Source organism: Gopherus evgoodei, unplaced genomic scaffold (genome assembly GCF_007399415.2).
Source record: "Gopherus evgoodei ecotype Sinaloan lineage unplaced genomic scaffold, rGopEvg1_v1.p scaffold_43_arrow_ctg1, whole genome shotgun sequence".
Classification (NCBI taxonomy): Eukaryota; Metazoa; Chordata; order Testudines; family Testudinidae; genus Gopherus; species Gopherus evgoodei.
The window spans coordinates 822467-963071 of record NW_022060064.1 but is presented as its reverse complement, the minus strand read 5'-3'; the positions used below and the strand labels follow the sequence as shown (position 1 = coordinate 963071).

The following is a 140605-nucleotide window of genomic DNA, read 5'->3' as shown; positions in this document are numbered from 1 at the left end:
GCTTATACATAAATAGGTATTCATTTAATCAAAAGAGGTTCCAGCGTGCTAGCACAAAAGTATATTATCAAAACCTCAAAAAAATCTTACAACACTTTAAACTAATTCCTGGCACAAGTCATTATGCTGAAATTGCTGCTGTATGAGCCTTCACATCAGCTGTAAAAATTAATGTATCGACTTCCATTTTAGGTACAAATCAGAACCGTGTGACAAGTAGCTTGCTGTTATATCTTTGTACCTGGCATACCTACACATTCCAGAATGGGGGTACGCAGTGATCATCCAGGGGGTCCATCAACTCATCTAGAGATTTGTCTAGTTTTACAACAGGCTACATAAGAAGCACTAGCAAAGTCAGTACAAACTAAAATTTCATACAGACAATGGCTTGTTTAGATTGCTGTATACACTGAAATGTAAGTCCAATATTTATATTCCAGCTGATTTGTGTTATAATTATGAAAAGGTAAGCAATTTTTCACTGTAACACTTTCGTATTTTTACGTCTGATTTCGTAAGCAAGTACTTTTTAAGAGAGGTGAAATTTGGGGCTACACAAGACAAATCAGACTCCTGGAAGGGGGACAGTAGTCTGGAAAGTCTGAGAGCCAGTAAACAATAATAAAACGAACACACTTGCCAAAACAAAGTGCACTAAACGGAACCCCATGGGAATTTACATCACCTGACAAAATCCCACTAACTCGGGTTTAATCAATTGCTTTTACGTGTTTATCCAAAAAAAGGGGGAGGGGCCCAAAGCCAATGTGAAAAGAGTGAGAGACACGAATAATGCACACAGACACTTTGCATTTCCCTCCTACATTCAAAATCGGCCTAGCACTCTCCTCCCATTCTTAGTAATTCTGTATGCAATATAGCAGCTTGATTTCCCATTCAGGGTCAGTCAATACAGGGTACAGCTGGGCTCCAGCCCCTGTTCCTGAAACTTTGCTGCCCCCACCCCTTCAATACCATTTTCAGTCGCTCCATACAGCTGTCAGACTGTTCAGGGTATGGATGTTTTATTCTTGTCTCGTCCTATTACACGCCATTCAGGGGGTTGTTCCTGTCCCCAAAGGGAAACACATCCCTGAGATCTGGAGTCACTCTGAATCCATATCAGATGTCACAGCAAGAGTGAATTAGTCAAGGGGCTCATCCTTGTGACAAATAGTCAGGTGCACATCAGGGCTGGAGGCCGTGATGCCGTTGCTAACATGGTTATTGGTCTGAAATCTCCCTATGGCCGCCAAAGACAGACACGTACCTGTGTCGCTCCCCAGCTCCAGTCGCAGCATCTCTAGGGGAAGGAGAGGAGGGGAGAGATCAGAATTGAGGCTCTTGCATTTGGAGAAGGTTCCCAATATTTATTAATAGGGCCCTACCAAATTCATGGCTGTGAAAAATGCGTCACGGACCGTTAAATCTGGTCTCCCCTGTGAAATCTGGTCTTTTGTGTACTTTACCCTATACTATAAAGGTATCCTAAGCTATAGGGTAAAAGTATACAAAAGTACCCAGTGTTTCTCAAACTGGGGTTCCCTACCCCAAAAGGAAGTCACAAGGCTATAGGGAGGAGGGGGGGCACTGTATTGCCACCCTTACTTCTACACTGCTGGCGGCAGTGCTGACTTCAGAGCTGGGCACCTGGCCAACAGCGGCTGCTCTCCGGCCACCCAGGTCTGAAGGCAGCGTGGAAGTAAGGGTGGCGATACCGTGAACCCCCTGCAGTAGCCTTGGGTCGGTTTGAGAAACGCTGAGCCTTAAGGCCTTTACCTGTTTATATTTTGCCATTTTTAAATACAGACTCGTGTTTCGTTACAACACCGTGAGATTTCAATATCTGAAACCGTGGAACTCAAGATTTTTTAAATGCTGTAACTGTGAAATTTACAAAGATGGACCATGAATTTGGTAGGGCCCTAGTTATTAACATAAGTGCTGTTAGCTACCAGATGGTGATGCAGACCGAGGCCAATGACGCAGCCGCTGCAGACACAGCCAGCCCCACAGGGCTGCTCCATGGGGAAGGGCGACTGGCTGAGCTGGGGTTGTGAGATGAAGCCCAGGATCAGTGACACCACTAGAGTCCTCGCCTCCTCCCCAGCGCCAGGGTCGCTCTAACCAGAGGAGACACCAGCCCCCGACTCCCATTCACCTTTGAATCCCAGCAGCACCTTCTGCAGGTGGGCGCTTTTCAGAGAGAAATCGCTGAGTTTCTTCTCCAGCTCTGCAAACCCCAGCTCCGGCTTCCAAAACATCCCATCCTCCCTGCTGGGGAAAGGAGGAGCAGTGAGAAATGGGCCTGATCCCCAAACCAATGATTTGTTACTGTTTTTTATCAAGTCCTTTATTTCCACAATCAGTATCACTCAGTGGGAAAACAGCTCCCTCCCACACACAATTAGGGCCCCTGCTATTTCTACCGTTTGTTTCCTTTCCTTTCCCACCCTCCTTTCTCCATTTCTCTCTCTCTCCTCACTGTCTTTGTGTCTCTCCTCTGTTCTTCCCTCTCTCTATATCAGCTTCCTATTCCCACCCCTCAAAGGCTTCTCTCCCGCCCCCTCCCACCTGCTCAAGCCATCAGCCATGGAATATTGAATGTTGATGTTAAAGTGTCGCTCCAATGAGATTAAGAGAGGACAAGGGAATTCACGCCTCTCTGAAGTGGTGTTTCAGGCTGTCTGCAGACTCAGGAAGGCAACATTGTCTCAGTGTCCATTTGGGAGGGTTTCTTTGTTACCAGGCGGGCTCGAAACTTACTTTAAAAAGAACTGAAAGCTGAGATTCTGCACACTCTGAATGCATGATGTGGCCACATAAATACGTCAGACAGGCCGGGTCTGGCCCATATGTCTGACAGCCCTGGTGGGACCTCATTAGCTGTCAGAGTAACAGGATCTGCCCTTGCTGAGGCAGCCAATAGGGGACACAGAATCCCAGGGTCTAAGCCGGCGTGTCACACTCCAAGGACAAGGAGAAAGCGCTGTATCCAATGCCGTTTCCAAATGTGAGTGAGCATGAGGGGGAGGGAAATGGAGCTGGGGACTTACCTGCCCCCAGTGCTCCCAGCACCCTGCAGAAGGAGAGAAAGAAGAGGCCGTCAGAGGACTTGCAGGGGAATTCCCATTGGAGTCTAACTTCAGACACTCGAGTTCATGTTCCTGGAGCAGGGACTTCTGCCCTCAGCAGCCCCACAAATCCCTGCTGAGAGATCGCCACCGGGGGGAAGTTTCTTCCCAGGCATTTCACAGGAAGAAAATATTTGCTGCATTGAAACTGAAATTCCTGCTAGTGCTGAGAGCCCCACAAGCCCCCTGACCCCACTAAACCCATTAATCTGGTGGCAGTGGGGCCTTAGGCCTAGCTCAGGATCCCAGCATGGAGGGAGGGGACTTCACCCTCCAAGTGCCAATGCCAACAGACTTTTCCAGGGCAGGAGAGAAGATCTTAGGGCTGCAGCATCCAGGACTCCCAGACCCATCTCTTGCGCCACTGCCAGATTCACTGTGTGACCTTGCGCAGGGCTCTGCCTCTCCCTCTGCCTCACTTTCCCCATTTCTCCAATAGGGATAATGCCCTGACCCCACTCTGTAAAGTGCTTTGAGGTCTAGGGCTCAGAAGCACCTATAGAAATGCTGAATAGGATCACTGCAATGACAGCCTGACCTGCAGGGGCTGGCTCAGCGGCTGCTGCCCCTTCTCTCCTCCCCTCTCCCTGAGCAGGGAAACCTCCCAGGACAGGTTGCAGATGCCCTCATCCCTTCTCTGGACAATGGCTCTCTCTAGCTCCTCCAGCCGGGACAGCAGCCGCTGCTTCTGCTCCTCCAGAAACCCTCGCAGCTCCTGCCACTCCCAGACGATCTTCTGCCTCTCGGCTTCTATCTGTTTCTGCAACAGGGAGAGGGCATCTCAGTAACAGGGGAACACAGAACATAAGAACGGCCAGACTGGGTCAGACCAAAGGTCCATCTAGCCCAGTGTCCTGTCTTCCTGACAGTGGCCAATGCCAGGTGCCCCAGAGGGAATAAACAGATACCAGGGGATCATCAAGAGATTCATTCCACAGATTCTGGCAAACAGAGACTAGGGACATCATCCCTGCCCTTCCTACCTAATGGCCATTGACGGACTTAGCCTCCATCAACTTCTCTAGTTCTTTTTTGAACCCTGTTATAGTCTTGGCCTTCACACCATCCTCTGGGAAAGAATTCCATCGGTTGACTGTGCGTTGTATGAAGAAATACTTCCTTTTGTTTTAAACCGGCTGCCTATTCATTTCATTGGGTGACCCGCAGTTCCTATGTTATGAGAAGGCGTAAATAACACTTCCTTATTTACTTTCTCCACAATAGTCATGGTTTTATAGACCTCTAGCATATCTCCCCTTAGTCGTCTCTTTTCCAAGCTGAAAAGTCCCCGTCTTATTAATCTCTCCTCATATGGAAGCTGTTCCAGACTCCTAATCATTTTTGTTGCCCTTTTCTAATTCCAATATATCTTTTTTGAGATGGGGCAAACAGATCTGCACACAGTATTCAAGGTGTGGACGTACCATGAATTTATGTAGAGGCAATATGGATATTTTCTATCTTAATCTCTATCCCTTTTCTAATGCTTTCCAACATTCTGTTGGCTTTTTTGATGCCGCTGCATATTGAGCGGATGTTTTCAGAGAACTATCCACAATGATTCCAAGATCTCCTTCGTCAGTGGTAATAGCTAATTTAGACCCCATCATTTTATAGGTATAGTTGGGATTATGTTTTCCAAAGCGCATCACTTTGAAATTCAGTGTTGATAAATGCATCTGCCATTTCATTGCCCAGTCACCCAGTTCTGCGAGATCCCTTTGTAGCTTTTCTCCTCTGCTTTGGGCTTAACTTTCTGGAGTAGTTTCGTACCATCTGCAAATTTTGCCACCTCACTGTTTATTCCTTTTCCCAGATCGTTTAGGAATATGTTGAATGGGACTGGTCCCAGTATAGACTCCTGGGGGACACCACTATTTACCTCTCTCCATTCTGAAAACTGACCATTTATTCCTACCTTTTAACCAGTTACTGATTGAGGAGAGGACCTTCCCTCTTATCCCATGACTGCTTACTTTGCTTAAGAGCCTTTGATTAATCATAAATGTGCCTCCCAGAAGATGGTTTTATTTACCAGAACACAGGATTTCTTGCAGTGGGTGAGGGGAGTGCATTTACGCCAGGAAGGGTGGAGGGATTGGGGCAGGGGTGAGCTGTACATCACCAACAGGAAGGACCATTTTCCCCAGAACCTCATCATAGAATATCAGGGTTGGAAGAGACCTCAGGAGGTATCTAGTCCAACCTCTTGCTCAAAGCAGGACCAATCCCCAGACAGGTTTTTGCCCCAAATCCCACATTTCATCTCCTTCTTCCCCATCCCCTGCCAGGTGCTCTAAAGGATCCCCAGTCACTGTAACATGCAGACAGCCCATGGGCAGGGTCTCTGGGCTACCACAGAGACTGACCCTCTTCTGCCCAGCAGCCTCCTGCACCCTAAGGGCATCATGTCACCCACATGTCTGACCCTACCCTCTCCCTGGGCTGAGGCTGGAAGAATGGGCCCTGCATTCACCATGTCACTCAGGGCAGTGGTTTCCAACTAGGGGTACCCATACTCCTGGGCATACCCGGAGGTCTTCCAGGGGGTCCATCAATTCAGCTAGAGATTTCCCTAGTTTTACAACAGCCTACCTAAAAAGCACTAGTGAAATCAGTACTAACATTTCATCCAGACAATGACTTGTTTAGACTGCTGTATAGACGACACACTGAAATGTAAGCAGGAGATTTATATTCAGACGGATTTATTTTATAATTCTACTGTAAAAAGGAGAAAGTCAGCCGTTCCTCAGTCCTAGTGAGAGGTGCCGCTTTTGCATTTGTATGTCTGATTTTGTAAGCAAGGTAAACTGGGGGCTACGCAAGACAAATCAGATTCCTGAAAGGGAGACAGTAGTTTGGAAAGGTTGAGAGTCGCTGACTCAGGGCCCTGTGATCCCAGGCAAATCTGAGGGGCAGGGGGCTCCCGGGGACCTACCAGCAGCACCTCGCTTTGCTGCGGCTCCTCGGCTTTGGCTGCTTCTCTCTCTTTTCCCAGAGGGGCCAGATGCTTTTGTGGGGGCTCCTGGAAGAAGCAGGGGAGGGAGGGTTAGAAACTGCTGCAAACCTCCCAGCTGCCAGATGTCAGGGCCCCTCCTGCCCTGCAGAGTCTCCGGCCTGGTCCACACTACAGCGTTAAATCGATTTAAACAGCGTTAAATCGATTTAACGCTGTACCCGTCCACACTACAAGGCACTTTAAATCGATTTTAAGGGCTCTTAAAATCGATTTCTGTACTCCTCCCCAAGGAGAGGAGTAACCCTAAAATCGATATTACTATATTGATTTAGGGTTAGTGTGGACGGAAATCGAAGTTATTGGTCTCATTCTTTTACTGAGCTACCCAGAGTGCACCGCTCCAGAAATCGATGGTAGCCTAGGACCATGGATGCACACCACCGAATTAACGTGCCCTAGTGTGGACGCGTAAAATCGATTTTATAAAACCAGTTCTATAAAACCGGTTTTAATAATTTCAATTTTATGCTGTAGTGTAGACGTGGCCTCTGAGACTCAGACTTTCAGCCCAGGTCTTGTTCAGCCTCAGTGAAGCTGGTGAAAGGGGCACCAGGTTTTCCAGCGAAAACTCAGGACCCCAGGTTGAAGTGACAGGGGTGCAGCCCCCAGCTGCAAACATCCCCAGGCCCTGCCCACATCTCAAGCAGCCCGCTTCAGAGATTGCCCCAATTTCCCCAGCTCCAACCCCCAGTGCTCCCGCTGATCTGAACATGGACTCCACCCCCCCAACCAAATATCCCCCAAACCCCAGCTCCAAACAGCCCCCAAACTCCAGCAGCCCCGCGATCCCCAACACCAGCTGTTGCCCCCTCCCATCCCCTCGCTCTCAGGGCTCAGCCTGGGCTCCGAGCTCTGCAGCCGAGCCGGGCTCCGAGCCCCTCCCGGCAGGAGCGTGTCCGCCCCACGCGTGTCTCCGGCCCACGCAGGACCTGCCCGCTCCGCGCTGCCCCCAGTCCTACCGCGCTGCCCCGCCGGCTGCAGGGCTGGAGCAGCCTCCACACCGGGCTCCCGGCTCCGGCCATGGCTCCTTTCTGCAAACACAAAGGGGTCCTGGGTTGCGGGGGGGGGACGGCAGGAAGGGGCGGCTCCTACCCGGGCCTGGCCCTGCCCCGGGCGGGCCCCTCGCAGGGTGTTTGTGACACTCGGGAAATCCAGCTCTGGCCGAGAAAAACCAGAGCAGATCCCAAACCCGGGCAGCCGCGGGTGGGGGGGCACATTTACTCATGGGAGGGAGGAAAAACATTGTAGACATTGAAAGAACAGTGAAAGCTAAGGGGAGATGGTTAAACCTCCTCCTTTGAGAGAAATCCATGAGAGGGAACCACATAGCACCTGAAATGTGAGCCCTGCCCCAAAGCGAAAAAAGATTTACAAACCATTCATTAAATGCCTGAACTAAAGGGCGGTCATGAATAAGTCAAGATTTCTGCGCATAATTTTGGTCCTCAAGCACGCAGACTTTGCCTTAAATGACATTGGTTTTCGTGGAGAATACGGACAACAACTTCCGTATGAGGAGAGATTAATAAGACTGGGACTTTTCAGCTTGGAAACCAGATGATTAAGGGGGATATTTGCTCCTCCTAATACAAGAACTAGGGGTCAGTCGATACAATGAATAGGCAGCAGGTCGAAAACAAACAAATGCAAGTATTTCTTCACACAATGCACAGTCAATCTGTGGAACTCCATACCAGAGAATGGCGTGAAGGTCAAGATTAAAACAGGGTTCAAAAAATAAGTTTATGGAGGATAGGTCCATCAGTGGCTATTAGCCAGGACTGGCAAGGTCTCCCTAACCTCCCTTTGCCAGAAGCTGGGAATGAGCGACAAGGGATGGATCACTTGATGATCACCTGTTCTGTTCATTCCCTCTGGGACACCTGGCATCGGCCACTGTCGGAAGACAGGACATTGGGCTAGATGGACCTTTGGTCTGACCCAGTGTGGCCGTTCTTATGTTCTGTGTTCCCTCTGCTGCAACCTTGTCAGCTACGGAAAGGAAAAGAAGGATAGCAGGATGGGAGGAAACACAAAAGCATGCCCAAAACACACACCATATCTTTTAGCAGACGAGTAACGTGAATCTGGTTGTCCGTCATACAAGAACAAAAGTTATCCTCTGGCGAAGAGTTCCACCAGCTGTTTTTGTTTTCATACCTTGTCACAATGTTGAAATTGCCCAGATTAGAAAAATCCCTCTCTAACTGGGTCCAGGTTTAAAACAGAGACCTCATCATGGTGATGGGAGAGGCCCCAGTAGGTCCGAATGTATGAAGAGAACCCTTCCATTTGTGGGGTGGGGGAGAAGCAATCTGTTTTACAAGGGAGTACCTAGATCAGTGGTTCTCAACCCACGGTCCGCATGCAGCCCAATTAGCACACAGCTGTATGCTAAAAATAATTCAAAATTTGCCGCTCTGGTCTGGCAGGGGGTGGGCCTGGCTGAGGGGGAGACAGCATCTTGGAGTCTGCACCTGCATTCCTGCCAGCAGGGAGCTGGTGACTGGCTCTGTGGGTAGGTTGGAGTGGGGGCTCTGGGAACTAGTGGGTTGCCCCAGGTTTTAGGTGGGGCTCCTCTCCTGACCTCCCTTCTCAGGTCCTGGCTGCTGGCCTTGCTAGGCACTCTGCTCCTGGCTGGGGTCCAGGTCCAGGACCTGGTTCCTGCCTGAACCCATCTGGCGGAGTCCGGGTCTGGGTCCCAGATCCTGCCCAGCCCAAGTGGTGGGGTCCCTGTCTGAGTCCTGGCGTCTGCCCGGGCCTGTGTAGCAAGACCTGCACAGCAGGGTATGGGTCCCAGATCCTGCCCAGCCTGCATGGTGGGGTCCCTGTCTGAGTACTGGCTCCTGTCTGGGCCTGTGTGGCAAGGCCTGCGCAGCAGGGTATGGGTCCCAGATCCTGCCCAGCCCCTGTGGTGGGATTCGTGTCTGAGTCCTGGCTCCTGCCTGGGCCTGTGCAGCAAGGCCTGCGCAGCAGGGAATGGGTCCCAGATCCTGCCCAGCCCCTGTGGTGGGATTCGTGTCTGAGTCCTGGCTCCTGCCTGGGCCTGTGTAGCAAGGCCCGCGCAGCAGGGTATGGGTCTCAGATCCTGGCTGGACCCGTGCACCAGGTCCGAGTCTGGGGTCTGGCTCCTGCATACAGCAGGGTCTGGGTCCGGGTCTGGGTCTAGGTCCAAGCTCCTGCCCGACCTCGTGTGGTGGGGTCCACGTTTGGATGTGAGGTCTTGATCTGGGGTCTGGCTCATCCCTCGCCCCATGCGGGGAGGTCTGGGGTCCAGCTCCTGCATGTGGCAGGGTCTTGGTCTGGGGCCCAGCTCCTGTCTGGCCCTGCATAGCGGGATTTAGGGTCCGGTTGCCTGGCCTGCACCCAGGTCTCCACTTCTGGCCCCGCTCTGGGCAGGGGTACTGAGGATAGGGGACTGTGGGCAGTTTTAGGGTGAGGGGAGCAGTGTGGTTCTCAACTTAACACATCCCCTCCCCCAAAGCTGGCTGGGGTTGGGCTAGGGTGGGTGGGCTGGTGCTTGGGCTGCACCTAACACATTGGTAGGTAAAACAGGTTGAGAACCGCTGACCGAGATATAAAGTTGAACCAGGGGCTAGATCCTTAAACACATACACCACAAGTTATTGTCATCTAATACTTGCACATACGTCAATGGAGGGGCATTCTGAAGGCATTCTTTGCTGGATTTTTGAAACACTGGAGATGAAACTAGAAGCCACATGCTCCCGGCCCCGATCCTTCTGCCCCACTCCCCTGCCAGCCCCCCATCACGGCCGGAGGAGCCCTGCCCCAGACACCCTGAGTCCCGACCCACAGCCGGCCAGCCCAAACACGTCCCGCCAGCCAGCCCGCCCGTCCTAGCTCAGCCCCAGCCAGCTTTGGGGGAGAGGCTGAGTGAGGGTGGGGACATGGGGAAAGAGCAGGACATGGGAGAGGGGCCTCGGGGTGGAGCATGGATGGGGCCACACCTGGATATCTGGGGAAGCTTAGCCTCCCTTGGCCTATGATCTTCATGGGTGGCGGGTAAGAGTCTGAAAAGAAACCCTTCTGGATAATTCAGAACTGCCCCCACTGTCTTGCTCCTCAGCATCACTTACCTTCTCTGGGTTTTTTTCCCTTTAACTTTTTTAGGGCACTGTAGTCCTAAGCATTTTAGGGGGGGGCTTCAGCCTTGCGGGATGTGCCAGGGCTGGGGGTTTCTGCACCATGGGGGGCGCTGGGGCCAGGGGCTTCAGCCTCAGGGGGTGCGCCGGGGCTCCTGTGGGTTTGAAAATATTTACCGGAGCGACACTCCACATGGCTCCAGCTGAATTTAAGCCCTGCTCTCATGATTTCAAAGCCAATCTCATGATTTTTGGCCACTTACGCTTGGCCGTGCTGCCCCTGGGAACGGCCAGAAGCAGACAGTAACCCCAAGGAAAGGCAAGGTCAGGCTTCAGCAGATGTTGCTCATGCTAAATATCTTTATCATAGAAGATCAGGGTTGGAAGGGACCTCAGGAGGGATCTAGTCCAACCCCCTGCTCAAAGCAGGACCAATTCCCACCTGAATCATCCCAGCCAGGGCTTTGTCAAGCAGGGCCTTAAAAACCTCTAAGGAAGGAGATTCCACCACCTCCCTAGGGAAACCATTCCAGGGCTTCACCACCCTCCTAGGGAAATAGCGTTTCCTAATATCCAACCTAGACCTCCCCCACTGCAACTTGGGACCATTGCTCCTTGTTCTGTCATCTGCTACCACCAAGAACAGCCGAACTCCAGCCCCTTAGATGAGCAATTCTGACTGGGGCAGCAGCTTTTCCCCTTGCGGTGGGTGTGAGCCAGACATCAGCTCGGGGGCATGGGGAGCAGAGGATGCCCCTGGCCCAGGGAGCGCTGCAGCCCGGGGTTGGCTATTGCGAGACACAGGAAGGGGCTGGAGCAGGAGCGATCAGGAGGTAGGAAGAAAGCAAAGTACAGAGCTGACACCAGGGCCCACACACTGCAAAATGCAAGACGCTGCCTCCTGCATTGTGACCTGGGAGCTGAGCAGCTGCCGCTTCCCCATTGAAGTCTGTGCTGGGGAGAGACCTTCCTTCATGCTCCTTCTGCACCCTGCCAAGTAGGGGGGACTTTCTCCAGCTGGATCTAGCCCCCTAGGGCAGCCCTGGGCTCTACCAGCTTCAGCCCCTGAGCCGGAGACTCCAGGTGACTAAGAGATCCCCAGGGACCGGCAGGATCAAGGGATCCTCAGATCTTGCAACCCTACACAATGAAGCCTCTGTCCTCTCTCTGTCTCCAGCTCCGGTCAGGAGCTGCCCCAGGGGGCAAAACTGGGGCGGGGGGTGTCAGGCAGGGAAAAGGATGTAAAATAAGCCAGAGTTGCAAGAAGGGGCATGACAGAGTGTGTGAACTCTGTGCAGGGTGGAGATTGAAGGGGGAGGAAAGCAGCTGATCTGGGGAGGGCGGGGAAGGGGTGTTTAAGGACATCTGTGATTTTGCCACCTCTCTCAACTCTTGGCAAAATTCTCTCCCCATCTCTCCTCAATTGTCACATAGGGATATAAAATCTGTGTCGATTTCCCGGCCCCCTCTTTCAGATTATCCGCTTTTTATCTAGCCTCATATTTTGCCTCTATTTTTCTCTCTCCTCCTCCAATGTCAGTTTAAAATCACCTCAGATTGGCAGGGGGCGGGGGTTCCCCACCCATTTGGCCCCCCTGAAAGCCACTTCCCCAAAGGCTGCCTGCTTCTCCTGTGCATGGTGGCAGAGGAGGGGAACGATTGCTGTCTGCTGAACATATACCATCCTTTCAAACTTTTCCCACTTAATTTAATATCAACATAAAATCCCTTCCGATTTTGGTGCTTTTCTCTCCTAGTATCAGATATTTCCATTTTCTCCCCAGTTTTTCAAAGATTTGACATTGAATATCCTAAAATTTTGTCCCACTTTCTCTCTAGTTGTTTGTTACTAAGGCTGTGTTTTATCGGTAAAACTTTGTCGGTAAAACACACACCCCTTGACTGACATAAGTTATGCTGACAGAAGCACAGGGGTGCACGGTGCTTTGTCAGTGGGAGACACTTTCCTGCCCACATAGCTACCACCGCTTGTCAAGAGTGGTTTAATTATGCAGCGGGAGAGCTGTGGTGCTGTAAGATTACTAGTGTAGACATGTGGCTCTCAACCTTTCCACACTACTGCACCCCTTTCAGGAGGCTGATTTGTTGTGCGCAGGGCTGGCTCCAGGCACCAGCCAAGCAAGCCCGTGCGTAGGGTGGCAGATTCCAAGGAGCAGCGTCCCTCCAATCCTTTCTCTTTTTTTTTTGCTTCGCTGTTTCGGCCGCCCCCACAGATTTTTTTTTTTCCTTTTTGGTTTGCTGCTCCAGCTGCAAACCAAAAGCAGCAGTGCAGAGGAGGGGAGCGCCCTGCTGGAAGCGGTGCCAGGTCTGTAGCAAGCCTGGCAGGGCAGCCCACGTCCTTCCCTGCCCACCGACCGGAGCGGCGTGGAGTCCTCCTGGCAGGTGGCGTGGCAAGCGCCCCACTGAAGGAAGCCCTGGCCACCCCACTTCTCTCCCCCCTCCGCTAGCCCTGGCATGCACTCCGCTGCCCGGGGCACGTCTGCAGGGCCAGGAGCCCCCCTGCACCCACGCTCCGGCCGCCCCGCAGGGTTTTTTAATCTTTTTTTCCCCCTTCGACGCTCCAGCCTCCCTGCAGCGTTTTTTTTGGTTTTGTTTTTTTCTTCCCCAATCCAACATTCCTCAGATTTCCCTTTAATTTCTGAACGTTGCTATCAGCGGTCACGTTTTGCCTTTTTTCTATGTGACTGTGGTTTCTGTTCTTTCCCTCATATTGTTAATAATAATTGTGTCAAGTGTCTGGTCGCAATGAAGCTTTTTAGCGCAGATTTAGGGTGAAAGACGTTAAACAGTTCAGTCTTGTTGTCATCTGCCATTAGCGCGTCTTCTCTGTTCACTGGTGGGCCTATGCTCTCCTTCACCTTTCTCTTGCTCGGACCGTATTTATACAACCCTTGTTTTTCGGCCTTTTATGTGCCTTGCTACGGGTAACTCATTTTGTGCTTTAATCTGTCTGATTTTCTCCCTACATGCTTGTGCTACACTTTTACACTCCCCCTTAGCGATTTGTTCCCACCGTTTGTAGGATTCCTTTTTCTTTTCAGGTCATTAAAGACTTCCTAATGGAGCCAGATTAGCCTCTATTTTTCCTCTCTTTCCTTCACATCAGGAAAATTTGCTGTTACTGTTACTCTGAGAAACTGCTGGCTGCCCAATTTTTTCTCTTTAATTTAATTTTCTTCCATGGGATGTTACCTACCAGTTCTCTGACTTTCTTGAAGTCTGATTTTTTTTTTAAATGTCCACCACCATCTTTATTCCGCTGCTGACATTCCTTCCTTTCCTTACATCGGGAAATCTATCATATATTGGTGACAATTGTGCAGCCTGCCTTGCACGGTCAGATTCGTAACCAATTCCTCCCTCGTAGTCGAAATCAATTCTAAAACGGCTGCCCCCCTCTTTACTTCTGCCATGTTCTGAAACAAAATGCTGTCCCCAAAAGGCTCCGGGAACTTGCTGGATGTTTTGTGTTTGGCCGTGTTACTTTTCCAGCAGATGTCTGGGCAGTTCAACTCCGCCCCCTTATCAGGGCCAAATTAAGGCAGGGGTGTGGCGCTGCAGCCCTGCAAAAATAAATCACAGGCACATAGGCACTGACTTCTGCTGGTGCTGCTGGGTGCTTGACACCCCACCTTTGCCCTCAGCCCCTTCCAGCCCCTTCGCAAAAGTCTCTGCCCCAGCTGTGCCCGCTCCCTGCCCCTATTCGACTCCTTCCCCAAATCCCTGCCCCAGCCCCGCCTCTTCCCCTGAGCGCGCCATGTTCTCGCTCCTCTCCCCTCCCTCCTGGAGCTTGTTACGCCGCAAAACAGCTGTTTTGCGGCAGCAAGCACTGGGAGGTAGGCAGAGGAGCGGGGACACAGCACGCTCAGGGGAGGAGGTGGAGGGGAGGTGGGGTGAGGGGCAGGGAGGGGAGCTTGGCTGCCGGTCAATGCAGGGCACCCACTGGAGCACCCACAGAGTCGGCGCCTATGCGCAGGCAGCGATCTCCAACGCTGGGCCGCTAAAAGTCCCATGGCCACTAAAAGTCCCCCGTCCCCAGGGGCGGCACTTGTGGGCATGGGCAGCACACAGAGACACGCTGTCCCCATCTCCCCAGGGGCCACAGAGACATGCTAGCAGACAGCTGCTTCCTGGAGCAGCATGGGGCCACGGCATGCAGGCAGCCTGCCTGTGGTAAGCACCTCCTGGCCAGAGCCTGCACCTTTCACACCCTCCTGCACCCCAACCCTTTGCTCCATGTCAGAACCCCCTCCTGCACCCAAACTCCCTCCTAGGCCCTGCACCCCAACCCCCTGCCACCTCCTGCAGCCAAACACCCTCCCAGGAAAAAGACTTGTCTACAGGGGCCCCACAAAATCAAATAGCCCTGGGCCCACAGGAGAGTGAATCCGTCCCTGCCCCTTATTACTCATGTTTTGGCTCTTTCTGGTTGCATGGTAGCATCTGAAACGTCCGCCTGCAGCGAAAGAACCTGGGAGAAATTGTAATGTGAAATTTCTAAATCCTGTTCTGAAAAACCGGGCCTCGATTGCCCTTCTTTCCCTCGCAGGCTGCAGAATGACGCCCACGTCTCACTCCAGCTCATCCCATCCGCCCATGGGTCTGGGAAGAGAAATGGCTGCAGAGGAGCCAGTTCAGGTAGGGACTATCGGGGAGTTGCTGGTGGGTTTCTGCTGGAGGGAGAGGGGTAGTAAATACTGAGGAGGTGGGAACTTTGGGGGTGGGTGGCCTGGGGAGGCAAGCGGGCAGGAAATACACAGGGTGGAGAAAGGGAGGGAGATAGGATGTGGCAAACCTGCGGGGACTTGTTTAACCTGGGGCCTGGATTGAGCTGGGGCTGGAAATTCCCTAATTTATGGAAAAGGAAAGAGCCCCCCTGGACTGGGCTGGGACTCTCTCTTTGTCTCCCCACCCTGCTGTTTCCAGGATACTCTGAGTGGGGTGCAGGTAGGACTCTGACACTGATCCTCCCACAGCTCCCATTTCATTGGCTCCTGTCCCCCCCGAATCGTGGGGTTGTGAGTGGGGCAGCAGGTATTGAGTGTTGGACTCTTGCTCTTTCAGGGGCCGGTGACCTTCGAGGAGGTGGCTGTGTATTTCACCAGGGAAGAGGGGGCTCTGCTGGACCCCACTCAGAGATCCCTCTACAGAGATGTCATGCAGGAGAACTATGAGAATGTGACCTCGCTGGGTAAGGGTTCCTGTCCCCTCGGTTCTTGGAAGGGGAAATGCAGAGTTAAGGTTCACGCCACCCCCACAAAGCACCCTCCTCTCTTTTTTAGCATCACCCCAACATCCCAGTGACACACACACTCCCCGCTACAGAACACTCTGAGAACAGGGCATGGGGCAGTCCAGCACAAAGTCTAACAACTTCTCTTTGCGAAAGCAAAACTTTGGGGTTTGGTCCAGCATAACAAACAGAAGCTCCGACCCCTGGCTGGCACTCAAACGCTGAGCCTACTCCACACACACCAGCTCAGACTAGCAAATGATACCACTCCCTTGCCCTCACCTTGAGGATTCCTTCTGAGTCATTGCCTTTACTTAGCTCTCACTAAGCCCTGGAGACTAAGCATATACCCACTGGACTGCTGACAACCCCGCTGGCAAGAGCACACCTTTGTGCACCTTTATTGACACAAACTACAATACTCAGCACTGAAATGGGGCAGACTAGGTCCCTCAGCTTTCACATGTACCTCTCTTCATACCACAGTCACAGCTCTCCAAAGCTGCTCCAGCTAATCCCTCCACCTTTCAGTTACAGCTACCCCTGGTAGAGTGCACACAGCTGGAGGGCATGCAGATAAATGCTGGCATTCCAGTCTGGAGAACATAACACAAATAATGGCATGTTCTCGTAGTCCTTCCTGTATCTGTTACAGATTCATAGATTTTTGTGGCCACAAAGGACTTCTAATCCATCCTCCTGGGCATAGAATTTCCTCCAGTTACTGCTGAACTGAGCTGAAGAGCTTGTGTTTCACGAAATCATCTTCCTGAAAGGCATCCTGAGATGGAGAAACCTCCATTTTCTTTGATGGTTTGTTAACCTTTGCACCAGCCTTACTGAACCACTCCCAGTGGCTAGTGCCAGGTCCAGGGTTAAGGGGTGGAGGACAGAGTTAAGGTGATATTTCAGGGGTGACGTCAAGGACAGAGTTAAGGTGATATTTCAGGGGTGACGTCAAGGACAGAGTTAAGGTGATGTTTCAGGGGTGATGTATATTTTAAGTCTTCATTTCCTAGTTTTCAGAGGTTTACGTTCCTGTTCTATGAAGGAACGCTGGAACACTGAGCAACCTTAATTCTTAATTCTGAATTTAGGTAGTTTATGGGCATTTAATTTCCTTGGGTTTTTTTGGGATTTTTTGTCATTAGAACTGTGTCTACCCTACAGATTTTGCTGGCATAGCTATGTCGGTTAGGGATGTGATTTTTACACAGCCATGTTGGCAAATCTTTTAAGCAAATACCAGACCAGTGTCTGCCTTTGGACTTGAGAGCACTTTAAAATGTTGCTCTTCACCCAGAAATTTTGGTATCAGGGCAAAACTGCCCAAGGAAACTCCTGCAGAAAGCAAGAGAAATACACAACATGCGTTGGTTGAAAATGACCCATGGTAGGACTCAAACGCACAGGTGTTGTTCAGGTTCAGTGACCACAGCATATCTCTTGGAGCCAACCAGGGCTTCATTTGTTATGAAAGAGGTGCCAGGACTCAAGCAATTAGGTGCTGCGGCTCACACAATGTTTTTACTTTCATAACTGATGTGGCAAGTCCAGAGGTGCCGGGGCTGGGAACTGCCTGGTGGTGCCAGGACTCAGCCCTGGCACGAATTAAGCCCTGGAGCCAAGCAATCACTCATAGCTGAGTCCCTGAAACTCTACGGAAATGCCAAGTGACTGAGATCAGTCAGGGGACCATTAAAACCATAGTTTGAGCCCAAGGTGATTCTTGTATAAAGCTGCTTTTTAGGGGGGCAGGCCTGTATCTCATGAACCTCGTGACCAAAATCACCCCAAATTTGGCCCTCTGATCCTGCCCTGCACCACCATAAAGAACAGCAAATTTCAGTGTAATTTGAGTAAACCTGTGGATTTTAGAGCAGTTACAATAGTCAATCTTTAAAGAGAAATTGATGCCAAACTTTAACTATACCAGAGCTGGCGTTCTACTATAGAATAACTTCCCAAAGGCCTGGACAGTGTGACAGTCAGATGTGTCCATGTGTTGACAGACGACAGTTCGAGGTTCTTCCTATTCATAAGGAGAAGGGAGAGCGGGGAGCAGTGGGAGGGGAGCAGATGAGCTGGTGATTGTGGGGTGCCACAAAGTAAGGGGGGCTGAGATGAGCGAAGAGGGGAGAGGTCTGTGAAGGATTAGAGGTGTCGTGGAAAATATTACTTTTCCATTCCCATCCCAAGTTCATTAAAGAGGAGAGGCTAAGGAATATTAAAAGTCTCATTTTCAGGTAGTTTTGGCTAGCTTCCGCAAGCTATTCTTCAAGATTTCGTAGTCTCAATTCACTTAGCTGTTCAACAGTGAGGCAGCAAGGGAGAGGTTATTAGTACAATTACCTTGATTACTTGGAGGCTTTATTATGTCCTCAGGTGGAGGAGATGTTTTCTTAGCAAAGTTTAAAGGTTCCTTGGGTCGTGAGGAACATAGGCAGGTAGTCAATTCTTGGCACTTCACAGCAGTGTTGGTAATTAACAGGATTTGATAAGGATCTTTCAGCATGGAGCCAGGGAAGTCTTTCGCTGGTGGACCTTCATGTACACCCAGTCTTCTGGTTTCAGTCTTCTGGGGTCGGGGGGGGTTTCCCTATCAGAGGGAATCAGAGAGGGTTGGATACAGTGGAAGGGGAAGGTGCAAGAAAGGTCAGGGACTCGGGGGGAGGGATAGCTCAGTGATATTTGAGCATTGGCCTGCTAAACCCAGGGTTGGGAGTTCAGTCCGTGAGGGAGCCATTTGGGGAACTGGGGTAAAAATCTGGGGATTGGTCCTGCAGGTGTTGGACTAGATGACCTTCTGAGGTCCCTTCCAACCCTATGAGTCTATGACAGGAGCATCTGAGAATTGGTAGCATATTGGGGTGGGCTGGGGAAAAGGGGTTGCTGTAGTGGGGAAGGATTGGGTGGGAGATTTAGGTAACATAGGAGTGTGGGGAATAATGGGAGGGGGTAGGAGGGGGTTGCTTTAAGAAGTGGGGTAGGTCTAGAGGGAAGGTTTCAGAGAGGCAGAGATTTGGGGCAAAAACAAGTCTCAGTGGAGTGCCAGGGTCTCTGATACCCTCTCCATAGGCAAAGCTCATCAATACTACTCCATCTAGAGATGTAAAAAGAGAAACCATTTAACCTATTGAAATTTAAGTCATTAACAGGGTACTAGAGGTGCAGGGACACTGAAGTCCCCTCCATGTTTTACATGGGGGAACCCCTCCATCCCACACACTCAGGGTCCCAGCTGCCCCCCCAGCCCCACATCTGGGGCTCTACCACTGCCAGCATCCAGGGATGGTAGCAGAGCCCCAGGTGTGAGGCCGACAGCCGGGACTCTGGGTGCGTGGGGGGAGCAGCCAGGGCCCCGGGCGCGCAGGGGCATGGGGGAGCGGAGTTTAATTGTTAACTGGAACGGATAAGCATCAAGCTTCTCGGTTAACCGGTTAAACGTTTACATCCCTAACTCCATCCTCATCCTCCTTGACCTGGTCAGCTGCCTTTGCCACCACTGACCCTGCGTGTCTTCTTGAAACTTTGTCTTACCCTTGTCCTCTTCCTGGCTCCCTTCCTACCTCTGTAATCACTCCTTCAGCGTCTCCTCCAGAGGATCCTCCTCACGCCCACCCCAACTCTCCATGGGGGTTCCACAGGGCTGTGTCCTGGGTCCCCTTCCTTCTTCCCCTGCACCTTACCTCTACGTAATCTCATCCGCACACACCGTATACGGCCACCTTCTCTGTGCTGCTCCAGATCCGCCTCCTTCTGTCCCAACTAAAACCTCATCTGCTAATGGCGGGTCACTAGCTCAAACACAACAGCCGAAATGGTAAACACAGAGCTCTCAATGAGTCCCTCAAGCCACCCCTCGCCTCTTTTCTCTCTGATTGCGGACAGCACCCCCCTCCTGCCTGTCACATATCTTCGACCCAGATCTCCCCCTGGGGCCTCGCACCCAGGCTACGGGGCAAACTCTTGCATTTTCATTCTGCGTAATGTCTCTGAGGCCTGGTCCACACTACGCTGATTTTAACTGCGTTAACTCGATTTAACGCTGCACCCGTCCACACTACACTGCTCTTTATATCGATTTAAAGGGCTCTTAAAATCGATTTCTGTACTCCTACAAAACGAGAGGAGTAACGCTAAAATCGATATTACTATATCGATTTAGGGTTGGTGTGGACGCAAATCGACATTATTGGCCGCATTCTTTTACAGTAGCTACCCGCAGTGCACCGCTCCAGAAATCGACGCTAGCCTCGGACCACGGACGCACACCACCGAATTAATGTGCCTAGTGTGGACGCGCACAATCGACTTTATAATATCTGTTTTATAAAATCGGTTTAAGCTAATTCAAATTTATCCTGTAGTGTAGACGTACCCTAAGATATGGCCTGAGCTAGTGTCTTTTCTGCCCATCCACACTGCTAAAAACTCGGTGTCCAGGCTCTCCTCCATGCACCACCTTTTCCCTGCCGCAGGGAATTAGACTAGCTCAGTGGTTTTCAACTGGGGGCACACGCACCCCTGGGAGTGCACCAAGCTCTGCCAGGGGGTCCATCAACTCAGCTAGAGATTTGCCTAGTTTTACAACAGGCTACATACAAAGCACTAGTAAAGTCGGTGCAAATTTAAATTGCATACAGACAATGAAATGTTAAGTACAAGATTTGTATTCCAATTGATTTGTTTTACAATTGTATGGTGAAAATGAGAAAGGCGGCCATTTTTTAGTACTAGTGTGCTGTGACACTTCTGTATTTTTATGTGTGATTGTGTAAAGCAAGTGGTTTTTAAGTGGGGCTACGCAAGACAAATCAGACTCCTGAAAGGGACACAGTAGTCTGGAAAGATTGAGAGCCACTGCCCCACAAGATTACCCGATTAGCCATCCCTCTGTTGTGAGGAGGTCTCCTTTTAAACGTGCTCCAGACCTTTGATCTTCTGGGTCCCAGGTCCTGCTCATCTCACCCAGTTCTGTAAATAGGTTGGAGCAAGGAGGGAGAATATTCAAAGCGAATAGTTTGAGCGTTGTCTCTTAACAGCCCTTAAGTGTTTACCAAGGAGTGGCTCATCTTCAACCCTTCTCCTTGCCTTCCTGTTTCTTTTCCTTTCAGGCCCCCAATTAAACTAAACCAACACAGGAAACATCCCAATCTCCAGGTCAACGTACAGTCTCCATCAATACGAGAGAACAGCTCCAATCCTGTCAAAAAGGGGGTTGAAAAATAGGACCAAGGGACAGCTGGCAAGTGGTAGGTAGGGGAGGAGAGGTTGGAGGGACCTGGAGCTGCAGGGCATCTCAGTGCATTAACTTGGCCCTATTGATTTAGACCGGGGTCTCCAACGCGGTGCCCGCGGGTGCCATGGCGCCCGCGGGGGCATCTGAATGCACCCACGTCCTGGCCAGCAGTGGAGTATCCGCCAAAATGCCCGCGAATTTCTGCAGCATTTCGGCGGTGACGCCTCTCAATGACGCTGCTTGCCGCCGACAAGTGACGTCATCGAGAGGCGGCGCCGCCGAAATGCCGCAGAAATTCGGCGGCACTTCGGCAGGTGCTCCACCGCCGCCACGGTCCTTCGTCTGGCTAATAGGTCCATCAATGACTTGCCTCCATTAACTTATTTAGTTCTTTTTTGAACCCTACTATAGTCTTGGTCTTCACAACATCATCTGGCAAGGAGTTCCACAGGTTGACTGTGTGTTGTGTGAAGAAATACTTCCTTTTGTTTGTTTTAACCTGCTGCCCATTCATTTCACTTGATGACCCCTAGGTCTTGCCTTATGAGGAGTAAATAACACTTCCTTATCTACTTTCTCTATACCAGTCATGATTTTATAGCCCTCTAGCATATCCCCCCTTAATCGTCTCTTTTCCAAGCTGAAAAAGTGACAGTCTTATTAATCTCTCCTTATACCGAAGCCGTTCCAGACCCCAAATCATTTTTGTTGCCCTTTTCTGTACCTTTTCCAATTCCAATATAGCTTTTTTTCAGATGGAGTAACTACATCTGCACACAGTATTCAAGATGTGCATGTACCATGGATTTATATAGAGGCAATATGATATTTTCTGTCTTATTATCTATCCCTTTCTTAATGATGCTGAACATTCTGTTGGCTTTTTTGACGCTGCTACACCTTTGAGTGGATGTTTTCAGAGAACTATCCACAATGACTCCAAGATCTCTTTCTTCAGTGTCAGAGGGTAGCCGTGTTAGTCTGGATCTGTAAAAGCAGCAAAGAATCCTGTGGCACCTTATAGACTAACAGACGTTTTGGAGCATGAGCTTTCGTGGGTGAATACCCACTTCGTCAGATGCATGTAGTGGAAATTTCTTCAGTGGTAACAGCTAATTCAGACCCCTGCTCTTTTCTCCACTGCATAGTGCCTAACCGTGCCCCCCCCATCTCTTCCCTCCCCGCTGGGACCGCAGCCACCCCCCCCCCGAATCCATATATTCCTCCCAGCCACAGTGTGACCCCTTCCCTGCCACAGATGGGAGCTTTCTTGATGATGTCCTGGGGGCTTGGAGGGCCTCACTTCCCTCTCCCCTTCCTGAAGCAGCCACAGTCTCACCTCCACGCAGGCTTCTCGGGTCTTGGAGTCCGTCCCTGCTGAACTCACGTGGCCTGATCCTGATTTTTTCACGTTCTCCTTTTCCAGAGAAATGTAGTCTGTTACTCCTGGAATAGAGCACCTAATTCCCCAGCCATCTCCACGCCCTGGGGGATTTTCATACCCCTCCTGTCACACCTGACTTGCTACATTCCTTAATTCCTCAAATGGAACAGGGAGAGGCCGTGACCCCATCACTTTAACAAACTTTGTACTGGCCACAAGGGGGGGAAATATAGAGGGCAAAGAGGAGGGAGGGGGGGTTGGGGGGGGAAGAGATGGTGCAAGGGTGGGGCCTTGGGGGAAGATGCAGCGCAGCGGCAGGGCCTTGGGGAAGGGGCAGCGTAGGGGACGGGGAAAAGCGATGGCACGAGGGCGGGGCCTTGGAGAGAGGGGACGGGGCCACAGTTCAGGCATCCATGGCCCCCTCACTTTTAGGAACCTTCCATCGCTCCTGCTTCCCTATCATTCTCCTGATCTTTGTTTCTCTCTGTCATTAGAAGCAGGTCTAGGGTCACTTCCCCTCTGGCTGGAGTCTTTACTTTCTGCGACATGGAGTTTCTATCTCCGTATTTTAGGAGCCCCTTTGCTGAGGAGTGTTGCTGGGTGTGTTCCCAGCAGAGATGGAGATAGTTAAATGCCTCATATGCAGAGGCTCCTGCACTTTTGAGGACCTGGGGAGCTGGCTGTGGGATTGTACTGCTTTAAAATGGGCTGGGGTTAAAGTAATAGAATATTTTTTATGACGAATGGCCTATGAATTCACCAGTCTTCCTTGTTTTCTTTCCCCTCAGCAGGGTTTTCAGTCTCCAAACCTGATATGATCTCCCAGCTGGAACAAGGAGAGGAGCCGTGGGTCCTGGATCTCCAGGGTTTAGAGGAAAGAGAGATCCTGACAGGTGCCTGCACAGATGAAGGATCATTAAACCAATACGGTCAGTGCCTGAAGGAAACAGCTGGGATTCCCTACAAAGAGATTGTGTGTTCTCTGAGTTCAGGATTGTCCCCAGCAGGTGTCAAATCTTTAGGGCAGCTGTCGCTCATGGCTTCCTGCCCACCCTGACTCACACCTGGCAATAGATCTGTCCATGATCTCCCTTCCCCCAAGTGTTTGGATGGGATGTGAAGGGAGAAATGATCCCCCTCTACTCTCCCCTATGGGGGAATTCAGTCCCTGATTTATTTTCCCCATCTTTCTGGTGTTTAGTTTGGTTTGCTCGCCCTTTTTCCAGCCCTGTTTCTGACATTTCTCCCTGTGTCCCAGCAGGTGCTGGGATGGTGAGTGAGAACAAGGAGCAGAATCCTCAGCAGGAAGATGCTGAGCAAGTGGAAGGGCATGGGGCATTATCGCAAAGACCCAGAGCGAGCCTGTTCAGAAGCCATGAGCAGGGAAAAGCCGGTGAGAGTCAGCGCAGGCCAGAGAGGCTGGAGAGAAACCAGCCAGGGGAAAACGGGGATAAATCCATTAACTGTCAGGGAATTCACAAGGACCTCAAGGAAACCACAGCCCAGCAGAGACTCCCCACAGGAGAGAGAAACAACACATGCGCTGAGTGTGGGAAAACCTTCAGTTGCCGCTCTGGCCTCATTAAGCATCAGAGAATCCACACAGGGGAGAGACCCTATGAATGCGGTGAGTGTGGGAAAACCTTTGTTCGGAACTCACACCTTGTTACGCATCAGAGAATCCACACCGGGGAGCAACCCTATGAATGCTGCGAGTGCGGGAAAAGCTTCACCGACAGCTCAGCCCTTGTTACGCATCGGAGAACCCACACGGGAGAGACGCCCTACGAGTGCCTGGAGTGCGGGAAAAATTTCACTCGGAGCTCCAACCTTATTATGCACCAGCGAATCCATACGGGAGAGAGACCCTATGGATGCTATCAGTGCGGGAAAACCTTCGCTCGGCGGTCGAACCTGATTAGACATCAGAGGATCTATACAGGCGAGGGTCCCTATGTATGCGCCGAGTGTGGGAAAACATTCCATCAGAGCTTGGCCCTTGTTTATCATCAGAGAATCTGCAAAGGAGATCAACACTGCGAAAACGCTGTCTAGGGCTGGCAAAAGAGGGGGTTTTTTTGGTCCTCTAACACTTGTTAATTCCCACATATTGACCTTTAAGCTATTTGGCCCCTTTGCTTCACCGTGTTCTCTCAGCTCCCCTAGGCAAGTTATCTGTTTTTGCCTTCTGCCGTTTGCCCTTTTCTGGGGTAAATCCTGTGGTCCTGTCTCTCAATTCCATTGTCCTTTGAGTCTTGGAAGTGTGTGTCCATCAGCCCCAGATGGGAGAGAGGCGGGTGACTTCAGCTAACTAAATCTACGTGGACCTCATGTCCCCCAGGCCAGTGGTTCTCAAGATTTTTTTTTCTTTTCATGAACCACTTGAAAATTGCTGAGGGTCTCGGCAGACCACATAATGATCTTTCCAGATGTTGTTGGAAAGCGCTTTGGATAAAAGTGCTATATTAAAAAAACCAATAGTAATGAAAGTTTTTTTGTTCTACAAATAAAAGCGCACAACTCATATTTTAATATCCATGCTCTTACCTTCCCAGTGGGGCTGGGAAGGAGAGGAGAGGTCTCTCCCTCTCTCTCCCACTGCGACAGCCCCTGAGCTGGGGCTGGGAAGGAGGTGGGTCTCTCCCTCTCTGCCCTGCTGCGACAGCCCCCGAGCTGGGGCTGGGAAGGAGGGGGGTCTCTTCCTCTCTCCCCTGCTGCGACAGCCCCTGAGCTGGGGCTGGGAAGGAGGGCCATCTCTCCCCGGCAGCCACAGCCCTGGAGCTGGGAAAAGTCGCCTCTTTCTCTGGCTGCCGCAGCCCTTCACTCCCAAATTCCCCCCATCCCCTCTTGTCACTGCACTGCTCCCTCCCACCTCCCCCGCATTCTCCCCAGGGCCTAGGGTGACCAGATGTCCTGATTTTATAGGGACAGTCCAGATTTTGGGGTCTTTTTCTTATATGGGATCCTATTACCCCTCACCCCTATCCTGATTTTTCACACTTGCTGTCTGGTCACCCTACCAAGGCCACCACCTCTTCTTACATGTGCGCCTTCTCCAGGGTCCAGCCACCTATGGCCCTGTCCACTAATTAGATGGGTGGCCCTTCATTCTCTTGTGTGTGGCCACCCAGGCGCGCACCCGAGTGGGAACTATCCACGGACCACCTGAATGGAGCTCACGGACCACAGTCTGAGCACCTCTGCGCTAGGATTTTCCTTGTCCTTAACTAGCTTGAGTTAACTATCGTGATGTAAATAACACAACTATTCTTGCTGTAAAGACACAGCACATGACCCCGGCCTGATTTTAAGACCTATGACCTGCCTCGTGTCTCCTGGGTGATTTTATGCTTGCTAGGGGTAAAATGACATTATGGGCGTGTAAGATTGGTAGAGGTGCATCGTGCAATAGCTTGGAACTCGCGGGGGGGGGGAGGGCGAATAGGTGAACATAAGTGAATGGGTTATTAAGCTTGCTACAGTTAAGGGCCTATTCTATTAGTTTAAGGCTTTGCGGGAGTAGTTATGCTAAAGGCTGGGATTTAGCAAAATAGGGTAGGCCGACAGAGATAATCCCAGATCAGATATATTGCACGCTCATTTTTGGAAGCAAACGAGTGACTGCCACCAGGGATAGCACCCCACAGGATTCTGCAAGAGGGGAGCGGGAGAGGGGAGGGGGCATTAGCAACTCAGCGGCCATGCAGCAGATAAGCCATTAGACCGCATTGATCAACAGGAATTATTAAGAAATAAGTGATGCAAATCATGAATATTAATGATTGACACAATTCTGGATACCCACAAAGGCCACATAAAGCTGTTATGGATCTTGTTATAACCAAGGGAAAGGATCAAATATGGTAGCAAGCCATACTCTTACCATAAGGAAGGGCATAAAATGCCATACCCAGTTCCCATTTTTCTCAATTCCCACAGAAGTGTAAGATAACCCTGACCAAGGCGCAGGATCTGGCAAGAAACCCAAATTGTTCAGTCTCCTGCAATCTCCTCCCCCTGCTGACTGGATGGGTCTGTTTGCTACTTACACGTACAGGGAGACCGATGCACATTCTTTGATTAGGACAAGCCTGTTTAATAACTTTTGCCTAGGCAGGACTGCCTGGTTTTGAACAAGTAACAGCTAACGAGGGAAAAAGCCAACATCATTCTAGGATGTATTAGCAGGAGTGTTGCAAGTAAGACACGAGAAGTAATCAGTATAAGGGGCTTCCATAACTTTCTGCATAATGTTGCTCCAGACATATCCCCAGGATATTATTAACCAGACAGTTATTAGTTTTCAAAGGCTACCTCACAAGGCCTGACTGCGGACAGATTATTACCACAGGGTGCAGGGTGTGAATGCAGGCGGCAAGGAGATGGAGGCAGCCCGGGCTGGGATCTGCAGGACACACGGGAAGGGGACAAGCAGCTGGGAGCGGGCCGGGCTGGAGGCAGTAGGAGGCAGCACTTGGGGGGCACAAACCCCGGAGACTGGGCACGGGGCAGCCGGGAAGGGGCCGTTCTCCAGGGGGAACCAGCCCCGGGCCCTGGCCAGGTCCGCTCCAGGAGCCAGAGACTCCAGGTGAGCGAGAGCCGCCAGGGGGCCGGGCAGGAAAGTGACTCTCTGCCCCGGGGAGCCTCAGACGCTGCAGCCCCCCCAGGAATCTGCTCTCTGGGTGTCCATGTGCTGCCAGCAGCGCTGGGGCCGCCCAAGCCGGAGCGGAGCCGCTGTTCTGCCCCCGGCCCCGCTGAGATGGGGGGGGGTAGAGACTGGGGCCCGGCTGGGGGGGTCCCCTGTGGTGTGCGATATGTGGGGGTGTCAGGAGCGGAAAGGGGGTTGAACTGTCTCTGTGCAGGCAGGAAATGCCTGGGGGTAGGGCAGGAGGGGAATTAAAGGCAGGGACTGACCTGGCCGAGGAGGTTCCCTATCCCGCAGGAGGGACCCGGGGGAGGCTCCGCCGTTGCACTCGGGGGTCTGACCCCTGCGATTCCCCAAACGCGGGAAACTCCGCTTCACCCTGGAGAGATTCCTTCTCAACCCCCCACCCCTGCTGGGACCTCCTCATCCTCTGCCAGACCCCCACTGGGTCCCGCCTCACGCACCCTTCCCTGTGAGACCCCCCCACCTGTTGTTCCCTCCTCGCTCCCCTCCCCTGCCAATCCCCGCCCCTGCATTCGGGTTCCTCTTCACCCCCTAATCCTTTCCCCTGGTACAGTCTTTGCTAGATCCAGCAGATATCTCAGGTGGTAACCAGCGGCTTTCTCATGACTGAGCAGCTTAATTTTTGGCAATTGATCTTTAATTATCAGCAGATAAGTATGCCCAGTGGTCTGTGATGGGATGTTGGATAGGATGGGATCTGAGTTACTGCAGAGAATTCTTTCCTGAGTGCTGGCTGGTGAGTCTTGCCCACATGCTCAGGGTTTAGCTGATCGCCATATTTGGGGTCGGGAAGGAATTTTCCTCCGGGGCAGATTGGCAGAGGCCCTGGAGGTTTTTTGCCTTCCCCTGCAGCGTGGGGCATGGGTCACTTGCTGGTGGATTCTCTGCAGCTTGAGGTCTTCAAGCCACAATTTGAAGACTTCAATAACTCAGACATAGGTTAGGGGTTTGTTATAGAAGTGGATGGGTAGGGTTCTGTGGCCTGCATTGTGCAGAGGGTCGGACTAGATGATCATATTGGTCCCTTCTGACCCTAAAGTCTATGAGACTGGCAGCCCCCTTCCACCCTTTATAGCTTTGGCACAAGGCAGGAATCTTTTGTCTCACTGGATCCCCACCCCTCCTTCTAAATGGAAAAGATTAAAGATGGATTCCTGTATCAAGGGACCTGATCACATGTCCTGTGAGACCCCAGCCTCCATTCTTCCTGGGATGTCCCACACATACACAGGAAAGTTTGCAAGTAAACAGAGCCATTCACAGTTCATTGATTCTGAAGCATCCTTAACGGCTTCCACTTAATAGTCCCTAGGAGGGTGGTGAAGCACTGGAATGGGTTCCTTAGGGAGGTGGTGGAATCTCCTTCCTTAGAGGTTTTTAAGGCCCAGCTTGACAAAGCCCTGGCTGGGATGATTTAGTTGGGAATTGTGCCTGCTTTGAGCAGGGGGTTGGACTAGATCCCTCCTGAGGTCCCTTCCAACCCTGATATTCTATGTTTGCATCAGTAATACAAGTTTATATCTTATTCTCCTAACTCCACACGTAGAACTAATACATGCAAACAAATCGGATGACCACATGCAGTAGATTATAAGCTTTGTAATGATACCTTACAAGAGACCTTTCCCATAAAGCATATTGCAGTTACATCATATTCACATTCATAAGCATATTTTCATAAAACATATAGAGTGCAATGGCACACACCCCTTCCCCGGCACCCCCACCCCCGCCTGTTGGGTCCCTCTTCGTCCATCCTCCCCTGCCAGACATCCCCTCCCGCTAGGTCCTTTCTCACCCCGCACTAGACACTTCCCCCATTCCAGGCACTCCTCACCCACCCACCGGATCCCTCCTCATTCCCCCTTTCCCACGAGATTCCCTGCCTACTGTGTCCCTCCTCACCCGCCCTCCTGCTGGAGAGGGAGAAGGAGGAGAGGAGAGATGGAGTGAAGTGGAGGGGGTGAAGCCTGGGTCTGGAGAGGCGAGGCAGGGAGCTAGCCTCCCCCAGGAGAAGTTTCATCCTCCACCCACCCTCTCCCTGTCTGTGCCACTTCCCTCTCAAATGCTGATAGAAATTCCCTCTAGTGCTTCCCCTGTTCTCTCTCATTATCACCTATTAAGCGTTTTCCCAGCACGGCAGAACCTAGGGTGTCCGTCTGCAGGGAAAGGGCCTGGGGGAATTCTGATGTGAAATGAACTAAAGCCTGTTCTGAAACCTTCTCACCCTGTCAGGCTGCAGAATGATGCCCACATCTCGCTCCAGCTCATCCCGTCCTCCCATGGGACAGGAAAAAGAAATGGCTGCAGAGGAACCAGTTCAGATAGGGATTATGGGGGGGTTGCTGGTGGGTTCCTGCTGGAGGCAGAGGGACAGCAAATACACAGGAGGTGGGAAGTCTGTTTTGTAGGTTGGTGTAGGGCAGGAAACACACAGGGTGGAAAAAGCGAGGAGGACAGGGTGTGGCAAACCTGCTGGGACTAGTTTAATAATTGGCCTAGATTCTAGGAACAGACCCATGAGGTTCGGAGGTAGAAATGCTCTAATTTGTGGAAGAGGAAACAACCCCCCTAGACAGGGCTAGGAAAAGTGGCCAGACTCCCAGTGCTGGAGCCTGACCTGACTAACCAGCAGTTGCCTCGCCCATCATATCTGCTTCCTTACAATGAGGAGGGTGTTGGGCTTCCTACCCATGTCATGGTGATGTCATGGTGGGGTCTGCTATAGACCACCAGACCAGGAGGATGAGGTAGACGAGGTTTTCTTCGGAGAACTAACAGAAGACTTTTCCTGGGTACCTGGCTAGTGCATTGGAGTTCAAAGTGCTGTCCAGAGCGGTCACAATGGAGCACTCTGGGATAGCTCGTGGAAGCCAATACCATCGATTTGTGTCCACACTACCCAAATTCGACCCAGCAAAGTCGATTTTAGTGCTACTCCCCTCAACGGGGAGGAGTACAGAAGTTGATTTTAAAAGCCTTTTAGGTCGACGGAACGGGGTTGGTTGTGTGGACGGATTCATTTTTAAATCGACCTAGCGTGGCTAAATTCGACCTAACTCTGTAGAGTAGACCAGGCCTTAGCCTTCCCTGATTGCCCATGAAAAATTTGCCCAGCAAATTTCAAGACAATCCGAATAAACATTTAGGGTAGTTAGACTAGTTGGTCTTTAAACAGAAAATAATGCTTCCGTCGAGCTAGCTACTGCCTCTCGCGGAGGTGGCTGATCTGCGCTGATGAAGAACCTTTCCTGTTGCTGTAGCGAGTATCCACACTGACGTACTACGGCAGGACAGTCGCAGTGTCTCCTGCCCCTCCTTTTCCGTACTGCGCTGAATCCCACCAGCCCGTGTTCACCAGTCCCAGCTTTCCTACAATTCTCCCATTGTCTCTGGGGTTCTCTCTGTGATTAAGAAGCAGATCCGGGGAGACTTCCCCTCTGGCTGGATTCTTTACTTCCTGGAACACGGAGTTACTGTCTCTGTGTTTTAGGAGCCCCTTGCTGAGGAGTGTCTGGCTGGGTGTGTTCCCAGCAGAGATGGGGATAGTTAAATGCCTCATACGCAGAGTGTCCTGCACCTTGGAAGCTTCCCCAAGTGTTTTACTGCTTTACAATGTGCTGGGTTAAAACCGAGACATGTCCCATGAATTTTCCTGATCTCCTTTGTTTTCTGTCCCCTGAGCAGGGTTTCCTACTTCCAAACCTGACGTAATCTCCCAGCTGGAATGAGGGGAGGAGCCGTGGGTGCTGGATCTCCAGGGCTCTGAGGAAGGAGAGATCCTGAGAGGCGCCTGCGCAGGTGAAGGATCATTAAACCAATTCAAAAATGCTCCGTGGCTGAAAGAAATACCTGGGACTCCCTAAAAAGGCCTTGGGAGTTCTCAGAGTTCAGAAGGCCTTGTACCCTATGGGCAGCTATCGCTCGTGGCTTCCTATCCATCCTCACCCGCCAGCAGCTCTCTCCCTGATGGGATGTGGAGGCAGAATTGTTCCCCTCCTCTGTCCGCTACGGAGAAGAGTTTTGGAGAATTCAGCTACTAGATTTTTTCTGCCTCTCCAGCTCTAATTTTGGTTTGATTTCCCCTTTTCCACCCGTTTCTGACATTTCTCTCTCTATCCCAGCAGGTGCTGAGATGGTGAGTGAGAACAAGGAGCTGAATCCTCAGCAGGAAGATGCTGAGGAAGTGGAAGCACACGGGGGATTATCACAAGGATCCCAAGGGAATGTGTCCAGGCGTCGTGTGCAGGGAAAAGCCTGTGAGAGTCAGCACAGGCCAGAGAGGCAGCAGGGAAACCAGCCCTTGGAGAAAGTGGGCAAATCCATTAATTGTCAGGGGATTCACCAGTACTCCAAGGAAATCACAGCCCAGCAGAGAATACCTGTAGGAGAGAGAAAAAACACATGCATTGAGTGCGGGAAACAGTTCAGTGAGAAATCAAACCTTATCACGCATCAGACAAGCCACACAAGAGAGAGACCCTACGAGTGCGGGAAAAGCTTCACTCAGAACTCATCCCTTACTAAACATCAGAGGATCCACACAGGAGAGAGACCGTATGAATGCAGTGTGGGGAAAAGTTCACTCTGAGCTCAAGTCTCATCGGTCATCAGAGGATCCACACACGAGAGCAGCCTGCGAATGCAGGAAAAGTTTCAGCCGGAGCTCACGCCTTAATGGACAACAGCGATTTCACAGGCTAGAGACATACCATAAACACTTCGTGCAGGGCAGAGAAAAGATGGTTTTAAAGGCGTTTGCTAATTCCCGCATAGTGACTATGTAGGGCTGTTTGCACCATTTGCGTCACCCTGTTCTCTCAGCTCCCCCACGGGAGTTGCCCGTTTTCCTTTGGAGGTCAGCCTTCTCTGGGGCGAATCTCGTGGTCCTTTCTATCAACTCTTCTCTCCTGTGACTCATGGGAGTGTGTGTCCCTCCTGCCAGGAGCGTCCATCAGCCCCAGGGGTGGGAAATAGGGGTGACTTCAAGTAGCTAAACTGAGCGAAAATTGACCGGGGCTTTGTCTCCTGTAGGATTTTCCAGCCTGCTGGAGGTAGCTATCCTAATGTAGACACCCCGCTAGATTTGCAGTGCTGACATAGCCCAGGCACAAGGGTCGGGGTTAGCTAGCACCTTCCCCTTTGATCTGGCCTAATCAACAACAATTTTCATACTCAAGACAAGTCCTGAGCGGCACATTTATACTCTCACCGCACTAGCAGAACAATTGTTGGACTCACCAAGTTTCTCCCTTTGGCCACAGATTGTCTCATCCCCAGTTGTTCTCACGCTGCTCCCGTCGCAGTGGGCAGCAGCTATTTTTCTTTTTACCATTTCCCTTATTGAAAATCTATTTCAATATAACGAAGAGGAGGAGCAGGACTGGGACAAATGTATCATTTTGGCCTCTACGACGCTGGAAGGAAATGGGGTGAGTTGGTGGGATTACCTCCTTCCCTATCGCCGTCACTAGGCCTGCTCACTCCAGCAGCGCTGGCATCTGTCTGAGCCACAATGGAGTTTATCCACCTCTGTTCTACCCCTCCACCTCCCACAGATTCTCTGCACTTTGTAGCAATTTGATCCTCAATCCGACTCGTTAGCCGGCATGTTCCCGCAGCCCCTAGGAGCAGGAGCGATAAGGAAATCTCCGTGCACTGGCTCCACAGCTCCCATTGGCCAGGAACTGCGTGACGGGGCTCAGGGCTGGTGCAGGGGGTTGGAATGGAGGAGGGGGTGCGGGAGGGGCCTCAGGGCTGGGGGCGGTGCCTGTGGGAGGGGGCAGTGTGCACGGCGCAGAACCGTCTGGCCGCACCTCTGCCTAGGAGCCGGACATGCCGGCTACTTCTGGGAGCCGTGCTGCCACTTGGGAGACACCTGAGGTAAGCACACCATGCAGCCACACTATGAACTTCCTGTCCCAGATTGAAACCCCCTCCCATACCCCGTCCCGCACCCCAATCCCCTACTCCAACCCGGAGCCACCTCCCACAGCCTCTTCCACATTCCAGATCCCTCGGCCCCAGCCCGGAGCCCCCTCCTGTACCCCGAACACCTCATCCCAGAGCCCTCACCCCCAGATGGAGCCCTCACCCCCTCCTGCGCTCCAATACCCGACTCCAGCCCGGAGCCCCCTCCCACACCCACAGCCCCTCATTTCCGGCCACATCCCGGAGCCCACACCACCAGCCCAGTGAAAGTGAGTGAGGGTGGGGGACAGCGAACAACTGAAGGAGTGGGGCCGGGTGGACCAAGGGTGTTTGGTTTCGTGCAATTAGAAAGTTGGTAACCCTACACCGAGTGGCCACCCTCAACCGGCATGAGAAACGGCTCGGTCTCGCCCCCTTCCCCTGCTGAGGCGCCCGCGAGGCTGCAGCTTTGAGCAGACACTGTGGTGCTCTGAGTCTCCCAGGGCCAGGACCAGCCCAGACACATGTGTTCCCCGCTCCTGTGGCCCCAGCCCCCCAGGAGCCAGCAGGATTGGCTGCCCTGGCCAGGGCCGTGGGGCTGAAAGGTCCCTTCCAGAGGTAACATGTGGGGCAGTCACATGCCCCCCTGCCCCACACATTTACATTGTGCCCTCTCAGTATCAGGAGGTATGAGTCATGTCTGCTGGGAGAGGTAGCTTGTCCCCCACTGTAACATTATTTGGAAGGGGGGCGTGTCCTGAGTCCATGGCAGACGACCACTCTCCCTCCCCTGCCCCTGCAGGAAGGGGAAACCCTTTACCCCCTTCTCCAGCTCCCTTCCTTCGTCAGCTGCAGATCTCTAGGCTGTGTGAAAAACATGGTGCTGGAAAAAGCCAGCGGGTGCTGACATGCTGGATGCAGGGTCCTGCTGTAACCTTGCTGTCACCCTTCAGGGCAACTGCATCTGGATTCCCCCTCCATGGTCACCCAGCAACACCCTCCCTTAGACTTCCCAGCCGTCACCTCTTGGGCAGAGACAAGTGTCTCTCCCTCTTCTGGACAGCGTATTTCCAGGCTGCACCAGCCCTGTTTACACTGTAACATCCCTCAGCAAGTCCTAAACGGCCAGCGCCTGCCCTTTGCTGTCTCTGCAGTGACATAGGCCTGGTCCACACTACACAGTTAAATCGATTTAAACAGCGTTAAATCGCTTTAACTCTGTACCCGTCCACACTACAAGGCACTTTAAATCGATTTTAAGGGCTCTTAAAATCGATTTCTGTACTCCTCCCCAACAAGAGGAGTAACCCTAAAATCGATATTGCTATATCGATTTAGGGTTAGTGTGGATGGAAATCGAAGTTTTGGTCTCATTCCTTTAATGCAGCTACCCAGAGTGCACCGCTCCGGAAATCGATGGTAGCCTAGGACCATGGACGCACACCACCGAATTAATGTGCCCTAGTGTGGATGCATAAAATCGATTTTATAATATCGGTTTTATAAAACCGGTTTTAGTAATTTCGATTTTATGCTGTAGTGTAGACGTAGCCTAAGAGCAGTGTCGCTACCAACAGTGATACCCACCCACCTCTTTGGTGCAAGCACGTTTATTCTTCAGAGGAAAGCATTGCCCAGAAAACATTAAAAACAAGGAAAGAACCAGAGATCACCCCAACACCAGCAAGGACCCTGGTTGGGGATTTGTCCTTCAAACCCCCCCACGGCTTTTTCTCTCATCACAACAGCCTTCACTCAGCACCAGCCCCCCTCTCGTTAACCTGTAAATCTTTCTTTTATGGGGTTTGGGGATCTGTGATCTGGGAACGGAATCACAGGGTCACCAAAGCACAAACCTGTCCGGGGTGGGTGTCAAACAGCACATTCTGCCCGACTCTGGTTCCAATCCCATGAGGTTTTCCTGCACAGGTTCAAATCCTGCTCACAGCAAAGGGCCAAGCACCAGTCCCATGGATGGGCAATGAGGGGTTGTGGCTCCCAGATCACCCTGGTGCTTCACAGAATCCGACCTCCTGAGTTTCTCCGGATGATGCTCAATGACGAAGGAGAAGGTGGGGGGGGTATCCCAGAAAGAGCCACATCGGCACAGACTGACTGGTGAGGAAATGGGGTGGGGAAAGCAGGCAGAGGTTACAGAGAAGCCTATTTACACACAACAGGGACACTGTCTCTTGCAGGAGGCAAGTGCAGGATCCTTAGGATGATGGTGGTGGAGAGAAAAAAGGCTGGATTCAATGCAAGAGGAGACCAAAGGGGGGGAAGGTGAATGGCAGCTCCACACAGGACCACGGCGCTCTGACACCCCAGTTCTGGGCACCCTGGACAGTCCTAGCTAGAGAGAACAGGCAAACAGGGACCCATCCCCATGCAATGAACCTCTCCTGGCAGAAGGCCCCATGGAGCACTATGAGCTGTGTTGGGAGTGGGGGGCCATGGGGACAGAGGGCAGCTGAAGTCCCCCTGTTGTATGGGAACCAGGCAGTGCAGAGTGAAAGGGCTTCACCCCCCTCACGGCTGGGACGGAGGGGCAGCAACAGCTGTTAGGGTCTGCGACCAGGATTGGGAAAAAGACAAGCAGATGAACCAGACCCCCAGCTGATATTAATCCTCCAGCCTCCATTGGAGTAAATGGGCCAGATCCTCAGCCGCTGTGAACTTCTTTTACTCCAATGGTGACAATGTCTCTATTTTCCTCATGTCCCATTTAACCAGCTAATTTCCCTTTTTGTCATCTAGGTGGTATTGACTCCCCAGCGTCCTCTGTCTCACCCCTCACACACAGCAAAGGGTTGTGCAGAAAAAAGGGGCCTGGGAGGGGGAAGAAATCCGCTAACTTCTTTCTGGGACTTCATTGGATTTTCTTCTCTTTCTCTCTTTTATAAAAAGACACTCAGCTCAGTGAGCAGAGCCCCCAGTCTGGCAGGGCTGGAAGCTGCACGATCTGCCTGATCCTCATGCTCCTGGGGACAGGAGACGGCCTGGGAGACCCTGCCAGCTCTGGCAAAGAGTGGGGAAGGGCAGGGCTGCACCACACCTCATCCCCTGGCAGGACAGTAAAGAAATTGGGGGGAGTAGAGCCCCTGGGGTGTTGGAGTCTGGGCCGGCAGCTGCCCCATCACTAGGCTCTCTGGGGAGGGTAGTGCTGATGTCTGGCAGCTGTCCTGCAACTGGGCTCTGGGGGGCTGGTGTCTGGCAGCTGTCCTACAGCTGGGCTCTGGAAGGATGGGAGTGCAGGAGTCTGGGCTCTGGGGGCCCCACACAGCCCCCTCCACCATCCCTCATCTGGAATTGGGTTGTTGTAGGGGTTTTGTTAACTCTCTTCCCCTTGGGGAATCATTTTTGCTGTTGTCTGTATTGTTGACATAGTTGTTGACAGGTATTTTGAATAACAAACTGGAGTGAATATATTGTGTTACTTTGACAAATAAAATATGCAAAATTTTAAAATATTGTGTGCAGAATTTGTAATGTTTTGGTGCAGAATTCCCCAAGAAATAACTAAAGGGCAAAAACCATCATTAACGAGGAGTTAAGAGTCTGGTGGGATGTTGTCTGCCTGGAGAACCTCAACTTCAGCAAAACTCACACGCCTGAAAAATAGGAAACCAAGAGTTAAGGTTACCTGCACAACCTTAACTCTGCCCTCTTCAGTCATTCCCCAGTGTTCCCCCAAAGCACAAACATCTTCACTCTGCCAACACCACAATGGCTGAAAGGCACAATCTCTTCCCCTCCATTTACAACCCTTCAACCCAGACACCCAATTTCAGCTGATCCTGACCAGACACAACCCCAGTACAAGCTAGGGTTCTGACCCATGTAGCTTATTGAAAGACATGACTCGCTATCTCTTTGTTCATTTTAATGAAACGTACAAAACAAATAAAATGAAGAACACAGCTCACTAAACCTAAGCTATTCTTAACATCACTCAACTAGCTCTGTATAAGTCACTTCAGTTTCATATAAAATTAAATTCCTAGAGCAGGTTACATCGGATAACTCAAAACCAGGAGAGTAGATTCCCCCGTCACTTTCTCCTTCGATCTATTCAAACCGGCTTCACTCCACAGCACTTCATTATTATGAAATCGTGTTATTGACAAAAAGAAACTTAGCATCATCGTAATAGGAAAAAATTGCTGACCTTCTTGTGTGCAAACGATCCCAGCTCAGCAGGAAAATATCCAGAAATGGCTCTGTCAATAGACAGAAACTGGGATTTAAACTCGGAATGATCACACTGTGTTTGGGATCCATGGAAATTCCCCATCCAGGTCTGGGACACTCATCTCCAGCCCTAACGAGTACGGATTTAGGATCAATTTGCTACGAAGTGCAGAGACTTTGTGGGAGGTGGAGGGGTAGAACAGAGGTGGATAAACTCCATTGTATCTCAGACAGACGCCAGCGCTGCTGGAGTGAGCAGGCCTAGTGACGGCGATGGGGAAGGAGGTAATCCCACCAACTCACCCCATTTCCTTTCAGTGTCGTAGAGGCCAAAATGATACATTTGTCCCAGTCCTGCTCCTCCTCTTTGTTATATTGAAATAGATTTTCAATGAAGGAAATGATAAAAAGAAAGATAATTGCTGCCCAGGCTAGCCTGGACAGCAGGTGAGAACAACTGGGGATGAGACAATCTGTCACCAAAGGGAGAAACTTGGTGACTCTGACAATCGCTCTGCTAGTGCGGTGAGAGTATAAATGTGCCGCTCAGGGCTTGTCTTGAGTATGAAATTTGGTGTTGATTAGGACAGGACAAAGGGGAAGGTGCTAGCTAACCCCAACCTCTGTGCCTGGGCTATGTCAGCACTGCAAATCTAGCGGGGTGTTTACATTAGGATAGCTACCTCCAGCAGGCTGGAAAATCCTACAGGAGGCAAAGCCTCGGTCAATTTTAGATTTCTCCTACCTGAGGTCACCCCTATTAACCCCACATGAGGTGATGGACACTCCTGGCCAGAGTGACACACACTCCCATGACCCATAGGACAACGGAGTTAGTAGAAAGGACCATAGGATTCACCCCAGAGAAGGGTGACCTGCAAAGGAAAAGAGGGCAACTCACCTGGGGGAGCTGAGAGAACAGGGTGATGCAAATGGTGCAAACAGCCCTAAAAAGTCCCTTTGTGGGAATTCGCAAATGGCTTTAAAACAATCTTTTCTCTGCCCTGCACAAAGTGTTTATGGCGTGTCTCTAGCCTGTGAAATCGCTGATGTCTATCAAGGTGTGAGCTCCGGCTGAAACTTTTCCTGCATTCACAGGCTGCTCTCGTGTGTGGATCCTCTGATGATTAATAAGGTCCGATTTAAAAGTGAAGCTTTTCCCACACTCACAGCATTCATATGGTCTCTCTCCCGTGTGGATCCCTTGATGTCTAATAAGGGATGAGCTCTCCGTAAAGTGTTTCCCGCATTCACAGCACTCGTAGGGTTTCTCTCCTGTGTGGATCCTCCGATGTTTAATAAGGCCTGAGCTCTGAGTGAACTTTTTCCCACATTCACAGCATGTGTAGGGGCGCTCTCCTGTGTGGATTCTCTGGTGATTAACAAGGCCTGAACGCTTGAGTGAACTTTTTCCCGCACTCCCAGCACTCATAGGGTCTCCCTCCTGTGTGGCCTGTCTGATGTTTAATAACGTCTGATTTCTCACTGAACTGTTTCCCCCACTCAGAGCAGGTATAGGGGCGCTCTCCTCTGTGGATTCTCTGGTGATAAATAAGGCCTGAGCGCTGACTGAACTTTTTCCCACACTCACAGCACTCATAGGGACTCTGCTGCGTGTGGCCTCTCTGATGTGCGCTAAGGTTGGATTTCTGACTGAACTGTCTCCCGCACTCACAGCACTCATAGGGGCGCTCTCCCGTGTGGACCCTCTGATGTTTATTAACATCTGATTGGAAAGCAAAGCTTTTCCCGCACTCACAGCACTTATACGGTCTCTCTCCCTGTGTGGATCCTCTGATGTCTAATAAGGGATGAACTCCGCGTGAAGCTTTTCCCGCATTCGCAGCACTCGTAGGGTCTCTCGTCTGTGTGGCTTGTCTGATGTTTAGTAAGGTTTGATTGCTCACTGAACTGTTTCCCGCACTCACAACATTCATAGGGTCTCTCTCCCGTGTGGCTTGTCTGATGTCTGATAAATTTTGATTTCTCAATGAATTGTTTCCCGCACTCAGAGCATTCGTAGGGGCGCTCTCCCGTGTGGATCTTCTCGTGTTTAAATAGGGCTGAGCTCTGAGCGAATGTTTGCCCACACTCACAGCAGGTATAGGGGCGCTCTCCTGTGTGCATTCTCTGATGATTAATAAGGACTGAACTCTGAGTGAACTTTTTCCCACACTCACTGCATTCATAGGGTCTGTCTCCTGTGTGGATCCTCTGATGTCGAGTAAGGGTAGAGCCCCGCGTGAACCTTTTCCCGCACTCGTAGCACTCGTAGGGTCTCTCTCTTGTGTGGCTTGTCTGGTGTGTGATAAGGTTTGATTTCTCACTGAACTGTTTCCCACACTCACAGCATTTGTAGGGGCGCTTTCTCATGTGGATCCGCTGATGTCTAACGAGGGTGGAGTTCAGAGTGAAGTGTTTCCCACACTCAGAGCATGTGTTTTCTCTCTCTCCTGCGGGTATTCTCTGCTGGGCTGTGATTTCCTTGGCGTTCTGGTGAGTCCCCTGACAACTAATGGATTTGCCCACTTTCTCCAAGGGCTGGTTTCCCTGCTCCCTCTCTGGCCTGTGCTGACTCTCACAGGCTTTTCCCTGCACACGACAACTGGACACATTCCCTTGGGATCCTTGCGATAATCCCCCATGTGCTTCCACTTGCTCAGCATCTTCCTGCTCAAGATTCAGCTCCTTGTTCTCACTCACCATCCCAGCACCTGCTAGGACAGAGAGAGAAACCGTCAGAAATAAGGGTGGAAAAGAAAGAAACAGACTGAAATTAGAGCTGGAGAGACAGGGAAAAAAACCCGGGTAGTGAATTCTCCTCAAATTTTCTCCATAGCAGCGAGAAGAGGCGATGTGGAGGCAGAATTGTATCTGTTAGGCAGGGAGCTGCTGGCGGGTCGTGAGGATGGGTAGGAAGCCACGAGCAATAGCTGCCCATAGGGTACAAGGCCTCCTGGGGATCCTCCTGAACTCTGAGAACTCCCAAGGCCTTTCTAGGGAGTCGCAGGTATTTCTTTCAGCCACGGAGCATTTTTTAATTGGTTTAAGGATCTCTCACCTGCACAGGCAGCTCTCAGGATCTCTCCTTCCTCAGAGCCCTGGAGATCTAGGACCCACGGCTCCTCCCCTCGTTCCAGCTGGGAGATCATGTCAGGTTTGGGAACAGGAAACCCTGCTGAGGAGATAGAAAACAAAGGAGATCAGGGGAGTTCATGGCACATTTCTCACAAAGAAGCGTCTATTGGTTTTAACCCAGACCATTGTAAAGCAGTAAATGCCTGCGGCGTCTTGCCAGGTGCTCCAAGGTGCAGGACATCTCTGCTGGGAACACACCCAGCCAGACACTCCCGTGACATTGAGACGGAAAAGTTTAGCAACTAGCAGGCTAAATTACCCAAATTCAACCTTTAAAGTCATATTAGAAATGTATGTAATTAAGTAATTAGGGCTATTCCTTATAAATAGCTAACGTAGCCATGTCCCATAGATGGGAGCTCTGAAATGCAAACTGGTATTTTGAGAGAACTTGTTAGCTGTTAACCATGTAAACAGACGGTTCCTGTCTGTCATTATATCGACTGAATCATAGATCAAAAGGGAATATTAACATTTAGATTAAACTTGGGTGTAGTAATGTCATTGTCAAACTTTGAAGTCTGTAGTAAAATGTCTATGACAGTGATGGGCAACCTGCAGCCCGTCAGGGGAAACCGCTGGTGGGCCGCCAGTTTGTCTACATTTGCATGACAGCTCCCAGTGGCTGCGGTTCACCGTTTCCAGCCAATGGGAGCTGCGGGCCGCCACTTCCCACCGCTCCCATTGGCCGGGAACGGCGAACCGTTGAAACTGGGAGCTGTGGACTGTCATGCAAATGTAAACAAACTGTCTGGTGGCCCGCAGGCCACAGGGTGCCCACCACTGGTCTATGAACTGCTCAATGGAGAATGACCTTAGGCTGATGAATGCAACTAGTTACCATGTGCATGCATAGGAAATAGGGGAGTTTATTTCAAGCACAATGCTGCACCCAAGGAATGCCGGCTCTCAAGAGGCTGCCAGAGAGCCATAAAAAGAACTCGTGGGCCCTGACTCGGTTATCTCAGATCTGCCTAAGCTTCGTCAGGGGAAGTTTGAGTCACAAGGCCGAGGTTCCCTGCTCCTGTCTGGGTTACCCCGATATTGGGCATTGGACTATGACCTATGGAACTAATTCTGGAAGAAATATTTACAACTTTGACGCTCACCATCTCTACTATGAAACTGACATAAGAACTCGACTCATATCTGCATGGATCATGGTACTTTCAACCAATACTCACTCTCCTTTTCTGTTTTAATAATCTTAGTTTAGTTAATAAGAATTGGTAGTAAGTGTGGATTTGGGTAAGATCTGAACTATTCACTGACCTGGTGGGTAATGTGTCCGATCCTTTGGGATTGGTAGAACTTTGTAGAATGAACAATATTTTAAGTAACCCTAATCATATTTAACTTGGCTGTCTGGGCGGGAGTCCAAGGCTGCATTGTTCCAAGGGAACTGTGTTATTGAGTTCTGGGTAAGCAGGAAGGTATTGTAGAAGCTGTTTTGTTGCTGGATTTGTGAATCTCATTATTAGAAATAATCACCAGTTTGGGGGATCATCTGCCCCATTTATGGCAGTTTGCCCTGATTGAGCAATGTCAGTGTGACACTCCCCACCACCACTTCCAGTCACAGCTCCTCATCAAAGGGGCTCCCAAAACACAAACACAGTAACCCCATGCCCCAGACTGTAAAGGCTCCAGCCAGAGGGGAAGTCACCTTGGACTTGCTCCATAACCACAGAGAGACACCCAGACACAAGGAGAGTTGTAGGAAGGCCGGGACCGGTGAACATGGACTGGTGGGATTCAGTGCAGTAAGGGATAGGATGGACCGGGGTGTAGACATTACTACAGCAATGGAAAGGGGTCTCCCATTGGCATAGGTCATCCACGTCCCTGAGTGGCAGTAGCTAGACTGATGGAGCATTATTTTCTGTTTAAAGATCAATTATTCTAACTACACTAAAAGCCACATTTACTCAAATTGTCTTGATATTTTCTGGGGTTTACGGATATTCCAGGAAGGGTTATTGGTCCAAATACAGAGTGATTTGATCATGAGGTTCCTGAGAAACAGCCCTGCCACCAGAGGCAGCTTTTTACAAAATCATCTTGCTCATTTAACATTCAGCTGGCGTTGAAACTATGGTTCTTCTTGTTCCCTGACAGATATCAGTCACTTGACTTTTTCAGTCCTGGTTCCCTAAAGAGGCAGCGGGTGCGACGTACTAATTCAGATAAATGCCAATACCTGTAGAATTTGGAATTTCAGAGCAGCACAAGCCAAACTGGTGAGCCCCGGACACTGACATGCAGACGTGCTCCAAGACTGATGTTCCTGTTAACGGCTAGAGGGTTTCCCACAGTCTGTCGTCACAGGAAAGGGTTGGCTCCAGAGGACGTGCTGCAGCCACTGAATCTGAACCACCCTCTGAGCCCTCCCTCTGGCAGCTTTAAGTCAACGTGCGTTGTGCATTTTTCTTGCATTCTGCTGAAACTCCTTGTGGAAGCTTTGCTCTCTGATGCCAACATGTCTGCATCAAGTGTGGTATTTTAAAGTGCCTTAATAGCCACATGCAGACATTTGCCTGGTCTGCGCTTAAAAGTTTTTCCATGTAGCTCTGTAAGTTTGGGGTGTGAAAAAAATCACACCACTAACCAATGTAGCTAGGAGAGGCAAAAGTTCTAGGGTAGAATATCAGGGTTGGAAGGGACCTTAGGAGGTCATCTAGTCTAACCCACTGCTCAAAGCAGGATCAATCCCCACACATTTTTGCCCCAGATCCCTAAATGGCCCCCTCAAGGATTGAACTCACAACCCCAAGGTTTAGCAGGCCAATGCACAAACCACTGAGCTATCCCTCCCCACTTATAGTTGGGGAAGAAAAAAAACAAACCACTATTGAACAGAATCAAGGTAATTAAATGCCCATAAACTACATTAATGCAGAGTTACGGTGGCCCAGTGCTGCCTCCTGCCCTTCCAGCATGTGATGGGAGCTAAAGTTAAACCTCTGAAAACTAGAATGAGGTTAAAGTACATGTCACAACCGCAACACAACCTTAACTCTGCCCCTTCCCTTTCCCTGGAGTTGGAACTCGCCACTGGGTGTAGTTCAGGAAGGCTGGTGCAAAGGTTTATAAGTTACCAGGGAAGTGGCAGCATCAACATCTCACCAAGTCTTCAGGTCAAGTCTAGATGCCTTTCTGGAAGTTGATTTAATCCAACACAAGGTATTCAGCTCAACTTGGCAGGAAACGGATGTAATTATCTGGAAACGGATGTAATTATCTGGCCTGTGTTATATAAGAGGTCAGACTAGATGACCTAATAGTCACACCTGGCCGAAAAAAACCTAAAAATCTACAAGAGATACAAGGAAGGACTAAGAGAGCATGCCGCTGTTTATGTTGTGTGGCACAGATCAGAATACTGGCATCCCCTCCAGCTGCGTGCACGCCGTCATCTCTAGCAAGAATACCATGCTGGATGGATTACTGGGAGCAGTGTGGCAGAGCTGAGACTCTGACATGACGGGAGGTGCAGGTGAAACTTGGGAGAACCAAGTCTGCCCCATTTCGGTGCTGAGTGTTGTAGGGTTGTGTCAATGAAGGTGCACAAGGCGTGTTCTTGTCATGGAGACTGTCAGCAGCCTGGTGGCGTATATGTAAAGAGAAGTTGTTAGATTTTGTGCGGTTCTGCTACTGTTCCCAGAGTGTTGTGTAGCAGGGGAGGGCAGAGGGCTAGTGCGTGTGTCATTGGCTTGCTCTGGTTATGCGGAAACAGGGCAGGGCAGAGGTTGTTTTGTGGGGGTGACATGAAGCTTAACTCTGCATTTCCCCTACTAAGAACCGAGGGGACGGGGAATCCTTACCCAGCGAGGTCACATTCTCGTAGTTCTCCTGCATGACGTCTCTGCAGAGGGCTCTCTGAGTGGGGTGCAGCAGAGCCCCGTGAAATACACAGCCACCTCCTCGGTCACCGGCCCCTGAAAGAGCAAGAGTCCAACTCTGAGTACCTGCTGCCCCACAATTTACGGGGAAGAGGAGCCAAGTAAATGGGAGCTCTGAGTGGATCTCACTGACCAGAGTCCCACCTCCACCCCGCTCAGCGTATCCAGCAATCACCAGGGTGAGGGGATGAAGAGAAAGCCCCTTGTCTCTCCCAGCAGATCCATCACTCCCCTGCTCAGAGCATCCAGGAAACATCAGGGTGAGGGGATGAAGAGAGAGCCCCTTGTCTCTCCCAGCAGATCCATCACTCCCCTTCAGAGCATCCAGGAAACACCAGGGTGAGGGGACGAAGAGAGAGCCCCTTGTCTCTCCCAGCAAATCCATCACTCCCCTGCTAAGAGCATCCAGGAAACACCAGGGTGAGGGGATGAAGAGAGAGCCCCTTGTCTCTCCCAGCAGATCCATCACTCCCCTGCTCAGAGCATCCAGGAAACATCAGGGTGAGGGGATGAAGAGAGAGCCCCTTGTCTCTCCCAGCAGATCCATCACACACCTACTAGCCACAGACCTGCAGGAGGTAGAGCCCCGTAGCAGGGCCCAGGGAGAGCTGCCTGGTAAGAAGAGAACGGAGAGTCAATAATTTTAGGAGAAATGGGGGCCGGATCTCCTTGCAACGGACGATCCACATGTGATCCTGAGAGAGAAAAGGGGCAGAACTAAGGAGAATTTGTATCAATATATGAGGAACGTGGCACAAACAGGGAAATGATGCCGAGACCATACCCCTACCCCCCTGCCCCCTTCTCCTTGAATTTACTGGCTGCACAGAGACAGTTCAAAGCCCCCCACCCCAACGGGTCCCAGTCTCTGCCCCACTCCCCAATCCCAGCAGTGCCAGGGGCAGAACAGCGGCTCCGCTCCGGCTGGGGCGGCCCCAGCGCTGCTGGCAGCACATGGACCCCCAGGGAGCAGATTGCCGGGGGCTGCAGCATCTGACTCTCCCCGGGGCAGAGAGTCACTTTCCTGCCAGGGCCCCCGGGGGCTCTCGCTCACCTGGAGTCTCTGGCTCCGGAGCGGACCTGGGCAGAGCCAGGGGCTGGTTCCCCCTGGAGAAGGGCCCCTCCCCGGCTGCCCCGTGCCCGATCTCCGGGCTTTGTGCCCCCCAAGTGCTGCCTCCAGCCCGGCCCGCTCCCAGCTGCTCGTGTGTCCTGCAGATCCCAGGCCGGGCTGCAGCGCTCCAGGCGGGGCTGCGTGTGCACGGCGCGGGCCGCTCCCGGCGCGTCTGACTCGCGGAGGCTGGAGGCGACGGGGCGGTGCAGGCAGGACATGGCTGCGGGGGAGGGGTCGGTGCCTCCGTCACTTTATTTCGGGCTGTGGGGTGGGCGGGGCTTCCCTTCCTCTTCCCCTTCCCCTTCCCGCCCCAGGAGCTTTGTACGCGGCCGGGGGGGGCGGATCAGCCTGTCCCGTCCCCCCGCCGGAGTTGGGGGGCACCAGATGGGGGAGCTGTGGTCCCCGTCACTGGGTGGCTGTGCCCCGTGGGGCCAGGGGAGGCACGCCCCCCCCGCGGGATGCTGTAGTAAGGAAATAGTGCGCAGAACCCCCCCCCCCACTTCCTTGCAGCGTGTGTGTGTGGGGTGCTGCAGGGCAAGTCCCAACCCCCAATCCGCAGCTCCTTTGCGGGGGGGGGGGGGAGGTGCTGCAAGGCAAGTCCCAGCCCCCAACCCGCAGCTCCCTTGCAGTGGGGGGAGGGGAAGGTGCTGCAGGGCAAGCCCCAACCCCCAACCTGCAGCTCCCTTGCAAAGGGGGGGGCTGCAAGGCAAGTCCCAGCCCCCAACCTGCAGCTCCCTTGCAAAGGTGGGGGGGCTGCAAGGCAAGTCCCAACCCCCAACCTGCAGCTCCCTTGCAGTGTGGGGGGGAGGTGCTGCAAGGCAAGTCCCAGCCCCCAACCTGCAGCTCCCTTGCAAAGGGGGGGGCTGCAAGGCAAGTCCCAGCCCCCAACCCGCAGCTCCCTTGCAAGTGGGGGGGAGGTGTTACAAGCAAGTCCCAGCCCCCAACCCACAGCTCCCTTGCAGTGGGGGGGCGGGGTGCTGCAGGGCAAGTCTCCGGGGGGAGAGTGTCTCTCTAGCTTAGAGACCTAGGCTGCACTGAGCATGCTCAGTAACCTCCGCTGAAGCCACTGCCCTTCCCTCTGCCCTTATTCGGCTTCTGATTCTGCTGACTGCTGTTTACACGGGTTAAAAGTGGTAAATCGGAGCAGGGGCTGGTAATTGACCGGTGGGGGAGAGGGGCGGGGAAGCAACTGGAGGCACGGTTAGGATAGGGACTGAAGGGCAAAATCAGGGTGGGGGGAGCAAGGAACCGGGGGTCAGCTCCGGGGTGAGGCACTGCCTGAGGGTGACAGGGCAAAACCCCGGCCCAGGCAGTGGGGGGAACAGTTACACCCCAGTGTTTGCAGTAATAGGTTGTGGGGAGCAGAGGGGCTTTTTGATTTCCCCTCCCACAGACAGCACCTCCCAGTATGGGCTTCCCAGGGCTGGGTTCTTAAAGGCTCAGGCACCCCAATGCCCAGTCCCTCCAGCACCTCTCTGTCTGATGCCTTGCAGGAGACTTGCTTCAGTGAAATGTTTTACACCCCCGCCCCCCCAACATCAGTTACTGCTCCTGTTAGCACATTGAGACAGAGAGAGTTTTTCACACTACAAGGAACTGAACTGTCTCTGTGCAGCCAGGAAATTCCAGGGGGAGAAGTGGGGGGGGGGATAATTGCTTCCTTTCCCTGTTTGTGCCACTTACCTCTCAAATACTGATACAAATTCTCTCTACTTCTTCCCCTTTTCTCTCTCATTATCACATATAGATATAAAATCCAAGGAGATCCTTCCCCCATTTATCCTAAAATTAATGACTCTCCCTTCTCTTCCTACCAGGGAAATCTCCCTAGGCCCTGCTAGAGGCTCCATCTCCTGCATTTCTGTGGCTAGTGTGTGATGGATCTGCTGGAAGAGACAAGGGGCTCTCTCTTCATCCCCTCACCCTGGTGTTTCCTGGATGCTCTGAGCAGGGGAGTGATGGATCTGCTGGGAGAGACAAGGGGCTCTCTCTTCATCCCCTCACCCTGGTGTTTCCTGGATGCTCTGAGCAGGGGAGTGATGGATCTGCTGGGAGAGACAAGGGGCTCTCTCTTCGTCCCCTCACCCTGGTGTTTCCTGGATGCTCTGAAGGGGAGTGATGGATCTGCTGGGAGAGACAAGGGGCTCTCTCTTCGTCCCCTCACCCTGGTGTTTCCTGGATGCTCTGAGCAGGGGAGTGATGGATCTGCTGGAAGAGACAAGGGGCTCTCTCTTCGTCCCCTCACCCTAGTGTTTCCTGGATGCTCTGAGCAGGGGAGTGATGGATCTGCTGGGAGAGACAAGGGGCTCTCTCTTCATCTCCTCACCCTGGTGTTTCCTGGATGCTCTGAGCAGGGGAGTGATGGATCTGCTGGGAGAGACAAGGGGCTCTCTCTTCGTCCCCTCACCCTAGTGTTTCCTGGATGCTTTGAGCAGGGGAGTGATGGATCTGCTGGGAGAGACAAGGGGCTCTCTCTTCATCCCCTCACCCTGGTGTTTCCTGGATGCTATGAGCAGGGGAGTGGTGGATCTGCTGGAAGAGACAAGGGGCTCTCTCTTCATCCCCTCACCCTAGGTGTTTCCTGGATGCTCTGAGCAGGGGAGTGATGAATCTGCTGGGAGAGACAAGGGGCTCTCTCTTCATCCCCTCACCCTGGTGTTTCCAGGATGCTCTGAGCAGCGTGGGAGTGGGACTCTGTTGACTGTAATCAGGGCCAGCTCTAGGTTTTTTGCCACCCTAAGCAAAAAAAAAAAAGTGCAATGGACAAAGCGGAAAAAAAAAATTAAATAAATAAGGTGGCCAGAATGCCACCCCTGAAATTGGGCTGCCCCAAGCACATGCTTGGTTTGCGGGTGCCTAGCGCCAGCCCTGACTGAGATCCACCCACACCTTCCATTTGGTTGGCTCCTCTCCCCCGTGCATGGTGGGGCTGTGGGTTTGGCTCCCCTTGCAGCTGTACAGTGCTGGGAGTTAAACCTGTCTTCGTACAGCTGTATAGGGAAAGCACTGCAGTGTGGCCACAATGACAGCTACCAGTGCACTGTCCTGGCCACATCTGCAGCATCTGCAGCGGCATTGGGAGCGGTGCATTATGGGCAGCTATCCCAGCATTCAAGTAGCCGTAACGTGCTTTTCAAAAGGGGGTAGTGGGGTGGAGTGTGACAGGGAGCGTGAGGGAGAGAGTGGATTTTTGGAGCCGACACTGTTGTCAGCTCCCTGCCAAAATGCTGGATGTCTATGAAGATGGTGTCTTCTGCATGAAAGAAAAAAAAAAGCCCTCTATGATGGACACTAATGAAATTTGCCAAGGAACATGCTGGCTTTCTCTGGTTTTTTTTTGCTTGTTTGTAAAGTTGCTATTTTTCACTTTAGTATTGTACAGCTAACATCCTATAAATAGAAATTACTTGTATAACTGCTTTAAAAAAAAAGTTCTGACCCTTTCCCCCACCCCCTCTCATTCACTGAAAGCAAACAGCAGCTGTTTGGTTTTTTTCCCACACAGACCAGATAAGGCAGCCTCCCCGAAACGGAGAACAGGAGCAGAACAGTACAAAGTCTAACAACTTCTCTTTATACGTATGCCACCCGGCTGCTGCCAATCTCCATGCCAAGAACCACGCCCTTGTGCACCTTCGCTGACACAACCTACAACCCTCAGCACAGAAACGGGGCAGACTTGGTGCTCCCAAGTTTCACATGCACCTCCCTTCATATCAGAGTCACAGCTCTGCCAAGCTGCTCCAAGGAATCCATCCAGCATCATAGTCTAGCTAGAGATGACGGATTGCACACAGCTGGAGGGGATGCAGATAAATGCCGGTATTCCCATCTGTGCAACACCACACAAACACTGACAGGTTCTTTTAGTCCTTCTTCATATCTCTTGTTTAGGTTTTTATGGCCAGATATGACTATTAGGTCATCTAGTCTGACCTTTTCTGTAACACAGGCCACAGAATTTCATCCATTTACCGCCGAATTGAGATGAATACCTTGTGTTTGTCTAAATCATCTGCCAGAAAGGCATCTAGTCTTGACCTGAAGACTTCCTGAGATGGAGAAGATACCACTGACCTTTGTAAACCTTTGCACCACTCTTACTGAACCACTCCCAGTGGCGAGTGCCAACCCCAGGGTTAGAGAAGGGGCAGAGTTAAGGTTATGGTGTGGTCATGGCTATACTTTCACTGTACGTTTCCTAGTTTTCAGAGGTTTAACTTTAGCGCCCACCACACGCTGGAAGGGCAGGAGGCAGCACTGGGCCACCATAACTCTGCATTAATGTAGTTTATGGGCATTTAATTATCTTGATTTTATTGACTGGATTTTCTTTTTTTGTCACTATGACTGTGTGTAATCTAGAGCTTTTCCTGGCATAGCTATGACGGTTAGCGGTGTGATTTTTCCCCTTCCCCTTCCCCTGCCCCTGCGTCTTGTAATAAAGAAACCCAAAAGATGTCCCCGTCATACAGTTTTGTGCTTTTTCACAATGACAGGTGACACAACCGTGAAAAAAACACCTGTTAAACTCAAAGGCTGTGCGTACCCCATCAACATCAGCATAACTGTCTAAAAAGTAGGGGCCTACCTGTAGTTCCCCCACTCTGTAAAGCATGCCGTATCTGTATATTTTCTTTGTGAGAAGTATACAACAGCCACGGAAGAGATGGGGTCAAATATCTCTTTTTCTGCCTGTGATAGTTGTCTGGAGGGAGAAGAGCTACCATGTTAGGCTCCAGAAACATAAACCTGTACATAGCCATGTAGACAGATGCCAGTGTTATGTACAGGGCCGCTTGGGGGAGGGCAAGTGGGGCAATTTGCCCCAGGGCCCCCCACGACAGTTTTTGGGGCCCCTGGAGCGGGGTCCTTCACTTGCTCCAGGGGCCCCGGAGCACTCTCGCGGGGCCGGGGCCCCCGGAGCATCTTCTGCTCTGGATCTTTGGCGGCAATTTGGCGGCGGGGGGCCTCGCCATGGGTCATCGAGGCACTTCAGTGGCGGGTCCCAGAGTGGAAGGACCCCCTGCCATCGAATTACCGCCAAAGCAAGGGGCCCCCCGCTGCTAAAGACCCCAGACCCCCTGAATCCTCTGGGCCGCTCTGGTTATGTACCGGAATGGATCTATACAGTTTTATCTCAATGAATTTATCAGGTTCTTTCTCTACTTCTCCATCATTTTCATAACCTCTTTTCTGTATAGGATACAAGCCTGTCTCAAAATTTTGACATCCTGCTGACAGTAATATGTGAGCTCTTTCTATAAGTCAAACACCTCAGAGCTGTGGTCCAGATACCAGACGAGAAACTTTGCTTTTTCCCTGGGCATCATGCTTTCTACAACATAGTGTGTACACCGGGCATAGGCCCCACGTAATTTTGATTTTATAAAGTGTTAAAAAAACATGGAAAATACCCTTTGCACCCTTCAAAACCCATTGCCTGCGGTAGCTTGCTAATCTTCATGAACAAGACGTTTAAAGAGTATAAAACAAATGCCCAGGGCCTTAACTTCCACACACATTAGTTTACTACCCTGAGTGATCAGTTCTAGGTATATCTTTTCCTTCAGTAACTGTCTAACAATGAAGTATGCATCATAACCTTTGGAATGTGTAGTCCCGAAATTCTTTGCCAATAAAGGTCTTAACAAACATAGAAAGACACTCATCGCCCTTAAATTCCCAGGATTTTTCTGGCTTTAGGGACATGGCAAAAATGTAATTGGAAGTGTACAACCCAGTCTCCTGCGTGCATTCAAAATCATTAAAAAAAATACATACTTTTCTGAGGATTCCGGCTTTCTAAGGTTGTCCATAAAACAGAGGTGACTGTCTACATCACCAATGATCAAACCCTGACGCTGCTTACACCGTCTGCCTTTACACCTGTGCGGCTTGTCCACGTAAGATTGACACTTACCACACAAAGGCTTAGACAGGCATTCAACTTGTTTTTTCGATGCACAGTCGATGTGTCTTTCCAAACACTCTTTGGACTGACAATACAGTCTACAGCTAGGACACCGCAGCTGCACGTCCACGCTGTTTGAGCACGTTACGCTCAAGCAGAGGGGGCAACGATACCTGCAAGAGTGGTCGTGACTGTACGCCACGTGGCAAAACTCACAATAATTTTTTGCACCGAAAACCTTTTTCACATCCAGAACCCCATAGTAATGCTCATCCTGCAACAGGATGAAATAAGACGTGGGGTACGCTGGGGCCCCCCCATTTTAAAAAAAGCCCCAGCCGCTTTCGCCGTATACAGCACCACCTGTATGTTCACTCCTAAATGCTGTCCAAACATTGCTGTGTCACTGAGCAGAACCACCCCAGTTTCTCATGCAACTTTCTCACCTCCGCTAACAGTTCCACGTCCGTAGGTTTACGATCGGACATGACGGCCACGAGTCCACCCGCAAAACACAGACTGGTACCAGTGTAAGCCAGGTTTACTAAACATTGTCTCTTTTTATGAACATCGTCTCTTTTTATGAATAATTTGACTACTACTAACTGTATTCCCCGGTGTATGGCTCCAACAACCTGCTCAGCTGAATTTATTTGCTCAAGATCGACAAAACAAAATTCCTCACAACACACCGATCCGCCAAATCTAGGTAATTCACGCTGCCAATTTCTCACTCTCTCCATATACGCCTCTGCATTTTCAGGGTTACTTGGGGGTTCCTCCACGGGACCATTAGCGGCATCTTCTACATCAGGTGCTATTTGAGAGTCAGACTCCGAGGCGCCTCCATGAGGGTCATTGGGAGTAGAACGGGACCCGTGTAGAGAGCCCTCTGGGGAATTTTCTAAACCAGAGCCTGATTCCGCCTCCCCATTTTCAGACAAGCCAGTTTGAGAGCCTCCAGTAGGGGGCATCTCAATCTTTTTTTTTTGTTTTTTACCTCATTACCTCTTTAGCCCTTTTTAAAATTTTTACAGTGACCCTGGCATGGAACTTTTTGGCTGCCATCTGTTTATCCCCCAAGCGCTGTCCCCCCCTTTTGTTTACACATGAGCTGATGTGTACCCTGGAGGGTGCCCCTTTTACCCAGGGTCCCTAGTCACACCTGCTCAGAGCCACCCTTTCCAGCCCTCCTTTCTCTTAGGCCCCCTGAGGATACAGAGTTCACCAGTGTTCTGAACGAAGCATCATATTTTTCCTAAATCTTTTCAGAATGCCGTTCTTTTAGACCCCCCCAAGGATACAGCATCCATCAGTTTTCTGAATGAAGCATCAAACTCTTCCCAAATACTAGAATATTGGGGGAGCTGTGACAAACTTATGGTTTTGGGAGAATAGTTTGTCAGTCCTTGGTTTTTTATTCACAACCTCTAGAGCGCATGCTCCGGGTTTGTGAATGTGTGTGGTTTTACGCACATTCAGAACCCCTAGAGTGCGTGTTCTGGGTTAGTGAATGTGGGTGTTTTCGCTCACCGTTTCCTTAGGGTTTGGTGTGGTGGTGGCCACTGAGGAACTGGAGTTGTGGTTGCATGGTGGTTTTTTACCAGAGTCTTTTGTTCTGTCCTTGGGATTTGACGTATATGGAGGTTTGGACCGCTCTGATGCTCTTGTGCAGTTTTGCATTGTTAAAGGTCTCAAAGCAGATTCCTGGTTCTTTGGCAGTTCTGGAGAAGGTGTCCTTGTAGCTCTGACTACAGCATTGTCAGAAAAGTTGTCCATGCCTGGGGGGTGGGGGGCACATTTTAAAAAACTGAACTTTTACCATCATTCTCACCCACAGTGGTTTGAGCATTGGCCTGCTAAACCCAGGGTTGTGAGTTCAATCCCTGAGTGGGCCATTTGGGGATTGGTCATGCTTTGAGCAGGGGGTTGGACTAGATGACCTCCTGGGGTCTCTAATAATCTATGATTCTATAGATTTACTTAAAATACAAAACGTGACAAAACCAATAAGCAAAATATATTTACTGGGCTTCATCCATCCATCAGTCACTGATGCTGGTGAATTTTCCTTTTCAGCTTCTCTTTCCTTTTTCTATTGAACTTTTTTACCCTCTGATCTAAGGATCTCTCATGTTTTGACTGTACTGTGGAGCAAACATTATTATAAAAACACATGAAACCAGCTTGTAAACTTAAAAAATAAAATATTAATTAGCGTGTTTTTCTATTTAAAAAGCCATAGCTTTAAAACAAAATAATCCATTTCAAGCAGTACAAACACACACAGGCTTTGGGTTTATTTCTACCACTTAAAAAACAAAAACAAAACACCCCAGAAAACTCACAAACATTTTTTTAAAAATGCATCTTATTTTGCAGAATAAAAAAAACAAACTGCTTTTAAAATCCATTTTAAAACACATTTTGCACAGAAACCCTTGTTAGTTTGAAACACACATACCACCAGTTTAAAACCCCACAGTCTGCAACCAAATACTTTTCAATAAACCTACATGTATTTAAAAGCCACATGGTTTTCTGTTCCCCACCCCCAATGTGTGTTTGGGTCTTCAGGTTAAAGAACAAGCAAAAAATGTTAGCTAGTATTACCCCCAAATGCATCAAACCCCCCCCCCCATTTAAAAAACACAGCACATTTGAACAGTTAAAAAAAAATCCTGTTAGTTTAAACAGTTTGCAACCAAATACTTTTTTAAAACTCACACTTATGTCTTGCACAGACCCCCCCACACTTTTTTTAAAATACACCTTATTTTGCAAAATAAAAACCAAACTGCTTTTAAAATCAACTTTTAAAACACATTTTGCATCGTAAAAAACTCTGTTAGTTTGAAACAAACCAAGCACTTTTAAAGTATCAGAGGGGTAGCCGTGTTCATCTGGATCTGTAAAAAGCGATAAAAAGTCCTGTGGCATCTTACAGACTAACAGACATATTGGAGCATAAGCTTTCGTGGATGAATACCCACTTCAGCAGACGCATGCGGTGGAAATTTCCAGAGGCAGGTATAAATATGCAGGCAAGAATCAGTCTAGAGATAACGAGTTTAGAGAAACTGCTGAACTTCGGGCCTAGTGACAGCAATGGAGGAGGAGGTAATCCCGCCGACTCACCCCATTTCGTTGCGGTGTCGCAGAGGCTGAAATGATACATTTATCCCAGTCCTGCTCCTCCTCTTCGTTATATTGAAATAGATTTTCAATAAGGGAAATGGTAAAAAGAAAAATAGCTGCTGCCCACCACGACCTGGACTAGCGCGAGAACAACCGGGAATGAGACAATCTGTCACCAAAGGGGGAACTTGGTGACTCTAACAATCGCTCTGCTAATGCAGTGAAAGTACATATGTGATGCTCAGGGCTTGTCTAGAGTATGAAAATTGTTGTTGATTAGGACAGATCAAAGGGGAAGGTGCTAGCTAACCCCGACCCCTGTGCCTGGGCTATGTCAGCACTGCAAATCTAGCGGGGTGTTTATATGAGGATAGCTACCTCCAGCAAGCCGACTCCATGGAAAATCCTAGAGGAGACAAAGCCCTGGTCGATTTTCACTCAATTTAGCTACTTGAAGTCACCCCTATTTCCCACCCTGGGGGCTGATAGACATTCCCAGGAAGAGAGACACACTCCCATGACAATTCACATTAGAAAGGAGTTGGTAGAAAGGACCACAGGATTCATTCCAGAGAAGGGCGACCTGCTCAAAGAAAAGCAGGCAACTCACCTGGGGGAGCTGAGAGAACAGGGTGATGCAAATAGTACAAACAGCCCTAAAAAGTCACTAGGTGGGAATTAGCAAATGTCTTCAAATAAATCTTTTCTTTGCCCTACACAAAGTTTTTATGATGTGTCTCCATTCTGTGAAATCGCCGATGCCCACAGTAACTCCTCACTCAACATTGTCCTGGTTAAATTGTTTCATTGTTATGTTGCCGATCAATTAGCGAACATGCTCGTTTAAAGTTGCCCAGTGCTCCATTATAACGTTGTTTAGCAGCCACCTCCTTTGTCCACTGTTTGCAGAAAGAGCAGCCGTTGGAGCTGGTCGGGGCTTGGAACAAGGGTGGACCAGCAGCCCCACCTTCAAATCCCCTAAATTCCTTGTGAGGCAGCCGCCCAGCTGGCTATCAATTGCCGGGCAGTTCAGCTGTCTCTCCCCGCACTGCCATGTGCTGCTCATGCACTTTGCCTTGGAGCTGCTCCCTGGAGCCTCCTGCTTGCTGTGCGGGGGGGAGGGGGGACTGCTAATGACAGCGTGTCCCCCTCCCACCGCTCCTGTACCCCATCTCCACAGAGCAGGGGGGGACACGACAGGGCTCAGGACGGAGTAACAGTAATAGGATGAAATTTAATAGTGAAAAGTGCAAGGTCATGCACTTAGGGATTAATAATAAGAATTTAGATACACATTGGGGACACATCAGTTGGAAGCAACAGAGGAGGGGAAGGACCTTGGAGTATTGGTTGATCACAGGATGACTATGAGCCACCAATGTGATATGGCCGTTAAAAAAGCTAATGCAGTTTTAGGATGCATCAGGCGAGGTACTTCCAGCAAAAATAAGGAGGTGTTAGTACCGTTATATAAGGCATTGGTGAGACCTCATCTGGAATACTGTGTGCAGTTCTGGTCTCCCATGTTTAAGAAGGATGAATTCAAACTGGAACAGGTTCAGAGACGGGCTACTAGGATGATCCGAGGAATGGAAAACCTGTCATATGAAAGGAGACTCAAAGAGCTTGGCTTGTTTAGCCTAGCCAAAAGAAGGCTGCGGGGGGATATGCTTGCTCTTTATAAATATATCAGATGGATTAATATTAGGGAGGGAGAGGAATTATTTAAGCTTAGTACCAATGTAGACACAAGAACAAATGGGTATAAACTGGACACTAGGAAGTTTACACTTGAAATTAGATGAAGGTTTCTAACCATTAGAGAAGTGAAGTTCTGGAACAGCCTTCCAAGGGGAGTAGTGGGGGCAAAAGACATATCTGGCTTTAAGACTAAGCTTGATAAGTTTATGGAAGGGATGGTATGATGGGATAGCTTAATTTTGGCAACTGATCTTTGATTACCAGCAGATAAGTATGCCCAGTGATCTGTGATGGGATGTTGGATGGGATGGGATCTGAGTTACTGCAGAGAATTCTTTCCTGAGTGCTGGCTGGTGAGTCTTGCCCACATGCTCAGGGTTTAGCTGATCACCATATTTGGGGTCGGGAAGGAATTTTCCTCCGGGGCAGATTGGCAGAGGCCCTGGAGGTTTTTCACCTTCCTCTGCAGCATGGGGCACAGGTCACTTGCTGGAGGATTCTCTGCAGCTTGAGGTCTTCAAACCACAATTTGAAGACTTCAGTAACTCAGACATAGGTTAGGGGTTTGTTATAGAAGTGGACAGGTAGGGTTCTGTGGCCTGCTTTGTGCAGGAGGTCAGACTAGATGATCGTATTGGTCCCTTCTGACCCTAAAGTCTATGAGTCTATGAGCTGCTCTCTCGATTTGCTGATCTCCTTAAAAAGGCAGTGTACCTAGAGTGGGGTCAGTGTACTTAAAGGAGTAATGTGCTTCTCTCTCGCACACACACGGTGTGTATCTCTGTCTCTCTCTGCTAGGCTGTGTCTCCTCCCTCCATTCATGCTGCCCTGTAGAGCAGGAGGCTACATTAATAACAATGTATTGTTATTGAGGGCTCACCCGAGGGCTAGTTCATCATTTAGAAGTAAGGCATTCCCTGGGAAATATCCCACCCTCGGACTTCACCAGCTCAACCAAGCTTCACAATCTTCACTGCTATGTACAGTATTAAATTGTTTGTTTAAAACTTATACTATGTCTGTATATTATATATATATGTATGTATAAAAATATAGCCTTTTGTGTGGCAAACACAATTTCCCTGGAACCTAACCCCTCCCCCGGCATTTACAATAATTCTTATGGGGAAATTGGATTCACGTGAAGTAGCATTTTTCCGAAACAGAACTATAACATTAAGCAAGGAGTTACTGTAATAAGGTGCGAGCTCCAGATCAAACCTTTCCCGCACTCACAGGCTGCTCTCGTGTGTGGATCCTCTGATGATTAAGGAGACTTGAGCTCTGAGCGAACGTTTTCCCACACTCACAGCATGTATAGGGGCGCTCCCCTGTGTGGATTCTCCGATGAATAGTAAGCGCTGTGCTCCAAGTGAACTGTTTCCCGCACTCACAGCACTCATAGGGGCGCTCTCCCGTGTGGATCCTCTGATGATTATTAAGGTCTGATTGGAAAGTGAACCTTTTCCCGCACTCACAGCATTCATAGGGTCTCTCTCCCGTATGGATCCTCTGATGTCTAATAAGGGATGACTTCTCAGTGAAGCTTTTCCCACACTCAGAGCACTCATATGGTTTCTCTCCTGTGTGGCTCCTCTGATGTTTAATAAGGGCCGAGTTATGAGGGAATGTTTTCCCGCACTCAGAGCATGTGTAGGGTTTCTCTCCTGTGTGGATTCTCTGATGATTAATAAGGCCTGAGCTCTGAGTGAACTTTTTCCCACACTCAGAGCACTCATAGGGGCGCTCTCCGGTGTGGAGCCTCTGATGATTAATAAGGCCTGATCGCTGCGTAAACTTTTTCCCGCACTCACAGCATGTATAGGGTCGCTCTCCTGCGTGCATTCTCTGATGATAAAAGAGGCCTGAGCTCCGAGTGAACTTTTTCCCGCACTCACAGCATTCATAGCATCTCTCTCCCGTGTGGCCTGTCTGATGTCTGATAAGGTTTGATTTCGCACTGAACTGTTTCCCACACTCACAGCATTTATAGGGGCGCTCTCCTGTATGGATTCTCTGATGTTGACTCAGGTTTGAGTTGAAAACGAAGCCTTTCCCACACTCGCAGCATTTATACCGTCTCTCTCCGGTATGAATCCTTTGATGTCTAATAAAGGATGAGTGCCAATTGAAGCTTTTCTTGCACTCACAGCACACGTAGAGTCTCTCTCTTGTGTGGATTTTCTGATGTTTAAGAAGGGCTGAGCTCTGAGGGAACGTTTTCCCATACTCACGGCATTCATAGGGCTCCTCTGTGTGGGTCCTCCGATGTTTAAGAAAGGCTGTGCTCCAAGTGAACTGTTTCCCGCACTCACAACATTCGTAGGGGCGCTCTCCTGTGTGGATCCTCTTATGTATATTAAGGTTTGATTTGAAAGTGAAACTTTTCCCGCACTCGCAGCATTTATACGGTCTCTCTCCCGTGTGGATCCTCTGATGTCTTATAAGGGATGAGCTCCGCGTGAAGCTTTTCCCGCATTCGCAGCACTCGTAGGGTCTCTCGTCTGTGTGGCTTGTCTGATGTTTAGTAAGGTTTGATTGCTCACTGAACTGTTTCCCGCACTCACAACATTCATAGGGTCTCTCTCCCGTGTGGCTTGTCTGATGCTTACGAAATGTTGATTTCTCAATGAATTGTTTCCCGCACTCAGAGCATTCGTAGGGGCGCTCTCCCGTGTGGATCTTCTCATGTTTAAATAGGGTTGAGCTCTGAGCGAACGTTTGCCCACACTCAGCGCAGGTATAGGGGCGCTCTCCTGTGTGCATTCTCTGATGATTAATAAGGAATGAGCTCAGCGTGAACCTTTTCCCGCACTCACAGCATTCATACGGTCTCTCTCCTGTGTGGATCCTCTGATGCCTAGTAAGGGATGAGTTCTGAGTGAACCTTTTCCCACACTCGTAGCACTCGTAGGGTCTCTCTCTTGTGTGGCTTGTTGATGTGTGATAAGGTTTGATTTCTCACTGAACTGTTTCCCACACTCACAGCATTTGTAGGGGTGCTCTCTCGTGTGGATCCGCTGATGTCTAATGAGGGTGGAGCTCAGAGTGAAGTGTTTCCCACACTCAGAGCATGTGTTTTTTCTCTCTCCTACAGGCATTCTCTGCTGGGCTGTGATTTCCTTGGAGTTCTGGTGAGTCTCCCTGACAATTAATGGATTTGCCCACCTTTCTCCAGGGCTGATTCCCTGCTGCCTCTCTGGCCTGTGCTGACGCTCACAGGCTTTTCCCTGCACACGAACGCCTGGACACATTCCCTTGGGATCCTTGTGATAATCCCCCATGTGTTTCCACTTGCTCAGCATCTTCCTGCTGAGGACTCAGCTCCTCGTTCTCACTCACCATCCCAGCACCTGCTAGGACAGAGAGAGAAACCTCAGAAACGGGTAGAAAAGGGGAAATCAAACCAAAATTAGAGCTCGAAAGACAGAAAAAACTCCTCTCCTTAGAGGACAGAGGAGAGGAACAATTCTTCCTCCACATCCCATCAGGTAGGGAGCTGCTGCCAAGTGCCAGTGAGGATGGGTAGGAAGCCATGAGCGATAGTTGCCCATAGGGTACAAGGCCTCCTGAGGATACTCCTGAACTCCAGAGAGCTCCCAAGGCCTTTTTAGGGAGTCCCAGCTCTTTCCTTCAGGCACTGAGAGTTTTTGAATTGGTTTAATGATCCCTTACCTGCGCAGGCAGCTCTCAGGATCTTTCCTTCCTCAGAGCCCTGGAGATCCAGGACCCACGGCTCCTCCCCTCGTTCCAGCTGGGAGATCACATCAGGTTTGGAAACAGGAAACCCTGCTCAGGGGACAGAAAACAAGGGAGATCAGGGGAGTTCATGGGACATTTTTCATAAAGAAGAGTCTATTGGTTTTAACTCAGCCCATTGTAAAGCTGTCAAATCCTGGGCACAGGTCCCCAGGTGTTCCAAGGTGCAGGACACTCTGCATATGAGGGATTTAACAGTCCCCATCTCTGCCTGGGAACACACCCAGCCAGACACTCCTCAGCAAGGGGCTCCTAAAACACAGAGACATGTTCCAGGAAGTAAAAACACCAGCCAGAGGGGAAGTCACCTTGGATCTGCTTCTTAATCACAGAGGGAAGCCCAGAGACAATGGGAGAGTTGTAGGAAAGCCAGGACTGGTGAGCACAGGCTGGTGGGATTCAGAGCAGTAAGGAAAAGGAGAGATGGGGGGTGTCACTGAATGTCGTATCTCAGGGCTTGTCTACACTTGAGACACTGCGACTGTCCTGTGTAGTGAGTCAGTGTAGACAAGGGGTCGGCAACCTTTCACAAGTGCTGTGCCGAGTCTTCATTTGTTCACTCTAATTTAAGGTTTTGCGTGCCGCTCATACATTTTAACGTTTTTAGAAGGTCTCTTTGTAGAAGTCTATAATATATAACTAAACTAGAGTTGTATGTAAAGTTAATAAGGTTTCAAAATATTTAAGAAGCTTCATTTAAAATTAAATTAAAATCCAGAGGCCCCCAGACTGGTGGGCAGGACCCGGGCACTGTTAGTGCCACTGAAAATCAGCTCGCGTGCCGCCTTCGGCACCTGTGCCATAGGCTGCCTACCCCTGATGTAGACACTAGCTACAGCAACGACAAAAGTTCTCCCATGAGCATAGGTCATCCACCTCCACGAGAGGCAGTAGCTAGCTCGACGGAAGCATTCTTTTCTGTTTAAAGACCAACTACTCTAAGTACCCTAAATGCTACATGTTTATTCAGATTGTCTTGACATTTGCTGGGCAAATTTTTCACAGGCATTCAGGGAAGGGTTAGTGGTCCAAACATCGGGGTGATTTGTTGAAGAGGTTCCTAAGATATAGCCCTCACCCCCCACACACCCTATGCAGCTTTTTACAAAATCATCTTGCTCTTGAAACTTTTTCTGCACACAGCTGGGGCTGAAACTATGGTTCTCATTGTCCCCCGACCGATCTCAGTCACTTGGCATTTCTTGCAGTTAGTACACAGCACCCACTGCCGCTTTGGGAAACCTATTATTGAAAAAGTTCATACTGGTAGGATTTGGAATTTCAGAAGCAGCACAGGTCAAAGTGGTGAGTTGATGACATGGAAATACATACGTGCAGGCAAGATTATGTCCCTGTTAACTGCTAGAGGGTTTCCCGCAATCTGCTGTCACAGTAAAGTGTTGTCTCAAGGAGATGTGCTGTGGCCATTGCACCTGAATTCATCATCACGTCATGCTCCCATGACACCTCTGGTGTTTAGGGTAGCGACGAAGCTCCTCCACTCCTGTCTGTTTCCTGGCAAGTCTTTCAATGGTTCCCCAGCTATGCCCCAGGTTTCTCAGCTCAGCTTCCACAGCTCTTCGTCATGTTGTTTTCGGGCAGCCGTGTTTTCTCTTGCTTTCAGGTGTCCATCTTAATGTTATTCTGGTGATGGAATCAGTTTCCATCCGAAGCACATGGCTAATCCATCTCCAGTGTCTCCTGGCAATGATGGTGCTCATATCCTCTTGGCTGCACTGTATGAATAGGTCTTGGTTTGAGATTGTTGTGGGCCAAAAGATATGGAGGATTTTTCTGAGGCAGGTTGTATGGAATGAAAACAGTTTGGACACGTCATGCTTTCTCATTCCCCATCATTCTGCACTATAAAGTAGTGTTGGAAGTACACAGCTCTGATAAATCTTGAGTTTGGTTTTGGTGGTGTATTTCGATGATTTCCAGACTGTATTGAAGCTCTGGAAGGTGTTCCTGGCTTTACTGATTCTGTTCCGGACGTCCTGCCTTGTTCCACCGTCCTGGCTGATGGTGCTGCCCAAGCATGTGAATGTTTCTACATTGGTGAGAACATGATCCTCTGTCCATTTTGGTGATGGTGAGGCAATGTTAAAGGTCATAATATCGGTCTTATTGCGGTTGATTTTCAATCCAATTTGCTGGCAGAATGTGTTGTTTTTTCTTGTATACGGTGTTGGATATGTGATAGGAGAGCGAGTTCATCTGCGAAGTCCAGGTCTTCAAGGGATGAGAAGGGTGTCCAGTTAATGCCTCTTAGCATGTCTCTGTTGTACGCCACATTACAAAGTCAATGGCAATGCTGAAGAGGGTTCATAGATTCAAGGACTGGAAGGGACCTTGAGAGGTCATCGAGTCCAGTCTCCTGCCCTCAAGGCAGGACCAAATACTGTCTAGACTATCCCTGATAGACATTTATCTAACCTACTCTTAAATATCTCCAGAGATGGAGATTCCACAACCTCCCTAGGCAATTTATTCCAGTGTTTAACCACCCTGACAGTTAGGAACTTTTTCCTAATGTCCAATCTAAACCTCCCTTGCTGCAATTTAAGACCATTGCTTCTTGTTCTATCCTTAGAGGCTAAGGTGAACAAGTTTTCTCCCTCCTCCTGATGAAACCCTTTTAGATACCTGAAAACTGCTATCACGTCCCCTCTCAGTCTTCTCTTTTCCAAATTAAACAAACCCAATTCCTTCAGCCTTCCTTCATAGGTCATGTTCTCAAGACCTTTAATCATTTTTGTTGCTCTTCTCTGGACCCTCTCCAATTTCTCCACATCTTTCTTGAAATGCAGGGCCCAGAACTGGACACAATACTCCAGTTGAGGCCTAACCAGCGCAGAGTAGAGCGGAAGAATGACTTCTTGTGTCTTGCTCACAGCACACCTGCTAATGCATCCCAGAATCACGTTTGCTTTTTTTGCAACAGCATCACACTGTTGATTCATATTTAGCCTGTGGTCCACTATAACCCCTAGATCTCTTTCTGCCGTACTCCTTCCTAGACAGTCTCTTCCCATTCTGTATGTGTGAAACTGATTGTTTCTTCTTAAGTGGAGCACTTTGCATTTGTTTTTGTTAAACTTCATCCTGTTTACCTCAGACCATTTCTCCAATTTGTCCAGATTATTTTGAATTATGACCCTGTCCTCGAAAGCATTTGCAGTCCCTCCCAGTTTGGTATCATCTGCAAACTTAATAAGCGTACTTTCTATGCCAATATCTAAGCAGTTGATGAAACGCCTCGACATACTGCCTAACATGACACACCCCGATATACTCCTGTTCTGACTTCAAAACTGAACTCACTGTGATCAACACAGCATGTGACGTTAGAATAGATGCTTTTGATAATGTTGACTATACAAAATGTGCCATAGGCCGGTCCTGTGAATGCTATCAAAAGGCTTCTCAGAGTCTAAGAAGCTTATGTAGAGTCAACATTTCCATTCTAAGCATTGTTCTATTATGTTTCGTTAAGCCAAGATCTGGTCTGTGCATGCACGCCCTTTTCAAAAACTGCCTTGCTCTTTTCTGAGAATGCTCTCAGCTGCCTCTGATGTATGCTGGACTATGATCTTACACAATACCTTGCTTGGCACAGATAAAATTGTGATATCATGCCAGTTATTATAATCACTGAGAGTTCCTTTCACTATAACCCCATTGGTCCACTCCTCTGGCACTTTTTCCCTTTCCCAGACTGATGTGAATAGAGGGGCCAGGACAGATGCCGCTAACTCAGGATTTACCTTGAACTATTGTGCATTCAAGTTATCCCTGCCAGGAGCTTTCCCATTTTTTAAGGATTTGACGCCTTGAATGATCTCTTGCTTTGTTGGGTGTCTGTGTTGATATCAAGATCATCTTCTGCCTCTGGGATGTTTGCTTCCTCTATAGGTGGATACCTGTTCAACAATTCTTTGAAATGCTCTGTCCAGTGCATTTCTTGTTCTTTTTCTGTTGTCAGTAGGTGGCCTTCTGTGTCCCTGATGAGAGTGTTTGTTGGTGTCTACCATTTACCACTGGTAAGATTTTGTAGACGGTTCCTTGTTCACCACGAGCAGTTGCCTCCTCGTCTTGTTTTGCTAGATTATCAATATAATGTCGTTTGTCCGCATTCACAGGGCGTTTGATCTCCCAGTGTGCCTTGCTATACTGCTCGTGGTATTTGTCCTTTAGCTTCTGGGATTTTATGTCTAAAACTTTTTTCTTCAGGGGTCGTCTGGTTTCTGTGGTGTTCCATGTGCTGGGTGTAATCCACTCATTTCTTCTCTTCTGCCTCTGGCTTAGACAGGCTTCGCTGCGCTGTTCATAGATTGTTGTTACTTTGTCCCACTTTGTGTTAATCTCCTCATCTGCATTCTCCTCCTCTTCATCAATGTCTGCAAGTGCCTAGAACCTGTTCTTTCACTACAGAATGAAGGCTTTCTATAGTTCAGGGGCCTTTAGCTTGTCAACACCATAATGTCTACAGTCCCTTGTTTGGTGGACCCACACTTCTCAGTTTTAGCTTGATGGAGGCTGTCAGAAGGTGGTGGTCGCTGCCAATATCTGCTCCCCTTCTCACTTTCACACCTGTCAATGCGTGTCAGCCAGTTGACATTGGTCAATCTGGTTCTTAGCTCTGCCAGTTTGGAAAACACCATGTGAGGCTGTGAATTTCACAATGTTGAAATAGGGTTCTGCCGATGACTAGATCATTCAAATTACAGAAATCAACAAGCCTCTCCGTTTTCATTCATCATGCCCACCCATGTCTTCCCATTGCTCTGGTACTGTTTGTGTTGTCCTTACTGACCTTGGCATTCAGGTCTCCCATGATGATAGTTAGCTCATGGCGTGGTACTCTCTCTAATTCCGCCTGTAGTATAAGGTAGATCCTTTGCTTTTTCATCACAGTCATTTGTTGGAGCGTAGCACTGAATTAGGGTGATGTTATTGTATTTCCCTTTCAGTCTGGCCCTAATTCTGCTGATGATGGACTTCCATTCAAGCAGGGAAGCGCTCCACTCCCTTCTTCAAAAGGATGGTAACACTGTTATTGTGTTGTCCATCATCCTGTCCAGAATACAGCAAAGTTTCTAATGAGGCTGTTGTTAATCTTCCTGATCCCATCCATCTGCTCTCACTGACACCAGGATACGTAGCATCTCATCTCTGCTGGGACCTGAACTTGCTTCTGTGTTTCGTACATTGTCTGTACATTCCAAAACACTCGTTTGGTATTTGTCTTGGTGTTGAACACTTCAGTCTTCATGCCAGTGGCTTCCTTTTGGCTTTCACCACTGGAAGTCATACGGGTGTTTGACTCCTGAAGGACATCGCACACAGTAAAGCAGGGATTCTCAAACTTCATTGCAACACGTCCCCCTTCCGACAATAAAAATTACTACACGGCCCCAGGAAGACGGATTGAAGCCTGAGCCCACCGGTGCCCCACCACCCCGGGCAAGGGGAGGGAGGGAGCAAAGTCCAAGTCCCACTGTCCTGGATAGGTGGATGTGACAAAACCCAAGCCCAAGGGTGTCAGCCCATGTAGGGGCCTGTAACCTGAGCCCTGCTGCCCAGGGCTGAAGCCAAAGCCCAAGCCCCTTTCCCCAGGGCTGAAGTCTTTGGGCTTCAGGCCCCATGTGGCAGGCTCAGGCTTTTCGGCCCGACCCCAGCAAGTCTAAACACCAGCCCTGGCGATCCCATTAAAACCAGGTCGCAACTTACTTTGGGGTCCCAACCCACAGTTTGAGAACCACTGCACTGAAGGTCCATTTCTCAGCCGCTGTTTCCGTAACATATTTTATTTTTTACGAGACAGGGTTGTTCACCACGTGCCTAACCCCTAGCTTGGAGGGCCAGGATGTCAGTTTTGTCTGGCCAGGTTCACTCTGCATTGTGGGCTGTGGAAGCCACGCCTACCAAGCCCTACTGGGCATGCTCCAAATGTAGCCGCAGTATAAATGGGAGCAGCTCAGCTCAGTCTGGGCTGACAGCTGAAGAGGAAGGACAGTCGCTGCAGGCTCCAAACCAGGAAGCACCAGAGGCTCTGACAGCAGGAGCAAGGGCCACCGAGACCCAGGCGGAGACCCAGACACCAGCAGATGTAGTAGGAAGTAGCCCAGGGGGATGCCAGCTGCAGGGCTGAGAACAGTCAGCGTGTTGTACTTGGCTCCTCGCTGACTCAGTGGCAGAGACCTTTGCCACAGACAGGGCCCTGGGCTGGTACCTGGTGGAGCACGGAGGGCCTGGGTCCTCCTAACCTGGCCACCACCCACCCCTAGGTGGCAGTCCATTGTCCCTTGACTTTGGCCACTAGCCGTTTCCACTGCTGAGTAATCTAATTTATCCTAGCTACTACGCTATACCACTGTGAGGATCAGGGCAACCCAAATGACTCTGGCCATTAGGCATTTCTGCCCTACGGATAAGAGCAATCCTATAGACTCTGACCATTAGGACTTATAACTCTGGGACCTCGAATGGTGCAGTGAACTTATTTGTGGACTGGGAACAGCCCCTTGCATGAAAAGAGGATGGGGTGTGAAAAAAAATCACACTGCTCACCAACATAGCTATGTTGGGGAAAACTCTAGGATAGACAGTTATAGTGGCAAAAAACAAACAAAAAAACCCACGCATTCCAAAAATCAATGTAATTAAACACCCATAAACTACATTCATGCAGCGTACATGCCACATCTAAAACACAACCTCATCTCTGCCCCTTCCATAACCCTGGGGTTGACGCTAGCCACTGGAAACGGTTCAGTAAGGCTGGTACAAAGGTTTACAAACTACCAAGGGAAGTGGAGAGTTCTTCATTTCAGGAAGTCTTCCAGTCAAGACTGGATCCCTTTCTGGAAGATGATTTAGTCAAACACAAGGTATACAGCTCAACGCAGCGGTACCTGGATGAAATTCTGTGGCCTGTGTTACAGAAGAGGTCAGGCTAGATGACCTAATAGTCCTTTCTGGCCATAAAAACCTATAAACCCAGAACAGTTACAAAGAAAGACTAAAAGAGGGTGCCATTTTTTGTGCTGTGTTCCACAGATGGGAATACCAGCATTTATCGGCATCCCCTCCAGCTGTGTGTAGCTGTAATTTGCTGCTGGATGGATTACTGGGAGCAGCTTGGCAGAGCTGTGACTGCTGAGAGGAAGGGAGGTGCGTGTGGAACTTGGGGGACCTAGTCTGCCCCATTTCCGTGCTAAGGGCTGTAGGTTATGTCAGTTAAGGAGCACAAGGGCTGTGCTCTTGTCATGGAGATTGTCTGCAGTCTGGTGGCATATGTGCTACTTGTTTCCAGGGTTCAGCGAGGGCTACGTGAAGTCAGTGACTCTGAAGAAATCCTAAGGAACAGGGTAAAGGGGGTGATCTCACTTTGCAAGTCTGAGCTGGTTTGTGTGGAAAAGGCTCAGTGTTTGAGTGCCAGCCAGGGGTTGGAGGCTTCTCATCTTTACACTGGACCTAATTTCAAGTTTTGCCTTAGCAAAGTGAAGTTGTTAGACTTTGGGCTGAACTGCCCCTGTGCCCTGTTCCCAGAGCGTTCTGTAGCGAGGAGGGCAGAGTGTTGTTATGTGGGTCACTGACTTGTTGGGGTGATGCTGAAATAGAGCAGAGTAGAGGCTGCATTGTGGGGATGCCATGAAACTTAACTCTGCCTTTCCCCTTCTAAGAATCCGAGGGGACAGGAATCCTTACCCAGCGAGGTCACGTTCTCATAGTTCTCCTGCATGACGTCTCTGTAGAGGGCTCTCTGGGTGGGGTCCAGCAGAGCCCCCTCTTCCCTGGTGAAATACACAGCCACCTCCTCGAAGGTCACCTGCCCCTGAAAGCGCAAGAGTCCAACACTCAGCACCTGCTGCCCCAGTACACAGCCCCATTATTCAACGGGGAAAGGAGCCAATCAAATGGAAACTCTGGGTAGCTTGCAGTCAGCAGAGTCCAAGAGCAGCCATACTGGGTCAGACCAAAGGTCCATCTAGCCCAGTATCCTGTTCTCCGACAGTGGCCAATGCCAGGTGCCGCAGAGGGACTGAACAGAGCACATAATTATCAAGTGACCCATCCCCTGTCACCCATTCTCAGCTTCTGGCAAACAGAGGCTAGGGACACGATTCCTGCCCATCCTAGGTAATAGCCATTGAGGGACCTAGCCTGCACAAACTTATCAGGTATTAGAGCATCCAGAAAACATGAGGGTGAGGGCACAAAGAGAGAGCCCCTTCTCTCTCAGCAGATCCATCACACTCCTACTAGTCTGACTGATATAGGTGTGGGAGTCCCTAGCAGGGTCCAGGGAGAACTCCCTGGTAGAATCATAGAAGATTAGTGTGGGAAGAGACCTCAGGAGGTCATATAGTCTAACTCCCTGTTCAAAGAAGGACCAGCCCCAACTAAATCACCCCAGCCAGGGCTTTGTCAAGCCGGGCCTTAAAAACCTTCAAGGATGGAAATTCCACCACCTCCCTAGGGAACCCATTCCAGTGCTTCACCACCCTCCTAGTGAAATAGTGTTTCCTAATATCCAACACTAGACCTCCCCCACTGCAAGCTTGAGACCATTACTCCTTGTTCTGTCACCTGCCACCACTGAGAACAGCCGAGCTCCATCCTCTTTGGACCCCCCCTTTCAGCTAGTTGAAAGCAGCTATCAAATCCCCCCTCATTCTTCTCTTCTGCAGACTAAATAACCCAGTTCCCTCAGCCTCTCCTCATAAGTCATGTGCTCCAGCCCCCTAATCATTTTCATTGCCCTTCGCTGCACTCTCTCCAATTTCTCCACATCCCTTCTGGCCCAAAACTGGATGCAATACTCCAGATGTGGCCTCACCAGTGCCAAATAGAGGGGAATAATCACTTCCCTTGATCTGCTGGCAACGCTCCTACTAATGCAGAGCAATATGCCATTAGCCTTCTTGGCAACAAGGTCACACTGTCATATCCAGCTTCTCATCCCCTGTAATCCCCAGGTCCTTTTCTCCAAAACTACCGCTTAACCAGTTGGTTCCCAGCCTGTTGCAGTTTCATGGGATTCTTCCATCCTAAGTACACGACTCTGCACTTGTCCTTGTTGAACCTCATGTGATTTCTTTTGGCCCAATCCTCCAATTTGTCTAAGTTACTCTGGATCCTATCCATACCCTCCAGCTTACCTACCTCTCCCCACAGCTTAGTGTCATCCACAAACTTGCTGAGGGTGCAATCCATCCCATCATCCACATCATTAATGAAGATGTTGAACAAAACAGGCCCCCGACCCTTGGGACACTCACTTGATACCAGATGCCATCTAGACATGGAGTTGTTGATCACTACCCGTTGATTCCAATGATCTAACCAGCTTTCTATCCACTTTATAGTCCATTCATCCAATCCCTACTTCTTTAACTTGCTGGCAGAATACTGTGGGGGACTGTATCAAAAGCTTTCGCTAAAATTAAAGTATATCACTGTCCACCTCTTTCCCCATATCCACAGAACCAGTCATCTCATCATAGAAGGCAGTCGGGTTAGTCAGGCATGACTTGCCCTTGGTGAATCCATGTTGATTGTTCCTGATCACCCTCCTCTCCTCCAAGTGCTTCAAAATGGATTCCCTGAGGACCTGCTCCATGTTTTTTTCCGGGGTCTGAGGTGAGGCTCAGTCTGTAGCTCCCTGGATTCTCCTTCTTCCCTTTTTTAAAGATGCGCACTACATTTGCCTTTTTCCAATTGTCCAGGACCTCCCCTGATCGCCATGAGTTTTCAAAGATAATGGCCAATGACTCTGCAATCACATCACCCAACTCCCTCAGCACCCTCGGATGCATCAGATCCAGTCCCAGGGACTTGTGCATGTCCAGCTTTTCTAAATAGTCCTTAATCTGTTCTTTCACCAGTGAGGGCTGCTCACCTCCTCCCCATACTGTGCTGCCCAGTGCAGCAGTCTGGGAGCTGACCTTGTCTATGAACACCGAGGCCAAAAGAGCATTGAGTTCTTCAGCTTTTTCCACATCATCTGTCACTAGGTGGCCTCCACCATTTAGTAAAGGTCCCACTCTTTCCCTGACCACCTTCTTGTTGCTAACGTACCTGTAGAAACCCTTCTTGTTACCCTTCACATCCCTTGCTAGCTGCAACTCCAGTTGTGCTTTGGCCTTCCTGATTACCCCCCTGCATACTCGAGCAATATTTTTATACTCCTCCCTAGTCATGTGTCCAAGTTTCTACTTCTTATAAGCTTTCTTTTTGTGTTTAAGCTCACCAAACATTTCTCTGTTAAGCCAAACTGGTGGCCTGTCATATTTGCTATTCTTTCTGCACATTGGGATGATTTGTTCCTGCAACCTCAGTAAGGCTTCTTTAAAATACAACCAGCTTTCCTGGACTTCTTTCCCTCATATTAGCTTCCCAGGGGATCCTGCCCATCAGTTCCCTGAGGGAGTCCAAGTCTGCTTTTCTGAAGTCCAGGGTCCATATTCTGCTGCTCTCCTTTCTTCCGTTTGTAAGGATCCTAAACTTGACCATCTCATGGTCACTGCTGCCTAGTTGCCACCCACTTCTACTTCCCCTACCAATTCTTCCCTGTTTGTGAGCAGCAGGTGAAGGGGAGCACGGCCCCTAATTGGTTCCTCCAGCACGTGCACCAGGAAGTTGTCCCCAACACTTTCCAAAAACTTCCTGGATTTTCTGTGCACTGCTGTATTGCTCTCCCAGCAGATGTCAGGGTGATTGAAGTCCCATGTGAGAACCAGGGCCTGTGATCTGGAAACTTCTGTTAGTTGTCTGAAGAAAGCCTCTTCTATCTCATCCTCCCGGTCTGGTGGTCTATGGCAGACACCTACCACGACATCACCATGACATGGGCAGGAAGCCCAACACCCTCCTCATTGCGAGAAAATGGATATGAGGGGAGGGACATCTCCCCTAAGCCTGACTGGTGGGTGCCCCCTTCATATCTCACAGCAGCTGCTGGTTAGTCGGGTCAGACTCCAGCACTGGGAGTCTGGCCACTTTTCCTAGCCCCATCTAGGTGGGCTGTTTCCTCTTCCACAAATTAGAGCATTTCCATCTCCGAACCTCAAGGGTCTATTCCTAGAATCTAGGCCACTTATTAAACAACTGCCAGCAGGTTTGCCACACCCGGTCCTCCTCCATTTCTCCACCCTGTGCATTTCCTGCCCCGCTCCAACCTCCAGACCAGACTTTGCAAACCTTCCCAACTCCTGTGTATTTGCTGTCCCTCTCCCTCCTGCAGGAACTCACCAGCAACCCCCCCCCCCCAATAATCCCTACCTGAACTGGCTCCTCTGCAGCCATTTCTCTTCCCTGTCCTGTGGGAGGACGGGATGAGCTGGAGCTGAGATGTGGGCAGTCATTCTGCAGCCTGGCAGAGCGAGAAGGGCAGTTGTGAAATGAACTAAAGCTTGCTCTGAAACCTCCACATCAGAATTCCCGCAGGTCCTTTCCTTGCAGACGGACATCCTAGATTCTGTCACACCGGGAAAACACTTAATAGGTGATAATGAGAGGGAAGTGGTACAGACAGGGAAAGCGTGGGTAGAGGAATAGGCTAGCTCCCTGCCTCGCCCCCCTCCCCTTCATCCCATCTCTCCTCTCCTGGGAGGGACACAGCTGGCAGGGAGTCTCGTGGGGGAAGGTGAATGAGGAGGGACCCAGCAGGCGGGCGAGAAGTGCCCGAGAGGGAGGCCTGGGGGGGGAGAGGGTGGTGAGGAGGGATCTGGAAGGAGGGGGCCTCTGGTGAGAGGGGAGGACAAGGAGGGACCCGGCAGGTGGGGGCAGGTCTGGCGCGGGCGGGGGAGGTGAGACAGGACTCAGTGGGCTGGGAGGGGTCTTGCAGGGAAGGGGAGGTGAGGGGGGACCCACAGTTCAGGTGGGCGAGGAGTACCCAGTCAGGAGGAGACATTTGGCGGGGGAGAGGAGGGACCTGGTGGGGTGAGGAGGGCTGGGAAAGGGGAGTCTAGCAAGGGAGGGGGGATGCGGAGGGACCCGGCAGGTGGAGGGGGGGTCTTGCAGAGAAGGGGGGTGAGGAGGGACCTGGGAAGTGGGGGGCATTTACAGGGGGGTGAGGCGGGACCTGGTTTGTGGGGAGGGGGTCTCACCGGGAAACGGGGGTGAGGAGGGACCCAGCGGGTGGGGAGGGGTCTGTCGGGGGACGGGGGGTGAGCCAGCACCCGGCGGGCTGGGGGTGGTGTCTCTCAGGGAAGGGGGGTGAGGAGGGACCCGGGGGCCGGCTGGGGGGGTCTGGCGGGGGAGAGGGTTGAGGAAGGACCCAGCAGGTGGGTGGGTGGTCAGACAGGGGAGGGGGAGGCCAGGCAGGACCTGGGTGATAGGGAGGGGGGTCTCACCGCGAACGGGGGGTGAGGAGGGACCCAGCTGATGGGGGGGATGAGGGGGTGTCGAAGGAACTTGGCTGACGGGGAGGGGGTGGGGAGCACCCTGTGGGCGGGGGGTCTCTCAGGGAAGGGAGGACCCAGCAGGCGAGGGAAGGTCTTACAGGGAACGGGGGGGGGGTGAGGAATGACCCTGTGGCCGGGGGGGGGGTCTGGCGGGGGAGGCAGGCGAAGAGGGACCCGGCGGCCTGGGAAGGAATCTGGTGGGGGACTGGGGGCGAGGGGGGGTCGGGGGATGAGGAGGTACCCGGCCGGGGGGGGCAATCCTGCAGAGGAGGGGGATGAGGAGGAACCCGGGGGAGGAGGGGTCTGGCAGGGGGGCGATCACGCAGGGGAGGGGGGCGATCAAGCCGGGGGGTGGAGGGTCTGGCGGGGGGGCGAACCCGCAGGAGAGGGGGGCGAGGGGGAACCCGGTGGGGGGGTCTGGCAAGGGGGCGATCACGCAGGGAAGGGGAGCAAGGAGGAACCCGAGGGAGGGGGGTTTGGCGGGGGGGCGATCATGCAGGGGAGGAGGGCGAGCAAGCCGGGGGTGGGGGGTCTGGCGGGGGGGCGATCCCGCAGGGGAGGGGGGCCGAGGAGGAACCCGGTGGGGGGAGTCTGGCGGGGGGGCCGATCCCGCAGGGGAGGGGGGCGAGCAGGACCCGGTGGGGTGGAGGGTCTGGCGGGGGGCGATCCCGCAGGGGAGGGGGGCGAGGAGGAACCCGGTGGGGGGGGGGTCTGGCGGGGGCAGCGGGAGACCCCCGGAGAAGGGGGGCAGCGGCCCCAGATGGCCTCACCAGGCGGCGGCGGGGCCTCGGCGATGGGGCGGAGCAGGGACGGGAAGAGGCGTATCCCGAGCCCGGCGGGGGTCCCGGGGGTCTCAGCGCCCCATGGCGAAGCGGGAGTTTCCTGCGTTTGGGGGATCGCGGGGGTCAGACCCCGAGTGCAGCGGCGGAGCCTCCCCCGGGATCGGGACCCTCCCGGCCGGGTCTATGCCTGCCCTTAATTCCCCTCCTGTCACAGGGACCGTCCAACCCCCGTCCGCTACTGACACCCCCATATCCCCCACTCCCCAGGGGACCCCCCGGCCGGGTCAGTCCCTGCCCTTAATTCCCCTCCTGCCCAGAGACCGTCAAATCCCCGTCAGCTCCTGACACCCCCATATCCCCCACTCCCCAGGGGACCCCCCGGCCAGGTCTGTGCCTGCCCTTAATTCCCCTCCTGCACAGGGACCGTCCAACCCCCTTCCGCTCCTGACACCCCCACATCCCCTACTCCACAGGGACCCCCCCGGCCAGGTCAGACCCTGCCCTTAATTCCCCTCCTGCCCAGGGACCGTCCAACCCCCATCTGCCCCTGACACCCCCACATCCCCCACTCCCCAGGAGACCCCCCGGCCAGGTCAGACCCTGCCCTTAATTCCCCTCCTGCCCAGGGACCGTCCAACCCCCATCTGCCCCTGACACCCCCACATCCCCCACTCCCCAGGGGACCCCCCGGCCGGGTCAGTCCCTGCCCTTAATTCCCCTCCTGCCCAGGGACCGTCCAACCCCCTTCCGCTCCTGACACCCCCACCTCCCCCACTCCCCAGGGGACCCCCCGGCCGGGTCAGTCCCTGCCCTTAATTCCCCTCCTGCCCAGGGACCGTCAAATCCCCGTCAGCTCCTGACACCCCCATATCCCCCACTCCACAGGGGACCCCCCCAGCCAGGTCAATCCCTGCCCTTAATTCCCCTCCTGCGCAGGGACCGTCCAACCCCCTTCCGCTCCTGACACCCCCACATCCCCCACTCCACAGGGACCCCCCCCGGCCAGGTCAGTCCCTGCCCTTAATTCCCCTCCTGCCCAGGGACCGTTCAACCCCCTTCCGCTCCTGACACCCCCACATCCCCCACTCCCCAGCGGACCCCCCCAGCCGGCCCCACTGTGCCCCCCACCCCAATCCTAGCGGTGCCAGGGGCAGAACAGTGGCTCTGCTCCGGCTGGGGCGGCCCCAGTGCTGCTGGCAGCACATGGACCCCCAGGGAGCAGATTCCCCGGGGGCTGCAGCGTCTGAGGCTCCCCGGGGCAGAGAGTCACTTTCCTGCCCGGGCCCCCGGGGGCTCTCGCTCACCTAGAGTCTCTGACTCCGGAGCAGGACCTGGGCAGAGCCCGGGGCTGGTTCCCCCTGGAGAACGGCCCCTCCCCGGCTTCCCCGTGCCCGATCTCCTGGGCTTTATGCCCCCAAGTGCTGCCTCCAGCCTGGCCCACTCCCAGCTCCTCCTGCCCCTTCTCGTGTGTCCTGCAAATCCCAGCCCAGGCTGCCTCATCTCCCTGCCAGAGGGGCTTTATGGGTATTTGACCCTGATTTTTTTCTTAATGCCCTTTTTGCCACTGTAACTGTGTCTACCTTACAGCTTGTCCCGGCCCAGCTGTGATGGTTAACGGTGTGATTTTTACACCCCTAACTACCAGTGCTATGCTGGCAAAACGTGTAAGTACAGACCGGGCAAGACTCTGCATGTGGGACTTTAGAGCACTTGAAAACAGGACTCTGTAACCCACATATTTTGTCCTATTGGCATCCAGCGGGGGTGGGGGGTGCAAGCCCGCTTACTTCTAAATGGCCTCCCTACCAGCCTAAGGGGGAGGACCCACAGATCTGGGACACCAAGTAATTACGTGGGACAACTAATGAAAAAATAGGATTGGGAGTGAGATCATAGGGCTAAACGAAGGGAACCTGATGGGGACACCGAGCAGAGAACCCCGGACAACGCCCACTGCTCCTCAAAGGCGTCAAGGGCCCACATATTTTGTAATCAGAAGGGAAAACTTCCAGGAGAAACTTCGACAGAATGCCAGAAAAAGGCGCAACACACGTCACCTAAAACTGTCAGCCGTGGGGCTCATTCTCAAATTCATGGGTGTGGTTTGGGTTCAGTGGCCACAGCATAGACCCTCCTGAGCCAACCCAAAGAGGCAGTGGGGGCTGTATACTACCTGGGAGAAATGCCAAGTGACAGAGATCAGTCCGGGGACAATGAGAACCGTAGCTGCAGCCCCTAGCTCTGTGTAAGAAAATATGACAGGAGGAAGATGATTTTGTAAAAAGCTGCCAAAGAGGGTGGAGGGGTTGTATCTTAGGAACCTCTTTAACAAATCTCCCCATAGTTGACCCACTAACCCGTCCCTGAATGCCCATGAAAAATTTGCCCTGCTAATTTCAAGAGAATCCAAATAAACGTGGAATTTAGGGTAGTTTGAATAGGTGGTTTTTAAACAGAAAATAATGCTTCCGTCAAGCTAGCTACTGCTTCTCGTGAGAGTGGGTGACCTCCTCCAGGTCAGGACAGTCGCAATATGTCAAGTGCAGACAAGCCCTGAGATACGACATTCAGTGGCACCCCTCCCCATCCTCCTTTTCCGTACTGCGCTGAATCCCGCCAGCCCGTTCTTACCAGTCCCGGCTTTTCCTACAACTCTCCCATTGTCTCTGGGTTTCTCTCTGTGCTTAAGAAGCAGATCCAGGGTGACTTCCCCTCTGGCTGGAGTCTTTACACGGACTTACTAACTCTGTGTTTTAGGAGTTGCATTGCCAAGATGGCCAATGGCATGTTGGGTTGCTTTAGAGGGAGCATTGCCAGCAAATCGAGGGGAGTGATTATTCCCCTCTGTTCGGTACTGGTGAGGCCGCATCTGGAGTATTGTGTCCAGTTTTGGTCCCCCCGCCAACTACAGAAGGGATGTGAAGACACTGGAGAGAGTCCAGTGGAGGGCAATGAAAATGATCAGGGGACTGGGGCACATGACTTACGCGGACATGCTGAGGGAACTGGGATTATTTAGTCTGCAGAAGAGACGAGTGAGGGGGGATTTGATAGCAGCCTTCAGCTACCTGAAGGGAGATTCCAAAGAGGCTGGAGCTCAGCTGTTCTCAGTGGTGGCAGATTGCAGAACAAGGAGAAAGTTGCAGTGGGGGCGGTGTAGGTTGGATATTAGGAAACACTATTTCACTAGGAGGGTGGTGAGGCATGGGAATGGGTTCGCTAGGGAGGTGGTGGAATCTCCTTCCTTAGAGGTTTTTAAGGTCAGGCTTGACAGAGCCCTAACTGGGATGATTTAGTTGGGAATTGGTCCTGCTTTGAGCAGGGGGTTGGACTAGATACCTCCTGAGGTCCCTTCCAACCCTGATATTCTATGATTCTACGAGCAATATCTAGCTATGTGTGTTCCCAGCAGAGATGGGAATAGTTAAATCCCTCATACGCCGAGTGTCCTGCACCTTTGAGCACCTGAGGAACTGCCCCCGGGATTTGACAGCTTTAAAATGGTATGGGGTTAAACAAATAGACTCTTTGTGAAAGATGTCCCATGAACTCCCTTGATCTCCCTTGTTTTCTGTCCCCTGAGCAGAGTTTCCTGTTTCCAAACCTGATGTGATCTCCCAGCTGGAACGAGGGGAGGAGCCGTGGGTCCTGGATCTCCAGGGCTCTGAGGAAGGAGAGATCCTGAGAGGCGCCTGTATGGGTGAGGAATCATTAAACCTAATTCAAAAACTTTGTGTTTGAAGTAAAGATCTGAGACTCCTTAAAAGGCCTTGGGAGCTCTTAGAGTTCAGGAGGATCCCCAGAAGGCCTTGTATCCTATGGGCAGCTATCGCTCACGGCTTCCTACCCATCCTTATAGACACCTGCCAGCAGCTCCTTACCTGATGGAATGTGGAGGCACAATTGTTCCCCTCCTCTGTTTGCTAAGGAAAATTCAGCTGTTAGGTTTTTTCTCTCTCTCCGGGTCAAATTTTGGTCTGATTTCCCCTTTTCCACCCTTGTTTCTGATGTTTCTCCTTGTGTCCTAGCAGGTGCTGGGATGAGTGAGAACGAGGAGCTGAATCCTCAGCAGGAAGATGCTGAGCAAGTGAAAGCACATGGGGGATTATCACAAGGATTGCAAGGGAATGTGTCCAGGCATCGTGTGAAGGGGAAAGCCTGTGAGAGCCAGCACAGGCCAGAGAGGCAGCAGGGAAACCAGCTAGGCGAGAAATATGGTAAATCCATTAATTGTCAGGAGACTCTCACAGATCCTCAAGGAAATCACAGCCCAGCAGAGAACACCCACAGGAGAGAGAAAAAACACATGCACCGAGTGTGGGAAACACGTCAGTAGCCGCTCAGACCTTATAAAACATGAGCGAATCCACACAGGAGAGAGGCCCTATGGATGCGGGGTCTGCGGGAAAACCTTCAGCCAGAGCTCCCACCTTGTTCGGCATCAGAGGATCCACTCAGGGGAGAGACCCCATGAGTGCGGCAAGTGTGGGAAACTGTTCACGCTGAGCTCCGCCCTCACTAGACACCAGAGGATCCACACGGGAGAGCGACCCTATACATGCTGTGAGTGCGGGAAACAGTTCACTCGGAGTTCAGGTCTTCTAATACATCAGAGGATCCACACAGGAGAGAGGCCCTATGAGTGCTGTGAGTGCGGGAAAAGTTTCACTGTCAACTCAGACCTAATTAATCATCAGAGCATCCACACAGGAGAGAGGCCTCATGAATGCTGTGAGTGCGGGAAAAGCTTCACTCAGAGCTCAGCCCTTATTAGACATCGGAGGATCCACACGAGGGAGCGACCGTATAAATGTTGTGAGTGCAGGAAAAGCTTCAACGTCAAGTCAGATCTTATTGGACATCGGAGAATCCACACGGGAAAGATCCCCTATAAATGCTCTGAGTGTGGGAAAACTTTCACTCAGCGGTCAGCCCTGATTACGCATCAGAGGATCCACACAGGAGAGCGGCCCTATGAATGCCGTGAATGCAGGAAAAAATTCACTGTCAAATCAGACCTTAATAGACATCAGAGGGTCCACACGGGAGAGCGCCCCTATGAATGCTCTGAGTGCGGGAAACAGTTCAGTCAGAAATCAAACCGTAGCGCACATCAGACAAGCCACACAAGAGAAATACCTTATCAGTGCTGTGAGTGCGGGAAAAGCTTCAGCGTGAGCTCAGCCCTTATAATACATCAGAAAATTCACACAGGAGAGAGACCCTATTGATGCTCGGTGTGCAGGAAAAGTTTCATCCGCAGCTCACACCTGAATAGACATCAGAGTCTCCACTGGAGAGAGCGACAGCATCAAAACTTTGTGTAGAGCAGAGAAAAGATTATTTTTTAAAATACGTTTGCTAATTCCCACACAGTGACCTTTTGGTTTGTTGGCACCGTTTGTGTCACCCTGTTCTCTCATGTAAGTTGCCCACTTTTGCCTTTTTGCAGGTTGGCCTTCTCTGGGGTGAATTACTTAAGGAGACAAGTTGCGTAACCTTTTACCCAATTAGACTGAATGGATCATTGACTTCCCCACTTCTCTGCAAAGTGAAGAGGTATGACGTCTGCCAGGAGAGGCCCACGGTTCTTTTACCTGAGCTAATAGGTAGCTTTTCTGTTATTTTTATAGGAGCTGAAACCCCTCTTCCTTTTTAGAGGAAGCTCATGGTCACAGTTCATCCTTTTAACCCTCAAGCCAGGGTATGGAAACCTTCCCCTAGTGGTCTTTGGATTTCTTTTATTTTGGAGATCTTTGGGCTTCAAACCTCCAGAGTGCATGGGGTTCACAGCCATCGATGTTTTAAGAAAACTGCTGGGACTCTTCCAAACGGACGATAGCCCAAAGTCTGCCTCGTGTGAAATGGATCAGGCCACACTGTCCGTAACCAAGGCGTCCCTCACTCCTCATTTGCCTGTAGACTTCAGGCAAGTGACTGCAATGCGTGGTGAGCTAGAATGCTCAACCATGAAGACCAAGGTTAAGGTGGAAGCCCTTTTGCACCAGAAAGACGGACATTCCAGGACTCCCAGACTGATCCCCTCTGGGGAAGGAAGTTGTAACATCAATACCAGGCCGTGCCAGCCTTGACCTGTCTCCTCGTACCTGATAGAGCTTGCAAACGAGTACCGAGCCGGCGACCCCATCGCCTGGCTCCTTGACTGCGGCTCTGCTTCCTACTCCACAGGAGTCCAAAGAGCTGCAGCGTTGGAATCGCACGTCAATTTCAATATCCGATTGGTACTTTTTCTATTTTTCAGACTTTGTTTTTGTCAGCTGGGAGCCATCCCAGCCTTCCTATTCTACTCCAGTGGGACAGTGGGGCTCAGTGCGTGGACGTGTGTGTGAAACCTGTCACATCCCTGCAGGGAAGGAGCTAAAAGGAATAATTCCCAAACCTAAATAGCCCTAAAATGCTGCCCTACAAAGTGATGGAACATGTGCTTCTCGGTCTGTGAAAGTGGTCAAAGCTGAGCTGTCGGATACATACTGTTAAAAACCTGTGTATTAAGGTTTTTATCTGTGGAAGCTGCCGGGAAAAGGTTAGCCACACCCTGGGGACATCTAAGGTGGAAGCTCTGAACTTGTGGCTTTAATGTGAACAATAAATTGGTGTTAGGGTTGATATCTTCAAGCAGCTGAGTGTGGATGGCAGGGCCTGGGTGAAGTTCTCTGACTGGAATTAACTAAATGGACAGCTGCCTCCTTGGGTACCTGTTTCAGGATTTATAAGGGCTGATTTTCTGCTGTATAATTCTGAAGATTTGGCTGAACTGATGATTTGATTCTAAAGCAGGAGAATTGTTAACTGAGTGATTTCTGCTCTGACCTGAACGAGATCATTGTACTGGGTGCCCCAGAGTTAGCTGGAGGGGGTTACTAATGGTTTAGGTTTAGTTAGATGTGCTGGTCATTTTATTTATTCATTTTAATGAAATGTATACAAGGGATAGTATCAGAGGGGTAGCCGTGTTAGTCTGCATCGGTAAAAGTAGCAAAGAGTCCTGTGGCACCTTATAGATTAACAGACGTTTTGAAGCATGAGCTTTCGTGGGTGAATACCCACTTCGTCAGATGCATGTAGTGGAAATTTCCAGGGGCAGGTATATATATGCAAGCAAGCTAGAGATATAGAGGTTAGATCCTTTGCTGCTTTTACAGATCCAGACTAACACAGGCTACCCCTCTGATACTAGAACCAGGTACGGACCCACTCTACCTGGGCAGGGGCAGGGGGGGATCCTGGTTACCCCCTCCCCAGCCCTGCTGCAGTTTTCCCCTGACCCCACCCTTGCTCCAGAGACCAACCCTAGCTCCCGCCCCACTGTGCTTTTACCCCCAGCCCCTTTTACAATCATTCCCCAGATGGCCCACAAATACGTTTGGCACCGGGCCCACAAAAAGTTAATCCAGCCCTGGCCTCTGGTGCATTATTTTTTTATGCTTTTACTTAATGGCCATGGCTTTGTTTTATTTCTGTAGCTGTTTTCAGTATGCCACATTTTGGTGTGTTTACTCGCTTGCGTTGTTAGAAAGGATGATAAAATACATTTCCTCCCAGGGCAGTGTTCATTTTCTTTGTATTTGATTTCACATTAAATAAACATGTTAGGCAGTGCAACTTGTTAATTATCCCTTGTTTCCATATTTTTTCTTCTTCCTGTGAAGTGTTTAAGAACATATATTCTATCTAGGGTTTTCGTTTGCACTGCGCATCCACGCATACCTCAAGATTGGTGCTGCACATAACAAAATTCAACCTGCACATAGTGGTGTGATGTTTCACACCCCTAACTGACACAACTATGCTGGCAAAACTTTGAACTGCAGACCAGGCAAGGGTCTGCACGTGGATTTCAGAGCACTTTAAACTATTACTTTTAACCCAAACATGTTGGTATCAGAGGGCAAAACTTCCAAGAGGAACTGCTGCCCAATGCAAGAAAAAAAAGTGGCAGGCATTGTCTGAAAGCTATCAGAGGTAGGGTTCAGTCTCAAATTCATGAGGGTAGTTTAGGTTCAGTGGCCACAGCACATCCCGTGAGCCAACCCTTTCCTGTGACGACAGAGTGTGGGAAACTCTCTAGCCATTAACAGGAACTCAGCCTTGCCGCCCGTCTGCATGTCAGTGTCCGGGGCTCACCAGTTTGGCTTGTGCTGCTCTGGAATTCCAAATTCTGCAGGTATTGACTTTTTCAGCCCTAGTTTCCCAAAGCGGCAGTGGGTGCTGTGTACTAACAGATAAATGCCAAGTGACTGAGATCTGTCAGGGAACAAGGAGAACAGTAATAGTTTCGGCCCCAGCTGTGTGCAGTAAAATGTTAAAAGAGCAAGATCTAAAAAGCTGCCTCTGGTGGCAGGGCTGTTTCTCAGGGACCTCGTGATCAAATCACTCTGTATTTGGACCAATAACCCTTCCTGGAATGTCCATAAATCCCAGAAAATATCAAGACAATTTGAATAAATGTGGCTTTTAGTGTAGTTAGAATAATTGATCTTTAAACAGAAAATAATGCTCCCATCAGTCTAGCTACTGCCACTCAGGGACGTGGATGACCTATGCCAATGGGAGACCCCTTTACATTGCTGTAGTAATGTCTACACCCCCGGTCCGTCCTATCCCTTACTGCACTGAATCCCACCAGTCCATGCTCACCGGTCCCAGCCTTCCTACAACTCTCCATACGTCTGGGTGTCTCTCTGTGATTACGGAGCAAGTCCAAGGTGACTTCCCCTCTGGCTGGAGCCTTTACTGTCTGGGGCATGGGGTTACTGTGTTTGTGTTTTGGGAGCCCCTTTGATGAGGAGCTGTGACTGGAAGTGGTGCTGGGGGGTGTCACACTGACATTGCTCAGTCAGGGCAAACTGCAATGAATGGGGCAGATGATCCCCCAAACTGGTGGTTATTTCTAATAATGAGATTAATCAATTCAGCAACAAAACAGCGTCTACAATACCGTCCTGCTTACCCAGAACTCAATAACACAGTTCCCTTGGAACAATGCAGCCTTGGACTCCTGCCCAGACAGCCAAATTAAATATGATTAGGATTACTTAAAATATTGTTCATCCTACAAAGTTCTACCAATCTCAAAGGATCGGCCACTTACCCACCAGGTCAGTGAATAGTTCAGATCTTACCCAAATCTACGCTTACTGCCAATTCTTATTAACTAAACTACGATTTATGAAAAAGAAAAGACAGTGAATATTGGTTAAAAGACCATGATCCATGCAGATATGAGTCGAAGTTTTTATGTCAGTTTCATAGTAGAGATGGTGAGTGTCAAAGTTGTAAATATTTCTTCCAGAATTAGTTCCATAGGTCACAGTCCAATGCCCAATATTGGGGTAACCCAGACAGGAGCAGGGAACCTCGGCCTTGTGACTCAAACTTCCCCTGACGAAGCTTAAGCAGATCTGAGATAACCGAGTCAGGGCCCACGAGTTCTTTTTATGGCTCTCTGGCAGCCTCTTGAGAGCCGGCATTCCTTGGGTGCAGCACTGTGGCTTGAAATAAACCCCCCTATTTCCTATGGATACACAGGTAACTAGTTGCATTCATCAGCCTAAGGTATTCTCCATTGAGCAGTTCATAGACCATTTACTACAAACTTCAAAGAGAAATATAGACGATGGCATTATTACACCCAAGTTTCATCTAAATGTTAATATTCCCTTTTGATCTCTGAATCATTCGATATAGTGACAGACAGGAACCGTCTGTTTACATGGTTAACATCTAACAAGTTATAAGTAAACACACAGAATTAGTATTTACCTCTAATTCTCTCACAATATCGGTTTGCATTTCAGAGCTCTAGTCTCTGGCACATGGCTACATTAGCTATTTATAAGGAATAGCCCTAATTACTATTTACATACTTTTCTAGCATGTCTCTGAAAGTTGAATTTGGGTCATTTAGCCTGCGAGCTGCTTGACCCTTTGTACCTCAATGTCATGGGAGTGTCTGGCTGTGTGTGTTCCCAGCAGAGATGGGGATAGTTAAATCCCTCATACGCAGAATGTCCTGCACCTTGGAGCACCTGGGGAGCTGCCCTCAGGATTTGACAGCTTTACAGTGGTCTGGGTTAAAACTGATAAACTTTTCTTTGCGAAAAATGTCCCATGAACTCCCCTGATCTCCCATGTTTTCTATCCCCTGTGCAGGGTTTCCCATTTCCAAACCTGATGTGATCTCCCAGCTGGAACGAGGGGAGGAGCCGTGGGTCCTGGATCTCCAGGGCTCTGAGGAAGGAGAGACCCAGAGAGCTGCCTGCACAGGTGAGGGATCATTAAACCAATTAAAAAATGCTCCATGGCTGAAAGAAATACCTGCGACTCCCTAAAAGGCCTTGGGAGCTCTTGGAGACCAGGAGGATCCCCAGGAGGCCTTGTATCCTATGGGCAGCTGTGGCTTATGGCTTCCTATGGATCCTGTCTGAGACCCGGCAGCAGCGCCATCCCTGACGGATACAATTCTGTCTCCACATCCCCTCTTCTCGCCGCTGTGGAGAAGGGTTTAGGAGAATTCACTACCAGGTTGTTTTTTTTCTGTCTCTCCAGCTCTAATTTTGGTTTGATTTCCCCATTTTCTGCCCCTGTTTCTGAGGTTTCTCTCTCTATCCTAGCAGGTGCTGGGATGGTGAGTGAGAACGAGGAGCTGAGTCCTCAGCAGGAAGATGCTGAGCAAGTGGAAGCACATGGGGGATTATCACAAGGATCCCAAGGGAATGTGTCCAGGCAGTCGTGTGCAGGGAAAAGCCTGTGAGTGTCAGCACTAGGCCAGAGAGGGAGCAGGGAAACCAGCCCTTGGAGAAAGTGGGCAAATCCACTAGTTGTCAGGGGACTCACCAGAACGCCAAGGAAATCACAGCCCAGCAGAGAATACCCGCAGGAGAGAGAGAAAACACATGCTCTGAGTGTGGGAAACACTTCACTCTGAACTCCACCCTCGTTAGACATCAGCGGATCCACACGGGAGAGCATCCCTACAAATGCTGTGAGTGTGGGAAACAGTTCAGTGAGAAATCAAACCTTATCACACATCAGACAAGCCACACAAGAGAGAGACCCTACGAGTGCTACGAAGTGCGGGAAAAGGTTCACGCTGGGGCTCTACCCTTATTAGACATCAAAGAATCCATACTGGAGACAGACCCTATGAGTGCTTTGAGTGCGGGAAAAGCTTCACGCGGAGGTCTACCCTTACTAGACATCAGAGGATCCACACTGGAGATAGACCCTATGAATGCTGTGAGTGTGGGCAAACATTCGCTCAGAGCTCCGCCCTATTTAAACATGAGAAGATCCACACAGGCGCGCGCCCCTACGAATGCTCTGAGTGCGGGAAACAATTCATTGAGAAATCAACATTTATCAGACATCAGACAAGCCACACGGGAGAGAGACCCTATGAATGTTGTGAGTGCGGGAAACAGTTCAGTGAGCAATCAAACCTTACTAAACATCAGACAAGCCACACAGACGGAGAGACCCTACGAGTGCTGCGAATGCGGAAAAAGCTTCACGCGGAGCTCATCCCTTATTAGACATCAGAGGATCCACACAGGGAGAGAGACCGTATAAGTGCTGCGAGTGCGGGAAAAGCTTTGCTTTCCAATCAGATGTTAATAAACATCAGAGGGTCCACACGGGAGAGCGCCCCTATGAGTGCTCTGAGTGCGGGAGACAGTTCAGTCAGAAATCCAACCTTAGCGCACATCAGAGAGGCCACACGCAGCAGAGTCCTTATGAGTGCTGTGAGTGCGGGAAAAAGTTCACTCAGCACTCAGGCCTTATTTATCACCAGAGAATCCACAGAGGAGAGCGCCCCTATACCTGCTCTGAGTGGGGGAAACAGTTCAGTGAGAAATCAGACGTTATTAAACATCAGACAGGCCACACAGGAGGGAGACCCTATGAGTGCTGTGAGTGTGGGAAAAAGTTCACTCAGCGCTTCAGGCCTTGTTAATCACCAGAGAATCCACACAGGAGAGAAACCCTACACATGCTGTGAGTGTGGGAAACAGTTCACTCAGAGCTCAGGCCTTATTAAACATCGGAGGATCCACACAGGAGAGAAACCCTACGAGTGCTGTGAGTGCGGGAAACACTTTACCGAGAGCTCATCTCTTATTAGACATCAAGGGATCTACCCGGGAGAGAGACCATATGAATGCTTTGAGTGCGGGAAAAGCTTCACTTTTAAATCAGACCTTATTAATCATCAGATGATCCACACACGAGAGCAGCCTGTGAATGCAGGAAAAGTTTCAGCCGGAGCTCACACCTTATAGACATCAGTGATTTCACAGGCTAGAGACACGCCATAAACATTTTGTGCAGGGCAGAGAAAAGATGGTTTTAAAGCCATTTGCGAATTCCCACAAAGGGACTTTTTAGGGCTATTTGCACCATTTGCATCACCCTGTTCTCTCAGCCCCCCCCCCAGGTGACTTGCCTGCTTTTCCTTCGGGGATTGTCCTCAGGGTTGAATCTCGTGGTCCTTTCTATCAACTCTTCTCTCCTGTGACTCATGGGAGTGTGTGTCCCTCCTGCCGGGAGTGTCCATCAGGGTGGGAAGTAGGGGCGACTTCAAGCAGCTAAACTGAGCGAAAATCGACCTGGGCTTTGCCTCCTGTAGGATTTTCCAGCCTGCTGGAGGTAGCTATCCTAATGTAAACACCCTGCTAGATTTGCAGTGCTGACATAGCCCAGGCACAAGGGTCGGGGTTAGCTAGCACCTTCCCCTTTGTCCTGTCCTAATCAACACCAATTTTCATACTCTAGACAAGCCCTGAGCGGCACATTTATACCCTCACCGCACTAGCAGAACGATTGTTAGAGTCACCAAGTTCCCCCTTTGGCGACAGATTGTCTCATTCCCGGTTGTTCTCACGCTGGTCCAGGGCAGTGGGTTGTTTGTTTTTTTCCCCATTTTCCTCATTTAAAATCTGTTTCAATATGACGAAGAGGAGGAGCCGGAGTGGGACAAATGTATCATTTCAGCCTCTGCGACACCGGAAGGAAATAGGGTGAGTCGGCAGGATTACCTCTTTCCCCATTGCCGTCACTAGGCCTGCTCACTCCAGCCCAGGAGGGTGGTGCGTCTGTGCCCAGACCTTCCCTTCCCAAGCAGACTGAGGCTGCAGGGGAGTCACTGAGCCAAGCAGAGCCTAGTGGAAAGGACTGTGTTGCAAACAGTAACCTGGCACAGACGCCTCAGTCCCTCACGTAAGCCACAATGGAGTTTATCCACCTCTGTTCTACCCCTCCACCTCCCACAAAGTCTCTGCACTTCGTAGCAGATTGATCCTAAATCCGACTCATTAGGGCTGGAGATGAGTGTCCCAGACCTGGATGGGGAATTTCCATGGGTCCCAACCACAGTGCGATCATTCCGAGTTTAAATCCCAGTTTCTGTCTATTGACAGACCCACTTCTGGACATTTTTCTGATGAGCTGGGATCCTTTGCACATGAGAAACTCGGCAGTTTCCCTCTATTACGACCATGCTAATTGTTGTTGTTGTCAATAACATGACTCCCTAATAATATGAAGTGAAGCCGGTTTGAATGGATCAGAGGAGAAAGTGACGGGGGGATCTGCTCCCCTGGTGTTTGAGTCATCCGATGGAACCTGCTCTGGGAAAATGAGTTCCCCTACGTAGGCTTTTAAGAGTAGGGATTTGGGAGGGGAGAGATGGACTGGGGCAGTGTCTGCCTCATGAAGTTTGGTGGAATGGAGGTTTATCTGTAAGTACAGATGGATTGGTTCTGAATTTCTCTGCTTTCACTGCTTTCACCATCTGGCTTGCCCTGGCTTGGGGTTGTGTCTGCTCAGGCCCAGCTGAAGCTGGGGGTCTGGTTTGAAGGGTTGTACGCAGAGGTGAAGAGATTGTGCCTTTCAGCCACTGTGGTGTTGGCAGAGTGAAGATGTTTGTGTTTTGGGGGAACACTGGGGAATGACTGAAAGAGGGCAGAGTTAAGGTTGTGTGGGCAACCTTAACTTTGAATTTCCTAGTTTTCAGACGTGAGTTTTGTGGAAGCTGAGGTTCTGAAGGCAGACAACATTCCACTGGGTAACCTTAACTCTGCATTAATGAGGTTTTTTTGCCCTTTAATTACTCTTAGGGGAATTCTGTGCCAAAAAATAAAAGTTCTGTGCACAATATTTTAAAATTCTGCATATTTTATTTGTCAAAATAACACAATATAATCACTCCAGTTTCAATTATTTTGGCAATTTATTTCAAAATACCTTTCGACAACATAGACAACAGCAAAAATGATTCCTCCAGGAGTGGAGAGTTAAAGAAATCCCTACAACAACCCCGTTCCAGTTGGAGAGGGTTGTGTGGGGCCCCCAGAGCCCTGCACTCCCATCCCCCAAAGCCCAGCTGTGGGATAGCCCCCGGCCAGACACCAGCACCCACTCGCTGCAGAGTCCAGCTGTGGGCCAGACACCAGAACCCCTCTCCTCACAGAGCCCAGCTATGGGGCAGCCCCCGGCCCAAACACCAGCATCCCCAGAGTCTTTACTCTCCCCAACTTCTTTGCTGTCCTATCAGGGGATGTGGTGTGGTGCAGCCCTGTCCTTCCCCACTCTTTGCTAGAGCTGGCAGGGTCTCCCAGGCCCTACGAGCCAGGCTCTGCAGAGTCCAGCAGCCCCAAATGGTGGCCAGAAATTCTGTGGGGGAAGATAGGGAATTCTGCAAAATTCTGCATGGTGCAGTGGTGCAGAATTCCCCCAGGAGTATTTAATTCATATAAAGAGGATAGACCCGGACTGCCAGCTAGATATTAGCCAGCTAGCAAAGCCGATTCCAGGCTTAAACTCTTTGAACAAGAACAATGAAAATTCCCTTTGGCCGGGCATCCTTTAAACCCGTCAAACCCCAAACGCAGCTTTGTGCTCACTGCACACCCAGCACCGACCCATCGTGCGGCTGGCTCTTGGTGAGACACTGGCCTTTTCCTCTTGCCCACAGAATCCCCGACAGAAAAGGCACCAGGACATTTTTTTCTGTCATTTCCTAGAGTTCCTGTAGCACGGCCAGCTCCAACCACCCGCTGGCCGGAACTGCCATGCCGTGTTTTTAACACAACCTAGAGATCATCTGCTGAGGAAGGAAGGGAGCTGGAGACATGGGTAAAAGGTTTCCCCTCCCTCTAGGGGCAGGGCAGGGAGAGTGGTCATCTGCCGGGGAGTCAGGACAAGAATGTGACAGTGGGGGACAAGCTGCCTCTCCCAGCAGAGATGACTCGTACCTCCTGTTACTGGCGGGGCAGGGCACGTGACAGCCCCATGTGTCACCTGTGGATAGTGAACGAATCTGACTCCCATATCATGAAAAGCCAAAAACCTGGTTCTTTCTATAGCAGGGAACACTAGGAGAAAAGACATGCATCTGAAGAAGTGGGTATTCACCCACGAAAGCTCATGCTCCAAAACGTCTGTTAGTCTATAAGGTGCCACAGGATTCTTTGCTGCTTTTAGGAGAAAAGAGTTCCAATCATTGCTGCCCGGTTACTTATGAATTCTTTTATATTCTAAAGAAAATTGTAACTGCCTTTAGCTCCAGGCTGCTGTCGCAGGGGCGGGGACTGATTGTTTGGTGCTGAGGAGGGAGCCAGTATAGGGCCCTGGTGCTCTGCTCCTAGCATCTGCCCAGCCCAGGCTGTCTGCTGGCCTCAGCTGCTCCCCCCTTGTACGCTCTAGAGTCAAACAAGCTTGGGGAGCAGAGGCAGGAGCCCGGGTGGGGCTGGGAAGATGCTGGGAATTCCTCTTCCGCCAGAACTGGCCTGGCTCCCTTCTCAACAGACAAGTCCGTTCCACCCCCTCTCCTGGAAAATCCACCTGGAGCGAAGGGCAGCCCTGGACGATACCCTTTAGTTCCCACTGAGACACGAGGGAACCCAGGATGTTTCTAGAAGGAATTTTGGAACTGACCTGGGGAAACCAACCTTTAATAACAGGCAGCTCAAGTTTAAACTAACTGGATTTGGGGTTTTTTTTTACAATTATAGCATTAAAAAAATCCTTCAATCCTAGTGTCACCGCCCATAAAATTGCTTCAGCCTTGTAGTTTTCCAAGGGTAAAACTAAACATCGCTTCAGATAGAAGGGACTGGAGATCAGTCAATGTTCAAAGACATCCCACATAAGATGTTGTGTTTCAGGCTGGCCCCATCATGTGGCCATCGCCTTTCCCTCCTCTCCCTTAAAAGTGTTGGTATTTTACATAGAAACTTTCTTCCCTCAGGAGAGACCCGGGAACCAGGGCTGTCTGACAGGCATACAACTTTAAGACGAGGCTGCCTCCCAGTCAGAAAATCATCTCCCTCCTTCAGTTCAATGACAACCTGAAATGTTCCTTATCCCAGCAGAGCAGGAGGATTGAAAGGGGCAACATCAAACCCCTGTGTAGCTCGCAGGAATGAACACCAACACTCCCTTGTATCTGAGGAGCTGTTTAGTTTTACCCTTGGTAAACGCCAAGGCTAAAGGGAAAGGTGGTGGTGCCAGATACAAGGAATGAAACACAACGCAATCATAGTTATGATGATCTCCTGAGGTCCCTTCCAACCCTAATAATCTATGATCTATGATTATGCCCATAGGGACTGCAAAATCTTTTTATATACATCTTATTATCAGCAGTGTATTATTTTCTCTGGAGTCGGGACCTTAGAATCATAGACAGAGAAGATCAGGGTTTGAAGAGACCTCAGGAGGTATCTAGTCCAACCCCCTGCTCAAAGCAGGACCAATCCCCAACTAAAGCATCCCAGCCAGGGCTTTGTCAAGCTGGGCCTTAAAAACCACCATCTCCCTGGGGAACCCATTCCAGTGCTTCATCACTTCCTAGTGAAATAGTGTTTCCTAATATCCAACCTAGATCTCCCTCACTGCAACTTGACTATACCATGACCAGGGCCGATCTTACCCATACGCAAACGACGCAGCTGCGTAGGGCACCAGGAAATTTGGGTGCTGCTCCAGCAGCCAGCCTGATCCCTGAGCCAGCTGAGCTGGCCAGGAAAGCTGCCCCCCAAAACTCCAGCCCCACCCCCACCCCGCCTCTTCTCCAAAGCCCTCAACTCTGCTCCACCTCAGCCCCACCCCCACTCGACCCCTTTCCCTGAGCTGCATCCGGGGGGACTGCAGCAGGGGGTCGGACACACCCCGCACTCACCGTGCGGTGGGAAGTGGAGCGAACCAGCCCCAGCCCGCTCTGCGTTGCTGGCTACCAGTCACGCCGCCAGTGAATGCTGGGGGGCAGTTCTCCCCTGCCCCCCAAGTCCTGAGGCTGGGAGCCAGGGGAGCAGAGCAAAGTGGGCTGGGGCCAGGTCATTCCACTTCCCGCTGCCCCGTGAGTGTGGGGTCAGCCCGTCCTGCAATCACCAGGCGGCAGGAAGTGACGCGACCCAGCCCAACCTGCTCTGTTCTGCTGGATTGTGCTGGGGGGCGGTCGTCCCCCCCGCCCTGCAAGCCCGCTCCTGCCCCTCTGCGGGGGTCGGGAGTTGCGTAGGGCACCAAAATGTCTAGGGACGGCCCTGACCATGACCAACAATTTTGGATCTTGATAAAAATAATCGCCTACTCCTGGTTCAGACAATGGACTTGACACCCAGTGGGGTGTCCCTACACAGGTACAAGTACTAACAACAATGGCTTCCCTTTAGCTATAGTTTTTAATCAGGACAATACATTGATACAAACCCCTGTTAAATCATTTCTCAGCCTGAGCCTTTCGCCCTCATTCCTTAGGATAGGGGTGGGCATACTATGGTCCATGGGCTGGATCCAGCCCACCAGCTGTTTTAATCAGGCCTCCAAGCTCCCGCCGGGGAGCGGGGCCTGGGGTTTGCCTCACTCCAGTGCTCCTGCTGGGAGCAGGGTTGGGGGGGTCTCAGAAGCAGGAGGATGGACTTCTCCAGCTCCTACGCGTAGGGGCAGCCAGGAGACTCTGCTCTGCATGCTTCCCCCACCCCAAGCATTGCTTCCACGGCTTCTGTTGGCAGATGGGGCAATGTAGGAGCCAGAGAAGGGACATGCCGCTGCTTCTGGGAACCAACTGAGGTTAGCACCACCCAGAGCCTGCATCCCTGAGCCTGCCCCTGTGCCCCAGCCCTGATCCCCCTCCCACCCTCCAAACCCTTTGGTCCCAGCCAAGAGCACCCTCCTGCACCCAAAATCCCTCATCCCCCACCCAGAGCTTGCACCCCCAGCCCGAGCCGACACCCCTCCTGCACCCCTGATCCCCCTCCCAACCCCCACATTTCTGGGCCCCCCTACTGCCCACACCCCAACCCCCAGTCTGTGAGCATTCATGGCCTGCCACACAATTTCTATTCCCAGATGTGGCCCTCAAGCCGAAAGGGTTCCTCCACCCCTGTAGCAGTGTCACAACTGTAAGCGCTTGAGAACAAGACCGGATTTGGCTCCACTTATACTGTGGATGCTCAGGCACTAAGACAATAACAACACACTAGTTCTCACTGAATTATCACTTCAGATTGCTCCGAGCAGCTGCCCCAGCACACCCACAGCTGTGCATGAGCGTAAGCGTGTCCATGGCTGAATAGCGACAATTCCTGCCCGTTTCCCTTCCGGCTGGAGCATGATTAGAGCGTGTTTATGTTAACGACAGCGCTGTCGATTGCTGTTCTTTCCCCACTTTGACAGTTCAGACCGTCTCTTTCCTGTTCAAATCTCCAGCAAATCATTCCAAAAGCCGGGGGCAGGATTTCTCGGGGGCACTGTCAGGGCTGAAGGTGGCCATGTCCCCTCTGCCTGACCACTGCCATTGCAGGAGAGAAGGTTTCGATGGAATCGAATGCCCTGGCTCAGACAAGGGACACAAGAAGGTTTTTTTTGTTCGTGGATCAGTGTCTCTGTGTGAAACTGAGGCAGGAAATGAAACATCTACATGGTAGCCCAATGCCCTAAGGCAAGGGTGGGCAATCTTTTGACCTGAGGGCCACATCTGGGAATATAAACTGTATGGTGGGCCATGAATACTCACAAAATTAGGGTTGGGGCATGGTGTGGGGGGGATGAGGGCTCCAACTGGGGGTGCAGGCTCTGGGGTAGGGCTGGGGATAAGGGGTTTGAGGTGCAGGAGCGTGCTCCGGGCTGGGATCCAGGGGTTTGGAGGGCAGGAGGGGCATCAGGGTGGGGCAGGGGGTTGGGGTGTGGGAAGGGGTGCAGGCTCTGGCGTGGGGATGAGGAATTTGGGGTGCAGGAGGATGCTCCAGACTGGGATCCAGAGGTTTGGAGTGCAGGATGAGGATCAGGGCTGGGGTAGAGGTGCCCCAGAGAAATCCTGACGCTGGCGCTTGGAATGATACCCTGGAGATCTGAACAGGAAATTGGTCTGCATTGTCAAAGTGGGGAATGAAACAGCAATCGACAGCGATGTTGTTAACACAAACACACTCTAACCACGCTCCAGCCGGAAGGGAAATGGGCAGGAATTGTCTCTGTTCAGCCATGGCCACGCTTACACTCATGCACAACCGTGAGTGTGCTGGGGAAGCTGGTCTGAGCGATTTGAAGTGATAATTCAGTGAGAACAGAACCATAGTATTGTGATGTGATTGACCATCAGGCAGTTGTGGCTGAGTGGTTAAAGCAATGGGCTACTAATTCATTGGGACCTTCCCCAGATAGGTTTGAATCCTGCCAACCGTGGAAGCCCTAGTGTGTTGTTATTGCTGTTGTCTTAGTGCCAGAGCATCCACAATGTAACTGAAGCCAGATCTGGGCTTACACTTAAAATGTTGCTGTGACACTGCTCCAGCAGGAGCGAGGGAACTTTTTGGCCTGAGGGCCACATCTGGGAATAGAAATTGTGTGGCATGCCATGAATGCTCACAGATTTGGGGTCAGGAGGCAGGAGGGGGTGAAGGCTCTGGGGTGGGGCTGAGAGGTTTGGGGTGCAGGAAGGTGCTCTGGGCTGCGATTGAGGGGTTTGGAGGGCGATCAGGGCAGGGGGGTGAGGCACGGGGGGTGCAATCTGCAGGAAGTGCTTACCTCAAGTGACTCCTGGAAGCACCTGCATGTCCCTTCTCCGGCTCCTACACAGAGGCACGGCCAGGTGTTTCTGCACGCTGTCCTGTCCGCGGGCACTTCTGCCACAGCTCCCATTGGCTGCAGGTCACAGCCAATGGGAGCTGCGGGGGCGGCAGCCAGATCTGGCCTGCAGGCTGTAGTTTGCCCACCCGTGCTATAGAGGAAGGGGAACTAGGTGTCTTTTGAGCAAGAATTGTATTTTCCTCAGGGTAGATGAATGGCAGAAACCATTTCCTTAAAGAAAGCTGGTGCTCTAGGGGAGGCCTGAAGTCATAACCTCAGCATCACACCATGCAGCACTGCTCATTAAGCCACTGGTGCCTACCTATAGGCCTTTGTCTCATGGCGAGATTTGCAGGGAGGGGTTGCATGAGTTACAAGAAATCCACGTTCACGTCTGCAGGAAGAGTAACATCTTTCTGTGATTAAACTGGTTCTTGCCACCAACTGTTTGTGGTTTGAACCCACCCAGTGCTGGAACTTTTCAAGGGTGAGATTAAGGTGTCTTTTAAGAAGAGGCAGCAGAAGTGTCTCATCCATTCCCGTCTAGCCCCTACCTGTGTCCCGTGGTCCTTCAGCCTCTCTCCTGCCTGGCTGGGGAGATGCAGAGATGAGTCCAGAGATGATGTATCCAGTGCAGTGTGAGGGGTAGGGGTGGCTTAGGCTACGTCTACACTACAGCATAAAATCGAAATTACTAAAACCGGTTTTATAAAACTGATATTATAAAATCGATTTTATGCGTCCACACTAGGGCACATTAATTCGGTGGTGTGCGTCCATGGTCCTAGGCTACCATCGATTTCCGGAGCGGTGCACTCTGGGTAGCTACATTAAAGGAATGAGACCAATAACTTCGATTTCCGTCCACACTAACCCTAAATCGATATAGTAATATCGATTTTAGGGTTACTCCTCTCATTGGGGAGGAGTACAGAAATCGATTTTAAGAGCCCTTAAAATCAATTTAAAGTGCCTTGTAGTGTGGACGGATACAGAGTTAAATCGAATTAACGCTGTTTAAATCGATTTAACTGTGTAGTGTGGACCAGGCCATAGGCACAAGGGGATAAGATTGTGTGTGACAGTGTGTGAGGGAGGGTCTCTTAGGGTATTAGTGGTGGGAAAAACAGGGGACATGACAGTGAGACCGTGGGTCTGAGTATTATGACCCTGTGTGGCACCGTCCTTCCCCTTCCCCTCTTATGGCCTCATCTCCCATTGAATCCAGCATTTTGTAACCTATCATCCTCACAGAGGGATCCCACCTACCCAATGCCATGGAAATTGCTTCACTTCTTTCTCGGAGCCACTTTCTGAGCCCTGGCTTTGGGATTGGGTTTAACTTCATTCTCTCCTGTCTGGCTTTTAGGTTGGCTCTTGACCATCTTCTGGGGCTTGGCAGCTTTGACCTTTTGGGGGCTTTTCTCTGCCTTTTGTTGTCCCTGCTGCAGCCACCGTTTTCGTAGGACTATTCCTAGCCCTGGGCCCGGTGGCCTTTCTGGGAATCCAGGCAGTTTCTTGGTGGTTATTTTCCTGCTCAGAGTCACTGGCTTGTACTTGTGCCTTGTACAGGGGGCCCAGCTGCTCCCAACTGGCTGAGTGTGAAGGAGCCAGGGCCGGCTCTAGGGTTTTTGCTGCCCTAAGTGGTGGGGAAAAAAAAAAACCCATGATGGGTGGCACTTTGGCAGCAGCCCCACCGTGCTGCTTCGTTCTTCGGAGGCAGGTCCTTCCCTCCGAGAGGGACCAAGGGACCCACCACCAAATTGCCGCCAAAGAGCTGTATGTACCGCCCCTAGCACCCGGAGCCGGCCCTGGAAGGAACCTAAGTGCTGGTGCACCAAGGTACCTTTGCTTGCCCCAGCTGGATGTGGTTCTTTTTCTTCTGCACAGCCCAGCCGAAGGTGACCAAGCCCCTGCCAAATATGCATTCATGTTCTACCTTTGTTAATCAATGAAAACAAACCAGAGCCTGGGAGGACTGGAACTGATTTCAGCTGATGGACGGGTTTGCTACGTTTTTATACATTTGCATAGGGAAATGTTACGTGTTCAAATTCATTTCAAGCATCCCCCTTCGGTGGAATTCCTGAACATACTGGAGATGGATATGAAAATATATTTCCATTCAAAAAGTGACTTTTAAGGGAGCACCTGGATTTGAACCAGGGACCTCTTGATCTGCAGTCAAATGCTCTACCACTGAGCTATACTCCCTATAATAATATCCTGTTGGAGACAGTCATCTTGTGGGTTATGAAGGATGCACCTAATTTCAAAAACTTTTTCTTATATTCCCAGACATGGGTAGTTTTAAAAATGGCAGTTCATTAAATTTTATATATGCGCATAAACACCACATCTAGCACAATCCCCACACCTGCTTTGGCTCTCCAGAGCACAACTTTTGAGGGAACCACACCCAGCGACGTACCTTTTAACCTCTTCAGCGTTATTCCGGTCCCTTAAAGGCACATGTAACTTCAACCCATTAATTTCTATATCATTAATGACTTCATTCCCAGAGAATTCCAGTCTGTCCAGACGCAGAGAGCTCCCGAGAGTGTCAGCCACACCCCTGTGCCCTGGAGCAGAGAGGGGCTCTGGCAGTGGGTCCGGCCTATAGTGCACAGGTCACTTTTTATATTTTGCACACTTGTGGTTCAGTGGGAGAATTCTTGTCTCTCATCCAGCAAGCCTGGGCTTAATTCATAGCCAGGGCAGAGCTGAGTTTTATGCTTAGATGTAGACCTTGCAGAATTTAAGCTTGAAATACGGGCCAGTTTCCCCCCCCGTAGCATTTCACATCTTTACATCCCAACACGATGGCTTTCTGAGCGATCTGTCCTCGTTCAACCTTAAATTGTTGAGGTCCATGTAGGACTCACTGGGGAAAATTCTCTGGCCTGTTAGGCAGCAGGTCAGAGCAGATGTTCGGAGAGATTGCACCTGCCTTTAAAATCGATGAATAAACACAAAATATGGTGTTAAATTAATCCTCAGAAGCTGCTTTTCCCCTTGCCAGATCCCCAGCAAAGTGCAATCCCAAGGTGATTACATGCACCCAGGGTGGTATTGAAGTCCCCATCTAGCATGTCATCAGTTACAGAGGGGAAAAGAAAAAAAAACTGGAGGTTGTTAATTGGCTTATAGCTTGTTTAACACTTCTTTAACACGGGTACTTTGTACATTTATCTTTAGTAGAGATAAATAAAAATAAAAAGAATCTGCTTAAAATCTGCTTGCTTTCTCTAACAGGCACACCCTGTGTTACTGCCATTATCTCCTTTATTTTAGTCAATTGTTTTTCACTCTTCTAAAACTGTATTTCCTTAATTTTAAGATATGTGATTAAGGGTTTTCTTTCTCTTTTATTAAGAACAGGAATTTATTTTTCTAATTATTTTGGCATTTATGTTTGTCGAACACAATCATGTACGGGACTCGCTAACATTTGACTCGGTCATGGCTATTAGAATATTTGGAACTGCATTTATTTTCATAGGAATTAAGGTATTTTACAGATAGAATTAAAAATACAATTGTCACCCAGACCCTAAGCTATTATAAGAGACCATTGCATGTTAAGTGGCCTGTTAATGCCTCTCCAGTCAAAGGGGCATTAGTGGATTACAGACTGTTGTCTTTTACAACTCCAGGTAGAGGGAACTGAAGCCAGGACTCAGATCCTTTCCTGATCCGATTCCACCGGGGTCATGCAGAAGCCCGGGAAGTTCCCCACAATAGCAGGACCATTCCCCTATTTACATAATTGGCGTCATGACCAGGATACTGTCTGTAGGCGCCTCCCATTAGTTGACTGGTTGCATTCTACAAAACTACAATACCTGTATGAGGAAATAAGGAAACAGATCAACAGAGCCAGACGTGTACCCAGAGGCCTCCTATTGCAAGACAAACCCAAGAAAGAAACCAACAGGACTCCACTGGTCATCACATACAGTCCCCAGCTAAAACCCCTCCAACGCCTCATCAGGGATCTACAACCCATCCTGGACAATGATCCCACACTTTCACAGGCCTTGGGTGGCAGGCCAGTCCTCACCCACAGACAACCTGCCAACCTGAAACATATTCTCACCCGTAACTGCACACCGCACCATAGGAACTCTAGCTCAGAAACCAATCCATGCAACAAACCTCGATGCCAACTCTGCCCACATATGTACACCAGCGACACCATCACAGGACCTAACCAGATCAGCCACACCATCACTGGCTCATTCACCTGCACGTCCACCAATGTAATATACGCCATCATATGCCAGCAATGCCCCTCTGCTATGTACATCGGCCAAACTGGACAGTTGCTATGGAAAAGGATAAACGGACACAAATCAGATATTAGGAATGGCAATATACAAAAACCTGTAGGAGAACACTTCAACCTCCCTGGCCACACTATAGCAGACCTTAAGGTGGCCATCCTGCAGCAAAAAAAACTTCAGGACCAGACTTCAAAGAGAAACTGCTGAGCTTCAGTTCATCTGCAAATTTGACACCATCAGCTCAGGATTAAACAAAGACTGTGAATGGCTTGCCAACTACAAAACCAGTTTCTCCTCCCTTGGTTTTCACACCTCAACTGCTAGAAGAGAGCCTCATCCTCCCTGATTGAACTAACCTCATTATCTCTAGCTTGCTTGCATATATATACCTGCCCCTGGAAATTTCCACTACATGCATCTGACGAAGTGGGTATTCACCCACGACAGCTCATGCTCCAAAACGTCTGTTAGTCTATAAGGTGCCACAGGATTCTTTGCTGCTTTTACAGATCCAGACTAAGACGGCCACCCCTGTGATACTTGGTTGCATTCTGGTAGCACTGTCGAGGTCTGGTTGATAACTCTGCAAGGATGGACTAGAAGAACTACAGACCCAGCTTGCTGAACTTCAGTGCGAATTATTAGACAAGGCTGGGGCATTACGACAAGCTAGATCTGAGCAGAGAGTTGTTTTATTGTCAGCCAGCGTGGTAACAGACCTCAGTTTGCCCCCTCCCAGCCCCTGAAAACTCAGCCTGGAGCGAAGGGCAGGGCTGAGGATTTCTCCTTTCACTCCCACTCCCCTGTGTAGGGATCCTGGGGAGGTTTCTAGACGAGCATTTTGAACTGAATTGGGGAAACCAGCCTTTCATACCAGAAAGCTCCAGTTCAGATGGTGTTTTAAACATTTGTTTCATAATATGATTTAATCCTTCAACCCTAGCGTCACAATGGATAAAATTGGGTCAGCCTTGTAAGTTACCAAGGGTAAAATTAAACAGCTCTTCAAATACAAGCCAGGGGAGATCAATCACTTGTCAGAGGGTACCTCTACATTACAGGATAAATTCGAATTAGCTTAAACCGATTTTATAAAACAGATATTATAAAGTCGATTGTGCGCGTCCAAACTAGGCACATTAATTCAGTGGTGTGCGTCCATGGTCCGAGGCTAGCTTCTATTTCTGGAGCGGTGCACTGTGGGTAGCTATTGTAAAATAATGAGGCCAATAACGTCGATTTGCGTCCACACTAACCCTAAATCGATATAGTAATATTGATTTTAGCGTTACTCCTCTCGTTTTGTAGGAGTACAGAAATCGATTTAAAGAGCCCTTTAAATCGATATAAAGAGCAGTGTAGTGTGGACGGGTGCAGCGTTAAATCGATTTAACGCTGTTAAAATCGGTTTAACAGCGTAGTGTGGACCAGGCCAGAGTCAGGCCTAGAGGAATCCTGTTGTTACCTTTCTCATGTCCTGGTGCTTTTGTAGGGCCATTTCTTTTCCCTCCTTTCAGTGAAAAGTTTTTGTCATTCTGCACAAAAACTTTATTTCCCCAGGAGAGAGAGGTGCTGCATGTACCAGACACCCAGAGAAGGTGACAGACAACCTGGCTCATCGCCGCAGCCTGCAAGGATTGGAATCAGCAGCAGCGACAAAACCTGCGGTGTACAGCAGGAACTCACACAAATGTTTACTTTAATAGGAGCTGCCTCTGCTAAGGTTTGTCATTCTAGTGGTTTAGCTTCATTTCCCTTCTTTGAGAGAAGGTGGGAAGGCTGGTGACCCCTCCCCCCAGGCTGTAGTACCTCCCGCTCCACATTTCAGCCATTCGGGGAGCCTGTCTCTGCTTAGAGCTGACAGGTTGCCTCCTTCCCATCCATCCTACTCACCAGCTTTGCAGGTGTGAGTCATTTTGCTGGTACATGTGACACCTGGGAGAATGCATTTTGCCAGATGCATTGGTGGTATAGTGGTGAGCATAGCTGCCTTCCAAGCAGTTGACCCGGGTTCGATTCCCGGCCAATGCAATGGTTTGCCTTTTTTTCCTTGGCCACGTCTACACTACAGCATAAAATCGAAATTATTAAAACCGGTTTTATAAAACTGGTTTTATAAAATCAATTTTACGCGTCCACACTAGGGCACATTAATTCGGTGGTGTGCGTCCATGGTCCTGGGCTACCATCGATTTCCGGAGTGGTGCACTCTGGGTACCTCAGTAAAAGAATGAGACCAGTAACTTCGATTTCCGTCCACACTAACCCTAAATCGATATAGCAATATCGATTTTACGGTTACTCCTCTTGTTGGGGAGGAGTACAGAAATCGATTTTAAGAGCCCTTAAAATCGATTTAAAGTGCCTTGTAGTGTGGACGGGTACAGCGTTAAATTCAATTTAACGCTGTTTAAATCGATTTAACGCTGTACTGTGGACCAGGCCCTTGTCTGGAAATGGTTTAATTTCCAGTCACATTGTGTTCTAATGACATTGTCAACACAATTGTCAGAGGATTTATGTCCCAAATTCCAGCAGGTCATTAAAGACACAGTGGGAGGGATGCAAGGAACAGCAGCTGAGAATGAGCCATAGAAGTTGTCCTTGTGTCTAGAGCCCTGCACAGATACAAAACTTGTATCCACAATCTGCAAAAATTGTCCTCAGATTTGCAGGGCTTCGCTAACAGCTCCACAGGTCGCCATGCACCAGTGACGTGGGGCTGTGCCAAACCCCGGACCACCAACCATCCTCCACTTCTCCCCAGAGACTTCCTGACCCACCGCAAGCTCCACCCCAGACATCCACAGATTTACAGGGCTCTACGTCTGCCATTTGAGAACGTCAGAAACCATGGGGACATGCCTCTGTATCTTCTTGTCTTCAGTAACGAGAAGTCTGGTGGCACCTTAAAGACTACCAGATATATTTGGACATAAGCTTTCGTGGGTAAAAAGCCATGACTGCATGCATCTTCAGGTGACTCCATGCATATGAAGAAGTGGGATTTTACCCACAAAAACTTATGCCCAAATAAATCTGTTAGTCTTTAAGGTGCCACCAAACTCCTCGTTGTTTTTGTGGCTACAGACTAACATGGCTGATACTTGTCATCAGTGTTATAATTCCAGCTGTGGGAGGTGTTTGTATCGTGCTCATGCATGATGGGGAGAAAGTGGAAATATAAAGGTAAGTAGACGATCATGGTTAAGCCAAACATTTCGAAATAATAATAGAAAGGGGGGGAAAGCAAAGGCTCAGGTGTGTTGAGATCCCACTGGATCAAAGAATCAAAGTTCAGACTGTTACACTGTAGCCTATAGGGCTAGGGGGCACCTACAGGCCTGTATCAGCTGTAAGACATTACCTGCAGCACGTTAGCATAAGTGTGGTAGGCCTGTGACTCTTGGCATAGATACATGGCCTGACTGTTACCCTTAGATTTAGGGGAACTAGGAATAGCTTGCTCAATAGCAGAAGCTGGGAGCTCTCAGTGCCAGGCAGGAACATTGACAGTGACCCTGGGCTTGGACGTTTTAGGGATAGGATCGTTGGCAGATGTCAAACCACCGACTTGTCTGAGTGCGGTGCGCGTGATAATGAGTTAAACGGCATCAATATGCATTCATATGTCAACCTATCGGCTAGGTGCACCCCAGTATCGTGAGGGTGAGGAAGTTAGATGTGGACGTGGAAGGCTGGCCACAAGAATGAATATTCATGGCCGTGCTCAGGCCCTGTAACAGCAAACCACCGTGTTAAGGGTGTTTGCTTTGCATCCTCTGACCTTTCAGCTCTATTTTTAGCTACCATCAGTCTTGGGCACCGAGGAACCTGGACCGTTGGACTCATTGGGCAGGCCCGAGGCAGGGCTGGTCCTTTGTCTCTCACCGCCAGGCCCTCAAGGAAGGGTGTGAGTACGTAAGTCCAAGTTCGCATGCAAAGAACGACACCACCAATATCCCCAGTCCTGGATTCATGCCGTCTGTGCCTGTGGTTTGGAGCTTTTCCGTTTCTTTTACAGATTCTAATAAAAATCACAACAGCTTTGCTTTGCCCTCCGTGTGAGCATCCTCGCCGTACCCCTGGAAGGTCCCGACAAGATAGCGAACGCCTTGGTTTTAGCTCTGTGTAGCCTGAATCCGGGGCAAGAATCCTACCACCCTCAGCTCGTTGGTCAGGATCAATTGGCAATCAGTGCAAGAAGTAACCATTCAAATGGGTTAGGCAGAAATGCCATAGGAAACCTGCTACTTCCCCTCTTGCTAACACCTGTGATGAGCAGACTTGAGTTGGGCCAACCTCCTGGCTTCAGCCACGGAGTGTTTCTTCGTGCTCCCGGTCCCTTTCTCTCCCCTTACCCCATATTTCTCGCCTTCACACTCTCTGTTGCTCCCCTCTTGTTCTCTCGTCCCCTGCCCTTTCTCAGGAACTCACCCCACAGCATTTATAATCTGCGCAAGTAGAAGGGGATGTGACCCGGTTCATAACCGCTCACCAGGAGAAAATGAGCCTTCATGTGAAACTCTTTCACACAGGGCCCACTCAACCTGTGGAACTCATTGCCAGGGGATCTTGTGAGGGTCAAAACTATAACTGGGTGCAGAAAGCGATTCGAAAATTTCGTACGGGATAGGTCCATTGATTGCTATTAGCCAGTGATGATCAGGGCTGCATTCCCATGCTCTGAGTGGCCTCGGCCTCTAGCTCCCAGAAGCTGGGAGCAGCGGCGTATTATTGCCTAGGCCAACAAGGCCTAGGCCTAGGGCGGAAAATTTGAAGGGGCGGAAAATTTGAAGGGGCGGAAAATTTGAGCACCCATGGAGAAGCTCCCCTGCTCCAGCTTGCCTCCTCTGCAAGCGTGCTGCCGCGTCCTGTTTCTCTCTCCTCCCTCCCATCGCTTGCGCCGTGAAACAGCAGGGGGGTGGATTTGGGGAAGGGATCCAATGGGGCAGAGAGGGGGTGGAGATGGGGCGGGACTTTGGGGAAGGGGTTGGAATGGGGGCAGGGAAAGGGTGGGGCCAGGGGCGGGCGGGGTGACAATTATTTCAGGGCCTAGGGGCGGCAAAGTCATTAATCTGCCCCTGGCTGGGAGCAGATGATAAGGGAAATGGTTTTGTCTGGATACATTACTGCCCACAGCAATCAAGTGAGTGGCTGCAAATCCCTTTTCAGCGCCCAGGCACACAGAGGAATCATGGGGCTCTTCGCTCCTTAGGTCCTGGCATCAGGGAGTGGCCGTTTTGGTTCATAAAGCTTTAGCATCTCGCAAAGACGTGTCATCTCCCTGGGAGGGAGCCGCTGAGCGAAACCAACCCTACCAGCCCAACCAAAAGATCAAGACCAAAATGTTCTCCAGGTTCCTCAGTCCCAACCTGCCTCCCGTTCAGCCGCCGATGCAGCTCCATCCCTCCGCCCCAGTAGATGCCTGATTCCCTCAGCCCCAGCTGGGCAGGATGTGAAGCCCTGTCACTCTGCATTGCCTGGTTCTTCTAACTCTGGGGGCCTTCAGCTCCTCTGTGTCCCCAGGGACCCTCTACCCCACTCCTGACCCAGCTCCTACTTATCCCCGGGGCTTTCTCCCAGCAGAGGGACATTGCCGGGGGCTGGGTCCCTGGTTGCCGTTTGCTCTCTGTCTAGCCCCATCCAGGGAAAGGGTCATGGATTCTTCCTAAAAGTAGGGGGGACCACTGCACCCCTGCCCCTCCTCTTCCCCCTGAGGCCCCGCACCTAGCCAAGCCAGAAGCCAGAGCCAGGCTGGGGAGCCCAGGCTGCTCCACGTGCCCCGTTTGGTGGGGTGGGGGCAAAGAAGCCCCTGGCCCATGTCTTCTTCCCCTGGGCCTCCTGCTCCTCACAGCTGCTCGCGTGGCTCTTACCCTGACCCAGATCCAGGGTGCAGGCTAGGGCAGGGGGTTGGGGTGCAGGAGGGAGGGAGTTAGGGTGTGCCCTGGGGCAGGGGGTTGGGGTGCAGGAGGGGGTGTGGGGGAGGCTCTGGGAGGGAGTTAGGGTGCAAGGGCAGGCTCTGGCCTGGGGCATGAGGTTGGGGGGCAGGAGGGGTGCGGGGGCAGGCTCTGGGAACAAGTTAGGGTGTGCGCTGGGGCAGGGGGTTGGGGTGCAGGAGGGAGTGTGGGGGTCGGGTTCCAGGAGGGAGTTTGGGTGCAGGGGGCAGGGTCTGGGCTAGGGCAGGGGTTGGTGTGCAGGAGGGGGTGTGGGGGCAGGTTCTGGGAGGGAGTTAGGGTGCAGGCTGGAGCAGGGGATTGGGGTGAAGGAGAGAGTGTGGGGGTCAGGTTCTGGGAGGGAGTTTGGGTGCAGGGGGCAGGGTCTGGGCTAGGGCAGGGGGTTGGGGTGCAGGAGGGAGTGTGGGGGTCAGGTTCTGGGAGGGAGTTTGGGTGCAGGGGGCAGGGTCTGGGCTGGGGCAGGGGGGTGGGAGAGGGTGAGGGGTGCAGCATTTTCCTTGGGCAGTTCCCAAAAGTGACTGCACCCTCCTCTGGCCGCAGCCCCTAGGCGGCAGGCCAGAGGGGTCTCCACACGCCGCTGCCCACAGGCACAGCCCCCACAGCTCACACACACACACACACACACACACACACACACACACACACACACACACACACACAGGGCTGCAGGGACGTGCTGGCGGCTTCCAGAAGCGGAGCGGACAGGCAGGAAGCTGCCTTAGCCCCATTGCACAGCTGATGGTGGCGGCGGGGACCCCCGGCCCTTTTAAATTGCCTGCGGCCACAGGTGGTGGTGGGGGGGCATTCTGGAGGAGGCGTGCAGAGGCAGCAGGCAGGGCCGGGGGGACACTCTGGGAGAGACACGCAGGGGCAGTGGGGAGGACACGGGAGGTCCAGGGGGCTGGGGGGACACTCTAGGGGAGTTGCATGGGGGTAGCAGGGGGACACTCCAGGGGAGGCGTGGGGGGCGGTGGGGGCAGCAGCAGGGAGGACACGGGGGCAGCACAGGGGGCCAGGGCAGAGAACGGGCTCCAAACTTTGGTGGATCCAGGGCCCCCCCTCACACTCTCCTATTGGTGGAGCACGGGCACCATGGGCCCATACAACTCGCCGCCCAAGTATTTCTTCTCCCCATCAGCATCAGCATCCCAAAGCTTTGCCTCCCATTCCCGCACGGGGGCAGTGTCTCGGCAGTGTGAAAATCACTGGCAGCTTTGATCTCTAAGGCCTGGTCCACACTACACAGTTAAATCGATTTAAACAGCGTTAAATCGATTTAACTCTGTACCCGTCCACACTACAAGGCACTTTAAATCGATTTTAAGGGCCCTTAAAATCGATTTCTGTACTCCTCCCCAACGAGAGGAGTAACCCTAAAATCGATATTACTATATCGATTTAGGGTTAGTGTGGACGGAAATCAAAATTATTGGGCTCATTCCTTTAATGTAGCTACCCAGAGTGCACCGCTCCGGAAATCGATAGTAGCCTAGGACCATGGACGCACACCACCGAATTAATGTGCCCTAGTGTGGACGCATAAAATCGATTTTATAATATCGGTTTTATAAAACCCGTTTTAGTAATTTCGATTTTATGCTGTAGTGTAGACGTAGGCCACGTCCAGACTAGGTATTAAAATCGATTTTAGATACGCAACTTCAGCTACGGGAATAACGTAGCTGAAGTCGAATTTCTAAAATCGAGGTACTCACCAGTCTGGACGGCGCTGCATCGATGTCCGCAGCTCTCCGTGTCGATTCCGGAACTCCGTTCGGATTGATGGAGTTCCGGAATCGATGTAAGCGCGCTCGGGGATCGATATATCGCGTCTAGTCTGGACGCGGTGTATCGATCCCCGAGCAATCGATTTTAACCCGCCGATGCCGCGGGTTAGTCTGGACGAGGGCGTAGCCTAAGCACCGAATGACTCCCATCAGCGTGGGAACTAGGGGTGCAGTGGGTGCTGCAGCACTCCCAGGTTTTGCACGGGATCCCACCCTCCAGCTCCACTCCTGGCTCTGCCCCCAGCCTTGGCTGCCTTACCCCTGTCCACGTCCCCGCCTCCCGGAGCCAGGGCCCTGCTGCCGGCCCCAGCTGTAGAGGGCGGTGAGGGCTGAGGACAGGGGAATGGGGGGTGCAGCTCAGCAACCCCATGCTAAAAACTGTTCCAGCTCCATTGACTGCTCCCCTGTTTCCTGCCATTCAGTCTGTGCTTTTGCAACCTTTCCCTCCAGGACTCAGCGGTGCCCTCCTTCTTCATCATCAACCATCATCCCAAGAGGCACAGGGGACAGGGATCTCTGTAGAGCCAAGATTTAGGAGCGTAAACCCCACAGACCTTCCATGAGACTGTGCATCCCTCCTGGAGTAAACAGGAACTGAGCTTGTGCAAAGCCGTAACTAGTAGATCATCGCAGCTGGGTAGGACAAAAGACACTGGAGATTAAATCCAGGGTGTAATGTAGGCAAAGCACGCACCCTACCACCGAGCTATGCAGCCCTCTCGGTAGGTTACACCCAGAGCAGCCAGCACCCTATGAACTTTCCCCATCCCAGCGTCTCAACCCCCTTCCCCAGCCTGGGCAGCGCTTTAATGCCACTAATTCTATACAGGCCATGGCAAAGCGAGCGGTCCCTCCTGATTGTTTAATAACAACTGGCGACCCCGGGGATGCTTTACTGTGCAGATTAGAAACGGCAGCCAAAACAGCCAACGCCCCCAACCCAGGATTCAACCCAGCACAGGAAACCCTCTTTGCAGTCTAATTACTCACATAATCATTCAGCCACATACAGACAACACACAAAAGCCCGCTGCCAGGGGTGTCACACAGCCTCCCCCGGCTACACCGCTCTGTTGCTATCCCAATGGTGAAAACACCAGCATGGTTTCTCCATGTACTTATTTCACTTGCTACAGAGCAACGAGTGATGCGTTTTCCCAAAGACTAAACAACCCCCTAAACCTGCTTTGATCAATCAGAAAAAGTTACTGTCAGCTGCTTTTTGTCTGTCCTAGTGAGAATTGACTTTCGTAGCTTTTAAATTTGGGGACTTTAAGCTCTGTGTTTGTGGCGTGTTTCCTAGCACACACCGAAATACTCATGGGGCTCTAAGAAGGGAGAGTGGACCCAGGTCCAGTGGAGGTGGGGGGTCACAGATGGTCAAGCACTAAAACACAGCAAGAATAACATGGATTCAAACCTGTGCCCAGAGACCTAAACGGATTTTTTAATAGGGGGCGGGGGTGGCTTAACAACTTGGCCACCAGCACCTGACACCCAGTTTTCTCACTCCACTGCACTTGTGTTCTCTTGGGAAGTCACGTCTAACATCACTGTGTCTGAGTTGAGGTTGGTCCTGCTTTGAGCAGGGGTTTGGACTAGATCCCTTCTGAGGTCTCTTCCAACCCTGATCTTCTAGGAGATATTCCATGAAACAACAACAGCAGCAGAAAGAAAGAAAAACGAGAGTCATTGTCCCACTTTCAGGGCAGAAGGTAGCCACGTCCCATCTGCTATTTGCATTGTAGGCGAAAAAGTTTCAATGGAATTCAATGCCCCTGGTCAGAGCAGGGACACATGAGAGATTTTGCTAGACAATCGCTTGGGCAAAGAAAATTGTGTTTCTGTGTGAAATTGAGGAGGGAAATGAAACAGCCACACAGTGGCACCATAAGCTAAGGAATGAGCATGAAGGACTCAGAACTGCTTCCTGGGAGAACTGACTTCTTCCTTTTACCTGGAACTAAAGAGACATTTGGTTGTTCCAAGGAGACATTGGGAAATCATGACATTAAGTCAGACCTGGGGGGCCTCAGGCTTCTTTCTCTCTTTTAACAAAGTGATCTTGATTCCTAGGAAGGGAGAAAAAGACTGGAGCTGCCTTTAGTCGCATGCAGCTTGCAGGGGTCTCCTGAGTAGGGTTATCATATGTCCGGGTTTTCCCAGACGTTGCCTCTTTCTTGAGCCTCTGCCTGGGGGGATTTTTCAAATAAATGTCAATGTCTGGATTTTCCCAAAGGAGATGCTGCAGCTCAGAAAGAGCCTTGATTGGTCCAGAGATTGCGACTGAAGATTTCTCCAAACAAGGGGAAATTGGGAGGGAAGTGGTTGCTGTTGACAGGGCAGACTGTATAGATTTGGTGATCAAAGACTCTAAGGCCTGGTCCACACTACCCTGTTAAACCGATTTTAACAGCGTTAAATCGATTTAACGCTGCACCCGTCCACACTACACTGCTCTTTATATCGATTTAAAGTGCTCTTTAAGTCGATTTCTGTACTCCTACAAAACGAGAAGAGTAACACTAAAATCGATATTATTATATCGATTTAGGGTTAGTGTGGACGCAAATCGACGTTATTGGCCTCATTCTTTTACAGTAGCCTACCCACAGTGCACCGGCTCCAGAAATCGACGCTAGCCTCGGACCACGGACGCACATCACCGAATTAATGTGCCTAGTGTGGACGCGCACAATCGACTTTATAATATCTGTTTTATAAAATCGGTTTAAGCTAATTCGAATTTATCCTGTAGTGTAGACGTACTCTAACTGAGAAACACCTCCTAAGGTTTGGGGGACCCCTGAGTTTCTTCTCACTGTGTTTCTGTGGGGACTGACCTGTTTAGCTTGATGTTTTCTGCACTGATATTTAGGTATAACGGTGGATTATAAAGTAGCCATGTCATGTTGTAGACATGACATTGCAATGATTTATTATTCATGTTTCTTTATCATAAGATTTTATAAAGCTGGCACTTAAGGATTACGTGTATTCCTTTTGTTCTTTTGGTGACTTGAACGTGGGGAGGTTCAGCCTTGCTGAAAAAAACGTAGAGACTAAATTCTGGGTCACCAGGTGTTTTTCTCTGAGTTTTCTTTACGCGCTGGAGAAGGGCACTGCCATAAGCTCTGGCCCACCCAGAGGTGACCCTGGCTCAGAGCTGAGCAGCAGGAGGCTAATCACAGCTCTCCAATCAGGGACTGAAGCCCAGTCCTGCATGTGACAGGTCAGGGTAGTCACCACCCTGCTCCCGAGGTAGGACCTGGCAGCTGCCCCTGCACAGGGACGTCAGGGTATGTGGCTGCCAGGAGCTCCAGCTGGGCAGGGGTTGCTCTGGGCTCTTGCGGGGTGGTTTCAGCTGGGAGAAGGGCGAGACTGGGTAGTTTGTCTCTCATTTATCAGAGGCTTTGCCAGCAGGGAGGCTGTGGTCCCATGTTGGGGGGATTTCAGTGGGGTCTGAGCTGGGGCAGCAGCAGGGGGGGCAAGATGGGGAGTTTGTCACTTGATCACAACGAAACCTGAAAACCTCTCCCTGTGCTCCACCAAAAGACTCTCCTCTATCCCATAACACTCCCCCTCCGTGAAAATCTCCATCCCTGCCCTGACACTCAGAGACCCCTCACTCCCAGGCAGTTTAGCTTTTCTTGTTTTCACTTGGCCTTCTACAAACATTTTATCCGCCAAGATGATCAAGGACATTTACAGTGTGAGAAAGAAACAAATCAAAACCAAAGAACACCCTCCCCATCCTCACCCCACCCCAACACATTGATCTCCCCACTACACACAGTTTGGATCTGACATTTTCTAGGCAGTAAAATGCAGCCCTCTGTTGGCCGGAGAACAAAGCCAGGGCTCCCATGCTGCAGGGAAGATGCCTGCTTCTGACCCACCCATGCTCTAGCTGCTCCTGTGTGACATTTCCAGCTGCCCAATACTGCTATTACCCCAGGGGAGCCATTGTTGACTGCAGTAAACATTTGTCTCACTCCGGATCCTGGGATTCTACAGCAAATGGCCGTGCACGGGTCTCTGGTCCAGTGATCCTCATTTTAATCAAGCTCCAGCCTGCGCATCCTTTCCCTTTCCCACCCCGTAGGAGGGGACACTCCGTGCTATTGTACACAAGTACTCACAGAGAACAAACCCTGACATTCACGCTCTGCTTTGGGAGCCAGGTTTGCAGTCTGAATTCTGTATTTCAGACCATTTCAAGTGCGGGCATTGAGATCCTTTCCCCGTTTCTCTGGGGTTGGGGTTTCCATTTGCTTATAGCTGTGATGGCTAATGCATTGGACTCGAAATCGACCAGGGCTTCCTACTCAGGTCAAATCCCGTTCAGAGTGAGGACTGCCTGTTAGCTGAAGTTCCTAGTCAGGGCAATAAATCGTGAGACAGTCTTAATTCTGTCAAGTTATTTTTCCCACTTTGAACTTTAGCGTCCAAAAAGTGGGGACCTGCATGTACCCTTCTAAGCTTAATTCCTAGCTTAGATCAGATAGCGCTGCCACCAACCATAAATTCCAGTGTCTGGTACACTCCCTGTCCTCCAAAACCTTCCCTGGGGGACCCAGGACCCAAACCCCTTGGGTCTTAAAACAAGGAGAAATAAACCATTCCCCCTCCTTCCCCCTCCCAGACTTTCCCCTCCCTGGGTTACCCTGAGAGGCTACACTGATCCAAACTCCTTGGATCTTAAAACAGAGAGGAATTAACCTTCTCCCCACCAATCCCCTGGTGAGTTTAGACCCAATCCCCTTGGGTCTTAAACAAGTGAAAAAACTAATCAGGTTCTTAAAAAAGAAAGCTTTTAATTAAAGAAAGAAAAAGTAAAAATTATCTCTGTAAAACCAGGATGGAAAATGTTTACAGGGTCTTCAGCTTGTATAGACTAGAGGGACTCCCTCCCCCTCAGCCTAAAATACAAGTTACAGCAAACAGAGGTAAAAATTCTTCCAGCAAAATGCACATTTGCAAGTTAAGAAAACACACATAAGACTAATCCACCTTTTCTAGCTAGTACTTATTATTTTGAACATGAAAGACTGTTTCAGAAAGATTGGAGAAAGACCTGGTTGCACGTCTGGCCCCCTCTTAGGCCTGGTCCACACTACAGCGTTAAATCGATTTAAACAGCGTTAAATCGATTTAACGCTGTACCCGTCCACACTACAAGGCACTTTAAATCGATTTTAAGGGCTCTTAAAATCTATTTCTGTACTCCTCCCCAATGAGAGGAATAACCCTAAAATCAATATTACTATATCGATTTAGGGTTAGTGTGGATGGAAATCAAAGTTATTGAACTCATTCTTTTACTGAGCTACCCAGAGTGCACCGCTCCGGAAATCGATGCTAGCCTAGGACCATGGACGCACACCACCGAATTAATGTGCCCTAGTGTGGATGCGTAAAATCGATTTTATAAAACCAGTTTTATAAAACCGGTTTTAATAATTTCGATGTTATGCTGTAGTGTAGACGTGGCCTTAGCCTCAAGAGCGAACAACGAACAAAACAAACAGCACAAACAAAGACTTCCCTCCACCAAGATCTGAAAGTATCTTGTCCCCCATTGGTCCTCTGGTCAGGTGTCAGCCAGGTTCACTGAACTTCTTAACCCTTTACAGGTAAAAGAGACATTAACCCTTAATCATCTGTTTATGACAGCTTCCTACCCAGGTCAAATCCCGCTCAGAGTGAGGACTGCCTATTAGCTGAAGTTCCTAGTCAGGGCAATAAATCCTGAGACAGTCTCAATTCACTCCCCATCAGTAAGGAGAGGAAGGGCCAAGGGTGAGGGGAATTGTCAAAACCCTAACCCTAACCTCACCCACCCACTCCTGTAATAGACCCCTAACCTCTGGCTGAGTTACTGAAGACCTCAAATCATGGCTTAAAGACGTCATGTTACAGAGAAGCCACCATTTGCACTAGTTTAAATTTGCAAGTGACCCATGCTCCACAGAAAGATGAAAAAATCCAGGATTTCTGCCAATCTGACCCAGGGAAAAAATCCTTCCCAACTCCAAATATGGCGATCGGTTAGACCCTGAGCCTGTGAGCAAGACCCAGCAGCCAGACATCTGGGAAAGAATTCTCTGTAGTAACTCAGAGCCCTCCCCATCCAATGTCCCATCCAGGGCCATTGGGGATATTTGCTGTTAGCTGTTGCAGATTGGCTACATGCCATTGTAGGCAAGTCCCATCACACCATCCCCACCATAAACTCATCCAGCTCAGCCTTGACGCCAGTCTGGTATTTTGCTTCCACTGCTCCCCTTGGAAGGCTGTTCCAGAATTTCACTCCTCTGATGGTTAGAAACCGTCATCTAATTTCAAGGCTAAACTTGTCGATGGCCAGTTTATACCCATGCGTTTTTGTGTCCACATTGGTGCTTCACTGTTGTTTATGTCATTATTATTGTAGCATAAAAAGCATCGGTGGGGCAAAAACTGATCCAAAACTTTATTATTCTAGATTGTCCCCATCCTGCAGCTCATCGTACGAACACCTCATATAGCTGGAATTATAACACTGCGCAATAGGAAGAGAGCCCGAGGCATACGCCTTTGTATCAGAGGCCTGGTCTGAGGCCTGGGCTAAAGTAGTAGTCAGAGCTTGACTGATATGAAGCAAAGACAAGCTATGAGCAAGAGGCAGGCCCTGCTCACAGAATCTGGCAAGAACAGGGCTGATATTGCAGACATTCACATTCCTAAAACGTGCTAGGCACAGAGTGCTCACGCAAACACATCCCGATAGCAAGTGGTACCAGAACATCCTCCTATCAAGGATGGCACAAAAACCTTCCCCAACGATAATAGGAACACACTGACCCCTCCTCAAAGATAAGGTCAGGATGACAGTATGTAACAGAGATGTTTTGATGCACCCAACATGTACAAGGTGATGGATGATAACTAGCCACGTCAGGGGATAGTAACTATGTCAGAGGGGTGGTACTAACTTGTTTGCATTGGGGTATAAAGAGTGTCTTTGTCTACCCTATAGAGGAATGGAAAGTCCCAATGTTCACTGCGTTGGTCCATTGTTAGGGGCATATGTGTCTTTGTGGTCAAGTAGGGTCTTAGTGGTCTAGTACCGTGCTTTGTCAAAAATAAATATGGCCTGGAGCCTTCGTACCTTGACGTCATTGGGTGAACTCAAAGTCTGCTGTGCCGGCTGTCTACGCAGAGCTGGGGGAGCACACAGGGAGAACACACAGACACACACACACAGCCGAACATCTAACCACATGGGGGAACCCTGACGTGACATCTACCTACACGCTGAAGACAAGGAGATACAAATGCATGTTCCCACCGTTTCTGACTTTCTCATATTACACAATGGTGATTCCTACAGATCACTGTATAGTCCTGCCCCTGCGGGCCCCCCGTGTTTAATGACCTGCTGGGATTTGGGACATAAATTCTCTGACAATTGTGTTGTCAATGTGATTAGAGCACAATGTGACTGAAATTAAACCAATTCCAGACAAGGAAAAAACACATCTCTGCATTGGCTGGGAATCAAACCCACATCAATTGGTTAGAAGGCAGCTATGCTCACCACTAGACCACCAAAACATTTGTTGAGGGTTATTCTCCTAGGTCCTACTTGTGCAACCAAAATGACTCATTGCCACACAGCAGGCTGGATGGGCAGGAGGCAGTTTGTCAGCTCTGAGCACAGCCAGGTTCCCAGACCCAGGGTGCTGAAAGATGGAAAAGGGGCTGCAGGCTGGGGTGGAGCCACATCACCCACAGCATAGAGGGCAGGCTGTGACAGAGGTCCCTGGGAAGCATCTCCGGCGTCAGCTCTTTTGGGGGTAGATGAACTGAATGCAGCCGCCATGCCTGGGTCTCTCCCTAGGGCAGTGGTCCCCAACCTTTTCATCTGTCAGGCGCCAGACGAAGGCCCGTGGAGGCAGTGGAGCATCTGTTGAAATGCCGCCAAATTTCTGTGGCAAGTGGCGTCATCAAGAGGTGTCGCCGCCAAATTTCTGCAGCATTTCTGCAGTGACGCCTCTCAATGACGCCCCTTGCCGCCGACAAGCGACGTCATCGAGAGGCATTGCCGCCAAAATGCTGCAGAAATTCGGCGGCATTTCTGAGGACACTCAACTGCCGGCCAGGACATGGGTGCATTTAGATGCCCCCACGGGTGCCATGGTGCCTGCGGGCACCGCGTTGGGGACCCCTGCCCTAGGGAATAAAGCTTCTGTGAAAATATCAAGACCACGTCTACACTACAGAGCCTGTACAGCTGTGGTACTGTAGCTATGTTGGCATAACTCCATAGTATAGACACACCTGACAGTGATGGGAGGGGCTGGACACTGTGGCTCAGAGCCAGGGGACTGGCCACTGTCCCCCACTCAGAGCCAGGCTTCTCCTCCTGAACGAGGCAGGGGCAGCTATAGGAATGGGCTGCTTCCACCGCGGACTCCCTGAGCAGGGATTGTCACAGACAGAGCAGGACTCTGGGGCAACTGAGACATGACCAGCCCCTGCCCAGGGCTCTGCCTCACCGCCTGACCCCAAGTCTGTGCCTCTCCCTGCAGCAGTGGTGAGTCTGGACCCAGATGGGACTGATCCCCAGCTCCCATCTGGGAGGGCCAAAGGAGCAGGTTCTTCCCTCCACTCCAGCCAGAATGCTGGGCTGGGAGAGAGTCATCACTGGTAGGTGGGGATAGGGTCAGTTACTGGGCCTACAGTGACACCAGGGAGTGTGCGTGACAGTCTGTTCATCCTTTTGACAATGCCAAAGTTTGTGCAAAGTATGCCTTGTAAGATATCATTTAAAAGCACATAATTTGCTGATCATTATTGTCCTGGTAAAATATGTCTGGCAACATTGTATGTGAAGTTATAAGATTCTGCTGCATGATATTACTAAGACAATGCTGGGGAATGGTCCCAAACAGAGACAAAAGGGTAGCCAATGCTCCAGCCAGGTGAAAACAAGATCACCTGAGGAAGTGGCCATTCATCAACAGGAAAGAATGAGGGTATGTCTACACTACACGATTATTACGATTTTACATAAACCGGTTTTGTAAAACGGACTGTATAAAGTTGAGTGCACACGGCCAGACTAAGCACATTAATTCGGCCGTGTGCGTCCATGTACCGAGGCTAGCATCGATTTCTGGAGCTGTGGGTAGCTATCCCGTAGCTATCCCATAGTTCCCGCAGTCTCTCCCGCCCATTGAAATTCTGGGTTGAGATCCCAATGCACGATGGGGCCAAAACAGTGTCGTGGGTGATTCTGGGTAAATGTCATCACTCAATCCTTCCTCCGTGAAAGCAACGGCAGACAATCATTTAGCGCCCTTTTTCCCTGGATTGCCCTAGCAGACGCCATAGCGTGGCTGCCATGAAGCCCGTTTTGCCTTTTGTCACTGTCCGTGTGTGTACTGGATGCCCCTGACAGAGGCGGTACTGCAGTGCTACACAGCAGCATTCATTTGCCTTTGCAAGGTAGCAGATGGTTACCATCCCTATTGCACCGTCTGCCATGCCATTGTAAATTGGCGATGAGATGATGGTTATCAGTCATTCTGTACCGTCTTCTGCTGTCATGGGGGCTCCTGGCTGGCCTCGCTGAGGTCGGCCGGGGGCACATGGATAAAAATGGGAATGACTCCCCGGATCATTTATGTTTATGTTTTGTCTAAAAATAGAGTCAGTCCTGCCTAGAATATGGGGCAAGTCTACTAGAGAACCAGAGGGCACAGCCGCTCCATGTCAGAGCCCCAGAGATCCCGCAGAAATGATGAGCTGCATGCCATTCTAGGGGGTGCCCCTTGCTTCCCTCCTCCCCCAACCCTCCTGGGCTACCGTGGCAGTGTCCCCCCATTTGTATGATGAAGTAATAAAGAATGCAGGAATAAGAAACACTGACTTTTTACTGAGATAAAATGAGGGGGAGGCAGCCTCCAGCTGCTATGATAGTCCAGGCAGGACATTAAACCGTGGGGGGGAAAGGAGCCCAGCCTCCCGCTGCTGTAATAGTCCAGGCAGTACAGAATATTTTCTTTAGACATGAAAGGGGGGGCTGACAGAGCTCACCCTCCAGTTGCTATGATGAGGATGGTTACCAGTCATTCTATACCCTCTGCCGGGAATGACCGGGAGTCATTCCCATTTTTACCCAGGTGCCCCCGGCCGACCTCACCGAGGCCAGCCAGGAGCACTCACGGGCTGATGATGACGATGGATCGCAGTCATATTGTACCATCTGCCACCGGGAAGGGGGTGCTGGTGTTCAGCGCTGCAGCACCCCGTCTACCAGCAGCATGCGGTAGACATAGGGTGACATTGAAAAAAGGCGAGAAATTTTTTTTCCCCTTTTCTTTCGGGGGGCGGAAGGGTTTAAATTGATGACATATACCCTGAAACACCCGGGAAAATGTTTTTGACCCTTCAGGCACTGGGAGCTCAGCCAAGAATGCAAATACTTTTCAGAGACTGCGGGGACTGTGGGATAGCTGGAGTCCTCAGTCCCCCCTCCCTTCCTCCATGAGCGTCCATTTGATTCTTTGGCTTTCCGTTACGCTTGTCACACGGCACTGTGCTGTGGACTCTGTATCATAGCCTGGAGATTTTTTTCAAATGCTTTGGCATTTCGTCTTCTGTAACGGAGCTGTGACAGAACAGATTTGTCTCCCCATACAGCGATCAGATCCAGTATCTCCCCTATGGTCCATGCTGGAGCTCTTTTTGGATTTGGGACTGCATCGCCACCCGTGCTGATCAGAGCTCCACGCTGGGCAAACAGGAAATGAAATTCAAAAGTTCACGGGGCTTTTCCTGTCTACCTGGCCAGTGCATCCGAGTTCAGATTGCTGTCCAGAGTGGTCACAATGGTGCACTGTGGGATACCGCCTGGAGGCCAATACCGTCGATTTGCGGCCACGCTAACCCTAATCCGACATGGCAATACCGATTTCAGCGCTACTCCTCTCGTCTGGGAGGAGTACAGAAACTGGTTTAAAGAGCCCTTTATATCGATATTAAGGGCCTCGTTGTGTGGACGGGTGCAGGGTTAAATTGGTTTAACGCTGCTAAATTCAGTTTAAACTCATAGTGTAGACCAGGCCTGAGCCTGTTGCTTTTTATTCCTGATGTGGTGCCATCGTGTGGCCATTTGGTGTCAGTCCCTTTTATTAAATACATGTTTTTTTCCCCACAAAAACATTATTTTCCTCCTAGAGACACAGGAACTGATTAATTTACAAAGAGGCAGGTGATCCTGAGGCAGTGCTGCAGGGAGAAGAGAACATTTTCAGCATTACTAAATTAATATGTTGTGCTTCACACACAGAGAGAAAATTAACAATTATTGGAGCTACCCATGCACTTCACAGAATGAAATAAACACCTGTACATGCAACAGGAAAGGTGCATTAAATAACTCTAAAATCCGTTCTGGGCAATGCATAAAAAAGCTATTGCATTGAACAATCCACTTGGTATAATTAATGTACGACATGATATATAAAGACGTTAAGAAAGATGTGGTTAAAAATTAGTGTTGTGCCTTACACACACACACACACACCTGAATGATTTAAGCTACCCACATTTCCACTTTCTCATGGCATTTTAGTTCCGAAGGTTGTTGTAATGTGTCCACAATGTTAGAATGAGGCAGAGTACTGTGAAATTATCATAATAAATACATTAAAAACTGGGATTAAACCAAACTGAGAAGCAGACACAGCCTATTGTACAGCTGGTGACGTGACAGGGACACACTCCCGCTAGTGCTGGTTCGGAAAAAGAACGAACTCATGTCAGGAGCTATGGGCAGCTGCCCTGTCAGTGTACCACGCAGCTGGAGGTCGAAGAGAAACATGCCCTGCTGTCACCAGCTTTACTCTCCATGAGGTGGTTTGTCCTAGGAGACCTGGCTCTCTCTGGGAGGTCCATGGGGATTCTTAAAAGAGCCGCTGGGGGGCCGAGATTCAATCTCAATGATTTTCTTCTCAGGGCCCCCTGCTTAGCCCTGGCTTTGGAGCTTGGCTTTGGCCTCACTCTCTCCTGTCTGGGTTTTAGGTAGGTGCAGGACCACTGCCTGGGGCCTGGTCTACACTACAGCTGTTAAACCGATTTTAACAGCGTTAAATCGATTTAACTCTGCACCCGTCCACACTACACTGCTCTTTATATCGATTTAAAGGGCTCTTTAAATCGATTTCTTTACTCCTACAAAACGAGAGGAGTAATGCTAAAATCGATATTACTATATCGATTTAGGGTTAGTGTGGACTGCAAATCTACGTTATTGGCCTCATTCTTTTACAGTAGCTACCCACAGTGCACCACTCCACAAATCGACGCTCACCTCGTACCATGGACGCACACCACCGAATTAATGTGCCCTAGTGTGGACGCATAAAATTGATTTTATAAAACCGGTTTTAGTTATTTCGATTTTATGCTGTAGTGTAGACGTAGCCTTACCTGTTGAAAGTACAGCAAGGAAGCCTGTCCATCAGTTGCAATCAATTCCAGTCTTCTGAGGTTCTAGTTTATGTTTTCATGGATTAAACAAAGGTATAATGTGATGCACACTTGCAGGTCCTTGTTCTCCAGGGGCTGTGCTGTGCAGAAAAACAAGAACCACATCCAGCTGGTTGGCGCATTACTCCTCTCATTGGGGAGGAGTACAGAAATTGATTTTGAGAGCGCTTTAAATCGATTTAAAGTGTGTTGTAGTGTGGACGGGTACAGTGTTAAATCAATTTAACGCTGTTTAAATCGATTTAACTGCGTAGTGTGGACCAGGCCTAAGATGGTGAATGTTTAAATTCATTTCACATCTGCATTTAGTGAACATACTGGAGATATATATTCATTAAAAGAGCACTTGGATTTGAACCAGGGACCTCTTGATCTGCAGTCAAATATGCTACCACTGAGCTATACTCCCTGGGCCACTAAATTGTAGGATCTAGTATCATGAGGATTTTTAAGGACACACCCAATTTCAAAGCACTCCTGTCACTTTCTCAGATATGGATGGTTTTAAAAGTGGGTTTTTGTTAAACATTATAGGTGCATGTAAACACCACACCTTGCACCACCCTGACCCACTGATCATTACATACAGTGCAAGCAAACATCATGTATTAACCAGCAATCAATTTTAAAAATAAGGACAAAATGGGACAGGTTAAAGGAAGACTTGTCACCCTGCTCCATGGCATGGGGACACCACAACCAGTGTCTGAGGATTGCAAGGGCAGTTCACAGTCTGTTCCTCACATGTCCCAGGCCCCTGCCCCCCAGACCCTGGCTGTGCTGCAGGGATGCCATGGGTTGGACACTTGCTGTGGCGGTGGTCACACGCCTTCTGGTTCTAGGTGGCAGGACCCTTCTTCCCAGCATCAGCCCCTCATGTCGGGGTTATGCTCCCCCTCAAGCCTGGCCTGCAAGGCCTTTGGCTGGAGTCATCTCCCTGCACTGGGCCCTCGACCCAGGGTCCCCCTCACTCTCCCAAGCTGCTCACCGCACGCAGAGCCAGACTGCTCTAGGCCCAGCTCCTGCTCCAGCTGCTTTGTCTCCAGCGTAGCTCCCTGGGCTGCTCCCCTAGTCCCGCTCCCCAGCTCAGCTCAGGCCCCTGCTCTGGCCCAGGAAGCTCCAGCATGAGCTAAAAGGCAACTAGCTGTCAGGTAAGGGTACAGCAGACTCTTTAATTGCTCTTTCTAAGGCCTGGTCCACACTACGCTGTTAAACCGATTTTAACAGCGTTAAATCGATTTAACGCTGCACCCGTCCACACTACACTGCTCTTTATATCGATTTAAAGGGCTCTTTAAATCGATTTCTGTACTCCTACAAAACGAGAGGAGTAACGCTAAAATCGATATTACTATATCGGATTAGGGTTAGTGTAGACGCAAATCGACGTCATTGGCCTCATTCTTTTACAGTAGCTACCCACAGTGCACCGCTCCAGAAATCGACACTAGCCTCGGACCACGGACGCACACCACCGAATTAATGTGCCTAGTGTGGACGCGCACAATCGACTTTATAATATCTGTTTTATAAAATCGGTTTAAGCTAATTCAAATTTATCCTGTAGTGTAGACGTACCCTAAGTGGTCTTGGTGCCACTAGATGGGACAGAACACCACCCCCAGACAGAGGTGGCTCCAGGCCCCAGCACGCGCTTGGGGCAGCAAGCCACTGGGGGCGCTCCCTCATTAGCCTGCCCATCCTGTCAATCAGGCTGACCTGGGGCATTGGCTTCTCCCCATTGCCCCTGGGGACTGTCAGTTCCAGGGTCCTGGTTTCCCACCAACTCTTCTCCTTTCTTTTGGTGCTGGGAGAGGGCAAAGCAAATACCCCACTAAGTTTTAGTAAGGGGCCAACAGTCCCCTTACATTAAGAGGTAGAAATGACCGAATTTAAACTTTACATAAGAACCAGTTTTCCCAGTATCATTTCAAGTAATTTCATCCCAACATGACAACTTTCTGAATGAACCATCCTAGTCCAACCATAAGATGTTGGGGTGGATGTAGGACTCCCTGGATTCTCTTATGCAGCAGCTCAGACCAGCTGTTCATAGCGATCTCGTCTGCCTTTGCAATCTAGGACTAAACACAAAATGTGGTAGTAAATGAATCCTCAGAAACTGCTTTTCTCCTCTCCTGATCCCAGCAAAGGGTAATCCAAGGAAGGGGGCTGTTTGGAAGGATAGATGAAGGATGTGCTCTCCGGGGAGGAATCGGATTCCAGCCTTGTTATGCACTGAGGCCTGGTCCACACTACGCTGTTAAACTGATTTTAACAGCGTTAAATCGATTTAACGCTGCACCCGTCCACACTACACTGCTCTTTATATCGATTTAAAGGGCTCTTTAAATCGATTTCTGTACTCCTACAAAACGAGAGGAGTAACGCTAAAATCGATATTACTATATCAATTTAGGGTTAGTGTAGACGCAAATCGACGTTATTGGCCTCATTCTTTTACAGTAGCTACCCACAGTGCACCGCTCCAGAAATCGACGCTAGCCTCGGACCACGGATGCACACCACCAAATTAATGTGCCTAGTGTGGACGCGCACAATCGACTTTATAATATCTGTTTTATAAAATCGGTTTAAGCTAATTCAAATTTATCCTGTAGTGTGGACGTACCCTGAGATGGCCTCCTTTTGCCTAGTTCTCAAGATGGTTGAGCAGTGTCTTCAAGGTAAAGACGTCGTTGGGAGACATGGGTTTGAATTGGGTCACGGTGGGTGGGGGAGAGGTGCTTGCGTGTGGTAGGGCCGGGGGCAGGCGCTGAGTCACGGAAAGAGAAGAGGAGTGAAAATAATAGCATTTGGGGAGAGTCTGTAGAATCAAGTGAAAGTGGAACGTAATATGAACGGAGGGCTTGCTCCAAACCAGCAGGGCCTCAGCAAGGATCGTGTGTGTCAACTGGGTGGGATTCTCCACCAATCCTGATCCCGCCTCAATTCCCTCTCCTATGCCCCACTGACCCCCACCCTCCACCTCTGCTTAGTCCCTTTTCTCTAGACCTCCTGAGCTGGAGTTGCTGCTGCTCTGCAATACGGATGAATGCTGCGTGTTGTCTGGGCCGTTGGGGTGGTGACAGTATGATTGATTTGGTTTAGTTTAATAGGGGACCGTCTGGAAAATAAGAAAAGGATGAAGACTGGCTCAGGATGAGCTACCATGTGATAAACACTACAGGGCTGAAAGGAGACAATACCCAAACTCTGAGCTTCGCATATTCTCCTGCCTCACTCCAGCCCCCTTACGGCATGGACGGGGACAGGTGAGCAAAGCCCACAGGTAAGTGGGGAACAAGACCTGGGAGATGGGTTGGAAACAGGAGGGAGCACGGGCTATAATGGCAGAGAGGAAGGAGGGTCAGGGCAAAGCTGGGAGGCAAGATCAAACCAGTATCTTAGATGCCTTTATACAAATGCAAGAAGTATGGGTAACAAGCAGGAAGAACTGGAAGTGCTAATAAATAAATACAACTATGACATTATTGGCATTACTGAAACTTGGTGAGATAATACACACGACTGGAATGTTGGTGTGGATGGGTATAGTTTGCTCAGGAAGGATAGACAGGGGAAAAAGGGAGGAGGTGTTGCCTTATATATTAAAAATGTACACACTTGGACTGAGGTGGAGATGGACATAGGAGACGGAAGGGTGGAGAGTCTCTGGGTTAGGCTAAAAGGGGTAAAAAACACAGGTGATGTCGTGCTGGGAGTCTACTACAGGCCACCTAATCAGGCGGAAGAGGTGGATGAGGCTTTTATCAAACAACTAACAAAATCATCCAAAGCCCAAGATTTGGTGGTGATGGGGGACTTCAACTATCCAGATATATGTTGGGAAAATAACACCGCGGGGCACAGACTATCCAATAAGTTCCTGGACTGCATTGCAGACAACTTTTTATTTCAGAAAGTTGAAAAAGCTACTAGGGGGGAAGCTGTTCTAGACTTGATTTTAACCAATAGGGAGGAACTTGTTGAGAATTTGAAAGTAGAAGGAAGCTTGGGTGAAAGTGATCATGAAATCATAGAATTTGCCATTCTAAGGAAAGGTAGAAGAGAGTACAGCAGAATAGAGACAATGGATTTCAGGAAGGCGGATTTTGGTAAGCTCAGAGAGCTGATAGGTAAGGTCCCATGGGAATTAAGACTGAGGGGAAAAACAACTGAGGAAAGTTGGCAGTTTTTCAAAGGGACGCTATTAAGGGCCCAAAAGCAAGTTATTCCGATGGTTAGGAAAGATAGAAAATGTGGCAAAAGACCACCTTGACTTACCCTTGAGATCTTGCGTGACCTACAAAATAAAAAGGCGTCATATAAAAAATGGAAACTAGGTCAGATCACAAAGGATGAATATAGGCAAATAACACAGGAATGCAGAGGCAAGATTAGAAAAGCAAAGGCACAAAATGAACTCAAACTAGCTATGGGAATAAAGGGAAACAAGAAGACTTTTTATCAATACATTAGAAGCAAGAGGAAGACTAAGGACAGGGTAGGCCCACTGCTCAATGAGGAGGGGGTAACAGTAACGGGAGACTTGGAAATGGCAGAGATGCTTAATGACTTCTTTGTTTGGTCTTCACTGTGAAGTCTGAAGGAATGTCTAGTATAGTGAATGCTTACGGGAAGAGGGTAGGTTTAGAAGAGAAAATAAGGAAAGAGCAAGTAAAAAATCACTTAGAAAAGTTAGATGCCTGCAAGTCACCAGGGCCTGATGGAATGCATCCTAGAATACTCAAGGAGTTAATGGAAGAGGTATCTGAGCCTCTAGCTATTATCTTTGGGAAATCATGGGAGACGGGGGAGATTCCAGAAGACTGGAAGGGGGCAAATATAGTTCCCATCTATAAAAAGGGAAATAAAAACAACCCAGGAAAGTACAGACCCGTTAGTTTAACTTCTGTGCCAGGGAAGATAATGGAGCAGGTAATCAAAGAAATCATCTGCAAACACTTGGAAGGTGGTAATGTGATAGGGAATAGCCAGCATGGATTTGTAAAGAACAAATCGTGTCAAACTAATCTGATAGCGTTCTTTGATAGGATAACGAGCCTTGTGGATAAGGGAGAAGCGGTGGATGTGATATACCTAGACTTTAGTAAGGCATTTGATACAGTTTCGCATGATATTCTTATAGATAAGCTAGGAAAGTACAATTTAGATGGGGCTACTATAAGGTGGGTGCATAACTGTCTGGATAACCGTACTCAGAGAGTAGTTGTTAATGGCTCCCAATCCTGCTGGAAAGGTATAACAAGTGGGGTTCCACAGGGGTCTGTTTTGGGACCGGTTCTGTTCAATATCTTCATCAACGATTTAGATGTTGGCATAGAAAGTACGCTTCTTAAGTTTGCGGACGATACCAAACTGGGAGGGATTGCAACTGCTCTGGAGGACAGGGTCAAAATTCAAAATGATCTGGACAAATTGGAAAAATGGTCTGAGGTAAACAGGATGAAGTTCAATAAAGATAAATGCAAAGTGCTCCACTTAGGAAGGAACAATCAGTTTCACACATACAGAATGGGAAGAGACTGTCTAGGAAGGAGTATGGCAGAAAGAGATCTAGGGGTCATAGTGGACCACAAGCTTAATATGAGTCAACAGTGTGATACTGTTGCAAAAAAAGCAAACGTGATTCTGGGATGCATTAACAGGTGTGTTGTAAACAAGACACGAGAAGTCATTCTTCCGCTTTACTCTGCGCTGGTTAGGCCTCAACTGGAGTATTGTGTCCAGTTCTGGGCACCGCATTTCAAGAAAGATGTGGAGAAATTGGAGAGGGTCCAGAGAAGAGCAACAAGAATGATTAAAGGTCTTGAGAACATGACCTATGAAGGAAGGCTGAAGGAATTGGGTTTGTTTAGTTTGGAAAAGAGAAGACTGAGAGGGGACATGATAGCAGTTTTCAGGTATCTAAAAGGGTGTCATCAGGAGGAGGGAGAAAACTTGTTCACCTTAGCCTCCAATGACAGAACAAGAAGCCATGGGCTTAAACTGCAGCAAGGGATTTAGGTTGGACGTTAGGAAAAAGTTCCTAACTGTCAGGGTAGTTAAACACTGGAATAGATTGCCTAGGGAAGTTGTGGAATCTCCATCGCTGGAGATATTTAAGAGTAGGTTAGATAAATGTCTATCAGGGATGGTCTAGACAATATTTGGTCCTGCCATGAGGGCAGGGGACTGGACTCGATGACCTCTCGAGGTCCCTTCCAGTCCTAGGGTCTATGAATCTATGTTTGATGAGCCAGGCCACAGCCTGGGCAAAAGAACTGGGCAGTTTAAAAAGGGACTCGCTCAAGAGACGGACCTGGCCGTTCAGGTCATTGTTTGGGGGAAAGATGCGTAGACACGAGGACCCCGCTGGGGTGTCTGAAAAAGTTCTGCCTGCCTAGCTGACTGTCAGCGGATGGGCCTGTAGGTAAGCCAGGCATGGTGAAGGCGGTTTGCGATTTTAAAATAATATTTCTCTTACCCTTTTTCTCCTAGAGCAAAATAAACATGACTTCAATTTGCAGAAGGCTGCTCTGTCACGGTGCACCGATCCCAGGCAGCCAAAGGTGTCTGTGTAATGCTGACCGACTGCCGGTGGGCAGGATCGAACCAGGGACTTCTGGAGCTTAAAAAGCCACCTGCCTGTTAGATCAGACTCATTAATTGCTCTAAGTGGTCCGGGTGCGACTAGATGGGACTGCACACCATACCCAAAAGGTGTGTGGGTTACAGCTGCACACTTCCTGTAGTTTTCAGAGGGGGAAGAGAAGGAAAATCAGTGGTGGCTTTGTAAAAGCAGCAAAGAATCCTTCGGCACCTTATAGACTAACAGATGTTTTGGAGCATGAGCTTTCGTGGGTGAATCCCCACTTCGTCAGATGCATGTAGTGGAAATTTCCAGGGGCAGGTATATATGCAAGCAAGCTAGAGATAATGAGGTTAGTTCAATCAGGGAGGATGAGGCCCTCTTCTAGCAGTTGAGGTGTGAAAACCAAGGGAGGAGAAACTGGTTTTGTAGTTGGCAAGCCATTCACAGTCTTTGTTTAATCCTGAGCTGATGGTGTCAAATTTGCAGATGAACTGAAGCTCAGCAGTTTCTCTTTGAAGTCTGGTCCTGAAGGTTTTTTGCTGCAGGATGGCCACCTTAAGGTCTGCTGTAGTGTGGCCAGGGAGGTTGAAGTGCTCTCCTACAGGTTTTTGTATATTGCCATTCCTAACGTCTGATTTGTGTCCGTTTATCCTTTTCCATAGAGACTGTCCAATTTGGCCGATGTACATAGCAGAGGCGCATTGCTGGCATATGATGGCGTATATTACATTGGTGGACGTGCAGGTGAATGAACCGGTGATGGTGTGGCTGATCTGGTTAGGTCCTGGGATGGTGTCGCTGGTGTAGATATGTGGGCAGAGTTGGCATCGAGGTTTGTTGCATGGATTGGTTCCTGAGCTAGAGTTCCTATGGTGCAGTGTGCAGTTACGGGTCAGAATATGTTTCACGTTGGCAGGTTGTCTGTGGGCGAGGACTGGCCTGCCACCCAAGGCCTGTGAAAGTGGTGGGTTTGTTTCTGTATTTGATAAATGGATAGGAAGTTACCAGCACCCCCTGCCAGGGTATTCACACAGGCAGAGGGAGCTCTGGAGGATCCTTCTTTAACAGGAGAATGGAAAGGATGGAGAGGCCAATTTCCATGCCCTGTCACTGGCAAATAGCAGCCACCATGGACCCACCCCAGAGGTGGCCTCGTCTCAGCACTGGATGACGCAACCCCTCATGGAAAACATCTGTCCTGGAGTGTTTGGCTCCTGGTGAAATCGGGGATGGGAATGTGAGGGGTTCCTCCCCTGCCCCATGGGGAAAAGAAAAGTGTTCAGCCAGCTGTCGTGTCAGCAGCAGGAAGCCACTGATGCCCCAAAGAGGGGGAGGGCTCTGGCTTTGATGTCTATTAAATATGGGGCAAGTCTCTTTTTCAGCAAACATTTTAATGGCGATAAAAGGGGAAAGGAATGAGTCCCCACTCCCCACCGACAGGGGAAAGTTGATCATTTGGGAATTTAACTCCCTGTAACCTCCATTATGGAGACTGACTCAGGGCAATCGGTTACCCCCGCCCCCAAAAGGAGAAGTTGCTGTAATTTAAAGACATAGGGAACAGCCCTGGAGCTGAGAGGATTTGTAATTGACATTTGATAATTACACAGCAAAGGCAAACTCTGAGACTTGATACCAAAGTTCAGACATTAAAGAGAGAAGGGTGGAAATCTGAAGAACGTTGGAACAATTTTTGCAAATTAGAGAGGAAAAGGGAGAAAGTGGGAGAGATTTTATACTAGTCAATAATAAATAAAGGTCATTTTTCAGTTAATGTTTCTCAATATTTAATAAAGAGACAGACAAAGGACACGGGTTGCAAGGATGTTCTCTCCATATTCCAGAATTTGAAGAAAAGAGCAAAATTGGAGGAATTTTTATGTTATGACACAAGACAGAGAAAATCTCAGGGTACGTTAAAATAGTAATCGATAACTCGGGAGAAAAAGGGGCAAAATTTGAGGGTAGTTATATATCAGGCTTTGAAAAAATTGTGAGAAAATGGGTTAAGACTAACTACACCTCTACCTCAATATAACGCTGTTGTCGGGAGTCAAAAACTCTTACCGTTATATCGAACTTGCTTTGATCCACCGGAGTATGCAGCCCCGCCCCCAAGCACTGCTTACCGCATTATATCCGAATTCATGTTATATCGGGTGGCGTTATATCGAGGTAGAGGTGTATTTGATAACGAGAGAGCGGATAAAAGCAAGAGCTGTGGGATTTTGTATCCATATGAAACAACTAGAGGGAAAAGGGGAAAAGTTTGAAAGGATTGTACACTTGCTTCTCTCGTCCCCTCCTGTATCCAGGACTTGCTAGGGCTGAGCTTCTCGGAGCCCCTCTGGGCCTGGCAGCTCAGGGCCTGGCAGCTCAGAGCCATGGCCGATCTGGGCTTGGTTATGAAAGGGGGAAAAAAAAAATTTGTGTGAGCCCCGGCACCTCTTTCATTACAAATTAAGCCCTGCCTGCGCCCGTCCCAGGCCTTGTTGGTGGCAGGGAATGAGCACCCCATTGCCATGCTGAGGCAGCCACCCACTGTCGATACAACGTGGGTGAGGAAATAGCTTTTATTGGACCAACTTCTGTTGGGGAGAGAGAAAATTTGGTCCAATAAAAGATATTCCCTCACCCGCCTTGTCTCATTTGCCTGGAGTCTCTGGCCCAAGGGCTGGTGTGGGCAGAGCCCGGGGTTGCCCCAGGGGGCAGGTTGCAGGTGGAGAAAATCTAGGGTTGCCAACTTTCTAATAGCACAAAACCGAACATAGTTGCCCCGGCCCTGCTCACGCCATCCCCCTCCCTCCGCTGCTCATTTTCACTAGGCTGGGGCAGGGAGTTGGGGTGCAGGAGGGGGTGAGGGCACCGGCTGTGGGCTCTGGGGTGGGGCCAGAAATGAGGGGTTCAGGGTGTGGGAGGGGGTGAGGGCTCCGGTTGGGGGGGGTCAGGGTGGGGCAGGGGATGAGGAGTTTGGGGCAGAGGAGGGGGGTGGGGATGAGGGGTTCAGGGTGCGGGAGAGGGCTCAGAGCTGGGAGCTACGGTGCAGGAAGAGTTGAGGGGCGCTTACCTCAGGCAGCTCCGAGGAAGCGGCCAGCATGTCCCTCCGGCTCCTAGGCATAGCGGCGGCCACAGGGGCTCCGCGCGCTGTCCCCACCCCAAGCGCCGGCTCTGCACACTGATCCCGCCCTATGCGCCAGCTCCGCAGCTCCCATTGGCCAGGAATTGTGGAGCCGGTGCTCAGGGTGGGGCCAGCACGTGGAGCCCCCCTGGCTGCCCCTACGCCTAGGAGCCGGATGGACATGCTGGTCCTGCCCATAGGCTGGTGTCAGCAGAGCCTGGGACTGCCCCAGTGGGGCTAGTTCCCTGTGGAAAAAATCCCCCTTGCATGGCACAAAGGGGTTAATGAAGGTCTCCTCCCTCTTCCCCCCTCCCAGGTCCGCCTGCTGCCCCCCGTGCCTCCCACAGAGCATCCCCCAGGCCCGGCCCACCACCCCAGGGCCCCTTCCCCAGTCTCCCCCTCAGCTCCACCTGCTGCCCCCCCGTGCCTTCCCCAGGCCCAGCCCACCCCCCCAGTGTCCCTTCCCCAGAGCGTCCCCCGCAGCTGCACCTGCTGCCCCCCGGTAGCATCCCCCAGCCCGGCCCACCACCCCCAGCGCCCCTTCCCCAGAGTGTCCCCCCCAGCTCCCCCTGCTGCCCCCCTGTAGCACCCCCCAGCCCAGCCCACCACCCCAGCACCCCTTCACCAGAGTGTCCCCCCCAGCTCTGCCTGCTGCCCCCCCGTGCCTCCCCCGGAGCATCCCCCAGGCCCGGCCCGCCACCCCTCACACCCCTTCCCCAGAGCATCCCCCCCAGCTCCGCCTGCTGCGCTCCCACCCCATAGCATCCCCAGGCCTGGCCCGCCACCCCCATGCCCCTTCCCCAGAGTGTCCCCCCCAGACACGCCTGCTACCCCCTCCCTTGCCTCCCCCAGAGCATCCCCCAGGCCCGGCCCGCCACCCCTCACACCCCTTCCCCAGAGCGTCCCCCCCAGCTCCGCCTGCTGCTCCCCCGTGCTTCCCCCAGGCCTGCCCCGCCACCCCTGCACCCCTTCCCCAGAGCGTCCCCCCCAGCTCCACCTGCTGCCCCTGCCCGCATCCCCCGGAGCATTCCCCAGGCCCCTTCCCCAGTGTCCCCCCCAGCTCCACCTGCTGCCCCCCCGTGCCTCCCCCAGAGCATTGCCCAGGCCCGGCCCACCTCCCCCACGCCCCTTCCCCAGAGCGTCCCCCCCAGCTCCGCCTGCTGCGCTCCCACCCCATAGCATCCCCCAGGCCTGGCCTGCCACCCCCATGCCCCTTCCCCAGAGTGTCCCCCCCAGACAAGCCTGCTACCCCCTCCCGTGCCTCCCCCAGAGCATCCCCCAGGCCCGGCCCGCCGCCCCTGCGCCCCTTCCCCAGAGCATCCCCCCCAGCTCCGCCTGCTGCCCCCCCGTGCTTCCCCCAGGCCTGCCCCGCCACCCCTGCGCCCCTTCCCCAGAGCGTCCCCCCCAGCTCCACCTGCTGCCCCTGCCCGCCTCCCCCGGAGCATTCCCCAGGTCCCTTCCCCAGTGTCCCCCCCAGCTCCACCTGCTGCCCCCCCCCGTGCCTCCCCCGGAGCATTGCCCAGGCCCGGCCCACCTCCCCCACGCCCCTTCCCCAGAGCATCCCCCCAACCCCGCCTGCTGCCCCCCCGTACCTCCCCCAGGCCCGCCACCCCCGCGCCCCTTCCCCAGAGCGTTCCCCCCCCAGGTCTGCCTGCTGCCCCCCCCAGAGCATCCTCCAGGCCCAGCCCATCACCCCAGGGCCCCTTCCCCAGAGCATCCCCCCCAGCTCCACCTGCTGCCCCCCCGTGCCTTCCCCAGGCCTGGCCCACCGCCCCCGAGCCCCTTCCCCAGTGTCCCCCCCAGCTCCGTCTGCTGCCCCCCCCGTGCCTCCCCCGGAGCATCCCCCAGGCCCAGCCCACCCCCCCAGCGCCCCTTCCCCAGAGCATCCCCCGCAGCTGCGCCTGCTGCCCCCCATGGTAGCATCCCCCAGCCCGGCCCACCGCCCCCGCCCCCCTTCCCCAGAGCGTCCCCCCCAGCTCTGCCCCTGGAGCATCCCCCAGGCCCGCCCCGCCCCCGTGCCCCTTCCCCAGAGCGTCCCCCCCAGCTCCGCCTGCTGCCCCCCCCGTGCCTCCCCTGGAGCATCCCCCAGACATGGCCCACCATCCCTGCTCCCCTTCCCCAGAGCGTCCCCCCCAGCTCCGCCTGCTGCACCCAAACTCCCTCCCAGACCCCGCTTGCTGCCCCCCCCGCAGCATCCCCCAGGCCTGGCTCGCCACCCCCGCGCCCCTTCCCCAGAGTGTCCCCCCCAGCTCCGCCTGCTGCCCCCCCCGTAGCATCCCACAGCCCGGCCCACCACCCCCAGCACCCCTTTCCCAGAGCATCCCCCCCAGCCCCGCCTGCTGCCCCCCCGTGCCTCCCCCGGCTTGGCCCACCACCCCCAGCACCCCTTCCCCAGAGCGTCCCCCCCAGCTCCGCTTGCTGCCCCCCCGTGCCTGCCCCGGAGCATCCCCCAGCCTGGCCCACCACCCCCAGCACCCCTTCCCCAGAGCGTCCCCCCCCAGCTCCGCCTGCTGCCCTCCCCCGTAGCATCCCCCAGCCTGGCCCACCGCCCCCGCGCCCCTTCCCCAGAGCGTCCCCCACAGCTCCACCTGCTGCACCCAAACTCCCTCCCAGACCCCGCTTGCTGCCCCCCTTGTAGCATCCCCCAGCCTAGCCCACCACCCCCAGCGCCCCTTTCCCAGAGCGTCCCCCCAGCTCCACCTGCCGCCCCCCCGTAGCATCCCCTAGCCCAACCCACCACCCCCGCGCCCCTTCCCCAGAGTGTCCCCCCCCCAGGCCCGCCTGCTGCACCCCCGTGCCTCCCCCAGGCCCGGCTCGCCACCCCCGCGCCCCTTTCCCAAAGCGTCCCCCCCAGCTCCGCTTGCTGCTCCCCGTGCCCGCCCCGGAGCATCCCCCAGTCTGGCCCACCACCCCCAGCACCCCTTCCCCAGAGCGTCCCCCCCCAGCTCCGCCTGCTGCCCTCCCCCGTAGCATCCCCCAGCCTGGCCCACCGCCCCCGCGCCCCTTCCCCAGAGCGTCCCCCACAGCTCCACCTGCTGCACCCAAACTCCCTCCCAGACCCCGCTTGCTGCCCCCCTTGTAGCATCCCCCAGCCTAGCCCACCACCCCCAGCGCCCCTTTCCCAGAGCGTCCCCCCAGCTCCACCTGCTGCCCCCCCGTAGCATCCCCCGGAGCATCCCCTAGCCCAACCCACCACCCCTTCCCCAGAGCATCCCCCCCAGCCTAGCCCACCACCCCCAGCGCCCCTTTCCCAGAGCGTCCCCCCAGCTCCACCTGCCGCCCCCCCGTAGCATCCCCTAGCCCAACCCACCACCTCCGCGCCCCTTCCCCAGAGTGTCCCCCCCAGCTCCGCCTGCTGCCCTCCCCCGTAGCATCCCCAAGCCTGGCCCACCGCCCCCGCACCCCTTGCCCAGAGCGTCCCCCCCAGCCCTGCCTGCTGCCCCCCCGTGCCTCCCCCAGGCCCCCCCGGACGCGGTTTCCATCACACCCCGGGCTGTGGGTTGGTTCCTGGCTATCAGCGCCCCCCCTTGTCCCCGCCCCCCGGCTCAGAGCTGGGGGGGCAGGAATCCCCCCCCCGCGGGGAGCAGGGGGGGGTCCCCGGCGGAGCCCGAGTCTCCGCGTGTCACAAACCCCCCGCGAGGGGCCGGGCCGGGGCCGCCCCTTCCTGTCGCGGCGGCGCTTTGCAGCGGGGCCATGGCCGGGGCCGGGAGCGCAGCGCGGGGGCTGCTCCAGCCCTGCAGCCCGGTGGGGCCCGGGACACGCGTGGGGCGGACACGCTCCTGCCGGGAGGGGCCGGGCCCGGCTGCCTGGTTCGCCCCCTGCCCGGGGGGGGGGGTCCCCGAGCTCCCCGAGCTCCCCGCGGCCGCAGCGGGGCTGCCCGGGGCTGCGTGGGGCGAGTGTCCCGGGTGGGGCCGGAGCGCGGCTCGGCTGCAGAGCTCGGAGCCCAGGCGGGGACCGGGAGCCGGGGGGGGGGATCTGGGGTGTCAGAGCGGCTGGGGGTGGGGCCTGTGGGGCTGCTGGGAGTTTGGGGTGCGCTGGTGGGGGTCAGGGCTGGAGGGGGGAGCCGGGGGGAGGGGTATCAGGGCTGGGGGTCGTGAGTTTGTTTGGAGCTGGGGATTTGGGGGGTGTCGTGGGGGGCAGAGCTGGGGGTTTTGGGGGAGTGTCCATGCGGGGGCAGAGCTGGGAGTTTGGGGATGTCAGTGGAGGCACAGCTGGAGGTTTGGGGGGGGTTCCGTGGGGGGGGCAGAGCTGGGGGTTGGGGGGGGTTTCCATGGGGGGGCAGAGCTGGGGGCTTTGGGAGATTCAATGGCGGGGGGCAGAGCTGGGAGTTTGGGGATGTCAGTGGGGGGGGCAGAGCTGGGGACTTTGCGGGTGTCAGGGGGCAGAGCTGGGAGTTTGGGGGTGTCAGTGGGGGGGCAGAGCTGGGGGTTTGGGGGGAGTGTCCATGCGGGGGCAGAGCTGGGAGTTTGGGGGGGTTTCCATGGGGGGGCAGAGCTGGAGGCTTTGGGAGATTCAATGGCGGGGGGCAGAGCTGGGAGTTTGGGGATGTCAGTGGGAGGGGCAGAGCTGGGGACTTTGCGGGTGTCGGGGGGCAGAGCTGGGAGTTTGGGGGTGTCAGTGGGGGGGCAGAGCTGGGGGTTTTGGGGGAGTGTCCATGCGGGGGCAGAGCTGGGAGTTTGGGGATGTCAGTGGGGGGGCAGAGCTGGAGGTTTGGGGGTGTTTCCGTGGGGGGGCAGAGCTGGGGGTTTTGGGGGGTGTCCGTGGCGGGGCAGAGCTGGGAGTTCAGCGATGTCAGTGGAGGCAGAGCTGGGGGCTTTAGGAGATTCAGTGGCGGGGGGCAGAGCTGGGGGCTTTGAGGGGTGTCAGTGGGGGGACAGAGCTGGGGGCTTTGGGGGTGTCAGTGGGGGGGAAGAGCTGAGAGTTTGGGGGCATCAGTGGGGGGCAGAGCTGGGGTTTTTGGGGGGTGCCCTTGGGGGGGCAGAGCTGGGAGTTTGGGGGGTGTCCGTGGGGGGGGGGCAGAGCTGGGGGTTTTGGGGGGTGTCTGTGGGGGGGGGCAGAGCTGGGAGCTTTGGGGGTATCTGTGAGGGGGGCAGAGCTCGGGATTGAGGCTATTTGGCTGCAGGGGTCCATGCCCAGATCCGGCACTGATGTTAATGGTGAGGGCTGTGGGTGGGGCCAGAGGAACCCTGGGGGAAGTTGGGGGCAATGTCTGAAGTTGGTTGCTTGGGAGGTGGTGGGCACAGGGAACATTGGGAGCTGGGGGGTTGGGCTGCACCCCTGTCACTTCTCCAAGGGGTCCTGTGTTTTCCCAGGGAAACCTGGTCCCCGTTTCACCAGCCCCTCAGAGTTTCCTGGCTAAAGGTGAACTAGGCCTGGGGAAAAAAAGCTTAAGGGCATCCCAGGAACTCTGCTCGGGCATCTGCAGGGCAGGATGGGCCTCGAAAGCTGGCAGTTGTGAGGTCGTTTGCAGCAGTTTCTAACCCCCTCCCCCTGCTTCTTCCAGGAGCCCCCACGAGAGCATCTGGCCCCTCTGGGAAAAGAGAGAGAAGCAGCCAAAGCCGAGGAGCAGCAGCAAAGCCAGGAGCTGCTGGTAGGTGCCCAGAGCCCCCTGCCCCTCAGGTTTGCCTGGGATCACAGTGCCCTGAGTGACGGTGAATGCAGGGCCCAGCCGGCCAGCCTCAGCCAGGGACCCATCCCCACTGGAGGCCAGGGAGAGGGCAGGGTCTGACACGTGGGTGACATGATGCCCTTAGGGTGCAGGAGGCTGCTGGGCAGGAGAGGGTCAGTCTGTGTGTTAATCAGTCTGCCTGCCCATGGGCTTCAGCGTGTTACAGTGACTGGGGATCCTTTAAGCACCCAGACGGGGGGCGATGGGGAGGAAGGAGATGAAATGTGGGCTGCAGAGATGGAGAGTTTGGCTCAGTGCAAAGTTGATGAGGTTTTGGGGGAAACAGGTCCTCCTGTTTGTGATGTACAGCTCACCCCTACCCTGATCCCTCCTCCCTCCCTGGGGTAAATAACCTTCCCATCCCTCAGTGCAAAAGATCCTGTGCTCTGATAAATAACGGAGGTGCATTTATGGTTCTCCGCTGTTACCGAGCTGCCCTGTCGGTGTGATTGCAGAAACAGACAGAAGCCGAGAGGCAGAAGATCATCGGGGAGTGGCAGGAGCTGCGAGGGTTTCTGGAGGAGCAGGAGCAGCGGCTGCTGTCCCGGCTGGAGGAGCTAGAGAGAGCCATTGTCCAGAGAAGGGATGAGGGCGTCTGCAGCCTGTCATGGGAGATTTCCCTGCTCAGGGAGAGGGGAGGAGAGAAGGGGCAGCAGCCGCTGAGCCAACCCCTGCAGGTCATTGCAATGATCATACGCTGTGTTTCTATAGGCACTTTTGAGCCGGGGTGGGCAAAATACAGCCTGCGGGCCCGACCCAGCCTGTCTCTCATTTTTCTCTGGCCTGCCAGGCCCTTTGGCTGCCTCCTCGTGATCTCTGGGCGGCTAAAAGTCCCACGGCACAGTGGGGCACTCAGGCAGGCTGCCTGCCATGGCCCCATGCTGCTCCCGGAAGTGGCCGGCCCCCGCCCCCAGCACCGGCCAATGGGAGCTGCAGGGGCGGTGCTTCCGGGAGTGGCGTGGGGCCACAGCAGGCCAACAGGCAGCCTGCACCTCACACCTCCCACACCCCAACCCCTGCCCCAGGTCAGAACCCCTCCTGCACCCAAACTCCCTTCCAGACCCTGCACCCCCTCCTGCACCCTAATCCCCTGCCCCAGGTCAGAACCCCTCCTGCACCCAAACTCCCTCCCAGACCCCGCACCCCCCTCCTGCACCCTAATCCCCTGCCCCAGGTCAGAACCCCTCCTGCACTCAAACTCCCTCCCAGACCCCGCACCCCCTCCTGCAACCTAATCCCCTGCCCCAGGTCAGAACCCCTCCTGCACCCAAACTCCCTCCCAGACCCCGCACCCCCTCCTGCACCCTAATCCCCTGCCCCAGGTCAGAACCCCTCCTGCACCCAAACTCCCTCCCAGACCCTACACCCCCTCCTGCACCCTAATCCCCTGCCCCAGGTCAGAACCCCTCCTGCACTCAAACTCCCTCCCAGACCCCGCACCCCCTCCTGCAACCTAATCCCCTGCCCCAGGTCAGAACCCCTCCTGCACCAAAACTCCCTCCCAGACCCCGCACCCCCTCCTGCACCCTAATCCCCTGCCCCAGGTCAGAACCCCTCCTGCACCCAAACTCCCTCCCAGACCCCGCACCCCCCTCCTGCACCCTAATCCCCTGCCCCAGGTCAGAACCCCTCCTGCACTCAAACTCCCTCCCAGACCCCGCACCCCCTCCTGCAACCTAATCCCCTGCCCCAGGTCAGAACCCCTCCTGCACCAAAACTCCCTCCCAGACCCTACACCCCCTCCTGCACCCTAATCCCCTGCCCCAGGTCAGAACCCCTCCTGCACCCAAACTCCCTCCCAGACCCCGCACCCCCTCCTGCACCCTAATCCCCTGCCCCAGGTCAGAACCCCTCCTGCACCCAAACTCCCTCCCAGACCCCGCACCCCCTCCTGCACCTTAATCCCTTGCCCCAGGTCAGAACCCCTCCTGCACCCAAACTCCCTCCCAGACCCCGCACCCCCTCCTGCACCCTAATCCCCTGCCCTAGGTCAGAACCCCTCCTGCACCCAAACTCCCTCCCAGACCCTACACCCCCTCCTGCACCCTAATCCCCTGCCCCAGGTCAGAACCCCTCCTGCACCCAAACTCCCTCCCAGACCCCGCACCCCCTCCTGCACCCTAATCCCCTGCCCCAGGTCAGAACCCCTCCTGCACCCAAACTCCCTCCCAGACCCTACACCCCCTCCTGCACCCTAATCCCCTGCCCCAGGTCAGAACCCCTCATGCACCCAAACTCCCTCCCAGACCCTAGACCCCCTCCTGCACCCTAATCCCCTGCCCCAGGTCAGAACCCCTCCTGCACCCAAACTCCGTCCCAGACCCCGCACCCCCTCCTGCACCCTAATCCCTTGCCCCAGGTCAGAGCCCCCTCCTTCACCAAACTCCCTCCCCGAGCCCACACCCCTCACCCTCTCCTGCACCCCAACACACTCTACCAGCCCAGAGCTCCCTCCTGCACCAAACTCCCAGGCCCCACACCCCCTCCATTAATACAGTAGAAATGTGCGGCCCATGACAACTTACCAAAATTCATGGAGTGGCCCCGCTGCGAAAATTATTGCCCACCCCTGTTCTGAGCCCTTGTCCCCAAAGCACTTTACGAAGCAGGGTCAGGGCACTGTCCCTGTGTTACAAATGGGGAAAGTGAGACAAAGGGAGGGGCAGAGCCCTGATCGAGTGACATAGTAAATGCCCTGCCAATGTCTAACTGCATTTGGGCTGGAGGGTGACATCCCCTCCCTGCCATGCCGAGGCCGCAAGCCAGCCCTAAGGCCCCTTGTCACCCCATTGAATGGGTTTAATGGGGTAGGGGCTTGCGGGGCTCTCAGCACTAGTGGGCATTTCACTCTCAAGGCAGATGAATATTTCCTTCCTGTAAAGTCCCTGGTCAGAAATTTTCCCCCGATCGTGACGTCCCAGCAGAGATTCCTGGGGGGCGGCAGCTGCTCTCTGAACATGCCCCCAAGTGTCTGAAATGCCCCAAACACCAGAGACTCCAATGGTGGCTCCTCTGCCTGGGACACTCCCCCAACTGCCTCTTCTTTCTCTCCCTCTCCAGGGCGCTGGGAGCGCTGAGAGCAGGTGAGTCCCCGGCTCCATTTCACTTCCCCTCATGCTCAGCTGAGCTTGGAAACTGCACTAAATACGGTGCTTTCCCCTGCCCCTACAGTGTGATCTGCTGGCTTGGTGCCTGTGATCACGTCTCCCCGGGTGGTGCCTCACAAGGAGGAAAAGCCTGTTACTCTGACAGCTAATGAGGTCCCACCAGGGCTGTCAGACATATGGGCCAGACCCGGCCTGTCGGACGTATTTATCTGGCCACCTCACGTATCCACACTGTGCAGAATCTCAGCTTTCAGTGGTTTCGTAAATTTCTAGGGCTCATGGTTGCCCTCCCAAATGCAGACGTGGCCACTGTTGTCTTTGTGTGTCTGCCAGCAGCCTGAAGCCACGGCTCAGAGGGGTGTGAACTCCCCTGTCCTCCGTTCATCTCATTCGAGGGTCAGCTGAAATGACAACACTTTCCTGTCAACATTCAATATTCCATGGCCGGTCACTGGTGGAAGGGGCAGGGGGTCGGAGTGAAGCCTTTGGGGGTGGGAATAGGGATTTTCTGTAGGGAGGGGAGAACAGTGGGGAGACGAAACAAAGAAGAGCTGGAGAAAGGAGGGTGGAAAGGAAAGAAAGAGCAGAAACAGCAGGAGCCCGAGCAGGTTTGGGAAAGGGCTATTTTCCCCACGGAGTGACACTGACCATAAAGGACTTAATAAAAATGAAAAGCTGATTTCCTCTCCAAAGGGCAGACTCTCCCCTTGACATCTCTGCCTGGGTGTCCCACAGAGAGCAGCAAGTGCCCTGCTCTGAATGGAGCCGTGGACGGAGTCTGAAATTGATGCCCTGGCCCACTGACCATCATACGTCCCTCTCTGCCAAATGAGTTGGACACCCCAGAGTTACGGCTTCAGCTGAAGGGCTCTGGGCTTTTGGCATTAAAGGACCCAGGCTCATTCCCTGCTGAACACCTGGGCTCTGTCTGGGCCACAGTGAGCATGTGAGACATGCCCACTCTTTGGTCCATGTCTCCTTCCTTTCCCCACTGCCGATGCCCCTTGTTACCGGAGTAACCCAGCACAGAGGGTGGCTCAGCACCCTACAGAACCAGTGTCCCAGAGAAAGCTCCAAAACCTCTCTCTCTTCCTCATGTCCCATCTCTGTGGAGGGCTGAGGGCAGGTGACTCACCATAACCATGATCATCTCAGGCTACAAAGCGCAGATCCAGGTTTCCTGGAGTTTGGGGGTTGCTGGGATTGGGGATCGGGCCCATTTCTCACCCCTCCTCCTTTCCCCAGCAGGGCGGACGGGATGTTTCAGAAGCCAGATCCGGGGTTTGCGGAGCTGGAGAAGAGACTCAGCCATTTCTCTCTGAAAAGCGCCATGCTGCAGCAGATGCTGCTGGAATTCAAAGGTGAATTGGAATCGGGGGGTTGTCTCCCCACTAGCTAGAGCAGCCCTGGACCTGGGGAGGAGTCGGGGACTCTGGTGATGTTACTGACTCCATCTCACAGCCCAGCTCAGCAAGTCGCCCTTCCCCATGGGAGTAGCGGCTGCATCATCCACCTCGGGCTGTGTTGCCATCTCATAGTGAACAGTGATTACATTAATAACCAGTGGGAACCTCCCCTGAATTCTCACCTCTCCTGTCCTCTCCTTCTCTAGAGATGCTGCGATTGGAGCTGGGGAGCGACACAGGTACGTGTCTGTCTCTGACAGGTCCTGGGGAGATTTCAGACCAATAACCATGTTAGCGACAGGAGGGTGCTGCCTCCAGTCCCAATGTGAAGCTGGGTGAGCCCCATGACTGATTCACTCCTGCTGTGACGTCAAATGGGGAGAGAATCCTGATCTCAGGGGGGTGTTTCCCTTTGGGAAAAGGAACAACCACACCTGAAAGGTGTGATATAGGTGAGATAAGAATAAAACATCCATACCCTGGACAGTCTGACTGCTTTAATGAGTGACTGAACATGGCCACGTGGGGGCAGCGGAGTCTCTGGCGTGAGGATGGGGGGAGCCCAGCTGTACCCTGAATAGACCCTGGCCCTGAATGAGAGATGGGGCTGGTCTCCTGTGTCCAGACTGGCTGTCAAGGGGAGGAGAGCCGTAGATTGTATTTGGGATCATTGTGAGTAAGAAGGGAGCTGCTAGAGTGCCTGTCAGAGTGTCTCCCACTTTTCACACTGGTGACCCCTTATTTGAAGTCAGGTTTTGAGGGGGGGGGATCCCCTTGTGAAAGGAAGAATAAAATGTCTCTCAAGACTGAGCCTCTATAACTTGGATGGCTGTTTCAAGAGGCTGACAGAACTATTGACCTTGAAAGATAAAAATGGGAGAGTGAGACTTGCCTTGCTTTAGCTCATAACAAAACTGGTCGTATCTCACGACCCCTTATTGCCTGTCGGGAGTCACCTGGGGTAGCAAACCATTGCTTGAGAAATGCGGACTAGCTCCCTCCTTGTCTTCTATCCCTGTTGGCTCTGAAAGGGAAGAGGGCATTTCTTGGGATACGGACCTACTGCTCTGCCAGATACGGACCGAGCCAAGGAACGATTCATTGCCATAAAACCCCCATTTCTAACATCTCTCCGTATTCAGAATCCCGGCTTGCAGCTGTGCCCAGTGACCCTTTCCCTGCTGTATCTGTCACAGCCAGAGAGACTGAAACCCCTTCGGTGGCTAGCAGAGTTGAGGATGAGGCACAGAGATTGGATCCAGAATGACATTGGCACTAGTAGGATGGCGAAGGCCTCCATGAATAGACAGGAACCAAGTCCCCCAGCCGGAGGGAGGGAGAAATAAGTGGGGAGAGAGGTCACAAGCTCCCAGACTTGTCCAGCTCCAACTCCTATCTCAACGCTGGACAGATATTATCCAGTCTCTACCTCTGCCTAGATCCCACCCTGCCAGGGGATGTGCTGCCCTCAGGGACCGTGTCGGGTGTTAAAGGATCTCAGTGGGTTTAGCCCTGGTGGGAAGGGTTGGGTCTGCCCGGCAATAAAGCGACTGCGTGTTTTGCCACTAGGAGAGTCTAGAATATTTCGCTGCAGGGAAAGAGCCTGGGGGATGTGCTGTGAAATGCACTAAAGCTGGTTCTGAAATCTCTCCAATCCCCCTCCTCACCCTGACATGTTGCTTCACGCGCTACCAGAAGGTGCTCAGATACTACCGTGGTGAACACCATATAAGAACCTGTATAGAAAAGTGTTTTTTTTTTAAATGAGCACCAGCATGGTTCCCTGAGACTGTTATCCGCACAAACTGACAGGCTGCAGAACGACATCCAGCCTTCCCTCCGGATGGGCCCAGCCTCCCACGGCCGAGGAGCTGGCTCAGGTAGGGATTATCAGGGAGTTGCTGGGGGGTTCCCTCTGCACCGACAGGGGCAGTAAACACAGAGGAGGTGGGAGTTTAGTCTGGCGGTGGGACGGGGGCAGGAAATCCACAGGGTGGAGGAAAGGAGGGGGACAGGTTGTGACAGACCTGCTAGGAGTTGTGTGCTGGGGCTTAGATTCTAGGAACAGACCCATGGAGGTTGGGAGAGGAAACTGCCCTATTTCAAAGACAGGAAACACCCCGTCGGGCAGAGCTGGAGAAATTACCAGACTGCCGGTGCTGCACGCAGAACCCACTAACCAGGGGCTGCTGTGAGATACAAAGGGGCTTAGGGGAGGTGCCCCATCCCTTCACACCAGCTGCTAGCAATGAGGAGGGAGTTTGGATTCCCACCAGGGAGCTGTCCCTGGGCACTGCTGGGGGCTCCATGTCCTATATCAGCTTGTGAGGCATGAGAATGTCCTACCCCAGCAGGGAGAGGGGAGGCACAAGGGTCTCTCTCTCCTCTCACCCTGATGCCTCCTGGCTGCTCTGTGAGGGGTGCGGATGGGACTCTGCTGACTGTGAACCTCCCAGAGCTTCCATTTGATTGGCCCTGCGCCCCTGTGAATTGTGGGGCTGTGAGTGGGGCAGCAGGTCCTGAGTGTTGGCCTCTTGCTCTTTCAGAGGCCGGTGACCTTCGAGGAGGTGGCTGTGTATTTCACCAGGGACGAGTGGGCTCTGCTGGACTCCACTCAGAGAGTCCTCTGCTGGGATGTCATGCAGGAGAACTACGAGAATGTGACCTCGCTGGGTAAGAAGTCCTGTCCCCCTCGGTTCTTAGAAGGGGAAATGCAGGGTGAAGGGTCACATCATCCCACAATGCCACCTCTGCTCTGCCCTGTTTCAGCATTACCCCGACATGGCAGTGACACAAACCCTAGCGCTCTGCCCTCCCATGCTAGAGAACACTTTGGGAGCAGAGCACAGGTGCACACAGCACAAAGTCCAACGTCTTCTCTTGGCTAAGGCAAACGTGGGTTTAGGTCTGGCATACAGAACAGAAGTTGCCGACCCCTGGCCAACACTCAAACACTGAGCCTAGTTCACACAAACCAGCTCAGACTTACAAAATGTTGCCACCCCTTTATCTCCCTCCCTCCCCCAAGGATGATTTCTGAGTCATTGCCTTCACTTACCCCTCACTGAACCCTGTAAGCAACTGAGATGTACGGCACCAGAGTGCTGACAATCCCCTGGCAAGACCACACCCTTGTGCACAGTCACTGGCACAACCTACAACACTGCTCCAACTATTCCCTCCCCCATCCAGTTACAGCTACAGCTGACACATTGCACACAGCTGGAGGGCATGCAGATAAATGCTGGCATTCCAGTCTGTGGAACACAACGCA

At 51.5% G+C, this 140605-nt stretch overlaps 7 protein-coding genes, 2 non-coding genes and 1 pseudogene across 13 annotated transcripts in view; 7 read left to right on the top strand and 3 right to left on the bottom strand.

The window, feature by feature from the left end:
• Positions 1-15440: 15440 nt before the first annotated feature.
• LOC115642655 (zinc finger protein 383-like) lies at positions 15441-24574 on the top strand. 4 transcript variants are annotated; one of them, XM_030546351.1, is made up of 4 exons: positions 15441-15477; positions 20637-20774; positions 22937-23074; positions 23407-24574. In XM_030546351.1, the coding sequence occupies exons 3-4, from the start codon at positions 22960-22962 to the stop codon at positions 24198-24200; spliced, it is 909 nt and encodes a 302-aa protein (XP_030402211.1). In that variant the 5' UTR covers positions 15441-15477; positions 20637-20774; positions 22937-22959; the 3' UTR covers positions 24201-24574. The 4 variants fall into 4 exon arrangements, with proteins under 4 accessions (XP_030402211.1, XP_030402209.1, XP_030402207.1 ...); XM_030546349.1 differs by lacking the exon at positions 20637-20774 and having other exon boundaries at positions 15444-15477; XM_030546347.1 differs by lacking the exon at positions 20637-20774 and having other exon boundaries at positions 15444-15477; positions 22934-23074.
• A 6085-nt stretch (positions 24575-30659) lies between these two features.
• Positions 30660-31945, top strand: LOC115642665 (zinc finger protein 3-like). The gene has a single exon (XM_030546373.1). The coding sequence runs from the start codon at positions 30950-30952 to the stop codon at positions 31403-31405; it is 456 nt and encodes a 151-aa protein (XP_030402233.1). The 5' UTR covers positions 30660-30949; the 3' UTR covers positions 31406-31945.
• Positions 31946-36590: 4645 nt separating this feature from the next.
• On the bottom strand, positions 36591-58920 carry LOC115642604 (annotated as a pseudogene).
• LOC115642653 (zinc finger protein 300-like) lies at positions 52708-78362 on the top strand. The gene is made up of 4 exons (XM_030546345.1): positions 52708-52721; positions 54540-54544; positions 76357-76473; positions 76802-78362. Exon 4 carries the CDS (start codon positions 76988-76990, stop codon positions 78002-78004), a length of 1017 nt encoding a protein of 338 aa, XP_030402205.1. The 5' UTR covers positions 52708-52721; positions 54540-54544; positions 76357-76473; positions 76802-76987; the 3' UTR covers positions 78005-78362.
• LOC115642667 (zinc finger protein 620-like) lies at positions 59036-71119 on the bottom strand. Its single transcript, XM_030546375.1, has 4 exons — positions 70868-71119; positions 67292-67418; positions 59495-59608; positions 59036-59172 (listed from the first exon to the last, which is right to left on the bottom strand). Exons 1-4 carry the CDS (start codon positions 70889-70891, stop codon positions 59036-59038), a joined length of 402 nt encoding a protein of 133 aa, XP_030402235.1. The 5' UTR covers positions 70892-71119.
• A 5459-nt stretch (positions 78363-83821) lies between the features above and the next one.
• Positions 83822-84328, top strand: LOC115642603 (zinc finger protein 3-like; the record flags this gene model as incomplete). Its single annotated transcript, XM_030546245.1, has 1 exon — positions 83822-84328. A coding segment is annotated over one exon (507 nt), but the record flags the coding sequence as incomplete, so codon positions are not given.
• Positions 84261-86209, top strand: LOC115642661 (zinc finger protein 586-like). The gene has a single exon (XM_030546366.1). The coding sequence runs from the start codon at positions 84404-84406 to the stop codon at positions 85073-85075; it is 672 nt and encodes a 223-aa protein (XP_030402226.1). The 5' UTR covers positions 84261-84403; the 3' UTR covers positions 85076-86209.
• An 8794-nt stretch (positions 86210-95003) lies between these two features.
• On the bottom strand, positions 95004-95075 carry TRNAC-GCA. Its single transcript has one exon. It is a non-coding gene; the product is annotated as a tRNA-Cys (tRNA).
• Positions 95076-99106: 4031 nt separating this feature from the next.
• Positions 99107-99178, top strand: TRNAG-UCC. The gene has a single exon. It is a non-coding gene; the product is annotated as a tRNA-Gly (tRNA).
• A 40791-nt stretch (positions 99179-139969) lies between these two features.
• The window catches only part of LOC115642649 (zinc finger protein 436-like), a 9845-nt gene continuing 9209 nt past the window's right edge, over positions 139970-140605 (top strand). For both annotated transcript variants that reach the window (XM_030546339.1, XM_030546338.1), the window contains exon 1: positions 139970-140004. In XM_030546339.1, the coding sequence (XP_030402199.1) occupies positions 139971-140004 (34 nt within the window). In that variant the 5' untranslated portion in view covers position 139970. The remainder of the gene's footprint in view (positions 140005-140605) is intronic.

Coding starts and splice junctions, on each gene's coding strand:
- LOC115642661 (XM_030546366.1), top strand. CDS start 84,404: ATGTTAATAAACATCAGAGGGTCCACACGGGAGAGCGCCCCTATGAGT.
- LOC115642665 (XM_030546373.1), top strand. CDS start 30,950: ATGGTGAGTGAGAACAAGGAGCTGAATCCTCAGCAGGAAGATGCTGAG.
- LOC115642655 (XM_030546347.1), top strand. CDS start 15,444: ATGCAGGAGAACTATGAGAATGTGACCTCGCTGG. Junction 15,478..22,933: donor TGAGAATGTGACCTCGCTGG/GTAAGGGTTCCT, acceptor CTTTCCCCTCAG/CAGGGTTTTCAGTCTCCAAA. Junction 23,075..23,406: donor AGGATCATTAAACCAATACG/GTCAGTGCCTGA, acceptor GTGTCCCAGCAG/GTGCTGGGATGGTGAGTGAG.
- LOC115642653 (XM_030546345.1), top strand. CDS start 76,988: ATGGTAAATCCATTAATTGTCAGGAGACTCTCACAGATCCTCAAGGAA.
- LOC115642667 (XM_030546375.1), bottom strand. CDS start 70,891: ATGGCTGCAGAGGAGCCAGTTCAG. Junction 67,419..70,867: donor CTGCAGAGGAGCCAGTTCAG/GTAGGGATTATT, acceptor TTGCGCTTTCAG/GGGCAGGTGACCTTCGAGGA. Junction 59,609..67,291: donor TGAGAACGTGACCTCGCTGG/GTAAGGATTCCT, acceptor TCCCCTGAGCAG/GGTTTCCTGTTTCCAAACCT.